At 37.1% G+C, this 144,179-nt stretch overlaps 1 protein-coding gene and 2 pseudogenes across 2 annotated transcripts; 1 reads left to right on the top strand and 2 right to left on the bottom strand.

Annotated features, from left to right (window-relative positions):
- Positions 1-6,558: 6,558 nt before the first annotated feature.
- On the bottom strand, positions 6,559-115,689 carry RYK (receptor like tyrosine kinase). Of its 2 annotated transcripts, none has more exons than XM_043997755.1 (15): positions 115,134-115,689; positions 95,326-95,447; positions 62,883-62,982; positions 61,073-61,207; positions 59,369-59,422; positions 57,823-57,967; positions 54,882-54,982; positions 52,749-52,883; positions 49,868-49,954; positions 42,813-42,882; positions 35,561-35,693; positions 34,044-34,153; positions 33,770-33,929; positions 10,106-10,242; positions 6,559-7,967 (listed from the first exon to the last, which is right to left on the bottom strand). In XM_043997755.1, exons 1-15 carry the CDS (start codon positions 115,405-115,407, stop codon positions 7,856-7,858), a joined length of 1,875 nt encoding a protein of 624 aa, XP_043853690.1. In that variant the 5' UTR covers positions 115,408-115,689; the 3' UTR covers positions 6,559-7,855. The 2 variants fall into 2 exon arrangements, with proteins under 2 accessions (XP_043853690.1, XP_043853689.1); XM_043997754.1 differs by having other exon boundaries at positions 52,749-52,874; positions 115,134-115,487.
- LOC122750885 lies at positions 73,276-73,860 on the bottom strand (annotated as a pseudogene).
- LOC122750887 lies at positions 90,315-90,722 on the top strand (annotated as a pseudogene).
- Positions 115,690-144,179: the final 28,490 nt, after the last annotated feature.

The raw sequence follows: 144,179 nt of genomic DNA on the forward strand, positions 1-144,179 counted from the left end.
TTCATCACCCATGAGATGGAATTCAAGGGCAGTTGCACTACATATTAAATATATTTGTAGGTGAAAATTCACAGACCAGAGGGTCATGGGGAAAACACAGCAGCAGAGAACATTTGATAATCAATGGAAGAAAAAACAGAAGCAACATTGTTGTGGGAATATGCCACAGACCAAACCACTAGGATGAACCGCAGAAGCAACTCACAAACATGGCAACTGGTAGGAATAAATGAAAATGCTAAATATGGTCTTTAGTTTCTTGCTTATGACCTCAAAATCCTTAGCAACTTTCTGGGTTTGAGGTTAGAGTAGAATCTGCAGCAGTGGGTAATGATCATCAACTTTGAGGTCTTACATCTCATCCTTCAAACACATGCAGTACAACATGCACCTCCCTATTCATGGCAGCTTCATCAAAGGCTATTTCAGTAGCCCTCAATCATCAATTACAAGTCCTCTCTTCCTCTTTTACTAGAGAGAGCCTTGCCTTTTAGCACATGCGGATGCTCATTCTTCTTTGGAATGCAAGAACTGCTTCTTCCTTACAGGGTTCAACTTTTCCACTCCATGAGAGGGCTTCCATAATTCTTAAGGTATCTTTTTTTCTCCTTTGTCACATTCTTCCCCTTTGTTTGGGATTCTCCTCTACCTTTTTTTGGTTGTCTTATTTTATTTGAAACATTTTCCCCATTTTCAAAACTCAGAGGGAGACCATAAAAACAATGGGGAAACTCAATTATGAATATATTTCCTAGAACATGTTTATTACTGAACAAAAGATCATAAAAAATGGTTAAGTGACTTTTCCAGGGTCATCCGGCTAGTATATGAGGCCAGATTTCACCTCATGAAGATGTCTCCCTGACTCCAGGTCTGTCAATCTATCCACTGCGCCACTTCACTGCCCCAGCTTTATGATATTGTTATTATGTTATTTCCTTTCCTGCATGCTACAGTCCAATCCTACTGGCTTTCTTGCTAATCTTCACATATAATGTTCCATCTCTAGTGTCCATTCTTTGGCACTGACATGATAGGAATGCACTCTCCTTTCACCTCTGATTAGAATCCTTTATTTTCTGAAAAACTCCACTGAAGTGACAAGTACTACATTGTTTTGCTGACCTTCCAGCAGCTAGCACACCTCCTGCCCTCATACTCCCTGAAAATTCTACCTCATACTTTTTTTCTTATTTCTCCCAAAAGAGGAAGGGCAAGGAGTCATTTTTGTCATTATATATGCAGCACACAGCCAGTACTTTATAAATGCTTTTGACAGGGCTTCTGCCTTCACTCCCAAGGAAACTGATTGGTTAAGAGATAACAAAAATAATTCATGGATTTAAAACCCAAGGTGAGGAGATACTAGTTATCCTTGATCAGTTCAAGTCCTTATAGACCAGAGAGCTTGGCTTCAGTTCCTGGCAAAATTCTTGTGCATATTATTGAAGGGATGACTTGTGAAAATTTAGAAAACAGTAATTACTGAGTCAGCATTAGCTAATAAAAAATAAATCATGTTAGATTAGCTTCATTTCCATTTTTTGTCAAGGTCACCAGTGGCAGATCAGGTAAACATCATAGATGCCTCGGTTTCCAAAATACTTGTGAACTAAATGGATAGAGGCCAACTCTTGTTTGTCCTTCACTTTGAAAAGGAAGTCATGTCTGACCAAGCTCTAAGAGTTCCACAGTGCCTGCTTCAGATGACTTCACAGCCATTGAAACAAATTGTTCTCATCCACCCATTCCACCTGGGGAAGTCTTTACATGCTAAAAGCCAACTAAATGATATTGGACTATCAGGAACAGATTGAGTAAGACCTACTGGTATAGTCATCACCTGTCAACTTGATGTTATTTTAGTGAGTTCTGTTAAAACTTTTTACCACATTTCTATTCTTGTCCTTATGCTTCTTTTTTGTTTTAAACAAATAATTGAAAGAGGTATACAACATATGTTTGTCAAGTTTACATGTGGCATGAATTGGGGAGGACAACTAAGCTACAACCAAAATTTTTAAAAAAAAGTCTAAATAAGCTAGAATCATCTAGTAAAATGAAATTTAATAGGGATATTAAAAATATTTAGCTTTATACTTGAGTTAAAATATAACTGTACTAGATTGAGGATATATGTTTAAAAATAATTTCTATGAATTATTTTAGTGGACTAAAGCCTAATATGAAGTGTCATGGTAGCCCCTCCCCCTCCAAAAAAAGCTAGTGCAATATTAGGCTGTATTAAACTTCTAGGTTTAGTGCTCAGGATTAAGAAAGTGATAGTCTTGCTGTACTCTGCTTTGGTCAGATTGCATCTAGAATACTGTGTTCAATTTCGAGTGCTATATTTTAGGAATTGTCTAGATGAGGGTAACCAGAATGGTTGACAGTCCATGAGGGTCTGAAGGAGATGAGGCTGTTGAGCTTGTACAAAAGACTATGTGAATAGTTGCCATTCTCAAGTGTTTGAAAAGCTGTCATGGGAAAGAGGAGTTAAGATATGTTTTGCTTGGCCTTAGAGGACAGAACTAGGAGTAAATTAGGCTTGACAAAGGAAGAAAAAGTTCTTTATCATTAGAGCTATCCAAAAACGGAACAAGGTGCCTTGGGTGGTAGTGAATTTGCCATCATTGGAAATCTTCAAGCAAAGGCTAGATGACCATGGAAATCTGAAGTCCTTTCCAACTCTTCACATACCGTGAAACTGCTATACACACCATCTGTTATCTTTTGAGGCTCCATGTTTAAGATCTATGATCCTTACCTAGCTATCTATAGTTCCTAAAATTTTTTCTCTAAATAATATACCCTAGTTTTCTTTAAATACATGTTTGATAGTTATATGTGTTTATTTTTCTAAAGACAAAAACAAGTAGAAAAGCACAGTTGGATCATTAAGGCAAAGGTATCATTGTTCACCTACTGTCAGCTTACCCTAAGAAGAGGCCAAGCAACTAAGAGAAAGTAAATAGCATTATAAATAATAGCCAGGAAATCCTCACTTACAAAATGATGGCAAACATCATTGTGGCATATCTGAACTTCCAGGAAATACTATTGACAGATAACAGTGTAACATTTAGTAATTACCCACAGCTTCTATTCTATATCAGACTCTCATCAAACATGTTATGATCACAAATCATAGGGCTATTGTACAATACATAAAAGAATGATGAGTACCTTCTTGTGCACAATGAGCCTAATTCTATTTTTTTAACACAATGTTCTCATATCTAGGAAGGAAAAATGCCCCATAAATCCCTGAAATGGCATTCTTCCGTGGGCCAGAGTCCAGTCTATTTCCCCTTTCTACGCTTAAGACAGAATGGTGGCTAAAGATGGTCTAGGCCCTTCTAGAAGCTTTATAACTACCATTCACATTGATAGTGCTTAAAAGGGCATCCATAAAGCACTTTCTCATGAGGTGGATGATGCAGTCGTATTGATGACAGAGACATTGTGACTTAGCTAGTAAGTGTTGCAGCCAGAACCCTGACCCTGGTCTTCTGACTCTAAGATTAACCCAACATTGCCCTGTCATTGTGTGCTATTGTGGCCCTTCCTCACTGAAAAAATAAGCAGCATTTCCCATTATGTCAACAAAAAATTTCTTCATTTCAGCTTCCCCCCCTTAGAAATCTAAATAAAGATGGTGGGAAGTGACCTCTTTATGACATAGTTTCTGACCCTTTAAACTAAAGATGGTATGGTTTTTAAAGCTAACCCGAGATGGGGATGTGGTCTAAGTGTCAAATCCTACTTTGTTCAGTTTAGAGAAAATTGTTCTTGTGAGAAGAGTTTCCACTTTGGTAAAGATTTATACCCACTTCCTTAGTCCTTATCCATTTAACTACAACCACCACCAGATTTGTAGTCAGGATGATTTCAAACAGAATAACTTTATACTAGGTGTGCTGGTGACATAGTAGTAAAAAGGAGTGTCCCCTCACATCTACAGAAAAAACGTATTTATTCCCTAGAGAGAAGTAATGCACAAATATGGAGAACAAAAGAATACAATTCTTGCCCTTGGAATATAGATTACAATTCCATTTTGGTGAGTCTCAACATGAAGGATTGTCTGTAGGAGTTCTATATTCTGGGAGACAGCCCAAAGTAACTACCTTTTGGTTGTTATGATCACATAATCTTTCTATAAAGTAAATACCCATTTCCGCAGAGGGTGCCACCGTCATCCCAGTCACCAAGTTAATAGACATCCTTTGCTCCTCCCCCTCCCTCATGTCCCTCAGCCAATCAGCTGCCAAGTCTTGTCAGTTCCCTCATTCCTACCAATTCCCTTTTCCTCTCCATGAATATGGTTAAGGCCCAGCTCAAGCTCTCACCCCTTCTTGCCTAGATGCTCGCTTTCTTACTGGTCTCTCCACTCTTCAATCCGTCCTTCATACGGCTGCTGGAGGTAATGCTCTTAAAGCACAGGCAGGCCTGACCAGGTCCCGGCTTTGCCCATGAGCACTGACCAGGTCTGTCATTTTCTCATCCATCTTGTGACTGTTTTCTTTAATTGAGCTTTGGGAGGAAGGGACTTAATTTTTTGTCTTTGTAACCTCAACACCTCCTACAGTGCCTAGCACACAGTGGGTACTTAACAAAGGCTAGTTGGTTGATGTGATACATACACCAGGGCCCATCCGTGAGCACCTAAGTCAGGGTCTACAGAAGAACATGCGAGAGAGGGGGAAAGGAGTGGATACTTCTTAGCTTTTCTCCCCACATCAAATATGCTAAGCTGTTCTGCCAGAAAAGCCAGAGATAAATTCCCAAGATAACAAGACGGTACAGAGGATGGAGCCTGGAGACTTGGAGTCAGAAGACCTGAGTGTGAATCTTGTCTCTGATACTTATGAACTGTGTGACCCTGGGTAAGTCATGAAACTTCTGTGGCTCAAATTTTCTATATGTATGATAGGGATAATAATAACACCCACCTCAAGGTTGTATTGAGGGTCAAATAAATAACTCTATGAATCCTAGCTATTAAAATACAGAGACACGAGCATTAAGGACAGAAAGGTTGATTAAAGGGATGTATGTACAGGTCATGTTTCCACTGGTTCGGAACATTTCATTAGTTGACTCATTATAGAATTGTGTTATCCCCCACCTCCCAATCCATCTCTAATCGATGAAATCCCTCCCTGGCTTCAAGAGTCAACTCAGTTGCTGCCTTCTACACAAAACCTTTCCTGGTGCCCCTGGGAGGAGGTGATTCCTCCCCCAAATTTTATAAAGTACTTTTTGGACCTCTCCTTTGCACTTTTCATGGTCTGCCTTACACTGTAGTTATTTGTTAACAAATCTCAGTCTCCTTATTAGACTGTAACTAAGGCGAGACCTTTGCTATATTTTATCTTAGCATCCCCCTACTTCAAGGGAATGTGGCATATCTCCTGGAACAGACATAATGCTTTGCATAGTAGACATTTAATATTTGCTAAATTTATTTGTTGAATAAGCTATGTGTCAACTGTTTTCTCTGAAGCATCTACAAACTGAAAATATGATTTCTAGCCACATACTTCAAAATAGATGTATTATGTAATGTGTTATAATAGGATTTAACTTGTGTGTATTTAAAACAATATTCCTCAAAACCTCAAAAAAATATAAGACCGAATATGAACTTGGAACTTGCAAAACACTTCTGGACTATTTTGCCTTCACAGGGCTGTTTAACACATGGTTTCTTATTAATGATTTAACCATATTCTAAAAGGGATATAGACTTAGACTAGACCATGCCTACAAAGAAATCAGGGTGTGGCCAAATATTAAAATTTTAATTAGAATAGGACCACAATTTATCAATTGCTTAGAACAGAGATGAACAAAACTAACTATTCAGAGGCCTGCATGCTTTAATCACAAATGTTCTTTGGATACAAAGATGACCTTAACAGGTTCACCATCAATAAGATATGTTGTTGAGCTGCTGACCCAGGTGTGGTACCAGATCTGGTGACAATCTATCCATATTTTTAACCTGACTCTCACTGTTATACTGAACAAGTATTTGCCATATCATTGGACCAGGTTAGGGATGTGGTCTACAACCACAAACACTTTTTTATAAGACATAATCTTTTAAGAATGGCCAAACCATGGCAAACAAATCATTTGGTTGTATCTACCTCTTTCTATTTAGCACACACAGAGCAACATGACAGCCGCCTCCAACTGTATATAAGGAAAGGTTTAGAAACTTATAACTGAAGTGAGGTGGGGCAACAAAAACACGAGTTTATGTATGACGTAGTTCTTTTTTGAAAGTTAAAAGTGACAATGAAATTAATGACTATACAGTCAGTCACATTCATTATGTGCTTAGGCCAGTGAAATGACCACATATGTGTGTACACATCCCTTAATTATTTAGCTAGGAAATGTCTAGATGTGTATCAGCTCATAACAATAAGCAAGCTGGTAATGGGCATGAATAATTTTTGATTAGAAGTTGGTGGCTTAGTAGTGTTGAAAGAAAGATTTATTCAAGATTTACTGAGGCTTTGGGTTCTAGATTTAACATTCATATAGAATAAAGCAAATGTATTTATGAACTTTGGTCACAGCAACTTTTGAAATCACCTACTAATTTATGGAAGGGCTGAAGTCGGCATTGGTGGAAGAGTAAACACAATGAAGTATTTTTCTAGCTTTTTCATGTCCAGGGATCTCTAAAATTAGAGTCAAACATAGAAATAAAAGATGGGGAAATACAGACCACGTTCACCATGATTAGTTTCAACAATACTAGACTATAAAACAAATTCTTTAATTTTTCAAGTGTTTTGAGAAATAAATTTATATACTTAACCCAGCCTTGAAGATGAACACAAAATTTACCAGTCTACAATGTTGCCCACAATCATTTGAGTACCAACTCTGCATACTAGGTGCCATAGAGTTGTACCAGATGTGGAGATGGGATTATGCTTTCAAGGAACTTACTAAATGTAGTATCCAGATAGCAAAATAAATAAAATCAACATTGTTTACTACTGGCCTGAAATAATTACTGGTCCCAGGTACATGCCATCTACAAAGCTGATTTAAGTCCCTTTCAAGCAATAACTTCCTTAGCTCCTGCTTCTGAAAAAAAATTAAAAAAAAAAAAAAAAAAAAAAAAAAAAAGGAAAGACGCCTTTCAATAGAAAGACTTGCCACGCAGAAATTCAGGATGAAAATTTTCCATGGAAGGGCTTCGCCTGTACCTATCCGAAGGCATTAAAATTTTTAAAAGAAATTCAGTTCAAGCTTTTCTGTTTACCTATGTTCAATTTTACTTTTCCAAGTACAAGCAAGGTAAACAAGAAAGCATTACTTTTAAATTACTCCTTTTTTTCTGAACAGAAATATTTCAACTCGAAGAATTGTTGCCAAAATCACTGATGGAGATACAATTTTAAAATCATGTTGAATCATTTACTATTATTTTGATGAAGTCAAAATAAAAACAATTAATATGAAAATAGCTATTCCAAACATCTGAGTTTAAACTTTTTTAAAAGCATGGGTTTTAGGGTTTTTTTTCTTTTTTAAAGAATGCTCATCCATCCATCCTACACCTGAAGTCCATTGTAGTTCTATTTTTATAAAAAAATTTTGGGAAAAATTCTCTTAGTTCAACTTAGTAAAAAGTGATATCTAGAAAAGACTCAACATTATCAAGATGTCTGTTTAAAAAACCTTCAGCCTACTAAAGCATTCTAAGGCACAGTGTTTTTAGAAGAAGTATCTTCTTCCATTGGCGTTGCTTATATATGTAGTGTTTATAACTGAGTCCAAAGTGAATCACTGGTGCTCCATTTTGGAGTTTGTGCCAGGAGATTCAAACATAGGCTCCAAGAGCTGCATGAAATTCAGTGAGACACTGCACAAGTTGCTGGAATTTGGGTCTTTCCTCAGGGTCAAGAGCCCAGCAACAGGCCATCACAGCAAACCTGCCAGGGGGACAAAAAGGGAAAAAAAAAATTATTATTGGCAAAAGCAGGAAAAAGAGAAAGTAAATAGGAATGAATCTTGGTCTTAATAAAAAGGGAACAATCAATTTTAAAAAATATATACTAGAAATTAGCTGACAATTTAGCTGATTATTCCTGAATCAATTGATTTCTCTTTTCAAATTTTTTTTTTGCTGTTTGATCTATTTCACTACTAATTACTAGCTCTATCAAAAGGTGGGTATGGACACTGAGAGGAAGAAAAATTTTAAGTGAGTTAATTTTACTAATTTAAAAGAACCAGTAGGGAAGGAAATTGAAACAATGGTAAAATGAAGCATTTGGCAACTTATTAAAAAAAAACTCATGAAAAAAGATACATTTTAGTGATATCATCTGTCTTTATACTATTGTCATTTCAACTCTGCATTCCAGGTTGAACCCTCTACCCTTGTAACACAGAAAAATTGATCCAGAAAAAATATTCAATATAGTGACTACATCAGACAACATATATGACATTCTTTCGAAGTTGTTTCTCAACTTTCTACTGTGAGAGGGAAGATATTTTATTATCTATTCTCTGGGTGCTTGATTAGTTATCCAATTAATCAGAGTTTAAATTCCTTGTAGCAATCTTTCTATTTATATAATGCTAGATATTTTCTCTTGCTTCTTCTGTTTTGGGGGGGGGGGGGCAATGAGGGTTAAGTGACTTGCCCAGGGTCACACAGTTAGTTAGTTAGTTAAGTGTCAAGTGTCTGAAGCTGGATTTGAACTCAGGTCCTCCTGCATCCAGGGCCAGTGCTTTATCCACTTTGCCACCTAGCTGCCCCCAGCTCTGCTTCTTTTGATCTGCATTAGTCCACTAACCCAAGTTAGCAGAATAGAATTACAGGATTTATAGTTGGAAGGACCCATGTATGTCACCTAGGTTAACCTATCAATAAAGAATGAAGAAACTGAGTCTTGGGTCACAAAAGTCACAAAGTGTAAGAGCCAGGATTTAAACCTAAGATCACAGAAACTGGGCTAAAAGGAACTACTGGAAATATTGGAGTGATTTAACGTTTCCTTCTCTAGCTCATTTTACAGATGATGAAAACTGAGGCAGAGTGAAGTGACTTGCCCAGGGTCACACAACTGGTGTCTGAGGTCAAATTTGAACTCAGCTATTCCTGACTTGAGGCCTAGCACAGTATCTACTGTACTACCTAGTTGCCTCACTTAAATATGAAGACCTTTTTTTTTTTTAATTTTTTTTTTGTGGGGCAATTGGGGTTAAGTGACTTGCCCAGGGTCACACAGCTAGTAAGTGTTAAGTGTCTGAGGCCGGATTTGAACTCAGGTCCTCCTGAATCCAGGGCCGGTGCTCTATCCACTGCGCCATCTAGCTGCCCCGAATATGAAGACCTTTTTTAAAAGGGTGAGCTAAGATCACAAATTCATATTTAAGTTGGATCCCCTCATGTTGTAACAATGTCATAAGCATTATGTTCCCCAAGTAGCTAACTTTCCTCACAGGATTAAAATACTAAAGACTGAGCAATTCTATTAACTTAAAACCTTAAAACCTTCATTTCATTCATTCAACTAAGTATTTACTAACTGCTAACAATGAATTAGGCACTATGCTAGAGATACAAATGCAAAGAATGAAACAATCCTTATTCTCAAGGAGCTTACATACCATATTACATCCACATGACTGGGACACAGTTCAGATATACAAGTATTTTTAAAAATTCATTAAGAAATAATTATACATACACACACACACATATGTCTGTTTATCTGTACTTGCATATATAATTGCTTTTGACTGAAACCTTTAGGAATGCCCTTCAAATAATATACAGGTATTACTATAAATGGAATAACACACATCTAACTCAGATACTTTGTGTAAATTATTCTCTGGGGCTGAAATCAGGTACATTAAGAAATAAATGGATTTGTTCTAGTTTTAACCCAGTAAACTGAAAGGCGTCAGTTTCCTAAAGCCTCCAATTCACTATGAGAGATCACTACGTAATGGAAATTTTCTTACTAAATAGGAAAATTCTGGATTATTTATTTCCTAACAAACATATATTAGTCAATGAAATAAGACTTTCTTCCAATATACTGAAACTTACAATTCATCAGGGCAGTTGATTGGTTGAGCTATTCTGTAGCCATCTTTTAGATAAGCAGCCATCTCAAAGGGGTCAATATCCACATACGGGGTCTGGCCCAGAGTCATTAGTTCCCATAGTGTTACTCCAAATGCCCACTGAAGAGAAAAGAAACAAAAAAGGATGTTTTTTTTAAAACAGTGATGTGACAAGATTTTATTAATGATACCTTGTTAAAATCGAATTTAACTGTTAGATAAAATATGCATCATTTATGGTTTTTCAAACCAATTTCTTTTTCTTCTGAATAAGTTTTATTAATGCATGTTTTTACATGAGTCACTTCTGAATACATCGTACCCACCTTCAAGACTTTGTGACAAAGAAAAATGGTTAAACAAATCAAAGTAATGATGTCTGACAGTACATGCAGTATTCTGCATCCAAAGTTATCCCCTGCTTCTCCTTTGCCCTGACCTTTTCATATTGAAAGAAGGAAGGTGCTTCATCTCTTTTCTTTTTTTTTTCTTTTTTTCTTTTACGGGGCAATGAGGGTTAAGTGACTTGCCCAGGATCACACAGCTAGTAAGTATCAAGTGTCTGAGACCAGATTTGAATTCAGGTCCTCCTGAATCCAGGGCTGGTGCTTTATCCACTGCGCCACCACCTAGCTGCCCCCATCTCTTTTCTAAGGCTACAACTGATCATTACAATTACTCGGTTTGGCTTTTAGTGTTCAGCTACATCACTGCAGTCATTATGTATATTGTTCTATTGGTTACTTAACTACATGAATTTATGCAAATCTCCACGTTTCTCTGAATATCTTATATTTGTAATTTTTTATGGTACAATAATATTCCATTACACTCATATGCCAAAATTTGTTTAGCCAATCTCCAACCCATCATTTCCAGTTTTTTGCTACCACAAAAAAGCTATGAATATTTTGATATATGGATTCTATCTTTATCTCTAATCTCCATGTAGTACTATGCCTATTTTAGTGGGATGTCTCAGTCAAAGTGTATGAAGTTTCGTGGTTCTTTAGTGTAACTCCAAAGTGTTTTTCATAAGGTTGCACCAATTAACAGCCCTGCTGTGGGGACTAATGTACACATTCCCTATGGTATGTACATTCCCTTTAAAATTAACTATTTGCCTTTTGTCATTTTTGTAATTTTGCTGGTTGTCAGATGAAACTTCAGAGTTGTTTCCATTTCTTTTGTTACTAGCAATTACAGAAATGCTGCATACTGATGATGATTTGCAATTCTTCTGAAAACTGTCCATATCCTTTTATCCATATAACAAGGTGATAAATCCCAATGTGGATCTTGGATATTGGATATTGGTCACATTGAGAAGAGGTAACTGATGCAAAGATATTTTTTCCCTCTAATTGACAGTTTACCTTCTTATCTTAGCTATATTGATCTTGTTTGTGAAAAAGGTTTTCAAAATTTTATGTAGTTAAATTATTTATTTTCCCCTTGTTTGATCAAAAATTATTTTCCTGGGTTAGAAGAAATAAAAACATTTTTGTTTGTCCCCCCCCCCCAAGGCAATGACTTGCCCAGGGTCACACAGCTAGTAAGTGCCAAGTGTGTGAGGCCGGATTTGAACTCAGGTCCTCCTGAATCCAGGGCCAGTGTTTTATCCACTAGGCCACCTAGCTGCCCCATTTGTTTTGTTTTGGTTTGGTTTTTTGCAGGGCAGTGGGGGTTAAGTGACTTGCCCAGGGTCACACAGCTAGTAAGTGTCAAGTGTCTGAGGCTGGATTTGAACTCAGGTACTCCTGAATCCAGGGCTGGTGCTTTATCCACTGCGCCACCTAGCCACCCCAATGTATTATGGTTTTTTTGTTTTTTGTTTTTGGCGGGGCAATGAGGGTTAAGTGACTTGCCCAGGGTCACACAGCTAGTAAGTGTCAAGTGTCTGAGGTGGGATTTGAACTCAGGTCCTCCTGAATCCAGGGCCAGTGCTTTATCCACTGTGCCACCTAGCTGCCCCTTGCCCCTATTGTTTTTAACAAATGTATTGTGAGGCACTGTGAGTTAACTGAAAAAGCATCAGACGTCCAGTTCTAAAACCTGGCTTTGGGACTTGGCTCCAGTATTACTAGCTGTGTTTTAGTGGCCCAGTCAAAAACCCTGAGCCTCAATTTCTTCATCAGTAAAATGGAAACATTTATACTACCTCCCTCATAGAGTTGTTATAAAGAAGTGTTTTTATAAACTAAAAAATGCCTCATAGATAAGAATCATTTCATTTGAATACAAGTTCCTATATACCCTAAGGTGATAAAAACTATAGGAGTATCGAACATTGAATGTTTATCCTGGGAACAAACTCTGAATTGCTTATCCCTAAGATTTTCCCTGAATTAAGGCATTTGCTGCACACATACTCAGTATGCATTATTAAGAAATCAATGCCACTATAAGAGCTCATTAATTTAGACTATTTGGAGGAAATATGCTGAATATGTGAAACATGCATTTGTTGCCCTTAAAAACAAAACAAAGCAAACTGTGGAGCTAGGGGGAAAAATCTGAAGAAGATAGTACAACTGCTCAGAATTCTGGGATAATGATAATGGATGTTAGTAAGAAGGACAAATTACTCAATTCTTATTTGACATACATACACATATGCACTTGGGTATATACTTTATACAAAGTGCTTTGCATATTTTAAGGTGTTCTATAAATGCTAGCTATTATGAGTCAGGTTAATCAAAGCTAAAAGGACACACAATAAGATGTTTTTAGTCATTTTTCAGTCATTTTTTTTCAATTCTTCATGACTCCATTGGGCATTTTCTTGACAAACATACTGAAGAGATTTGCCATTTCCTTCTCCAGCTCATTTTTCAGATGAGGAAACAGAGGCAAACAGGGTTAAGTGACTTGTCAGGGCCACACAACTAGTATCAGAGGCCAATTTGAACTCAAAGGTAAGTCTTTCTGACTTTAGGTCAGGCACTCTATTCACTTCACCAACTAGCTACATATACACAGACACAAAGACAGACACACACACACATTCACATATTCACTGCTCTACACAGCTGCCCCAATACAATGAGGAGGCCACACCTGTTCTTGTGCCAAATTCATTTGGCATCTCATGTCTTACAAATTAGGCCTTATCTACTACCAGGCATCATGCTTTTTAAAATCCCTTTCACCCTCAATGAATATAGGCTCACTGTCTTACTTTCTTATTGCACTTATAAAATGTTGGGTTTTAATTTTCAGTTTTGTTTCTTTATCTACCTAGTTTTCAAAATCTCTTTGCTGTTTGTTCTGGGACTATTCAATGGTTTCCTAGTTTGTTTTTTAATTGCATGGTCAACTCAAACCAGCTAATGGTCACGTTTTCACTATGAGCATTTATACCTCAAAAATAAGTAAATATTACAAATCAGCACTTGATTGTCTATACTTAAGAAAGTGAATGAGAAAATGTTACTAATGAGGATTAAACTTAAAAGCAGTCACGTACAGTTTTTCTCCCTGGAGAATCAGCTGTTAAAACTGTTGCCAGTACACCCCTAATTTGGATCCAAATCAATTCACTACCTGTATGACGGTAAGATTTCTAAACCTATGTAGCCCAAGTTTCCAGTATTCCCTAAAAGTTGCTACATTATTCATCAGTGAAAAGAAAGTCTTCTCATAACTTAACCTTAAGTGACTGACAATTCTTATTAAAGACTTAAAAATGAAGATGATTTCAACTATCATTACAAGGAAATTACATGGTGATTTTCAAAGAACTGACTCAATTTAGAAAGTGTACTTAATAATATAAACATCTGATAGAAACTGAACTTGCTTCACTTCAATACTGAAAAGGTCTGTAAATTTGTCAATCCAGATATTCCCTTTATTAACAGAGATTGTAGCTACTCTGTAACTTAATAAGACAATCTTGAGAGTTGCTGTGACCTATGACAAAAGTCACTTATCTGAATTTAAACCTTTTTTTAGCTTAATAGCACCTGTCTAAGTTTGTTCCACTAGGACAGGCCTTTAGATCGCTCAGTTACTCCACATGGTAAGTCAACCACATGGTGAAGGATAGTAATTAAAATGTTATATATGTTTGAGTTGTTACTGCTGGTCTTCAATAATTACTTTTGCTCAGAGGAAAAGTTAAGTTTAAAGACTATAGAGGTAGTTCTCTTGGAAAATTCAAGTTACTTACTTCACTGAGTTGATTGTATGTGATAATCTCATACATTTCAGAACAGGACATAAAAACTGAATGTAAACAGGGATTTAAGACTCTCCATATTTAAGTCTTGCCAATAACTGAAATTATACTGAAGAAAAACGCAATTCAAGTTTATGAAAACAGTGATATGTAATAATGCTTTTTTAAAGGATAACCACATGTTCTTTCTTGGGTTTCTCTATGGTTTTCATAAAACATTTTTGCACATGCAGTCTATAAGACTATGTATACATTAACAATATAAACCAACCTTCTGATCTTCCTATCTCTGCCCTCTAACTAATGTAAGCTATTAGTTTAAACCTAATTTCTGCCAAATTGCTTTCCAGTTTTCCCAGCAGTTCTTCTCAAAAAGGAAGTACTTACCCAAGTTACTTATATGCACCATTTTCAGGCAACTAGATGGGGCAGTGGATAAAGCACTGGCCCTGAAGTTGGGAGGACTTGAGTTTAAATCTCACCTCAGACACTTACTAGCTGTGTGACCTTGGGCCAGTCACTTAACCCCAATTGCCTTAAACATCCAGGGCCATCTCCAGTCATCCTGATGTATATCTTTCCACTGGACCCAGATGGCACTGGAGGAAAAAGTGAGGCTGGTGACTCTGCACAGCCCTCCTTCACTTAAATTCTACTCACTGTAAGTCATGACATTACCTCTCAATGTCATGGTCCTCTTGGACAATGAAGGACAAACAACAACAACAACAGGTTACTGAATTAAATTTTATTTATAATTCTTTCATATTTAGTCTGTTATACCAATGTACTTTTTCCTATTATTTTTTAAACATACTATCAAACAGTCTTTTTGGTTTGTTTGGGGTTTTTTTTTTGGGGGGGGGGGGCTGGGTGGTTTTTTGAGAGGCAATCATTAAGTGACTTGCCCAGGGTCACACAGCTAGTAAAGTGTCTGAGGCCAGATTTGAACTCAGATGCACCTGACTCCAGGGCCAGCGCTCTATCCACTATGCCACCTAGTTGCCCCAAATAGTCTTGATAACTACTACTTAAAAATATAATGTGACGTCTAGAAGTTCTATGTCTCCCTTCATTTCCCTTTCTTTTCTTTATTTCCTTTCAGATTATAAAACTTGTATTTCTCTAATGCTTGTTATTAGTTTGTCTAGTTCCATAAAGCATCTCCTCAGGACCATGAATGTCATAGCATTTAATTTGTAAATTAATTTCAGTGGCATCAATTTTATTATATTAGTGTGGCCAAGTCAGGAGCACTGAATATTTCAAACATGTAAGCCATTCTTTCATTGTCTAAAGTATTTTATTTTATTTCATTCATTCATTCATTTGTGGGGCAATGAGGGTTAAGTGACTTGCCCAGGGACACAAAGATAGTAAGTGTCAAGTGTCTGAGGCTGGATTTGAACTCAGGTCCTCCTGAATCCATGACCCATGCTTTATCCACTGTGCCACCTAGGTGCTCTGTCTAGAGTATTTTAAATTGAATCTCTAAAATCTTGTATATCTTGGGTGATTGTCTCCCAGATATCTTACACTTTTGATAGTTGTTTTGAATGGGACTTCTAATTTCTTCTTGGATTTTGTATTGTTATATAGAAGTGCTATTGATTTGTGTCTATTTTGCATCCTGCTCTTTAATGAAGTTGTCTCAATTTCTTTGCTTACACTTTGGAAATTTCTAATGTCAGCAAATAGGGATAGTCTTTGTCTATGTTTTCACCTTTATTTTCTCTTTCCTATTTCACTGCTTCTAGTATTCCTTAGTCACATATAATATTAGTGTGTGTGTATGTTTTTTAATAGTCCTTCTATTCCAAAACTTTGTAGCCCAAACCCCGCCCCTCAGGTATAAATGAATGGTGTACTTTGTCAAAGGCTTTCTGTGCAACTATAATCATGTAGTTTTGGGTAGTTTTGTTTTTAATAGTGTAGCAACAATGGGTGTTCCACATTAAAGAGGTGAGGTAAAGCTCCAGTACCGAATGGATAGATAGGAACCTCATTCATAACAGAACTGTTCTATGGAGTGTAAGTATCCTAGGGGAGGGCTGGTCCTACCTAGGCTTAAGTTTACCTCAAGTACTTATCTGTTAGCCCAAGGGAGGTGTATGCATAAAAAGCACATATACACGTGTATGCACATGCACATGTGAATATATGTGTGGTATATATAGCTATCCATACACATATGTACATATATGAGCACATGTGTGTACACGTTGTATATTGTACCCACACATAATATACACACAATGTATGCACATACATACACACATATGTACAAATTATTACAGAACTCTGCCTACAGACACTTAGGGACTAACCCAGTCTTGGGGTATGCATTCTTACCAGCTCTCACTTTATGCCCCCCAACCCTTTTTTCACAACATTCCATCTGATCTTATGGGCCACATAAATTAAATAAATTTAATTAATTAATTAATTAATTGGATGAATTAATTAAATAAATAACGAATATGCTAGTGGCCTGGGTTCACTTAGATATTGTAAATATTAAGCCATATAGTAAGAAATAAAAATGGATTATTATTAGGTCTGCTGTTTGATTTTTGGATTCCAGAGACAAAAATGAGAATCTCAAAAGTTCATATCTGCAGTCCATAGAGCCTGCATCTTAGTTTTGTCTTTAGTCCGTAGGACTTTCTTCCTTATTAGCTAAAGGAATTTCTCTATACTTATTACAGACTACTGTTCAAATCCTGTTCTGCCTATAAAATTAAGACTTATCAAATAATCATGGTCTATAACTTCTAAGTAACTCCAAATTATAGAATTCAATGAAAATGACATGTAAACTGTCACTTTTCTATTTTATTTCTGTATTTCATTTTATATTCCAACTTAACCTCTCCAATGGGCTTTAGGCAGATCTGCCCAAGTCTACTTTTTCTTCTGGTCACTTTGATACTACTCTCATTCATCTCCCAAGATGCCACACAAAACTAGTATAGTCTCAGTTCTGAAGTGAGGACTCACATGGTAGACCCCCTTCCTGTGTGCCCATTAAGTTTTTCCAGTTTGAGAAGGGCAGATATTGGTTTCCCTTGATTCTTAATCTGAAGCTAATATGTATAAGTCATTGTGATACAAAGTGATAAACAGAGGTACTGAGATATAAAGAGTTCAGAAAACAAAAAGTCACACAATCCCTGCTTTCAAGGAACTTACACCCTAATGTGAGCAAAAAGAAATTTATGCAAATATAAATGGCAAATAATTTTATAATGGCAAAGGAGGGGGTCTATACAAGCTGCTATATAACAAGCAAGAGGAGGAAGAAATTAGTTTCAGCTGGTGGTAATAAAGGGAAGAGGGAAGTAAGAACACTTTATGAAGGAGTACATAAACTAGGCCCTGAAGAAAGAGCCTGGGGAGGGGGGAAACTAGCTATGGTTCAAATAAATGTTCCCCAAATGAAGGCTCTAGAATTTTTCTCCCCCTAGCCTCTTGTTATTTTTTAATGTGGTGGAGAAAGAGGGAAGAAATCAAACCGAATGTAGAGGTTTTTATAACTGGTTAATTGGGCAGATGGTGGTGCCATAAACAGAAGGCAGGAACTCTGTTTATGTGGCTGTATATCCCACTAGAACACAAGCTCCCTGAGACCAGGAACTATTCCGACGCTTCTTTCTTGGTCCCCGATACATAGTACAGTCCCCTGCCCGTTTTTAATAGGGACAGGCCTTTTTTGAGGGGAAAATGATGACTCCAGTCTTAGAGATGTGGGAGGAAGGAGACATGCCCGAATCTTAAGGGAGACAGAAATGAATACATAACGTCTTATGTCTTGATAGGAAAAAAAGTGTGGGTAACAAGCGAGGTAAACTACAAGATCCTAATGCAAAGAAGCAAATTTGTCACTGATACTTAGTGGAATGGGAGCCATAGCTGAAATATTCTGGAACAGTCTGACTTATTCAAAAGAAACAAGAGGTAAGGGGTAGAATGAAAGAAGCAGAGCACCACTGTATCTTAAGAAGATATAGTAATGTGAGGAAATCCAGGACAAGACTGCAAAAGTCAAGTAAAGAGTCTTTGGGTGAAACTCAACAAAGGTGGAATCATAAGCAACATTGTCATTGGCATAAAATACAGAGGAAACAGATGAAAAAGTCTGCCCAAGTCTAGCAAAGAAAAAAGATGTAATAGCACTTGCTGAATGATCAGATTAGCTAATCATTTTTTACTTGCCTTAATGATAATTTGTCCTTCAAATGGCAGAGTAATGAATTAACAAGAACTTTGAGGTACAGTGAATACAGTGCTAAATTTGGAGTCAGGAAAAGCTCAGTTCAAATCCTGACTCAAGATATTTACTGCCTTGTGTGACCGTGGGTAAATAACTTAGTCTCAGACTGGGAACAATAAATGTACCTAGCTCACAAGGTTGTTGTGAGGATAGAATGAGATGATATTTAAAGTATTTTGCAAACACTACAGTACTACATAAATGCTGTTATTATTTATAGTATCATCTCTTATGAAGCTGATGGATACCAATAGGGAAGAACCAGTTGCTGGGTTAGAAATGATAGAATCTTTAGGGGAAAGTAATTCTTCCATCTTCATCTAAGAATTTGTAACAGAGGAGCATAGTCATGGCATGGACCTTAAATTTTAATTGAGAGTACTTCAAAGAATTTGGGAAAAGGATCCCATAGACCTACAAGGGAAATCAGTCCAGGAAGCATTGAAAGCTCTCCAGAAAGAAATTTTGAAGGTACAAAGAGAAACAATTCTGATATGGAAAAAGAGGAGCTGTTTTAATCAGTCACTTCATTCAACTAGCATTTATTAAGCGCTTACTACCTGCCGGGCATTGTGCTAAGCACTGGGGATACAAAGAGAGGCAAAAAACAATCTCTTCTCTCAAGGAGCTCATAGTCTAATGAGGGAGACATTGAATGGAGAACACAACATACAAACAACGATGTACAAATGAGGTATAAAGGACAAACTGGGGGGTAGTTTCAGAGGGAAGGTATTAAGATTAAGGTGACTTGATATGGATTCACAAGGAATTGACCACCTTATGTTTTTAAAAGACACATATAGAAGATAGAAGGGCCGATGATGGAGGATGAATTAAAAAGTATGTCAATGTGTTCTTATAAGAACAGTATGGGATAATCCTGTAAAAAGAGTTTCACAAACACTAGCATTTAGAATGAGCTGGAATTGGTCAATAGAGGTAAGGACAACAGCAAAAAAATCCAACCTATTATTTTATAGCTAAATTTCAGAAAAGAGTAGGCTCAAACAAGGGGAAGGGGGAAAGGAATAAGCATTTATATAGCACCATTTATATATGTACCAGGCACTGTGCTAAGTGTTTTGAAAATATTATCTCATCTGATCCTCTCAACAACCCTGGTAGGTAGGTGCTATTATTCCCATTTTACAATTGAGGAAACTGAGGCAAACACAGGTTAACTGACTTGCTCAGGGTCACAGAGTTAGTAAATATCTAAGAAGAGATTTGAACTCAGGTCTTCCTAGCTCCAGGCCCAAGACACTATCCACTGAACGACTTAAATGCCTCAAGGGATATAAAACTATTGTTAAGAATGGATAAGATGGGGGCGGCTAGGTGGCGCAGTGGATAAAGCACCAGCCCTGGATTCAGGAGTACCTGAGTTCAAATCCAGCCTCAGACACTTGACACTTACTAGCTGTGTGACCCTGGGCAAGTCACTTAACCCCCATTGCCCTGAAAAAAAAAAAAAAGAATGGATAAGATGAAGAAAATTTACACCTGCTTGATTCTTAGGTTGCTCCTGTTTTTTCTGCCATGGAAAATGATCTTTGGCCTAGAAAGGACAGAATAAAAATAATACCAAATAATAGGAAGATGATGCTCAAGATAACGTAATATAAAGAGAATACTTAGTTGCCCTTGATAAGCTCAATTCACCAGGCCTGAATGAAGTACACATCCCAAGTTGCTGAAAGAAAAGGAAGATGCGATGGTTGAAACAATTTCAGTAATCTATGAAAAACAGTAACAAGTGAGAGAATTGCCAAAGGAATAGAGAAGGGCAAATATTATCTCAATTTTCAAAAAAGGAAGAGAATAGAATCTGAAAACTATAGGCCAGTAAAATCTGATTTCAATTGCTAGTAAAATATTAGAAAATATTAATAAAGGGAGAGTTAATAAAGACCCAGAAATGGAAGAAGTGATCAAGTCTCATCATGGTCAAAAATAGATCATGGGGGGCAACTAGGTGGCGCAGTGGATAGAGCACCGGCCCTGGAGTCAGGAGTACCTGAGTTCAAATCCGGCCTCAGACACTTAACACTTACTAGCTGTGTGACCCTGGGCAAGTCACTTAACCCCAATTGCCTCACTAAAAAAAAAAAAAAAAAAGGTCATGGCAGACCAACCTCATGTACCATTTATATAATATTTGAGTATTTGATGAAGTTCTTCATGCAATGGCCAAGATGCAACTGATATTACAGTTAGGTTGGCTAAAAACTGGTTGGAAGGCAAAATCCAAAGGGGCTGGTGATCTGACATCAACTTGGAAAAAAGTTAAGAGGTGTACCCCCAAGGCACTGTGCTTGACTCTGTCCTGTTTAACATTTTTATCAATGACTAGGATAAAGGCATAAGGTATAAAGCTTATCAAATTTTTATATGGTAGAGCTATAAAGGGGAGATTAAAAGATTGCTGGGCTAAAACACTGGGCTGAATCTGATAAAATTAAATGGGGTGACATCAAGCCTTGCACTTAGATTTCAATATCATAAGTAAATGACAGTGGAGGTGTGGAAGTCAGCAGTTTATCTGAAAAAGATCTAGGGATTTTAGTAGGCTGAAAATACAATATAAATCAAAAGCTAGTGGCATCTTAGGAACAGGAATAGAGAGTAAACCTATTATTTCATTGACATTGGGAACTTTCGGACGAGAACTCCATTTTCTTTTCTTTTCTTTTCTTTTCTTTTTTTGGTGAGGCAATTGGGGTTAACTGACTTGCCCAGGGTCACAGCTAGTAAGTGTCAAGTGTCTGAGTCCGGATTTGAACTCAGGTCCTCCTGAATCCAGGACTGGTGCTTTATCCACTATGCCCCCTAGCTGCCCCTGAGAACTCCATTTTCTAATACAGGACAGTCAGTCAACCAGCATCTATTATGTATTTACTCCATGCCAAGGCACTGTATGAAGCTCAGGGAATACAAAGAAAAGCAAAATTAGTCCCTGACATCTAGGAGTTCAAATTCTAATTGGGAGGCAAACATGAAAGTAACAAGTTACATACAAGATATATACAGAGTAGCTGGAAGGTAATCACAGAAGGGAAGGTATTAGCAACTACTGGAATTGGAAAAGACCTGCAGAAGGTGACATGGTGAATCTTAAAAAAAAATCCAGGGAAACAAGAGCAAAGGCAAGGTGAGAGAGCTTTCCAAGCATAGGTGGACAGGAGAAGATGTGGAGGTAGGGGAGGGAGTGTCCTGAATGAGGAACATGAACTTTCTCTGCACTTTATACCTTGAGAGAGCTACATAGGATGCCACAGCCAGCATGGGTCCAAGGCTGGCTCTCTCTGTTCTCTGCATTGAGATGTCTTGGTCAGACCACACCTGTAATTCTGAGTTCAAATCTTTTTTACCACACTTTAGAAAAGACAATGACAAGCTGGAGAGTATTCAGAGGAGTATAACCAAGATGGTGAAGGGCCCTGAGATAAAGCCACATGAGACTCATTTAAGAGGAAACAGGGATGCCGAACCTGGAGAAGATAGTAGGGACATAAGAACTGACTTCAAGGACTTGAATGGCTGTCATGCAGAAGAGGGATTAAACTTGTTTTACTTGGACCCAGAAGGCAGAACTAGAAGCAAAAAACAAAAGATTTCAATTTATATCAAGAGAAACTTCTAATAACTAGAGTGAATCAAACACAGAAATGGCTACCTTGGGAGAGAGTAGGTTCTGCCTCATTTGAGGTCTTCAAACAAACACTGGATAAAATCCAATTCATAAGTTTTTGTTTTTTAAATTATATACCTACAAGTAAGGTAGTGTACTTGGTGCTGCAAATACCAAGACAAAATGAAACAATGGTCTTGGGGCTCAGAGAGTGTACATTCACTCAGGCCTGTTGATTTCACCTTTGCAACATTTCTTGTATAGGCCCCTTCTCTCCTCCGACACTGCCCTGGCTCCTGCCCCAGTGGAGGCCCTCGTCACCTTACCTCTGGACTATCCCAGTAGCTCCTGAAGGGTCTGCTGCCTCAAGTCTTCCCCCACTCCAATCTATCCTCCTTTCAGCCACCACAGGTCCAACCATGTCACACCCCTACTCAATAAACTCTAGTAGTTCCCGATTGCCTCCAGGAGGAAATACAAAGCACTCTGACATTCAAAGCCCTTTATAACCTAGTCTCCCTCCTACCTATCCAGTCTTCTTAAATCTTACTCCCCAACATGAATTCTACAATCCAGTGACACTGGCCTCCTACCTGTTCCATGAACGAGACACTCCATCTCTCAGCTCTAGGCATTTTCTTTGGCTGTTCCCAGTGTCTGGAACATTCTCTCTACTTAATCTTGACTACCAACCCCCCCCCCTTCCCGGGCTTCCCCAATTAAAATCACCTACAGGAAGCCTTCCCCAAACCCAGCACCTTCCCTCTTTTAATGATTTCCCATCTCTCCTATGTGTATCTTGCTCTGTATATATGTTTGCACACTGCCTCCTACATTATCATTATAAGCTCCTTGAGAGCAGGGATTGTCTTTTGCCTCCTTCTGTGCCTGTAACCCTTAGCATAGAGCCTGGCAAAGGCTGACTGATTCAACGAGGGGCCACAACATGTTACAAATGAGTATATAAAGTGAGATAAAAACACTAACAAGTAGAGGAATCAGGAAAGGTTTCTACTAAGAAGAAGGAAGCTAAGGAGTCTATGAGGCAGCAGTGCATTCCAGGTATGGGATATAGGCTATGCAAAGGGGTAAAGGTAGGAGATAGGAGTTTGGGGAACAGCAAACAGGCCAGTTTTGCAGGAACACAGAGTGTGTGCTAAGAAGTAATATGAAATGATTCCAAAAATCTAGATCCATTTTGCCAAATCTTGCTCAGAAACCTTCCATGTTTACCTGGTCCCCACTGAAAAAAACCCAAATTCCTCAAGAAGAGCTTCAAGTATTTAAAAAAAAAAAAAAAGAGCTAAGGGGCAGCTGGGTGGCACAGTGGATAAAGCACTGGCCCTAGATTCAGGAGTACCTGAGTTCAAATCTGGCCTCAGACATTTGACACTTACTAGCTATGTGACCCTGGGCAAGTCACTTAACCCCCACTGCCCCGCAAAAAAAAAAAAAAAAAAAAAAGAGCTTCAAGTACTTCATGACCTGCCCCTATACTTTTCTAGCCTTATGTCCCACCACTCTCTGACATAGGCTGTCTTACCAAATAGACACTGACTATTCACCAAGCATGTCTTGCACTGAGTATCTTTGCTTGTATCATTTCTTCTACCTAAACTGTTCTTTCTCCTAGGTCCACTTAAGGCTCAGCTTGAATGCCACCTCCTCCCACAAAGTTCTTTCAATTGCAGGTAACTTTTCATCCTCTGAACTCTCATAATATTTTGCTAGTTCATGGCTGAAAGTACTGATTTGTATAAGAAATATTTGTATATGGCCATTTCTTTACTAACTCCTTTTGAGAGCAAGGGCTATGTTTTATTTTTCCCTGCATGCTCCCATAATAACTATATACCACATCTTGCATATTATAGGCAATCAGTTATTATTTGTTCAATAAATAAGAGTAAAGTACATATTGCTTATTTAAGTGCTGAACAAATTCCAACTAAAGGAAAGATCATCATGAGCTTTGATTGGTCAGGGAAAACTTCAAAGAAGTATCCCTTGAATTAGGCTTTGGGGAAAAAACCCATAACATTTAATTTGGCAGAGACAGAAAAAGAGTTCCATGAACAAAGACGTGGAGTCATGCATTAAGAATGATATATCCTGTAACAAAGATGAAAAAGAGATAAGCCTGACAAAAAACAAACGGCCTTCATTAGGAAATGGTGAGAGATGAAGCTGGAGAGGAAAAAGTTCTATCAAAATAAAGACATGCAATGTCAGAAGGAGATGGCTGGATTTGGTTTAATAAGAAATAGGGAATCACTGTTTTTGAGCCTAATAGTGAACTGATAAAAATGGCATTTTAGGACAATCAATCTGTTAGAAATACACAGAGAAGAATGGAATGAATGCCAAGGATACCAGGGCTACTGGGATCCAGGAATGAGTTTCCCAGGATTTGAGTAAGGTGGTTACTGTGGACATAAAGTGAGAAGGTTGAATCTAAGTCATTCCTCACAAAGAACTGGTAAAATTCAGGGACTAACAGAATTATGTATGAGGGAAAGAAGAGGAGGGGTTTTAGGAAGAGTATGGAACTTTAAAGACAAGGAGGAGTTAAAGGTAATTTTATTTCTTTGAGTCTCTGAATCACTACTGGAGCTGTTATGGATAGTGCCAAGCAAAATCATTATCACCAACACAAACTGATTTTAGTTCCTACTCCACACCCTGGGGCACACGCTAACAAAGCAAAGTGAAGAGAGGGACCCATACGTCAAAAGATAAACAAGAATACTAGGTAACATATGCTAATGGTACAGACAAAACGTACTACAGTTCTTTTGTGAAGTAGAAGAGCAGAGAAGATCTCAGATCAAATCCTGCTTCAGCCGATTACTGTTTGACCCTGGGTAAATCACAACCTCTCTGTTTCAATTTCTTTATGTGAAATATGGACATAATAGTAATATGTATCTCACAGGGTTGTTGTGAGGATCAATGGAAATGACAAGTAGAACACTTAGAGGGGTATCTAAACTTTGGCTATTGTCATTATCATTATTGCTTTGTCTTAAAGAAAGGACAAGCACTGAGAAAGGAAAAAGGTATTCCAGGCAAGCATAATAGCCTAAGCAAAGCAAGTCATGGGGTGGAAATGTGAATACCAGTTTAATTGAGAGCACCTGTATAATGGCATGCAAGAAGTGGTAAGGCTGGAAAGGCCTATAGGGGCACAGCCACATAGATGGTGAAGTGCCTTTAATTCCACACTAAGGAGTTCAGTTTTGATCTGTAGGCAAGGAGAAACCATTGAAGATTTTCAAACAGAGTATAGCATGCTATCAAATAAGGATCATTTATGCAGTGTACTGCAAAGCTTAGATAGCACTCTATAAATGTTAGCGCTTATGTGCAATGTGGCACTTTATAAAGATTTATCTGGTAATGATATGTAGGATGGAGTAAAGAGGAAGGGACGGGAAGTTAAAAGACCAAGTTTGTGACTATTATAATCATTGAGCTTTGAAATAATGAGAGTCTGGACAGGCATCAGATGAATTACAACAAGAACAGAAAGGAAGGAATGGTTTCAAGAGACATTCCTTAGAAAGAACTGACTGATTGGATGGAATCAAAGACAAATTTTCAGGTTTGAGTAACTAACAAAAGGGGGCAAGTCCAGAGAGCAACCAGCTGTGGAGGAAATAGATTTCCTTTCAATTTGGATGTGTGGAATTTGAGGTGACAGTGGTGATACGTAGCAGGCAATTAGAGATGTGTCCCTCTAGCTCAAGTAAGGGTTGAAGTTGTAGATCTAGAACTGGATAAATGAAACCTCCAAGGGCCATCCTGTAGGAAAAGAAGAACAAGCTAGCAAGTCCTGAGCCTTAGGAAATATTCATATTTAGAAGGAAAGGAGAAATGACGCCAAGAACCAAAAATAGCTAGGTATTCCTCTTAGCAACACAGTTCTCAAATTACTCAACTAAAAGAGTTTATGGCACCAGTTTGTCTTATTCAGCCAAATGCCAAGAAATACAGAGAAATTTAAGGATTAAGATTGTTCTTCCCTAGCAACAAACCAACTATCATTAGTGGAAGACTTTCCTTTAAAAGGATTAAATACTACAACAGAATACATCTAATAATGGAAGTTAAAGCACAATAAAATAACCACAATGCTGAAAAATTCATTATCTAGGAACCTCTAGACTAGCATTCTCAAAATGCAGTAACTATATGCTTCACAAGAGTAAACCATTTCCTAAATGCCTAACATTTATGTGTAAATGCCCATAATTCTAAAGATGATGCTGACCTTCAAAGTGCATATTTTCTAAGCTTTTTCAATAGTTATGTATATATTAATATGACCATTTTAATTATGTGGATAGACAAACAGTTATTATTTTTTATTTAAGGAGCAAATTCACAATAATTATATAAGTAACTATCTTAACTATCACCTAAATGATGGGAAGTCAAACATTCTTTGAGATGAGTAGTTAGGTACAGCAAACACAATGCTGGCCTTGTAATCTGAAAGACTTGAGTTCAAGGCCTACCTCAGGCACTTATTAGTTGGGACCTTTGGTATGTCACTTTCCCTCTTTGAGACTCAGTTTCCAGGCTGGACATGAGGTCCTCTAAGTTCCCTTCCAGACCTGAATCTAAAATCCTAAGATCCTAACTACACTACAGCATTACTTTATAATTCTAATAAACTGATGTAGTCCAAAAAAGGAATATAAAATGTGATATGTATGTTAAACATTAAAATTTTGCTTGTGCTGCTGCCCTTCACATTAAAAACAGATATCAATTTTTCAATGACTAGGGAAATATAAGATGCAGAGTAATTAATTAATTAATTAATTTTTTGGTGAGGCAATTGGGGTTAAGTGACTTGCCCAGGGTCACACAGCTAGTAAGTGTTAAGTGTCTGAGGCCGCATTTGAACTCAGGTACTCCTGACTCCAGGGCCAGTGCTCTATCCACTGCGCCACCTAGCTGCCCCCAGTAATTGATTTATAAGCAACAAACCAATTAACTGGAGGGACTGGTGACTTCCAGTTCTGGCTTGTCTTTTGTAACCTTCTTTTAAATACAAAAGAATATTGATTTCTACACCAGTGAATCTTGTACAACCACAGAGCCACAAAGGATAGTCAGTTTTTATCAACATTGTCACCAAAAACAAACACATAAAGAATTCCATCATGGAGGTATCTTTCCCTGTATATACCCTAGAAGAGATGAGTGAAACACAGAAGATAATTACTAAAGGAAGAAAATATAGTGGAATATAGAATTTTTCTTTGTGCCTAATTTTGTAGATATAAAAATAATTGTTTGATGGAAATTTCTCTCCAGATACTTTTTTATTGATGAAGCCAGAAAGTACAGGTTTACCCTTTCACCCTCTGGTATTTCTGTTCACTTACAAATGCAAGGGTAAATGGCTTTTAAAAACTCTAAGTGAACACAAGGACAAGAAGAAGCCTCTTTAATACTAACTGAGAATCACAGTTTATAGTTAAAGTAGAAAATGGCCTGAGTAGTTGAAATAAGAAGGATGAAGAAAAAACTGAAGAATATAACAAACAAAAGGCTGACTCATCTTTTGAAAGAAAAAATGATGAAGGAATAAGCAATTAAAGCAACAAAATAAAGTCTTTAAAGACCCTGTTTCTGAGATAAGAAAAAAGACGTCCTAAGAAATTTTGCTAAGCTTCATATTCTAAGAATGAGGAAAGAATCATTTTAAGTGATCTTTAAGAAATTCATGTATATTTAATAGTCAATGTGGGTCTGAGTTATTTGTGGAGAGGGACTTAAAGAGAGAGCACAAAACTGCCTTAAGTATTAAATGATGAAAGATGATGAAGAGAATCAATTGATATACTCAATTTTTATACCTCCAAAGACTCTTTTTAGAAGAGAATCAGTGCCACATTTTAGGGCAGTTAAGTTGGAGGTGCCATCCTGAGGGCCAGTGCTTACCTCAGTAGCCTGTGTCTTAGGAGCCTTTGCTGAAGTCAGGAGGTCCATCCAGTATTATTCCAGGTGACAGAGAGTCAGACATGACTGAGAAAGAGGCCACTTCTGTTATGAATTTGTCCTCTGGGTCTGCGGATTAGGAGAGACAGAGGAGCCAGTATTGGATGGTTACTAGGCCATCACCCAAGTTTGACACAATGGCCCCTTTTTTCCCGTTGTAAGATGCTTTGAAATTGCTCCATCCTAACACTGGTGATTGAAGAAGGTGGTATTTGACAGAAATATAGTAGAAAGAGAAGACCCTGAAGCAAGTGAAATAATGAAGAAAAGTTCACAATATAAGGTCCTTTCAACTAATTTGTCTATGGATTCAAATATCCACCCAGAAAGACAGAATGAATAGTGAAAATAGAAATAGTAAACTGACAACTAGAAAGTAAATTGTTCATTTCTGGAAGTATGTTAACCTTTCCCAAAAGAAAGCAAATTTATTCATTTTCAAGAAAGATCAGGTAAAATATTAAAAATTACTCAATAGTACTTTCTTAATTTTCAAGACCCCAAGTCCCTAAGGCAAGGTCTGCTTACATACGCACAGTTATACTGGCTACTAAAAATTGTTAAATAACTCAAAGCTTAATTAAGGTATATTCATATAAATGGACAAAATAATACATATTTCCATGTAGTGACCTACATTTAATAATAATATAAGAAATTAAAACAATGTCCAGAAATTACTAAGGATGCCTCTAGAGTGATGTTATTTTGAAAGTAAAAAGAAAAGAGAACACTGAAATATGAGTTTCACATGGTTCTGACCTAAGTTCACTAATCAAGAAAAACTGGGATTAATTTTATAGGTATTCTTCTCAAATACTCTAGGTTATTATCTGCAAGGTCACCCTTGAAACAATTAATGGCTCTAATAAAAAGATATGAAAGCAAAATTTACAGAAGTGGTTGTTTTATTCTTATGACAAAAATGCTAATATTCTTATAAAAGCAATTATAAAACACTTTGTATATATAGAGAATAGCAAAGTACCATTTAAGCAGAAGAAATGTGATTTATGGGAGACAACAAGTAATAAACAAAAACTATCAAAGAATACAGGAAACAATAAAGAGTACTGAAATAACTGCATGCATTTTCAACTTCCAATATTAAAAATGTATCTTTAGTGCTAGATAATGAAAGCCATTTCCCTCCTCTCCATACAAAGGATAGACTAGTTACTATGTTGGTCAATTTAGCTCAATTGTTTTTCACTGTCACAAGAGAAGGCGGTGGGGAATAAGGTACACTGGGAAATGATTAATATTCAAAAATAAAAGGAATAAAAATAAAACTTAAAAAAAGATCTAATCTTTCAGAAGATAATTCTTTGAAGTTAACAAAATATTTATCATGAAAATGAATAAGTGGATTATCACACTTAACCTATAAAAAGGGAATAAGGAAAAACTAAATGGAAATAGTTTAGAAAGATATAATGTTTAGAAATCAAATATGGTAAAAAGTTAACAGACATTTCCACTATTACACAAAGTTTCAGCTCACATGAAGTCAAACAGTTTGAATGACATCCAATCCGATATTCCAACTAAGCTGCTTATAACTAATTAAAAAGAAATCCTATAAAGGATTTGATACAATAGCTGTGCTTGATAGACTCTTTGGCAGTAAGTTTTAAGAATGACAAGACAGACAGACAGACAGACAGACAGACAGACAGACAGACAGACAGATAGATAGATAGATAGATAGATAGATAGATAGATAGATAGATAGATAGATAGATAGATAGATAGATAAATGAATGAATGAATAAATAAATAAAGAGAGAGAGAGAGAGAGAGAGTAACAGAACAAAGACATAGTTTTGGAAGTTGAAAGCTACATTCTACTTTTCCATGTTTGAGACAGCAAACTGCTTCCCAATTCATGTAAAAATGAAGAACACTTACAGGATTTAATCTGCTTGACCAAAACTTCAATGCCAACTTTTCAGACAGAAGAAGAGCAAAATACTTAACTATCAAGTGCCAACGAAGTTATTATAATCTGATTCTGTTGTTACAGAGACGTTCTTTAGGTATTGTTAATAATGTCTATTATGCTATTATGTAGATAGAAGAATAGTACTAATGACCATTTTCCCCAAGTATGAGATTTCTCTCAGATGGTTTTATTTTAAAATGGAATGAATACATGCAGAGGTGATATGAGAAAAATCCATTTCTATAAATACACATCACCTAAATGTTGCATAAGGTAGACCAATCTTTTCTGATAGATGCAAGATATTAAAAGAAGTAATTTGCCAAATAATAGCCTAGATCTTGAATAGGAAGCTTTTTGCACTTAAAAGATGACCTCTAAATAGAAAGTTTTTCTTTTACCAATATGAGTCTTCTCATTCCTTGGCTCTTACATCAAAATACAAGTTTTGTAACAACAAAACCTCAGATCATATATATCACCCGTGGCAAGAAGTCTTGAAGGAACATGTTTGTCTCCTAAGACACATAAATTACAAAAAGTATAAAAGGCAATCCTTTACATTGCATATAAAATACAAAAAGAAACAAAGTAACACTATGACAGAAACATTTGTTGAAACATTAAGGCAACTTGTACAAGAATCTAAGAATACACAAAATAGACACCTCTGAAAATTACTGACTGGTTCATCCTTCTAAAAAGGTACAATACAAATATTCAGTTAACAAAAGATACAACAATTTAAAACGGTCCTTTTATTTTAACCACCATAAAATCTAAAATTCCAAATCTTGGACCTAAAATTAAGAGAAACTTGATGCTTCTTCTGTAACACACACATATGGATGGATATTCTATTTTGGGGTCTCTGACAAGTTGCATCCCAAGTCATAAGTGACCTAATTATGTGACCAAACTAAAGGGTCAGAACAACCCAGAAACTGATGATAATGTGATGAATCATAAATGAAAATTCATACTCCACTACCCTCCTAAATGCAAATATTATAATGAATAGGACTGCAATCATCATTTTGTAATGAGTAATATAGCTTGAATTATATATTCCTTTGACAACCTAACAATCTGAATTGGTCTTTCTAGGAAAAGAAGAAAGTGTAGAGAAAAAATATCCTAAGTCTGATCAGGACAGGTAGTTTAGACTCTTGTTAAAATGTAATTAAATAACGAAGCAATGCATTTTCTTGTTCCTCAGGCAGCACAGATAGTATACTAATAACCTAGATAAGAGGTTTTTTCCCAAAAAAATTGAGTCCTCAACTTTTATTTATTAGGATACAGAAGAAAAGTACAAGAGTCCTAATCTAACTGATAAACTATTAACTAGGAATGGAGTCAGACTCCCCTAATTGTAGTGTCTTCTAAGACTCAGTTCTCAGTCCAATGTATTTCTCTAGCCACACTTTCTTGGGAGAACCCATCCACTTTCCACACTTCAATGTCCATTTAAAAAATATTTCTCAAATTTCTCTTTTTGGATTCATATTTCAAAGTGCTTCCTTGAAAGCTCTGTTTAAATGTACCACCACCTGAAATATGTTTAAAAATAAACTTCCTTTCCAAATTCCCCATTTCCATCAATGATGGTCACTTGGACTGAAAATCCCTAACCATAAATGTCTTTCATTCATAATTTTTCCTCAAAAATTCAAATTCTCTTTACCACATGTGCTGCCATCATTCTATTCAGGCCCCTATGCCTTAGTTATAGCAATAACCTCCTAGCTAGATTTCTTACATCCAATCTTTCTCCTGTATCAAAAGCCCATTCATAAAGATATAGATGAAAAGGGACCATCTGAGGTTATCTGCTCTAACCCAGTACTTAATAGTTGAGGAAAATGAGGCCAAGAGAGATAAAAAAAAGTTTGTCAAAACTGACACAGCTAGGGCAGCTAGGTGGCGCAGTGGATAGAGCACCGGCCCTGGAGTCAGGAGTACCTGAGTTCAAATCCGGCCTCAGACACATAACACTTACTAGCTGTGTGACCCTGGGCAAGTCACTTAACCCCAATTGCCTCACTAAAAAACAAACAAACAAATAAAAAAAAAAAAAAAAAACTGACACAGCTAGTTAGTGGGGGACCATAACCCAGGTCTCCTAACTCCCAGGCCAGAAATCTTTTTACTACACAAAGCTATTTCTCTTCTCCCTCACTTTACCATCTCACACACATCATCTACAATAACTTTTCAAAGCATTTCAAATGTATCTTAAACTCCAGCCTGGAATTCAAAGCCCCACATAATCTGAGTCCATTCTTTCTATAATGACTTTGAATATAACAAGCTCTTTCCTTCCCCCAGAATATCTCCCAGTCTCCCAGTCCAAGTCTTTCAAATCGTACTACTTCAGTTTGCTCACCTCTTCTTTTTCCTAACCTCTCGATACATCTGCATATTTTGGCCATGAATTATACTGCACCATATATTGTGCTCTAATTTAAGAATGTTATATGTTACTAGCACCTACCCAACTACACTATGCTTTGTGAATTGAATTGTTGACATTTCAAGCGAGTTTGTGTACTGGGAGTTGGCAATGACCAACACTGCTATTTACTTATCAACTCTACACTTCTTTAACTCTACCTGAAGACATACAAATATTTAGTTACATGTAATTCCTTGAGTAAAGCATATTTTCAGTTATAGACAGATATGGTGAGCTAAAAAGCTAAATGGACTCTGTTTGTTCAAGTGGTACAGGTTATTGAGTGTTTTGGTGACCTCAGTTCAGCTCTTTGTACGAATGGCTAATAACCTAACTTTTACATAGCACTTACATCTGTTATTGTACTGAATATTCATTATACTCCTGAGAAGCAGGTACAGACCTATTGTTATTTTCATTCTGCAGATGGGGAAATCAAGATTCACAGAAGTTGTGACTTATACACAGTCACAGAGCTAGAAAGCACTGCAGGTAAAAATCGAATTCAGGCTTCTCCTAAGTCCAATTTCTCCCATTAAATCATATGGCTTCAACTAGTAATACAATGTTTATATTAATGATGCTTTACAAATAGACCAAAGGTTCCACTACCCTCTATCTACATGAAGAAAGTACACTAGTTTCCTGGAATGTGAATGATTATATTATGTAATTAAACTGTGTAGATGACGTTCTCTATAAAATAGGCCCCTGTTTCCTTATCTGTACAGTAATGGGGATGGACTAATAATATATGATCTATAAAAAAATTCTATGAATTATTCTGATAGACTCAATTCCCCATTTGACTTTTAAGCTTCCTATTTACTACCTAGCTGAGTAGTTTTCACACATGTTTAGGAAATAGAAATTCATTTAGTTATTTGTTCAAATAAAAGAATCAAGAAGGTAAAAAAATCTACTGGAAATAAAAGATGCAAAATATTTCCAAACAAAATATAAATGATTTCTGGATCTGTTCCACCACTTCTTTGTATTAAATGGCTTAATTGACAACAAAATGTATTTGTTTTCTTTAGTAACTGGTCACCAGGTATTCTATAAAAAATGAATTCTCTTAAGAGAAAACCATTTTCCCTCTGTTCTATAAAATATCTGGAAGTACCAGAACTTACCACATCACTAGCACTGGAGAACTCATTATTAACTAGACTCTCAAGAGCCATCCATCGAACTGGTCTATTTTCATTGTCCCCTAGACAGTGATAATCCATGGGGAATAAGTCTCTGGAAAGGGCATTGTCAGTGATCTTTACCTGAAGTGTATCATCAATGCTGAAAACAAAAAAGGAGACAATAAAACAATGAATTATGGTTATATACAGTTTTGTAGTATATGTCACAAATCATGGGAATATTAATTATTAATGACAATACCATAGTACTTACACACAGTTTCTAGCAGCCAGATCTTTGTGAATAACCTCCCTTCTTGCCAAATAGCTCATCCCACAGGCAATCTGAATAGCCATATGTACTAGGTCTTGTTGGGAAATTGCCTGTGAAGATTCACAATGATAATGATCAGTAATCAAAATACCTACAATATAACTCATGACTTCCTCTCTTCATATTTCTCTAATCCATATCTAAATATTTCTTTCCACCTATAGACTCACATCTAGAAGCTAGATCTTTTTGTTTGTTTGGGGGTTTTTTGGTGAGGCAATTGGGGTTAAGTGACTTGCCCAGGGTCACACAGTTAGTAAGTGTTAAGTGTCTGAGGATGCATTTGAACTCAGGTCCTCCTGAATCTGGCCATTGTTCTATCCACTGTGCCATCTAGCTGCCCCTAGAAGCTAGATCTTGACTATAAATATCATTACACTAGGTAATATTTGTCAGGTGTTAAAAAGGTTTATAAACTGCATCAGAAATGAGTCAAATGGTTACTTTGACCTTGAGGATAATGGAAGAAAAAGTGGACAGCATTTACAGCTAAGAATATACTGTTAGGGGGCAGCTAGGTGGCACAGTGGATAGAGCACCAGCCCTGGATTCAGGAGGATCTGAGTTCAAATCCGGCTTCAGACACTTAACACTTACTAGCTGTGTGACCCTGGCAAGACACTTAACCCTAACTGCCTCACCAAAAAAAAAAAAAAAGAATGTACTGTTAGAATATTTTTAAGGTGCTATAAGATTTCCCTAACAAAACTTCAGAGTTCTGCTGAATTCACTGCAGACTGTTTTAAAAAACAGTGGCTCTCAGTGTGAGCAAATCAAATAATTAACAGTTCATCTTATGAAAACACAAGTAGGACTAAAAACCATATGTAGATAGAAAGAGAGATGTACATATCTGACTATTCATATGTGTATAAATCCATAAACATGTGTATATATATATATAAATCCATGTTATATATAAATATAGTTATCCATATATTGTACACATATCTATGATATAAATATATCTATAATTTTGTTTATAATCTATATTGTAAAGACTGCAAACTATTTTCTAACACAACCCAGATTATGGTCATGGGCAATTATGTTTGCAATCTTGAACAAGGAGCTCTGATCTCTGTATCTTTATCTGTAACAAAAGGATAAAGATAATACTTCTACAGAAATGTTATAAGAATTACTGTCAGCATATTAAGCAGTTTAAAACTAAAATGAATAAACGTACTTTGGAAATAAATTCAGCAAAATTAGCAAAGTTTTTTTTGGGGGGTGGCACATATTCTGATCAAATTAGAAGAATCATAATTCATTTTCCTTTTTATTCAGCCTGACAGATTTTGTTTTCTGCCTTATGTTGGCCTTCTTTCTTCAATGAGTTTGATTTTCCATTAATTTCTAAATATGTAAGTATTTTTTTCACCTCTTCCAAGGATGTTAGCATAAGTTATTCATAAATAAAAAACATTACTTATATTTGGGCAAGTTTCTCTTACCTGAGGATTGTTGGCCTCTACTAATTTACACTGTCGTAAGAACAATTTAAGGTTTCCCCAGTTCATATATGGCAATAACACCATGGGTTTTTCTCCTTCCTCTATACAAACATGAGTGATAGGAAGCAGATTTCTACAAAATAGGAAGGATAAAATCAAGTAAAACCAAAACCTCAGTTACCTATTTTAACAAATGGGATTAAATTAAGGCAAAAATAAGCTGAAAAATATATTATGATTACAAACTGTAAAACATAAATATAGATATAAAACAGGTTGAAAATATAGAATGAAAACCATTCCTTAAAATAGAACACCACAATTAAACAGAGTAGAATTTATCCTTCATTATCTTGCAAATTCATTTTCTTGAGCAACAGCCTAAAGTAAATGGAAGAGAAATGAACCTGAGCCAGAACCTGTTACCGTACACAAGATACTATTCTCCAAAACTGTTTCCTCATCTACAAAATGTGGGAAAGAACTTCTGTTATGGAAACTCCCTCCATGGAATAGTTAATCAACTTGTCCTTAACTTAAAGTCTTAAGAGAACTGACTGGCATACTGAAAGGTTAAGTGGTTTGCTGCTCTTAGTCTCACAACCAGTATATCTCAGAGTCGCAACTTGAACCCAGGTTTTTCTAATTCCAAAGCTGGCCCTCTGCTCTCTAAGACATAATTCTTTTTCATGCTACTCTCTCTAAGATTAAATTTTAAATATGGATCAAAGAGGGCTATTTTAGAAATATTTTAGACCTAATTTTCTTGTTATCTGGAAATTAAATAGGAAAGTCTGGTTGATAATGGATGTTTTTAAATATATATTTTCATTTTTTTGTGCACAGAACATAGTTTCAATTCCAAATCTCTAGATGTTGGACAAGACTGACTTCCTTCTGGCATATATTCCCACTGAAGTTATGGTTCTCACACCAAAGAATTTTATAGCACGTGGAACAGAATGTCACTGAAATCTTTGCTGCTATCCAATGTCCTCAGTAGGTGGTCAAAGCAGTAGTTGGTCAACAAAAATTAAGTATGCCTAATTTGAGTCTTTCTCTTCCTCCAAGGCAATATTTTTCTGCTCATATTAAGTAAAACATACATGATCAAGGCTCAGGGCAGGTAACAAGAGTAACAATCTTCATAAAGTACATCCTGTCGCTAACTTGCTCAAAACCCTTCAGTGGTTTACCCACTGAACATCAAATGAAGCCCAGACAATATGTAGTATTCAAATAGAGCCAACCTGTCCTTCTAGTCTTATCAACATTTTTTCTCCTATTCCATAGCCAAGATGAACTATATACCCTGCTCCCCAACCACAATTAGCATATTCTCATCTCTGCATTTTTTGTATTCTGTTAACCTACAGGGCTTTCCCCCTTACTTTCCACTGAAATCTTACTGTACCCTCCAAAGACCAGTCTAAATAGTATATTCTTCATGAAACTTTCCTTTTCTTCACTCCAAAGTTACCACTGATTTCTTAATTACTAAATTAGATGAACTTTCCTCAAGCCTTATCCTTCTTGACCTCTTTTTGACATTGTTGACCATCCTCTCTTCCTTGATATCCTTTCCTAATTAGCTTTTAAAAACACTATTCTAATAGTTGTCTCCCTAATCAGTCTGACTGCTGCTTCTACAGTTCATGATCTTAAGTCTCATCCATTCATCACTCAATGTGAGTATATTCTTTGGCTCTGACTTAGGTCCCCTTCTGTCTATACTTTTTCCTCACTGAGTCACCTTTATCAGTTCCCATGTACTTGATTATCATTTCCATACAGATGACTCCCATATCCATAGATCTAACCCTTGGCCCCTTTATTGTAGCAGTCTCACATTACCAATTATTATCTGGACATTTTGAACTGGATGTCCTTGAGACTTCTCAAATTTAGCATGACCAAATGAACACCCTTTTCTCTCAAAATTCATTCCTCTTCCAAACTTCCCTATTTCTTTTAAAGACATCACCATTCTTGGGGCAGCTAGGTGGCGCAGTGGATAGAGCACTGGCCCTGGAGTCAGGAGTACCTGAGTTCAAATCCGGCCTCAGACACTTAACACTTACTAGCTGTGTGACCCTGGGCAAGTCACTTAACCCTCATTGCCTCACTAAAAAAAAATTAAAGACATCACCATTCTCTCTGGCACTCGTTTGAAACTTCAGCATCAGCTTTGTCTCCTCCCTCTTGCTTCACCTCATTTAGTCTACCACATCTTGTCATTTTTATACCCATATTATCTCATGTCCCTCCTCTACACTCTTACTTGGACTATTACAACAATCTCCTAATTGGTCTCCCTACCTCAAGACTCTTCCCATTTTAATCCATCCTTCATTTCCTATATAGTCAAAGTATGACCATATCACTCTTCCATGAAAATTCTTGTGGTTCCCTATTCCTTTTAGGATCAAGTATGAACCCCTCAGAAACTGGCTCTAAACCACCTTTCCAGTTGTATTACATATCCCCCATCTTCACAAAATCCACAATTCAGCCAAACAAGGTTATTTTTGCAGCTAAAGAATAGAAATAAGAAGCTGGAAGTGGTGATAAGAAATTCAGGCAACTATACAAAAGTGCTTTGGCACAAACCCCATCAAATAACATGCTGCTGATAGGATGTTTTCTTATAATTAAAAAACTTGTCTTCAAGGTAAAATGTATTATATATACTAATTGGGCATTATTTTAACACAAAGTATGTTATTGGTCAAAAGTAAAATTTACCTAAGTACAGAAGAAGCTAGTAGGAATTTAAGATTATTATCCCTTGGAAATAGGGGTATGCACTTAAAAAGTATTAAAGCAGTTAACCTAGATCATAGATTAAAAGGAGTAAAAATAGCTCTCAAAATTTTATGCAGTGGTATCTTTTAGATCATATTTATCTTTTACATAAGTAACCAAAAAATACAAATACATCATGAGCAGTACTTCCAGTGCAAGGAATGCTTTTTGGCATTTAGTATCTCTGTCTTCATTAAGGAAGAATGAAGCTGTCAAGATAAGAAAAATGGCAGCATTACCAAGAAACAATAAATGTGAAATGGTTGCTTTGAGAGGGAGGTACACTGGAATGAGACTGAAATAGTTTAGGTTTCTCTCTAAGCTGTCACCAAAGCTTTGAGAGAAATCTTTGAGAAAGCTTTTCCTTAAGACCACATAATCACTCAATAATGTTTTCTTTTTTATCTGTCAAATAATTATACTCATTAGTCTCGGTTGAAAATAAATCAGAATACTGAAAAGTTCTGTATACACTCTCTAGACACACACATATGCATGATAGACAGTGTTAGCTAGCTAGATTCTTCTCCAATTATCTTTGTCCCATGCTCACATATCCTTGCAATCTTTCCTACTTCTGTTGAGGGACCCGCCATTCTTCCAGCTTCATAACCTCCTCATCCCTATATCCAATCATCCATCATGTCAGCTCCATATCTCTCATGTCTCTCTCTTTTTCACTCCCATAGCCACCACCCTAGTTCAGCCCCTCATCACTTCTGGACTACTTCAATATCCTCTTCATAGATCTCCCTGATTCCTAATTTCTCTTCTCCAATCTCCAATCTCCAATATGGAGAGCTGACAAAATGATCTACCTAAAGAAGAGGTCTGGCCTTGGTACTGCCCTTGTAAAGAAGCTTCAGTGCCTCCCTATTGCAACTAAGATAAATATACAATCCTCAGCCAAGCATTGAAAGCTGTAGCGGTGAAAGATGGAATGACTAAGGAAACAAAGATTCAAGCTTCTGAGCATACTGATTTAGTAAGCAATGCATGTGAATGCTTAACAAATCAGAATCAGACCTCCTCAGTTTAGAGTTAGAACCCAAACACAGGGAGAGACAGATTTTTATGTATTAAAAAAAACTAACTGAATAAGATCCAATTAATTAAAAGAAAACAATTAACCCGTACATGAAATTAGGTAATCTGATTGCTAATTGGAGGAAAGATAAGGGACTTTAACAGTTGGGAAGGGGAGAGTGAATATATGCAATCCCTTGAAATCAGAAAAAGAGGTATCCCACTTCCCCCAAGCGTCTGTATTCAATCAAAGGAAACATGAAAACAATACTGATTGATCAGTACGGGGCCAGAAACCCAGACATATGGGTTGCTTGAAATGTATAATTGTGAGAAAACTCTGCATCAGTCTTTCAATCTAACAGGGTTTCTGGTCAGCATAACTTAGGTCTTTATTTAAGGGTAGTAGGTAGAGATGATCTGGATTCTTAGACACCCAGGGCTAAATTCAAACAATACAATAAAGTTTTCTCACAATTCCCATAAATGAATAAAGTTTCCTCACAAGAAATAGACCCATAATCAGCATAATGACAATGTCTTTCATAGAACTTAATGTTTCCTGCCTTTTCACAGGCTGCCCCCAACCCTGCATCTATAATACAATCTTTATTCAACACTACCTCTTAGAATTTCTAGCTCCTGTGCCACCCACTATAGGAAGCCTTTCCAAATTCCTTTTGTCTCATATTTCTGGCGCAGAGCATGCCTAGTTTATAGAAGATACTTAAGAAATGCTTACTAAACTGAAATGAAGTAGAGTATTATGAACCCTGAGAAAACAGGGAAATATAGATTAAATAACATATGCTCAATTTTTTTCCATCTAGAATTGTTTTAGCTGATGTTACATATGGCTTCTTACTGAGAGCATCAACAGAATTTGCCCCTACTGTGGGTAAGATATACTGAAAGCATATCTCAAACAATATATTGATAAATTAAACTAGGAAGAAGACAATCTTATAATCTATAAAAATCTGTATGTACATTCCAGAAATCTGAGCTAGTGATTTTATTAAAGCCTTCATGTCTCTTTACCTTTCCATTTACACATATCCTGTACATATTTACTATAGTTCTTAACATACCCATCAATAGAATGACTAATTATATTAACAAAGGTCATAAAGTGTTTTACTAGTTTAATCAAGACAGCTGACATATGGAATGGAGCCAATTATGAGATATACATCACAGAGAAATGGGGGGGGTCTATAAGGAAAGGAGAAAAGATATTTTCTTTATAGAAAAGAACAAGGGAGCTTTATAGACTATCACTACTCATTTATTGGCTTACATTTGATAGTACAGACTAAGATGAATGAAAGACCTAAAAGACAAAGTTTTGGGGTAATTAATAATCAATTTATTAATTAGGGTAGCTGATAACCAATTAATTGATGGTTTCTCTCAATAACCAAAGACCCTTAATGGAGATAATGAATGCCTTAATATACTTTTAGAAAAAGGGTTACCCCTCACAGATGAAAATCAACCCTGATTAGTGAACAAGAATGTGGCTTGATCATGAGACTCAGTTGCCTCCAGCAATATGGACAGGGGAATCTATCTCCATGCAGACCACTATAGTTGGTTTTCTCCTTCATGAGCTGGGTCACCCTAGATTCCAATGGAGGGGTTCAAGGGCACAGACAAAATGCTTTGGGGCTGGAATTCACATAGATTAGATTCTATTTACATTCTAAACAAAAGTAAGGTCTTCTAGTTGGGTGGGGTCCTGCCCCAAATTGAGGAGTATGTTCCCAGAAGATTTGGGCAGTCTTGTCCTTCAGAGACTAACTGAATGACTTACAGGAGCTGGTCCTTGAATGAGGAAATAGAGAAAAAGCCTTAATCCTAATTTAATAATTGGTTCTTAATATAATAGAAAAATAATCTTCCTCAAGACCTTCTAAAAGAGAAGACAGAATCAGAATTACGAACACTAATAATAACTTAGATTTGTAGAGTACTTTGCAAAATATTTCACGAGCATCATCATATTTGAAATTTACAACAATGTTGTGAGTTAGGTAGGAATAGTATTATCATCCTTATTATTAATTATTAGGAAACAGAGTCATAGGAGAAGATTAAGGATTTATTTAATTTAAATCTTAAAGGATTCTTAGAGTTCATCTAGTATAATCCAATCACTTCACAGAAGAGGTCACTGAGGGACCAGAAGTAACAAAAAACAAAACAAAACAAAAAACCAACAGCAAATATTTCAATAGTGCTTTAAGGTTTGTAAATTATTGCACATTTTATCTCATTCAGTCCTCACAACCCTGTGAAGTAGGTGCTGTTATTGTGTTCACTTTACAGATAAGGAAACTGAGGCTGAGAGAGGTTAAGTGACTTGCCTATTAAGCATCTGAGAGAGAATTCAAACTCAGGTTTTCCTGACTGTAAGGCCAACACACTGTCCAGTGCAAAACGTCAGAGTAAGTCACCAGCAAAATCACTAGGTTTGTCCTTCAGGGTTCTTTTCATTATCATATAGGCTCTTTTAGCAAGTCAGTAAGTCAATAGCTAAGAATCAATTAGAATATTATCTTTTCAGTGCCTAACACCACCTCTACAAAAGCTAACCAATAACATACTCAATCTCTAATTGTTATTGTTGGTAGTGGTTTGGGGTTTTGTTTTGAATTGTTTTTTTTTTCCCAAAACCAGGATATTAATTAGGCTTGGTGGATCCATCATTTTCTATTCTCTTCAGCAGAAATCCACAAGCGTTCTTTGGTGTTCTCAGGTGGATAGTCACATTTCCATCATGCTTTTTTTTGGTTTGCAAACAGATTTTCTACCAATTTGAGAAAGAGGTGTTCAACATACCTGACCATATCATAGAACCACAGCTTTTGGGCTGAAAGGGGCCTTGTGGATCTAGTCCAACACTTTCTTTTTACAGAGGAGGCAAGTGAGCACAGTGAGAAGTGATTTACCCATAGGCTCTCAAGTTGCTGATGACAGGGTGAGTCAAAAACAGGGCTTCTTATTCTAAATTCTGTATTGTTTCCATTACACTACACTGGTTACTATCTCTAATTTTATATATCTCTGACTTATTATAATGCAACATTCATTGACATAAAGGATCTATACTACAGGTCCTTTATATTATTAAGCTTTAAAAAGATATTTAAGGTTTACAAAGCACGTTTCTCACAACAATTCTATAAAGTAAATAGTATTATTCTTATTTTAAAGATGGATAAAAAAAAAGATGGATAAGAGAATTTACAATTACAAAACAGGATTCAGACTCAGGCCTTGAATTCTGAATTAAACATTTCTTTGTATTATGTCACAATGCCTCTCTACCTACATTTCTAAAAAACTGACTCTTTTTGTCCCAATATTTAAAAATTTGGTAGCTACTATAAAATAACATGAAAAAAAATTTTCTCACCTGTGGTGAAGACCTCGAAGCTTACAACTTTCAGTGAGCATCATTGTCACTTGAATTTCAGAAGCTTGGTCTAGAAAAAGAAAATAATTTGAACAATAGTACTAGATACTTAATTCAAATCTGTTGTTATAATTTTGAAAATTAGAAAATGTAGAAAAGATTCAATTCATAAATCTATTACCATAAACTTTATTTAAAAGAGACAATTAAATCAAGTTTTATTAAAACCCTGTGAAAATAACCAAAACATGTTTAAAAACTGAGATAATCGCTAAATAAACTCAAGTAGTCAGTAGCCGAGGTGGGACTAGAATACAGATCTTCTAACACCCAAGGCAATATATATCTGCAAAATGGAGTAATCAAGACTATGCATGTCCTAATCTAATGGTTCTCAACCTTTCTTTCATCGTGGAAGAGCAAATACCTAGCAAAGTACTCTTTGTTGTAAGGAGGAATGGCACATTGGATGGTAAGCTGGCAACATTGGAAAAGAATCAGGAAGACTCCCACAGGTGCAGTGCTCTTGGACAAAAACAACTGTTTTCAATGAGTTCTTTGCTAGTTCGAGGATTTTGAGCTTAATGTGTATGTGTAAAAGGCAAATTTGATTTATTTTGTAAATACTATACTTATCATTCTATGTATTCTGGATGAGTAAAATTTATGTGAAATAAAAATTATTTATGATTTTTTTCATCTGCAATAACACACCAAACTTCATAGCACACAAGTTGCATGCAGCACAATGTCTGAGAAATCTGGTTCTCATCTCAAAAAATTTACATTCTAAATGCACTGACAAGTAAAATTATGAATTTATTAATAAAATTACAAAAAGCCAAAGCCGAATAGTTTTTTCTGAAATATTTTTTCTACTGTATAAAGAACATGTATGGATAACACATGTGATTTTAAGGAAGAACTCCTTTGTCAGTTCTACATAGACTGAATCAAAAAGGGCTATTTAGAAAAGATAAAATCTCAGCACCACCTAACTAGGTGACATCATATCTTTAATAACTTTAAGGAGAGTACATTGCAGTTTGGTCAATGCCCTTCTTCTTTGTCTACCACAAAAATGACAACAATATTTTAGCTAAGGACTCACTGTGCTTTCTCTTGTTTCCTTCCAGTTAAGGAGGAACATTGCGATTTATAGGAGTAAGTCACAAAAAGGAATGAGCGACTACTTTTCAAATACTCACGGAAATACAAATCTTATCTTAAGAAACAGTCCTAGCATTCACATTGTGTTTTCTTATCAATATTATTTCCTTTTTCTCCCTTCCCCCTAACTATTTCTGTAGGGAAATAAATTAAAATCAAAACCCATTCAGAACAAGCCAAATGGCAGCAGACTTTTTTAAGAAAACATCTACAAATACCAAATAAAATGAGAAACTTTCTTTGAAAGTTGCCTGAAACAAAATCATTGTCTCAAAGACGTATCAAGGAACCTTAGAAATAATTAAATTTTAAAGTTAATTATAGAAGCATACACTGCTACTTAGTAACAGGGTTGAGATTAGAATTTAGGTATCCTAACTCCCACTACAACACACTTTCTGCTATACTCCAATGTTTTATTTTTGCCAAAAACAACATAAATAGAATTCTACATGAATGAGCTGTGTGTATAGTGGTGAAGGATCTAGATTGGAATATTCCCTTTCTACTTACTAGTTGTAATTGACCTGGCATGATAATTAATCATAAATGTTAAGCAGCTTCTGTATTGATTATAATTAGTACTACTTTTAGGTGAAAAGTTGACTGGAGGCTGGGGATGGGTGGTGAGAACTATAGTGCATAAGCTGTTTTAGGGTATCTCTGAAGACCACTGAATCTGCCTCTTCTTTCTCTAAGAGAATGGCTCAAATTTAACAAGTATACTAATAACCAGAGGTGAAGTACTAGGAGTGAGAGCTACTACAATCACTTTACTCAGTGGGGGTCAGCTCCTTCCTTCTATAGCACAAGTTCAAAAGTTCACAGAATACATCGTAGGAAATGCTATCCCTCATTCACTAGCTTGTATAAGAAGGAGATCAATAACTTCCAACAGAGAAAGGTGTGTGGGGGGGGGAGAAGGAGATGAGGAGATGAGGAAGGGCTTCATGGAGAAGGTGGTGCTGGAAGTCTATTCTCTCCAGGACCCAGCCTCCACCCTCACACTTGCATTACTCTAATAGCCTTCTAGTTAGGTTACCTGCCTCAAGTCTCTTCCCACTGAAATCCATCCTCTACTCAGCTGCCAACATGATTCTCTCAAAGCTCAAGTTGGATCACATCACACCACCACCACCACCACCACCACCACCACCCAGTACTTGATAAACTCCAGTGGCTCTCTATTGCCACTAGGATCTGATATAAAATGGCCTGTTTGGCACTGAAAAAATCTCCTCACAATCTGGCCCCTTCGTTCCTTTCCAATCTTCCCTCACCTCCACATCCATTATTATTATTATATGCCTATGCTGGCTTCTTGGCATTCCCCACACACAACACTCCATCTCCCAACTGTCTGAACCCCATGCCTAGACTCTCTCTCTCCATCCCTCCCTCCTTCCCTCTGACTCTTAGCTTCCCTGGATTTTGTATGTTTGTTTTCCACCACCCAGAATGTTAACTCCTTAGGGACAGAGTCCATATTTCTTCCTTTCTTTGTATCCCCAGTGCCAGTGCCAAGCACACAGCAAGTGCTTAATAGGTGCTTACTGACTGCCTGACACTGAATTTGAGATGTCTCCAGGACACCAAGTCTGAAATGTCCAATAGGTAGTGAATGGGTGATGTGGAACTGGAGCTAACTAGAGGGAATGGGGCTGGACATACATATTTGGTAGTCACCTCAATAGAGATGAGAATTAGGTCCATGGAGCGGATGATGACACCAAGACAAAGTGGAGACAACAGCAGAGGACCCAATCAGACCTGTAGCTGAGGAACAAGTTAAAGAAGCCTAAGGAGTGGTCCAACAGGTAGTACAAGAACCAGGGGAGAGTAGTGTCATGAAAACCTGGAGAGAAGTGGACAGCCAACCGTGTTAAATGTATCAAAGAGATCAGGTAGGATGGAGACCGAGGAAAAAACAATCAGATTTGCTAACTGAGAGAGAAAGATCACTAGTAACTTTGGATCAAGCCATTTCAGATAAGCATGATAAGTTCAGAATACAGGAAGCAAAGGGCTGAAGAAACAACAGAGAGGAAGTAGAGGCATCCAGGACAGATCACTTCTTCTGGGAATTTGGCTAAGAAAACACAGGACAATAGCTTGAAGGGAGGGAAGAAGAGGGGAAAGGAGGATATTTTTTTAAAAAGATGTGGACAACATGGGCATGTTTGAAGACAGTAGGGAAGGAACAAGTATAGGGAGAGTGGCAGAAGATTAGAAAGATGTAACCCTGAGTAGACATAATTAGAATAGGAATTGAACTGTTAATTTCACTGTTACAGGGAATTCTCCGGTGAAGAAACTACCCTTACCAATACAAGTCAGCAACTTCTCTGTAAATTAAAGTCTTAGTGGGTTGATCAGAGCAGTAAGAGATTAAGGGCCTTGTTCAACAATTCCCCATCAGTGTGGGTCAGAGGTCAGACTTGAACCCCAGTCTGACTCAGAGGCCAGTGACTACTGTGCTGTGCTGTTCCTCTGCTGCATATGTGGGAAGGAAGGTGTAAGCTCCAAAGTAGTATAAGGAACTGTCACTACATAGGAGAAATTTACAGTGTGGGTAAAAAAAAAATAACAGATATATTATCACATCACTACACAATGAACTGCTAATTATACAAAACTGTAAATATACATGAAATAGTTCACAAGAGTTTAATATGGCATGGAGTTATCACAGAGGATTTCAAGATAAAGAAGAGACTTAATATGGACTTTAAGAAATAAACAGAACATGGATAGTTGGGGAAAAAAGGAAAGTAGCATTCCAAAGAGGAAAATAATAGAAGAAAAGGCAGCAAACTGGACATTTAGTCTTATTAATCTTTTTTTTTTTTTTTTGGTGAGGCAATTGGGGTTAAGTGACTTGCCCAGGGTCACACAGGTAGTGTTAAGTGTCTGAGGATGCATTTGAACTCAGGTCCGCCTGAATCCAGGGCCGGTGTTCTATCCACTGTGCCACCTAGCTGCCCCTAGTCTTATTAATCTTGAAGAATAACCCAAAGAACAATTACCTGACAAGCACATAATTCCTCATTGGGAAATTAACTGAAATAAAGCAGATGAAGCCACATTATAGAGGAAAAGTTTGGACCTAAGCCTCTAAGCAATATGGAACCATGAAGAGCCATGAAAAGGGCAACAACAAGATGAAAGCCCCATTTCACAGAAAAGGAAGCTGAGACCCAGAGAGCATTAGTGATTTGCCTAGGACCAGATATTAAGTAAAAAAATGGGATTCAAGCCCTCACAACTAACTAAATGTCCACTAGTCTCTTCATCACATCACATTTTCTTCTAAAGACAAATCCCTAACGTGTTAATTATTTAAACTGCATTTAGGAACATATACACTGCTAAATTTATTTCACAATTAAATGTAACTAATCCATAAAACTGGCCTTAAACGCACAGTAAATAAGTTGCTAAACATTTTTTCCAAAACAACATCCAATATCCTTGTGATATTCCTAAAATGTTCAATTAATTCTTTAAATTATATTTAGGAATTTAAGCACCAGTAATATTTATTTCACAAACAATTAAATGTGATTAATCCACAACATTGGCCTTATATGCATAGTAAAAAGGGCTAAGTATTTTTTCCAAAACAAGAATGTCTTGTGATACCTAAAGAAGTAAAACAACAAATATGGAGCACAGTGAAAAACAGTATATATTTCTATTTCATTCCAAAATTGGCCAAGAGAAACATTAATTGTAAATTATTTTAAATATTCCATAAATAAGGTTTAAAAAATAGCAAATGAAAATAAAAATTATAGAATTTTAAAGGTTATCCCTAGTTTGCTAGTTTTCATGAAGAAGCCATGTAAATAAACTTGAGTTAAAATCTTGATTCTTTTCAGATGAACAAAATCTATCCAACTAGTAAGTAAAAAAGAAAAGAAAAACCTAGACCCACATATCAAAAGATGGTGCAAAAAGATCTCAACTAAAGAAAAATGCTATCAAAGTTAACCTTTGTTTTATTCACAACCTAGCTTATATTTATTTAGAATGGGATAAAATAGTAACTTTGGAAATCTAATAACTAAGGACAGAATTTCAGCTTAACAGAGTCACTGACTCACAAAATAGGATCATATAACAATGGACTTAATTTGTGTAAAATTTAGTTTGTTACAGACAAGATGACCCCCAATGGATTTTAAACATTTTAGTATGTCAGTCCATTTTCTCATTTTCTATTTCTAAAAAAGAATGATCTGAGATCTGAAAGAACAATCTCCTTCTGCTCTATGATTAAGAATGCCAAATATTGGCAGAAATTAGGCATAGACATCTTACACCTTATACTAAAATAAGGTCAAAATGGATACACGATTTAGACATAAGAGGTGATACCATAGGTAAATTAGGAGAGAAAGGAATAGTCTACCTATCAGATCTTTGGAAAGGAAAACAGTTTATGACCAAAGAAGAGATAGAGTATATTATAAAATGCAAAATGGATGATTTTGATTATATTAAATTAAAAAATTTCTGTACAAACAGAAGCAATGCATCCAAAATTAGAAGGGAGGCAGAAAGCTGGGAAACAAGTTTTGAGGCCAGTACTTCTGATAAAGGCCTCATCTCTAAAATATATAGGGAACTAAATCAAATTTATAAGAATCCAAGTCATTCCCCAATTGAGAAATGGTCAAAGGATATGAACAGGCAGTTTTCTGATGAAGAAACCAAAGCTATCTATTCCCATATGAAAAAATGCTCTAAATCTCTAATGATTAGAGAGATGCAAATTAAAACCACTCTGAGGTACCACCTGACACCTATCAGACTGGCTAAAATGACAAAAAAAGAAGATAATAAATGTTGGAGAAGCTGTGGGAAAATTGGAACACTAATTCATTGTTGGTGGAGCTGTGAACTGATCCAACCATTCTGGAGAGCAATTTGGAATTATGCCTAAAGGGCGATAAAGCTGTGCATACCCTTTGACCCAGCAATTCCACTTTTAGGTCTTTTTCCCAAAGAAATCATGGAAGGGGGAAAGGGACCCACATGTACAAAAATATTTATAGCTGCTCTTTACGTGGTGGCAAGGAATTGGAAGTTGAGGGGGTGCCCATCAATTGGGGAATGGCTGGACAAGTCGTGGTATATGAATACAATGGAATACTATTGTGCTGTAAGAAATGATGAGCAGGAGGAGTTCAGAGAAACCTGGAGGGTCTTGTGTGGGCCGATGATGAGTGAGATGAGCAGAACCAGAAGAACATTGTACACGGTATCATCAACATTGAGTGTTGACCTACTGTGATGGACTATATTCTTCTCACCAATGCAATGGTACAGAAGAGTTCCAGGGAACTCATGATAGAAGAGGATCTCCAAATCCAAGAAAAAAAAAAAAAGAACTGTGGAGTATAGATGCTGATTGAACCATACTATTTCTTTTGTTTTGGGTGCTGTTGTTTTTTTTTCTATTTTGAGGTTTTGCATTACTGCTCTGATTTTTTCTCTTATAACAGGATTAATGCAGAAATAGGATTAATGTTATTATGGGTATATATATATGTGTGTGTATAGATATATATATATACATCTATATGTATATGTATATAGATATATAGATATAAACTATATCAGATTACCTGCTGTCTAGGGGAGGGGGGAGGGAGGGGAGGGAGGGAGAAAAATCTGAAATTGTAAAGCTTGTATAAACAAAAGTTGAGAACTATCTTTACATGTAACAGAAAAAATAAAATACCTTATATGTAAAAAAAAAAAAAGAATGCCAAATATCTTTATATAAGTTAATTATGTGAATGAACCACCTAGCTAAGCCAGTCTAGTGTTTATATTTTACCTAAAGAATATTGTTAGTACACTGTGAAAAATCCTACCTTTAACAGTTTTCACAAATGCTTGTTTTTCTTTGTTAGGATCTTTATCATCTATTAAGATTCCATGGAAAATCCGTCCAAAGGTTCCTAAAAGAAAAATATTTCAGATGACATAATATGGTAAGTAAAAAATACTTGTCAATTTAAATACCTTAAAAACAGTGGTAACTTCAAAACACATAGAAAAACAGTAATCGTGGTCAACAAAATAGTGCTATAGGAAGTTAAACAGATTTTCCAGTCAGAATTTGATTATTTGTGCTGAGTATCCTAATAAAGAGGTTATGCTGAAAGTAGGCAAACTATGAAAGGATATGTTAGTCAACAAACATTTATTAAGCACCTACTGTGTGCTAAACACTGAGGATAAAAATGGGAAAAAATATCCCTGATCTCACAGTGTAATGAGGGAGACTACATGTAAACAATTACGTATAAACAAGATATTTATAGGATAAATGGAGATAATTTCAGAGGGAAGGCACTAAGGTAAAGGAGGACTAGAAAAGGCTTTTTGCAGAAGGTAAGACTTTAAGGAAGTGCCTTTTTCTCCATACCAGTACATGAGGACTTCCAACAAAGAAAGAAGGAGGTGGAGATGAGGATGAATAGGTTTCCAAGCATGAGGGAAAGTCAGTGAAAATACTCAGTTCAGAGATGGAGTGTTGCATGCAAGGAGACTAGTGTCATGGGATTGCAGAGTACATGGAAGGAAAAAGACTGGACAGGTAGGAAAGGACTTTATAACCTTTTTTGGGTTATAGGAAGCCAAAGGCCTTTACTTAATAGGGGAGAAAGAGGAGGGAACTTGGTCAGGCTTGTGCTTAAGAAAGATCACTTTGACAGCTGGGTGGGAGATGGACTGGAGCAGAAGACAGTGCTTTGTTGATTTTAACTTCTAAGTTAAGAGCACGTTAGGGGAGGAGAAAAGGTAAGATGGTTGAAAGTAATACATTTTTGATACAGCTATAATGCAATATTCTTTAAAATGTTCAATCTAGACTGAAAAATCTCATCTTCAGAAAAGGTACTCTTCAACTAGAATTTGTGATTTCTGGGCTTAATCCATAATTAGGAAGAGTACAATGATTGCACTGGTGCTTGTCTCCCTCTTCTGGAAGCTGGAGAGAATTGGTTCTTTGTTTTCTCATCCCGTTCCCCATCTCTCAATATCAATCCCCCATCTGACCTACCCTAGCCTGAGTTTGACCACTTCAGGCCAGGGCAACCAGTAAAGGTAACTCCCTAGATTCTGGCCCCATTGCCTCATCACTTAATTCTGAAAACCAAGAAAACCTCAATGCAAAAAAGGGAAGTAGTGGACAATCTTCTTCTCTACCTGATCAACACATCCAAGTTTGAATCCTGATTCAGACACTTACTAGCTATATGGCCAGAAGCAAGCCATTTAACCAATCTGTTTCTCCCATCAGTAAAATATGGATAAAAGTACCTACACTTCACATGGTTGTTAGAAGGATCAAATGATATAATACATGTGAAGCACTTCAGAAAGGTAAAGTACTGTATATTAGGTATTATTATACAAATGCCTCAATCAAAAAACTGGCGATGGTGTCACTATTCTTTAATCACTAGCTTCTTTGACAGAAACAGAGGATTGACTTGTTACAGAGAAAATTAATATCTTTTATTTTTGCAAAAACTCCCTATAATTTATATGAAATATGAGGGTATAGAGAAGCAGCATTTTACAGTGTTTAGAGCTGGACATGAATTCAGAAAGACCTGGTTTCAAGTTCTCACTCTAACAAATATTAACTGTGTAACCCTGGGCAAGTCATTTCACTCCCCAGTGTCTCTTTAAGGATATAAATTGCAGAATATGTAACAATCACCCATTAGTGGGGGAGTTACCTCTACAATGAAAATGTAGCTCCTCTTCCTTGCCATAGAGCAGCTCTTTCCCTAGTGAAGATGCCTTTTAATTATTTGCAAGTAATCCAAATATACTGTTTTAAATTACATTAAGTAAAAATACGTGGTAAAAATAGCTCTTTGCATTCAAAATTTTCTCTTTTCATTAAGTCACTCCAACTCTAAAAGGTTTCATTTGGCCATTTCCTATTTAGCCTGCTTATTCCCAGGTTATAGAAAGTATTAAAAATTGAGCACACCTTTGGAAAACAGACAGCTATAAAAGATATTCCTATTTAATAATGGACAAAGGAACTGTGGCCACTTTCGAGTTGTTTTTTCCTAAAGGAAAAATTATTCTTTAAGATAATATACTTCAAAGTCTTCCAAATGAAAGCAATAAATATTTCAGAGATTGCTATGCCAGAAATACTAAGGCTTTCCACTCAGTCAAATGACAGAAATTTGAAGCAGCTCAAATCCCTAGGGAAGAAACAGCTTTATAAACTTGGAGCCCAAACTGATAGGAAAAAACAAAACCCCAAATTAAGCAGAGTCCACCATATGTTTCCAACTAGCTTATGAAACCTAACTCTTAGTCTAACAACTACACAACTGAAAGAAGACAAGTCTTCTTGAAGCACCCTTTGATTTTTAAGTTCCTTCTCCTGTGATATAATCAACCTTCTCTTCTCCAACACAATGGAAAAATAAAATACTACTTTGAGGAGGTAATTAAATAAGAAGATAACTCAACCCTCCAAATTATGTGAACTTAAGGGATGCAAAGAAAACAAAGTATAAATAACACTTTTGAAGGAAAAAAGTCTTTTTCTTCTATGATAATATATGAAGATCAAAGCCATTTCTTCTGTGATTACTGTAGAACTGATATGAAAATATTAAATATTTACTGGTTAAGATATTTAAATACTGACTTTAGAGGAATAGTTTTCTATTTAAAATAGGTAACTTGAAAAATTGATTTTGAGAGGATACATACCTTCTTGGAGAACATCTTTTAGTGTTATTCTCTCCCTGGAAATTGCTATATCCTTGACCTTTGCTTTGGCTTCCATAAGAGTGACACTTTTTAGGTCATTCTTTTCTATCCGTAACGTAGGATAACCTGAGGAGCCAACAAAGCCAAACAAAACTAATATAAATACCCTTATAATAAGAATTAGAGACCATCATTTTCCATAATTACCTACATTAAATAGTTAATACTCAAAGAATAGACGTAAAAACAATTAAAGGAAAAATGTTAAGATTCTTCCTCCTGAAAACAAACTTAAGATTCTAGGCAAATAATCCATCCCTCACCTACACGATGCAACAATCAGATGCAGACAGCAATATGTTATTAAAATTAGTACTATTGCAATTGTATGTGTGTGTGTGTGTGTGTGTGTGTGTGTGTGTTGTTACAAGCAAAGCAATCTGAAAACCGTAAGTGAAACTGATGACCTCTTCTGGACAGTTTTTTGCAAATCTGAAAAAAAGCCCCTATTAGAAATGATCTAATTATTCCCCCAAAGGAGGATTTTATTAGTATATGTCTCTTCTTTCTTTCTTTCTTTTTTTTTTTGGGGGGGGGCAGGGCAATGAGGGTTAAGTGACTTGCCCAGGGTCACACAGCTAGTAAGTGTCAAGTGTCTGAAGCCAAATTTGAACTCAGCTTCTCCTGAATCCTGGGCCGGTGCTTTATCCACTGTGCCACCTAGCTGCCCAGCATATGTCTTTTCTAACAAGATGTGTGCCATTTAAATATTTTAATCTTTTTTGCCTAATAAAAATTTTTAAAGTTATGAGTTTCAAATTCTATCCTTCCCTCCCTGAGGGGTTAAACAATCAGATATAGGTTATACATGTGCAATTATATAAAACATTTCCTAAATATTTTAATCTTTAACTTCATACCATGCTGGGATTTTAAAATTAGTGTTAACATCCCCTCATTTTTACTAGCAATAAAATGAAATTAAATTTATAAATGTTGAGTAAAGTTATTCACTCAGAGACAAAAATGTTGCTAAGCAGCCTGGAAGCAAAAAAGGAGATTATTAATTACGAGTCAGAATCAAATCATGAGATGATGGGAAAACAAGAAGGAAGGCAGAAGAACTAAGAATATAACTTTTCAATATAAGGAGGAATAATTACTGGTTAGCAATTTAATTGATGGTGTGCTAATTTACCTATGACATAGGATTGTTGTAAGGAAAGTTTAAGTGTTATACAAGTGCTTTGATTATTATGATTACCCTTTCTCCAATGACCACATAAAAAAGAACAAAAGTCATCTTTGAGGGGCTTTCTTTAAAGACACCCATCCTCACTAAATGCATAGATCTTTTTTTAATGTTTTATTATGAACTTTAACACCAAAATAAGAATATTTCCATATACAAAGAAGAACACAAAGGAAAATTGTATATACCATAAGTTTCCATTTCATATTGAATATGCTACTTAGGGAATTAGGTAAAACAAGGAGCAGTCAGATCTATAAGACATGACCAATATGGCAATAGTTACTCCAACATATTTTTGGAGTAAAGTGCTTGAGATCAATTACTATCTCAGAAAGTCAGTTAACATACAACCAAACACATTTCTCAGAAAATCTTTCATATGACAATATAAAGGTGTTTTAAAACATTATTATAAGAGTTGAAAAACATTATTGAGAGAGGTTGAAGAGTTCAGTTACATTGTTGAAAAACACTACTGATCAGGATACCATGTGAAGTGTAAATAAACTACATTTGATAATACATTAATCAAAATCCAAAGTTTCTTGCTTTTAAAAAGTATACTGAATTTATTTTCCTTCAAATAATTAGCAATTCATAATTTTTCAATATAAATGAGAAAATAATCTAAGTATATTTGAATAATGTTGAATCTCTAGAAATTCACCCAAACTAAAATATTATTAAAGTGAGTCTACTTAATATATTTTAAATTTACCAATTAAAAAAAAAGTTACAATTTCTACAGATCTAAAAAGCAGAAGTCAAATCTTGAACATCAACCCTAAGTTCCACATATGCATATGACACTTAGGATCACTAGTAGCCTAACAACCAAGACCAAAGTAAACTGGCTTTAGATTTAAATTAACTCTTACTGGTAACAGGTGTTGCATTGTTAGGAGTATCAGCTCTTAGGTACTGAGTTGTCTGCGTAGATGGCTGGGATAAACCTTGTGAACTACTGCTGTCACTGATGCTGAAAAGAATTTGAGAAAAAGTCAACTGTCATGAGGAATTTTTACTTTTCTTTTATTTTCATATATATGTAGGTATGTATGTATGTATGTATGTATGTATGTATGTATGTATGTATGTATGTACGTATGTGTGTATGTGCATGTCTGTGTATTTATATATACAAATACATATACATTTATGTATACATACACACATCCCTAGGTCTTCTTGACTCCAAGGCCATTTCTTTATCTGCTGTACCATGACTACCTCTTGTACCTATTGTGTTACATGTAACAAGATGCTAAAAGCCAGATATAGATGAGTAATTATAATAATAAAATTATTGTAAAATCCTGAGAGATCAGAATAATGGCTATTTCTCCATAGTGACATATTTCATGCTGAAATTGGTATTGGTTGAGATTGTACAATTTTTCTTTCCTAATATATATATGGCCATCATCTGGTATCTACATCTTAACTGGTAATCTTAACTATAGAACTTTTTCTGATTGCTACGCATCAAAATGGCACTTACCTAACAAAATATTAGGGTAATAAATTTATAATGATTATAATGATTATCTCTAGGAAAATTAAAACTATGCACTATTATTAGATTACTTTTAATAAGAGGGATATAAAGTTAAATATGTTTAAAAAAGAAAAAAGACAGCCTAAAAGCAAAGTGGTTTGTAGAGACTGCAAAACAACCAAGCAATACACATATAAAATTACACTATATTTTATGCACCTATAGAAACCTACAGTAGACTGCATCAACTCTGCCTCATAATCCTCCAATTTTTAAAATGGATAAAATTGGGGTCTTTTAAAACATGTGCTTGGAGGGGGGCTATAACAATTGTTATATTACAATATTCTCTCATGTTATATAATACTATGATATTCTCTTCTATTAGCAATACAAGAATCATGCAAAGAAAGAGACTACATTTTTGAACCAATGTTCAAAATTGCTATAATAATGCAGTTTTAAAATTTGTTTACCTATGGGTCACTTGAGTGGATCACACAGATCGCCCTTGCCCTGGGGGAAATACTCTCTGATGTACTGCTCTTTAATCTGCTATGTTCTTTTAGTCATTTTGTGGTGTAGATAGGAGAGAAAGGGATGAGGAATTAGGGATTATGTATCAGATCAATGTTGGATATGATAGCCTTCCCTTCTTAGCACTTGCTTCTTTCTTTTCTATAGTAGTACCTTTCACATTTTGCTCCGAGCTAAAGGAAAGTTCATAAACTACTGAAAAAAACTCTGAGAACCTGTTTTTTGTCTCTCCCTCTCTCCAATTGATTCATTCTGTAACTATCACATTTGTCTTGCTCAAACCTTAAATGGCTCTCTATTGTCTATTCATTAAAGAACAAACACCTTTACCCTCCAGTAAATACACTATACAATCTGCTTCCAATCTACTCCTTATCTCCATCTACTCCCTAAATACATCTCTACTTTAGCCAAACTTAATCACTTCATTTTATTCCCTGAATACATCATCTTGTACTTAACTGCTTTTGCTCATTGATCTGTCCACTGATCAAAATCCTATTATCTTTTTTTTTTTTTTGCTGGGCAATGGGGGTTAAGTGACTTGCCCAGGGTCACACAGCTAGTAAGTCAAGTGTCTGAGGCCGGATTTTAACTCAGGTACTCCTGAATCTAGGGCCAGTGCTTTATCCACTGTGCCACCTAGCCGCCCCCTATTATCTTTTAAAATCTAACACAAATGCAATATCCTCCAGGGTGGAGGAGGACTCTGGCCTGAAGTAAAGTCTCCCCTTTTCTAACTCTTATATCACTTTGTATCTCTGTAGGTTATTTCTCCAACTAAATGACAAGAAGCTCCTTGAGGACAAGAATCACCTTATTCATCTTTTTACTACCCTATAGCCTAACACATCCCAAGTACCTATTTTACATTCACAGTGGCAAAGGCAGTTATATATACCTCCCCCATGGATTATGGTTTAAGAAATTTTTCCAGATTTCCAAACATAATCAAAATACTGATTATTTTTTGTTTTTTTTTATTTCTTTTTTATGGGTCTATTCTTTTATTTTTTTTAATCATAGAAGTATTTTAAAATTTTCCCATTACATGTAAAGATAGTTTTCAACATTTGTTTTCACAAGATTTCCAGCTCCAAATTTTTCTCCTTCCCTCTCTCTCTTCCCTCTCCCCTCCCCAAGACAAAAAGCAATTTGATACAGGTTATATACATACAAAAAATACTGAGAATTATTACCCAGAATTAGCCAGATCTCAGGGACAGTTCACTTTCATCTTTAGAGATTAGCATATAGAGTATGTCAAAGAATAACTTCCAAAAAAAAAAGAATAACTTCCAACCTCATAAAGATCCCTAGAAATTATTTTATCTTCCCTCCATACCTCTGAGTTAAACTTACTTTAAAAATCCTCAGGCTTCTTTTAAGATGTTAATGCAATGAAAACCTCGCCATGGCACTATTCCATTCTGTGTAGTCATGTACTTTCCCTCTCACACCCTCAAAGATGCCTCTTCTGTGTATCCTCTCAATTACAATGAAATTTCTAATCTTTCCTTGTCTTTTTCCATTCCCATTCCATTCTTTCCCCTCTTGAAAAAAAATCAACTAAGACAACATTTTGAAGAGAGGAACTGGGTACAATCAAGTCCCTTAGACTTCATCCACAATCATCTCAAAATACTTCCAACAGTTAATAAACACCAGAACAGTAGCTACAAAATTCTTCCCTATGTGGCTAGAGCTAACCTGTTTTCTTCCTCATTTGTTCTTCTCTGGGTACATGTAATTAGGAAGCAATTTTTTTAAATGGTATACAGTACCTGTCATCCAACTCAATTCTTTTCATACTATGCAGGTGCAAAACAGCTAATATTATTGCTACCAGAAATATTACTGCACAGCAAACCCCTACACTGATATAAAACACACGAGTAGAAGTGGTAGGAGCTGCATTTACAGGATCATCTGAAATTTAAAAAAATATATGTTTTTGTCAGTACAATGAATATGTGAATTCTTTTAAAATATATTATTCCTTTTTAAGAAAGAAAAAAATTTCACATTAATCAAGGTTTATAGTAAATTAGTAACTAGTATAAATTCATACAAACACTTATTCTTTGAAAAGTGTTTTGGGGGCAGCTAGATGGTACAGTGGATAAAGCATGGACCCTGGATTCAGGAGGACCTGAGTTCAAATCCAGCTTCAGACACATGACACTTACTAGCTGTGTGACCCTGGGCAAGTCACTTAACCCTCATTGTCCCACAAAAAAAAAAAAAGGAAAAAGAAAAAGAAAAATGTTTTTAACAAAAATTCTAGTAGATACATATAAAAATCATTCACCCAACTTTGGAGAAATAGCCAATGATGAAGGGGCCATGAGAAGTCAAGACTGCTAATACACTATTAATGAAGCTGTTAATTCTAGAAAACAATCTGGAATTTTACAAGAAAATTCACTAAAATTATTCACACCCTTTAACACAACAATTCCACCATCAGACATGTACTGTAAGGAGTTCAAAAACATACAGAAAAAAAGGTCCCATATATGCCAAAATATCATAGCAGCACTTTTTTTGTGGTAGGAAAACCTAGAAACCAAAGTTGGTGCCTATCGATCAGACAATGATTGCAAAAATTGATATATAAATGTAATGAAATATTATTATATCATAAGTTACAAATATAAGAAATTAGAAGAAACATGGGAAGACTAGTATGAACTGAAGCAGAAGAAAGTAAGCAGAACTAGGACCAATACAATGATAAAAATCAAGAACCAAACAGATCTTTGTCCAAGAGAACACAGGATGATTCTCTATTACATTCCCTATGGCTGATGCTTCAAATCTTCTCTTCTCAGAACTCTCATACCACCACCATTTTCTTTACCCAGTATAGGGATGAAAAAACTCCATTTTGAGTTTCCTCTTCTTTAAATGCTAAACTTCAAATCCTATCTTCATTCATCCTCCATTCTGTCTTCATTTATATTTACCTCATATTTTTTTTTCAAGAGCAAATTCTCTCCTATCCCTATGTTATAATTATCTCCTATGTCATAAATACAACATGTGCTACCTTGCTTTGTATACCAAATATCCAGAACTTGAATATCCAGAATATTTTGAATAACAAAATATCCAGAATGTAAAATAAATAGAATTAACATAATTTTAAATTTTATTTGCTTAAGACAAAGGAAGTAACTAAACTGAAACAAATACAAATTATTACCAATTTATATTCCCATGTTACCAGTTTTTACAGCTATATAGAGGGAATTAGTTATTCATACAAAAGCTTCATGTTTTATTTTCCCAAAATGATTTTTCAAAATCCAGTAATAGTATACTTACAAATAGTTCTGTTGCCATTTTTGTCAGAAGTTGGAGTTTTGACTTCTTCAAGCTCTGATCAAAAATGTAATAAAAGATACTTTAGAAGTCAAGCTTCATTTCTAGAAAATTCTTAAATATACTAATTTTCTGTTTTGCAAAAGAATGTTATTAAAGAACAAATAAGGAAGATCTTTGTTATGAGATAGTCAAAACTAAATTAATACCATTTATACGTGTTTTGAATTTAATAAGTTTTTAAACAATTATGTCTTCTCGTCGAGAAAATGGCTGTGTCACATAAGAAAAATGTTTAGATAACTGAAATTTCATTGGCTTTAGTGTCATGGATTTTTAGACCTGGAATGGTTCCTTGGAATATTCTAATCCAAGTCACTGATTTTACAGATAAGGAACCTGAGGCCTGGAGAAATGAGGGTGCCCAAAGTCACAGACTTAGTTAATGGCAAAGCTAAAAAGAGAACTCAGTTTTATTGCACTGTCAGACTGTGTACTATGTGTTACATTCACTTGTTCCCCCCATCCTTACTCCCACTCTCTAGAAGTTCAAAATTGTGATAAGATTAGTAATAAAAAGAATGAATTGCTCCAGTATAAAAAGACAAAACAAAGGGTCAGGATAAGCAAAATAGATTTTAAAATATCTAATAATCCACTGTTGGCTATGAAAGCTAAACTTTGAAAGAAAATATAACTTAATTTACTCATTTACAAAAACAGCAATGGGCAGGAATGATTTCGAAACACTGTGGTAAATAGATACTAGTATAGAAGTTTTATGATTTGCAAAGGTCTTTATATGCATGATCTCATTTAATCATTTGATCTTCACAACAACCTAGTGAGATAAGTACTATTCCCATTTACAAATAAAGAAACTGATGCCGCAGGAAGTTAAATGACTTGCCTATGGTCACAAAGCTAATAACTGTTTGGGAGTGGATCTCAAGCTTCTTCATTCTAACTCTAACACTTTATTCACTACATCACTCACAGTAAATTTAATACAATGAGTAATGGCTAGATGAATATTGCTACATATATATAAAATTACTACTAAAATTTTAATTAAGTGTTGTTAAGTCAGCACAATAAATATTTTATAAAGAAAAGGTATCACTATTGAATTCATCCAGTTACTTTAAAAAATTACTAACATTAAATTTGGCATTGTTAATAAATCTAAAATATATCTGATACAAGACATAATAATTGTTAATTGTCATGTTTTTGGAAATGGTTAGCCAGGAAATATCCACTCTGGCTAATATTCACATTGAGGACAGATTCCTTTCCATAGCAATTTGGCACTTAGCTAGTAGTTTAGGTGAATACTGAGATTACCTAGCCAGATACCTCATTCCTGACTCAATCTACATCCTTCTATCTTGTAGAACAACCATGTATTGGTTCTTTAGCTACAACAATGACCCCTATATAACGAGAACTAATATTTCTTTGCTACATATTAACTCTTTTGGTAAGAGATTTTCTGTTAAAAGGAAATGATCTTTTTAGTTAATATCCAATCTGGGGATTATCTCTGAATTTACTTTATAAGTGTTTTCTCATCTGCAAAATATAAGCAAATGTTCATTGTAATATCTGTAAAGGAATCACAAAAGTCTTATGAATCCTTTACATAGAAAAAACTAGACTCACAACTGTGGTAAAAAATCATTTTCAAAAAGTTGGATGCCTTACTTTTATAGCACATTTTCCTTCTTTTGAAATTTAAGACTGTAAAATTTTTTGAAGAATTTATTGTCAGGTTGAGTTGCATTAGTACCATTATCTCAGAATCTACTTTTCCAGTGCAGGAAAGTTCAACGCGAAATACTGTTAAAAAAAAAACACACATAAAAAATTGTCACATAAACAAATGATTAAAAAACAACGAAAGTTAAAGATGATCCTTCAATAATTAGAAAAAAGGATTTCAAAATGTCATCATTTCAAGTGAATAATTTAAAATGGGCTAAATACATCTGAAAGTAATTTTGAGCTGCACATGTAAAAGCAACCGGTATAAATACAGAGAAATTCATTTTATCCATAAACATATATTAAAGACCTATGAGCCAGGCACTGAGGCTAGAAAAACAAAAACAAAACAGCCCTTGCCTTCAAGGAACAGTTCACATTCCTTTGAGGGGAAGTATCAATTAATAAAATCAAAAAGAATTTATTAAGTGCCTACTATGCTAGGTGTTGGGGATATAAATTCAAAGACTGAAACAATTCCTACTTTCAATGAGCTTACATGTAAGCTAATAGGGAGACTCCATGTACATATGTAAATTAATAAAGCACAAATATAAAGTGAATAAATATCTACAAAATTGTTAAATACAGGGTGGTTTGGGAAAGAGGGCACTAGCAGTTGGAGGAAGGGAAATCAGGAAAGGATTCATGCAGAAGATAGTGCTTGAGCTGCATTTTAAAGGAAGAAGAGAGGAATGGGATGAGGTGGAGGTAAGGAGGGAGAGCATTTCAGTTACATGGGACAGCTATGCAAAGGTCCAGGGATCAGAGATGGAGTATGAGGAGCAGGGAGAAGGCTAGTCTGGCTATAGCACAGAGTATAGGAGGAGAATAAATGTCCAGAGAGACTGAGAAGACAGATTGGGGTCAAGGTGTGTAAGGCTTTAAAGGCTAAAGAGAAGAGTTTATATTTCAGCTTAGAAGCATCAGGAGCTACTGGAGTAGACTGAGTAGAGGAGTCATATGATCAGATTAGCACCTGAAGGAAAATACTTGGGCAGCAGTGTGGAAGAAGGACTTGAGACAATCTGGGCAAAGGGTGATGAGGTTAACTAAAAACCACGAAGGTGGTATTTGTCCTTGCTGAGAAGAGGTAAGATAAGAGAGAAACTGTAAAGGTAGAAATAAGATTTGGCTTCTGATTGCTTAGGTGAGATGTGGCAAAGAGGGGAGTCAAAGAAAATGTCATGGTTACAGCACATACAGAGAAACTTGAATATTCAAAGAAAACACAAACATATACAAAATAAATGCAAAACATTTTCAGGGAAGGAGGAAGCAAGCAACAGGGGCCTAGGAAAAGAGAGAAGAGGACAAATGAAAAATTATGGGCTGGTAATCTTATTCAGAAATTGCCATATTCCACAATATTCTTTGTGAAGATGGTGGAATAATTTTTCTTCTTCTGTAGGTGAATAAAGTGAGGCTTAGGAAGGCTCATAAAACAGAATTTATGTAATAAATCTATTTTTTATCTAAGTCCCTGAATATGCACAGAAAGTTTTTCAAATCCCATTTATACTTTATGGGTATGATAGCTTATTACACAACTGCTTGAGATCTAGTCCTGTCCCATAATGTGCTCATTTTCATTTTCTTTTTGGAATTTGAGAGAAGTAAATGGAACCATAAATTCCTGGATCCAGCTCTGAAATTTCTATGCTGCTATTCATCCACTCCCTAGCAATGAAAACATTTTCTTATTAAAAAAAACACATAATACTACTACCATTGATGAAAAATTACTCACCTGATAAAGTGCGTGGGACTTCCCCTTGAATAGAAATGTTGACCTGGGGCATGTCCATAGCCACAGGATTGTCTATCTGGAATCCCAGTTTATATTCAACCTATAAAAGAGAGAGAATATAGAAATATTCTAAGTGATAAAGTATGAGACATTAACACTTCAAATTTATTTTACTTGGAAAATGAATTAATCATTCATTTATGAAAACTAAAATGGCCAAAAAGATAAGCCAATGTTCAAAATTTAACTAAATGAACAATTATTGTATGCTCTTGTGTTAAAATGTTTATTTTCTTACAATACAATATCCAGTAAAACCTCAAAAAGCCTCAGAAAAAATAGCAACCTCAATTATTTGATACTACAATAAAGAAGCCACAGAGAAGCAACACAGAAAGGAACAGCCAAAAAGGATGTGATGGGGTTTGTTGAACCACTGACAAAAAGAAGTGCTTATTGGTTTATCATGGCTAGTAAAGTCCCAAATTAATGCACTCTCAAAATAAAGTGTAGGGAGAGGGGTGGGTGGAGGACTCTTGGGAATGAATTAAGGAAGCATTTCTAATAAATGTTGTATGCAAGCATTATGCTAAGCACTAAGGATACAAAAGGACAATTATGACCGTCCCTGCTCTCAAGGAGCTCACATTCTAATGGGGGAGATGACACATATGGAAAATTTTAGCTCCAACTCAAATGGAAAGGTCCCATGATCCATAGGGGATAGCAGCAAAGCAGGGGGCAATGTCTCTTTGTTCAGGTCATTTCCATATCTGTTGCTGGTACTGAACCATTTAACAGTGTCAAAGACTTTGGTGACAAGAACTCTCTTTCCTGGTTTGTCAGTGGCTGTGGCTTTAGCACCTGCAGAACAGCTGCCAGGCTGCATCTTCCCAGGGGTGGCTTCCCAGGATGATGGCTGAGGGCACCAGGCTGGAAGCATCACTATTCCCAGGGCTCTTGAATCCAGGTTCTTGACTTATCTGCACTGGGGTCTAAGGGGAGATGGTGTCAATATGGCAGTTGTGATTTGATGTGCTTGGCATATGCTGCCCCCTGCCCTGTGCCTTGCTTTTTCCATTAGGCTGGCCTGTCTGCCCCGTAGGTAGCAGCTAGCTAGCTAGGACTTGTTATCTAGTAACCTAGCTGGTAGCAGTTAGGCTGGCCCATTTTCTACAGGAATTGCTTAGTGATTCTCTGCTCAATGATGGCTGTGGCCAGGAAGCAGTTCTGGTGGTTACAGCACCCTGCTACTCCCAAGGTTTGGGGGTACAAGGTACTGGGCTGTCTCCATCAAGGTCTGAGGGGAGATGGTGGTCAAGATGATAGTGGTTACTGATGCTTCCTCCTTTGTCTGCTTCAGAGTTCCTTGTTTCTTCAACTAGAAGAGCTTGCTATCAACAATATAAATGAGGTAGAAGACTGGGCTACATCTATTGGGAAGATCACTGTGGCTGGTTACTGATGATGAAATAGAAACAGTCTTAAATATTGAAAAATCAATGTGCATTAATAATGACTCTTAAGTTGACCTAAGGATAGGGTCCCACAAGTAAGTGGGTCAGTTAGTAACAGAAAAAGTGTGTAAGAATTCTAGTCAAGGGGGCAGCTAGGTGGCGCAGTGGATAGAGCACCAGCCCTGGAGTCAGGAGTACCCGAGTTCAAGTCCGGCCTCAGACACTTGACATTTACTAGCTGTGTGACCCTGGGCAAGTCACTTAACCCCCACTGCCCTGCAAAAAAAAAAAAAAAAAAGAATTCCAGTCAAGATGGTTACCTAAAAGGAAGAAGACAGCCTAGTTCCTACATACCTACTCCAGCAAAAAAGAAAAAAAAAAAGAAAGAAGTAGACTGAATAATGATCAAGAAAGTCAATAAGAAACTACACTAAGTTACTCCTTCCAGAACTTCATAAAAGAAAGTTAGCCAGAAACCCACAGGCAATAGAAAAGGGGGGTTCCACCAACAGGCCAGCACCAGAAGAGGCAAATGAGACTGTAGCTTTTTAGCATACAAAAAACAGGCCAGGGGCAGCTAGGTGGCACAGTGGATAGAGCATTGGCCCTGGATTCAGGAAGACCTGAGTTCAAATCCAGCCTCAGACACTTAACAATTGCTAGCTGTGTGACCCTGGGCAAGTCACTTAACCCCAATTGCCTCACCAAAAGAAAACAACAACAACAACAACAACAGGCCAGAAACATGTATAGTGAGCAAAGCTCCATATCTAGAGGCAGTGAGAGTGATGATATCCCCTGAAAATAAAAAAACAAACATGGTTGAAAACCCACAGTGAACACTTTGGAGTGTGAACAGCAGCAGAAGTCTCAGTGAGTAAACACTCAGATGAGGATAGCACAGGCCCACAGGCTTACTGTAAGGTCCTCAGCACTGTCCTGAGATGCCACAACTCTTGGGAATTCAAAGATCTAGGAGGAAAAAAAGTTAAGTAACATCCCCAAGGCTACAAGGCCCAAACTCCAGAAAGAGGGCGTCAGAAAAGGAACTTATATGACCTAGGGCAAAGGACTAGCAATAATAAAATTAGGAGGCTGGCTGGCCCTAGAGAAGACAATGACCACCATAAAAACTGCTATAGATCAAGAGACACTTAAAATTACAACTTGGAGGTAGAAAGTAATTCTACAACAACAGTAAGCTAAGAAATTGAACGCGATATTACAAAATGAAATAAAAATAAAAACTCTGGAGGAAAGAAATGAAAGGGGAATAAATAACTTAAAGAACTACCTTATCCAAGTAAAGAAACTCTCTGAAAATTAGAATGGACCATACAAATCAATGACTCTATGAGACAAGAAATATTTGGGAAAAAAATCCAAAGATTAAGAAAAAATTATCTACTGTCAGAAACAACTGACCTGAAAAACCATCAAGGAGAATGAATTTAAGAATCATTGTACTCCATCATATTGAAATACCACTTTGAAGTCTGTAAAGTGCTTTATATACATCATTTCATATTTTCCTCACAATGACCCTGAGAGTTAGATACTACAGGTGACCTATGAAACCCTCCATATGTGTTGTTACCCCCATTAGAATATGCACTCCTTGAGAGTAGGGACTGTCTTACTTTTCTATTTGTATCACTGCATTTTGCACAGTGCTTTGAATATTTTACGCACTCAATAACAGCTTTCATTAACATCTCATTTTAGAGATGAGAAAAAAGGTTTAAAGAAATTAAGTATTTTGCACGTAATTGTATACTTATTATCAGAGACAGTATTATGGAAGTGTGGGACCAAGAAATATCTGTAACTGGTACTAGTTGCTGTGAGTAGGCATAAGAAGAAAAGTATAAATAAAATAAGGAAAAGAGAGGGCTAGCAAAAGGAAAGGAAAGAAAAAATGGAAAGATGAGAGAAAAGAGAATACATATAGTGGGTGGGTAGTGTAATGTCTCTAGTTACTATCTATAAGGTAATGTGACCCTGAGGTTCTGCTCATTGGAATCTGTGCTGTGGATGGGAAGTGTGGGGGGTTGTGTGTGTATGGGAAGCGTGGGGGGTTGTGTGTGTTTTAATGGAGTTTCAGGGAGAGTGGAGCTAGTAATAGTGTTGATAAAAAAAATGAAAGAAATGAGGGTCATTGAAGCTTGTTTTTAAATGCACGAAAGAGAAGTCAGTTCAGAAAATACAACAGTCAAGCAGGACAGATCTGAAAATGTTGGATTTATATTATTTATATTACATGTTAGATTTACATACAAGTAGGTTATATGTAAAACATTCACAGTTTCATATGTGATCCCCTTTCTGTTCCACTTTGCGTAGGAAATTGTTCTCTTTTTTGTTTATTAAATTCAGAATTTAATGAGAGAAAATTAATATGATATGAAGAGTTACATTACTCTACCTTTAGGAGGTCAAGCAACCACACAAATCATAAAACTGGTAAGAGTTATATATTCAAGAAAGCAAGTATAGAATCGAGTTCTGGAGTGTCATGGTACTAGTTTAAATCTATGTTCAAAAATTTTATTTAAATTTTGTTAAATATGTAAGAAAAAATATAGGCCCTTTTAAAATAGATTTTGGAGAGGGCTAAAGCAGAGATGGTTTATAATTTATTTGAAATCAAATCAAACTTAGCTCCAAGTAAACGCAGTGAAAGGACTAGTGATAAGGGTCCATTCCTTATGGTGTGTACAATATTCTCTGCAGACTGGCAATATGCATGATGCTCCCAGAATATGTGACAGAGGGGCCTCTTACCTCCTTACTTTAGATTAAGTGCACTGACAAAAGCCTTTTAATAAATGGATGCTAAAACAAAACTGAGTCTGAATACAAAAGGTTCAAGCCACAAACTCTCAATCTCTTCTCTGGTGGCTTTAGAATGAGAAAGAAAAAAAAATGATATGAGGCTAAAGTGGGTGGAGATAGAATGACAGCATCTTATCCCACCTTCCCTATCCCTTTTATCCCCAACTTAGTCACCAAGCGACTGTGAATGCAAGGCACCTCTGGTTTTTATATATGGATACATTTTTTCTAATCTTAAGTGAATGAATATCCAAGAGGTAATAGATGTTAGACAGAGGTTAGAATTTGTGAGCTTTAAAAGAATAAAAGAGCCATCAAAGGCCCCCTCAACAATCAGAGGTAGTAACTGAATCTGGTGAGGAATCAATCCAGAGAAACAATCTGCTTGACTCAAATCAACAGTGAATCAACCTGGCAGCCAAAGCATCAGGTCCTGAAAGCAAGGGTGCAACCTGTCCATCCTTTACTCAGAAATGAATTTGGTAAGGAATCCTAAAAAGGGAAATAAGAACTCTCCATGTCAGGAAGTATTTTTTTCACCCTTGTTTGGGAGGAGGACCATTTTATAAGAACTAATAAGTATGAGTCAATTCCCACTAGGGCACTAGGAACTGTGAGAAAATAATGGGGCTCTATGACACCCAGAAAGCCTCGCTGACCTTTCTTAGGGTCAGCCCAGAGTCAGGAGAATTTCAAAGGAAATGTAAAATGAGCTTGCTGACTACCTACAGGAAGTTACCTCACTCAAAACCACATCTACCTGAAAGCTTTCCCTCTCTCTGCACTCTGATATCAGCATGTACTGTACAGAACCACCCTCAAATCCAGTAAACCAATAGATTTGAATGATGCTAGCCAATTAGCTTTGAGCAATGTGGAAGGGCCACCTCTCCTCCTGACCTCAGTGTATAAATCTCTCTTTGGTTTTGGAACTTGGAGGGAACAAATACAGCCCACTCTCTCTCCCTACTATCTCTTCTTCTCAACTTTCTGAGCCATGTGCTATATCTTTACTAATATTTAATATGCTTTAATAAATGCTTAATGCCCCCAAACTGGTGCAGTAGCCTCTAATTTCTAAGTAACAATATATTAGAACCCCGGCTAATTTTCCCTAAAACTTGGGACAATTATAGGGTAACCCCACATATATCTATAGATAGATATAGATATAGATATAGATAGATATGTAGGATAGATGGATGGATGGATGGATGGATGGATGGATGGATGGATGGATGGATGGATGGATGGATGGATGGATGGATGGATGGATGGATGGATGGATGGATAGATAGATAGATAGATAGATAGATAGATAGATAGATAGATAGATAGATAGATAGATAGATAGATAGATAGATATTGCAGGGCAATGAGGGTTAAGTGACTTGCCCAGGGTCACACAGCTAGTAAGTGTCAAGTGTCTGAGGCCGGATTTGAACTCAGGTCCTCCTGAGTCCAGGGCCAGTGCTTTATCCACTGTGCCACCTAGCTTCCCAAACCCATATATTTTTAAATGCCACAGAACCAAATGGGTATGCAGAGAGGAGAATGTGCCCCAGTTCAGGGAGATGATGATATACCTGCTATACCTTCTCAGTAAATATCCGTTTGTAAAAGTGAATTGGTTTTGGGGCAGCTAGGTGGCGCAGTGGATAGAGCACTGGCCCTGGATTCAGGAGGACCCGAGTTCAAATCCAGCCTCAGACACTTGACGCTTAACTAGCTATGTGACCTTGGACAAGTCACTTAACCCCAACTGCCTCACCAAAAAAAATTTTTTAAGTTAATTGGTTTCAACTGGCTAATTGATATTAGAGAAGCAGTAAGTACTATATTAATATTGGGGGGGGCACACCAGATGGGAGCTCCTGACAGTACTAAAGCACTTCCCCCACATCTCTCAGGGGAGCAGCAGCTAGCTAACTACACTCTACATACTTGATTATCTAGTCCAAGTATAGGTTGGGAGAAGTGAACCCCACAGCCTGCACCACAAAAAAAGAAATAGCAAAGATCTGGTTCACTTGTCTTTTTATAAGGTAAAGTGGAAAGCTACTTGCTTCTTTTTAGAGGGAAAAAGTTCACCAAGGCTTTTATGCTTTCAGCACAATGACATCCTATGTTACAGATTATTTCACTTTTTTACTTGTCCTTCATATGCACAAGACACAAGGAAGGAAATGGCTGATAGAGCTATTGAAAGGGTCAGCTCAGTTTGCCTCACCACCAAAGAAAGGAACTAAGGATAATACCACCCCAAGACTTTTGCCATGCAGGACTGAAATTCAAGAAGACAAAATAAGTCTCAAGGTCAATCTAATTCAGTTCAATTTAGAAAAGAACACCCTAACTAAAGTCTAGAAATAACATAAAGTATAGTATGTGTGTGTTTATATACACGTAATTGGGAACTACAATTGGATATTATTTAGTACTTAGGAAATTTAAGTGTGCTGTATAAAGCTTTAAAATAGTATTGTTTAAAATTACACTTAGCTATTATGTTTTAATGAATATGAAAAAAAAGAAAAAGAAAAAGAAAAGCTACAGTTACTAGAGCTCCCAGATAGGCATGTCTAATGGTTTGGAACCTAAGCATAAAACCAAGGACCCTACCACCATCTGCTAGCAGTGTAATCCAATTATAAGAAAGGTGGTTAAGAGCAGAAATAAGCTCCAAACATAGAAAGTTATAAAATAATGGTATTATATAATATCAGTACTGATTCGGGTCAATATCCCAAACTATCCATAGCACAACACAAAAACTTTCCATAAAGAAGACTACATTAGAAAAATTTAAATTATGTTCAGCATGTTCTATTTAGTAAGAGAAGAAAATATGCTGAACATTGTATCATAAAATAAGAGAACTTAGGGGTCTTCTCTAGAGCAAGGTGTCAAACTCACACAGCCACTTTGCCCAGCTCAGGGTAGCAAAGCTCCCAAGAGAGGAGACTGAATCAGATTAAATGTAACTGGGAAACGCTTAACAAAATAAAAACATAATAGAACATAGTGTGTTTTTTTAAGTCAATATGACACAGCAGGGATCCACTTTCTTTTTGAATTTGACATCACTGATCTAGACCAACCACCTCATTTTACAAAGAAACTAGGTCTAGAGAGGTTGACATGCCAACCAAGCTCATGTAGATAGTAAGTCACAGAGGTGGTATTCAAACCCAGATCCACTGGTTCCAAATCCAGTATGCTTTCCACAGCTCCAAAAAGGAGCTTTATAAACAAGAACTGAAATAAACAACAAACAAAAAATTCAATGTGAAAAAGCTAGCAACCTTCAATAATCCAGAAAAGGTTGGTCAGAACTAAGTTCCCAAACATACTGATAGCCACAAATTTTTTTTACATTAAAAAAATAGTATAATGTCAATTATGTTACCAATTTTTCTTTAAAACCATAACTTCAGGGGCAGCTAGGTGGCTCAGTGGATAGAGCACCAGCCCTGGAGTCAGGAGTACCTGAGTTCAAATCCAGCCTCAGACACTTAACACTAGCTGTGTGACCCTGGGCAAGTCACTTAACCCCAATTGCCTCACTAAAAATATTAAAAATATATATATAACTTCAATTTTATTGGGGAGAGGAAAGGGAAAATCAGTTTCTCTCAATGTAAATTTGATGTACAACAAACATGTCTAGCATGAATAATTCTATTCTGAAAATAAAGACAGGGATATTTAACAAAACAACTATTTTTGAATTAGAATATTAAACATTTTTCTTACCTAACGCATATGCATTTTATTTTCTTAAGTATAATCATTAAAGATTTCCACAAAAACATAAATTGTCATAAAATTATAAAATATTACCTAAATTTCCATATTCCTTAAACATGTTGGAAAGTTAAACAGGAAGATAAACATTTACTCTATCATCCTGGAACACAAGCACTCAACTCTGGGAAAGCAATCCACAGCACAGATTCCAATGAGCAGAACCTCAGGGTCACATTACCTTATAGATAGTAACTAGAGACATTATACCACCCACCCACTATATGTATTCTCTTTTCTCTCATCTTTCCATTTTTTCTTTTCTTTCCTTTTGCTAGCCCTCTCTTTTCCTTCTTTTATTTATACTTTTCTTCTTATGCCTACTCACAGCAACTAGTACCAGTTACAGATATTTCTTGGTCCCACTAGTGAAAGTGGTTAACCTGAGGATTCATTCGCTTTTTTTTTCACATATTTTGAAAACTGTATTTCTTTATTTTGTGTTTTTAAAAGCATTGCGAGGGGCAGCTAGGTGGTGCAGTGGATAGAGCACTGGCCCTGGAGTCAGGAGTACCTGAGTTCAAATCCGGCCTTAGACACTTAACACTTACTAGCTGTGTGACCCTGGGCAAGTCACTTAACCCCAATTGACTCACCAAAAAAAAAAAAAAAAAGCATTGTGAGAAGAAGGGATCCATACTTCACCAGACTGCCCAAAGATACTGCCATGAGATACCCAAAAGGTCAAGAACTCCTCCACTAGTGATTCTCAGAACTTAAGAGATTTGCTGACTGACCCTTGTCCTGATAACTCATTTGAAGAATAGTCACAAGTCATAATAAACAAGGAAGCCCTTCTACAGAATTCATGATGGCTACTCCAGAATTCATCTCGAACAGCATGAAAGACCATAACTCTAAACTAAATTTCAACTATTTGGCCAATAACTATTTATGTATTTGTGGTCAGCTATTTGGGATCCCATAAAATTTAGTCCTATCTTTCATAAATTGTCATCATATGAGATAGTGTAATGTGTTTTGAGATTCATTACTATCGCTAATGTTTTCCCCCTCTGAGTAATTCTATTTGTAATAGTCAAAGAATGATGGAGTTGGAAGTTTCACTTATCCATTCATTCATTCACCAAGCTTTTATTGAATTGTCTTCTAGGCATGATGCACTGTGTAAGCTACTGGGAAGGATACAAATAAGTATAAAACACAGTCCCTATCCTCCCTAAACTTGCAATCTAGTTGGGGGGAAATTCATGTACACAAATAACAAAAGGCAGTAAGTAAGTGCTCAAGTGGTTAATAAAAGTATTCTTTTTGAAAATATTCTTTATATACTTATGTGTGCATGTCATGTCTCTCCCATTAGAATATAACTTCTTGAGGATGTAAACTTTATTATTTTTGTCTTTGTATCAGCAGAATTTGGTAGCTAGGAGGAGGCATTTAATCAATGCTCACTGACTGATACAGATGAGACATAAGCTCTCTCCCGAGAACACCGATGTCTGAGACCACCAGGTGGTAGCAGAGAGTTAGGGCTTCGCAGGACTGCTCTCAGAAAAATCTGATTTCTAATTACTGTACCTACTAACACTTATATGATTATTTTTTACAGTTGTAAACATAGGCAAGGATATTTGTACATGATTTATCTCTTAATATCCTGTATAAATAAAATATGAGTAATTTTCTAAAGCTTAAACTACACACAGGTTCTGATCAGTGCGAATAATGACTGCCATGAAGTGGCCCCGTGTATTTAGATTTGAACTATTTGAAGTTATAATTACATAAAACATGGTAATTTGTTCCAGCCCAATGGAAATATGTAGTGCAAATCTGAATAGTGTGACCACTTCACAGGATTCACTGTTTGCACTAATCAGTACCTGGCTGTATCACCTAACCACCAGCTAATATTTAGTTTTGTGTGTATATGTTTGAGTGTATTTGTATATATACAAATTTTAGATTTATATAGTATGTATTTTTACAGGTACATGAAATCTTCCCCATTCAACTACAGGCTCATTGGTACTAGGGATTATTTCATTTTCTTGTATTTGCTTCCCTAGTGCCTGACACAATAAGTAGCTACGTAATAAATCCTTATTGACTGATTTGATTGAAGAAGAGAAATGAGAATGCATCCTTCACCCAACTACCCTTCTTCAAAAAAGGAAGGGATTATGGACATGGAATCCTACATATACTTGATTTTTTTTTTCATGACGCACCATTTCCTTTATTTGTACAAAATAGTGAATAACCATACAGGCTGAGAAAAATGGGTGGTTTTAGGGTTTAAACAAGTACTTCTGTCCGGAATGAAGTATCTATTTTGAAGGCTTGGGACTTGCAGCTTTAGCCTCAGCATCTTTGCATTTGGACTCAGCAGCCTTAGCAGCCTTGGGATCAGACTTAGTTGTCTTGGGATCTGACTTGGCTACCTTGGCGGTAGACTTTGTGACCTTGGGGTTGGACTTGGCAGCCTTGGGATCAGACTTACTGACCTTGGCATCAGACTTGGCGGCCTTGGGGTCAGTGGTCCTGGCAACCTTAGAGGCAGGCTTTGTGATCTTGGGGCCTGGGCGTTTGATGCCGACCCTAGGGCCTGGACGCTTTGTGGCCATCTTGAGGCTAGCATGCTAGGCACTGGCCTTGGGGATATTGGGCATCTTGTGCCTGAGGAGCTTGGCCTTGGAGGCCTTGGTGCTCAGGGCCTTGATGGCTTTGGCATTGTTGGCCTGCATCTTCTCCAGTCCCTTCTTGTTGTGTTTCTTGGCAAAGTGCATGTTTCTCAGAAACTTGGGGTCAACCCCTTTCAGAGACTCGTATCTCTGTGACCTAGGTTTCTTGATGCCATTTCTGTGACATTTTCTTGATTGGTTGTGGGTGGTATGGTTCTTAGACTTAGTCATCTTTACACTGGAGCCTGCACTAACAGGCACTCCACCGACTGGAAGAGGAATGTGTTACCTAGTTCTAATGAACTGATTTTTTCCTTCCTCATTACTTTTTTATTCTTTTTTGAAACTGTGTAGCTATCTGAATGGAGGTAGGATATACTGGGAAATAAATATGTGTCAGATTTGTGGACAGAGGAAGAATTTAGGACCAAAGAAAATTAAGAGAGTGATACAAATTGCAAAATGGATGATTTTGATAATATAAAATTTAAAAGTTTTTGCACAAGCAAAGCTAATGTAACCAAGATGAGGGAAGCAGAAAACTGGGAAAGAATATTTCAAACAAGTATCTTGAATAAAGTTCTCTTTTCTTAAGTATATAGAGAACTGAGTCAAAATTATATACAAGTCATTTCCCAATTGATAAATGGTCAAAGGATATGAAACGGTAGTTTTCAGATAAAGAAACCAAAGCTATCTATAGTCACATGAAAAAATGCTCTAGAAGATCACTACTGATCAGAGAAAAGCAAATTAAAACACCTCTGAAATATCACCTCACACATATCAGAGTGGCAATATAACAAAAAAAGGAAAATATTGGATGTTGGGGGACGGATTTGGAAATCAAAACTTTAAATAAAAATGTTTATTATTTTTAAAAGAAATAAATATGATATAAAACCAAACTATAGTAATAAAATTTTGCACAATTGCCAAGTCATTTGGAAGCAAATTTAGTAAATAAAGTGATCAAGCTGTCTGACATAATTTTGAATCCAAAAGGAAATATTTCCATAAGATATCAAAACTAATTTTCTTATATAATTTATAATTTGGCCCTGAAGATAATTCTGAAAAGGGAATTCCAATATGAGACATCAGGAGTACCCATCCCATTGCTGTAAACCTAACAATAGGGACAGACTTACCTTTTTCTAAGCAGCAGTTATTTAATATTTATAAAGTACCCACTACATGCCAGGCACACTGCTAAGAAATGGGGATACAAAAAAAGGCAAAAGATAGTCCCTGATCTCAAGGAACTCACAATCTAATGATGCACTATCAATGGCTCTTATGTAGGGATTCTGGTGAGAGGGGGATTCCAGTAGCAATTGAGGAAAGAGCATTGGCAAATTCAAGATGGGAGTCTGTTCCACTGGCAGGGTAGAGATAGCTCTGGCAACTGGGAGGAGGAATGATTGGTCAAAAGGTTGTTGGACTTGAGCAGTCCGTAGATAAGGTTGATAAGGAAAATTGGTAAGTTTAGAAGCATTTCATGTAACTATGACAGGATGGGGTCAAATCTAATGATATGAAGGAGCTAAGTAAAGGTGAAGGGTAGAAGAATGGAGTTAGCTCTAGCAGGAATGTAAAGAGATGAGGGATGGTGGTAGAAATGAACAAAAGGAATTGCAGCAAGGCAATCAATCAAAACACATTTATTAAGCATCTACTATGTGCCAGGTACTATGCTAAGCACTAAGCAAATAGTGTGGAAGTGTTAATAGAGAAAAATGAAGAATCACTATTAACAAAAGCAATGGGGAAGGTAGAAGATTATTTTTTAGAGAGCTAAGTCAGTCAAGGAGGTAAATTTTTTGGTAGTGTAGTTATTCCTGTTGCATATTTATAAGTTGAAAACTGCTATAGTTCCCATCAGTGTTGTTGGAAATAAAACACTGCCAGTCATGTGAATAGAAAAATAGGCAACTGAAATTTCCTCTGCTGTGATACTGCCTAATTCACAAATGTGAATCTACCCATGTAAAATTTACTAGAATAAAGGAAATCTGGTCACTATTTGTTTACCATAAAAATTGAATGAGCCAAAGTCGCAGAGAGAAGGAAACTAGTGAAAATATAAATATCTGATAAAGAAAAATTATATTTTGGCTAGCTCCTTTCAGTAGGAAACAAGACCTTTTAAGAGGAATATTATATATAACTTATCAGCACTCAAAGTCACATCCTTCCTATAATATGTATTATTCAAATTTACACTGAACTCTTCCTACTACCACATACCAACTCCCTTTATTTTCATTTATTTAAAGGAACAGCCACATGTATCACCATTAGGAATAACAGAAACTCTAAACAGATTAGGAGAGTATACTTATTATAAAGCCCTCTCCCAAACTTTCTACTAAAAGTTATTAACCAGAGTTTCCTGGGACTACCAGTACCAATGACATGTTCCTTAAGAAATCTAACAATAGCTGACCCTAAACAGTTTTGAATAACTTGAAATAGATAATTCCTATGGGTGTTGCTATTAGAGAACTCTAGGCAGTCTCTGATTTTGGCCTAAAAATTCTGTTTTATGTAATAGATTAAGATAGACAGTTTTAAATGGAGGAGAACATATTGGAAAAGTCTCTCAGGGCAGCTAGGTAGTGCAGTGGATAGAGCACTGGCCCTGGAGTCAGAAGGACCTAAGTTCAAATCCGGCCTCAGACACTTAACACTTACTAGCTGTGTGACCCTAGGCAAGTCACTTAACCCAAATTGCCTCACAAAAACAAAAAACAAAAGAAAAAATTCTCTCAGGAAAAGAGATAAAATGGTAATAATAATAGCACCTATCTCATAAGGCTGCTGTGAGGATGAAATCAGTAAGCATGTGTAGTGTTTTGTAAACTTTTTAAAGTACTAGCTATAGAGACCAAACTGAACTATTTCTGTTTTACAGATAAGGAAACTGAGCCAGAGGTTAAGCAACTTGCCCAGGGTCACACAGCAAATGTGTCTGAGGTAGGATTCAAAATTAGGTCTTCCAGACTCCAAGTCCTGGGCTCTATCTACTGTGCCATCTAGCTACCTGAACCTAATTCATTACCTTTCCCCTTAAACCCTTGCCTCTTCTTCCCAGTCACCCAGGCTCCCAAACTAGAAGCCATTCTCTAGTCCCCTCTCCCTCCATATCCAATCTGTTGCAAAGGTTTGTCAAGTTTATTTTCATAGCATCTCTTAAATATGCCCCTTCTCTCTTCTGACACTCCACCACCCTCCTGTAGGCCCTCATCACCTCAGACCTGGACTACAAAAGGCTACTGATTGGTCTGTTTCACTTCTCTCACCACTCCAATCCCTCCTCCACTCAAATATCAAAGTGATCCTCTTAAAGGACAAGCTTGATCGTATTAAACCTCTATTTGACAAATTCAAGTAATTCCCTATTACTTCCAGGTTTATATATAAAATCCTCTGATTTTTAAAGTCTCTTATAAACTAGTCCCTTCCTACCTTTTCAGTTTGCTGTTCTCTTATTCCCTTTATTTCCCTCACTCCCAGAGGTTCTTTGATCCCAGGACATTGGCTTCCATACACAAAAACATCCATCTCCCAACTCAATGCACATTCAATGGCTTTCCCCCAAGCCTGGAATTCCTCCACATCTACCACTAGGCTTCCTTCAAGTCTCAACTAAAGTCCCACCTTCTGCAAGAAGCCTTTCTTCTTAAATCTTCCTTAACATTAGTGCCTTCCCTCTGAAATTACCTCACTAAGTGTTGGAGTGGCTATAGTTTGGCCTGAAGTCAAGACTACCTGGTATTATAAAAATTATTTCTAAAAATTGAGAAAGGGATTCTACCAAACTCTTTTTAAGAGACAAATATAATGCTGACACCTAAGCTAGGGAGAGGTAAAGAGAAATAAATCTACAGGCCAATATTCCTAAAGACTCAATACAAAAATATTGAATAAAACATTAGCAAAGGAGTTATAATAATATATTTTGGTGTGCTGTCTCATTGTTCTCATTCTTTTTTTTTTTTTTTGGCGGGGAAATAGGGGTTAAGTGACTTGCCCAGGGTCACACAGCTAGTAAGTGTCAAGTGTCTCAGGCTGGATTTAAACTCAGGTACTCCTGAATCCAGGGCCAGTGCTTTATCCACTGTACCACCTAGCTGCCCCTTCTCATTCTCTTTAAACAGATTAGTGATGATTTCTGTTTTGTTTTTTGATCCACTCATTCTTTGAGATTAGATTTTTTAGTTTCCAATTAATTTATAATATGCTTCCATGGCCCTTTCTTTATTGAATGTAATTTTTATTGAATCATGGTTTGAAAGGATGCATTTAATATTTTTACTCTCCTTCATTTGTTTGTGAAGTACACACACACAAAATACAAGCAAAGTCTCAAGGGAAAAATGTGAATTGGGCATAAGCCCAATAAGAATATCTGAAAGAGAAACCCAAAGAACTCTCGCATTTTCCTTTGCCGTAAACTCCTTTACAAATGAGCTCTGCGGCCTAGCATCTCCTTCCCCCAAGCCAGGTCACTCATGATCATCCGCTGCAGCCCACTGCCTGACAGGTGCTGCTCAGGAGCTGCCACTAAGGTTTACATCAGCACAAGAAGAAACAAGTAACATGGCAGAAATCCCTTCCAGTGGTAAACTCGTAGCAACCCATGACTACTACCGAAGACGTCTGGGTTCCATTTCCAGCAACAGCTCCTGTGGAAGTGCTGAGTACTCTGGCGAAGTGATCCCCCACCATCCTAGTCTTCCCAAATCAGACCCAGGCCACTGGTGGGTGAGCTTCTTCTTCAGGAAGTCAAGTCATCCATTCATAACTGTATTGGAATCCCCAGAGCAGTCAAGAATTTTCCAGGTTGCCCATGGCATGATCACTTGTGACTTGGCTCAGGAGGCTATGAGGAAACAGCATGTCAGTGAACCCAGAAAAACCAACACTGAGCCTTCTGTATGAGCAGCAGCACCCTCTGTGCTGCTCCCCTGCTTCTGAAGTGTGCTAGGCATCAGAGCCCATCTCCCCTCCCCTCCCTCACCACCCCTCCCCCTTCACTCTCCCACCTATTCCCTTATAATAGACAGGCTGCTTAACTGTAGAAATAGTTGTGTTGTGTGTGTGGTTTTTTTAAAAAGGAAAACAAAAACAAAACACACACAAAAAAAACAAGTAAAAGAAACCACACTGTTATCATTTGTTTGGTTTTTTTACTATCCAAATCACCTATGTGGCTTTCCAGCAACCTCAGTAAAACTTTGTTTACTGTGTACTCAAGAGAAACTAATAAACTTTGAGCAGCCTTTAAAAAAAAGAGTATCTGAAAGAACTAAAAATGATTTTCAAAATCAAAGAGTGGTAAAGGAAAATTTAGTTTAAAAAAAAGGATGGATTTACCCATAAAATAGAAGCAGACAGTGGAATGGATTAGAAACTAGAATCCAACAGTATACTGTTTACAAGAAACACACTTGAAAAAGAGAGACAGATAAAATTAGGAGCTAGAGAAGAATCTATTGTGCTTCACCTGAAGTAAAAAAGGCAGGTGTAGCAATCATGATCACAGACAAAGCAGAAACAAAAACAGACCTAATTTAAAAGATAGGCAGAGGAGCAGCTAGGTGGCGCAGTGGATAAAGCACCAGCCCTGGATTCAGGAGGACCTGAGTTCAAGTCCAGCCTCAGACACTTGACACTTACTAGTTGTGTGACCCTGGGCAAGTCACTTAACCCTCACTGCCCTGCCCCAAAAAACAAACAAATAAATAAATAGGCAGAGAAACTACATCTTGCTAAAAGGCACCACAAAAAAAAATGAAGTGATACCAATTCTAAACATATGCATAAAATGGCATAGTATCTACATTCTTAAAGGAAAAATTAAATGAGCTATAGGAAGAAAAATACAGTAAAGCCATACTGGGGCAAGGGGGATTTCAACTTTACCCTCTCAGAGCTAAATAAATCTAACCATAAAATAAATAAGAAAGAAGTTAAGGAGATGAAAAGAATTTTAGAATAGATCTCTGGAAAAAACTGAATGGGAATAGAAAGAGTATACTTATTTGGATAGAGTGCCCAGCCTCACACACTAACTACTGCCCCTGTGCAAGTCACTTAACCCTGTTTGCCTCAGTTGCTCTTCTGTAAAATGAGCTGGAGAAGGAATTGACAAAACATTCCAGTATCTTTGCCAAGAAAAGCCCAAATGAGGTCAGAAAGAGTCTGACACAACTGAAAAACAACCAAGCAATGTAACTTTTTCTCAGCTGTACATGGCAATTTTACAAAAACTGACCATGTATTAGGGCATTAAAAACCTCACAAACAAATGAAGGAAAGTAAAAATATCAAATGCATCCTTTCAGACCATAATGCAATAAAAATTACATTCAATAAAGAAAGGGCCATGGAAGCACAGATTATAAATTAAATGGAAACTAAACAATCTAATCCTAAAGAATGAGTGGATCAAAAAACAAAACAGAAATAATGAGTAATCTGTTTAAAGAGAATGAGAACAATGAGACAACATACCAAAATTTGTGAAATACAGTCAAAGAAGTATTTAAGGCAAATTTTATATTTCTAAATACATATATCACTAAAAGAAAAAGAACAGAACAAAAAATTGGACATGCAACTAAAAAAAAAATTTAATCCCTAATTAAACACTGAAGTGGAAATATCAAAAATCAAAGGACATATTAATAAAATTTAAATTTAAAAAACCCATTGAACAAATATATAAAACTGGGAGCTGGTTTTATGGAAAAAATAATAAAATAGATATATGACTGATTATTTTGATTTAAAAAGAGAAAGAGGGGGCAGCTAGGTGGCACAGTGAATAAGGCATTGGCCCTGGATTCAGGAGGACCTGAGTTCAAATCCAGCCTCAGACACTTTACATGTTCTAGCTGTGCGACCCTGGGCAAGTCACTTAACCCTCATTGCCCCACAAAAACAAAAACAAAAACAAAGAAAAAGAGAGTGAAAGAAAATATGTATCAAAAATGAAAACAGTGGACACACCACCAATAAAGATAAAATTAAAGCAAATTTTAGGAGTTACTTTGCCCAATTATAGATCAGTAAAACTGATAGTTTAAGTTTAATGAATATTTACTAAAATATAAACTACCCAGATTGACAGAAGAAGAAATAGAATACCTAAATAACCCTATCTTAGGGCAGAGCCAAGACAGCAGAAAGAAGCCAGGAAGTTACCTGAGTTCTCTTGAGTTTCCCTCAGAAACAACATTAAATTAAGCCTTAAACAGATTCTGGAGCTTACAGAACCTAGAAAAAGGCAGAGAGAAACAATCTTCTACCTTGAAATAATTTAGAAGACTTCAGGAAAGGTCTGTCTCACTTGGGTGAAAGGGGAATACAGCGTGGAGGGTGTCTGGCCAAGACAGCAGGAGGCTCTTGACCACAGTACAGATCAGCAGCTGAGGCCCTTTGGTCCTGGTTCAATAGCTGATAGTGCAGCAAGCCAGTTGTGAGACCCCCCCACCCCCCAGCCCTGGCTAAGGGGAAAAACTGCCAACTAGATAACAACCCACAGGACAGGTATGACTAAGCCAAGCCATCCTGAAACAGAATGGTGAGGAAACAGCAAGCCCCAGAGGTCTCAGAGCAGAAAGTCAGTGATCAGGCCCCTGGGCCCTAGCACAAGAAGTTTGCAACAGTGACCCCTGTGCCCCAGGAGCAGACATCAACTTTAAAAGTCAAAAAATAGGTTAAAATACAAGGAAGAAACAACAACAACAACAACAAAAACCCTTACCATAGAGAACTTTTATGGTGACAGAGAAAACCAAAACTCAAACTCAGATTAGAACAACTGTCAAAATGCCTACGTGTGAAGCCTCAAAGGGGAAGATGAATTGGTCTTAAGTCCAAAAAACTTTCTTGGAAGAGCTCAAAAAGGATTTTTTAAAATCAAATAAGAGAGGTAGAAGAAAAAAATGGGAAAAAATGAGAGAAATAATAGTTATACAAGAAAAATATGAAAAAATAGTCAACATCTTGGGAAAAGAAGCACAAAAAATGACTGAAGAAAACAATTCCTTTAAAATACAATTGGCCAGATGGTAAAGGAGGTGCAAAAGCTTACTGAAAAAAATAATAACTTAAATGTGAAAGCTAATGACTCTATGAGACACCAGGAATCTGTCAAACAGAATCAAAAGAATGAAAAAATAGAAGAAAGGAAAAATGAAGAAATGAAAAATACAAGAAAATACCTCATTGGGAAAAACAACTGACCTGGAAAATAGATCTAAGAGATTTAAGTATGATTGGACTACCTGGAAGCCATGATCAAAAAAAGAATCTAGACACCATATTCTAGGAAATTATCAAGGAAAATTGCCCTGATATTCTAGAACCAGAGGATAAAACAGTCATTGAAAGAATCCACCAATCACCACTTTGCAACAATTGGAGTGACGCCACCTGCTGGAGATTTACTGTAGAAAAGCTCCTCCATGAGGAGAAGGCGTCTGAGGGCAAGCCATGTGGTCAGTTCCTTGGCGTCAGGAAGTGACATTTGCTCATGGGTACTGTCTATCAAAGCTACCAGCCAGGGGCGGCTAGGTGGCTCAGTGGATAAAGCACCGGCCCTGGATTCAGGAGTTCCTGAATTCAAATCCAGCCTCAGACACTTGACACTTACTGGCTGTGTGACCCTGAGCAAGTCACTTAACCCCCATTGCCCCACAAAAACAACAACAACAACAACAAAAGCTACCAGCCAATCAACTTGAGGAGCCTCCCATTTCTGGGAAGAGGACACAAAGTAGGAAGTGGATGCTGGCGGAGGGATTCTTCCTCTTTTTTGTTCCTGACCTTGCCATGGCGGATCAGATGATGAGGTCTCTTAGAAATAGTTAGATTTTTACCTTACTCTCTGATCATTAGATCTTAATGCTCTTTAATAAATACTTACTCAAATACTCTTGCTAAAGCTTATAATTTATTGGCGACCACTCATTAGATATTTTAGACAGAGTAGCTAGGATTTTAGCCCCTTACAACCTGAAAGAGATCCCAAAATGAAAACTCCAAGGAATATTATAACCAAATTCCAAAATTATCAGGTGAAGGAGAAAATACTGAAAAGTAGCAAGAAACAATTTAAAAATGAAGGCACAGTCAGGATTACACAGGACCCAGCAACTTCAACATTAAAGGATTGGAGGGCTTGGAATATAATATTCTGGTAGGCAAAGGAGCTTGGATTGCAACCAAAAATCAACCACCAGCACAACTGAGCATTATCTTTCAGGGGAAAAGATGGACAATCAATAAAATAGGGGAATTTCAGGTTTTCCTGATGAAAAGACCAGAACTGAACAGATAATCTGATCTTCAAATATAAGACTCAAGAGAAGTATAAAAAGGTATACAGGGGTAAAAGCCATGTTATTCAATAAGGTTAAACTGTTTATATCCCTACATGGGAAGATAATACTTATAAGTCTTGAGAACTGTATCTCTACTTGGGCAAATAGGAGGAGTAAACATAGATGGTATAGATATAAATTGACTTTAATGTGATGATATAAAAAAAAGGGATGAAAAAAGGATGATATGGAGAGGAGAGGAAAGGGGAGGTAAAATGGGGTGAATTATATCATAAGAGGTGCAAAAGACCTATTACGATAAAGGGAAAGAATGGAGAGGTGAACACTGTTTCAATCTTACTCTCATCAGATTTGACTCAAAGAAGAATAACATACATACTAATTTGGATAAAGACATTTATCTTGCCCTATAGGGAAGTAAAAGTGTAAGGGGAAAGGGGGGAGGGGCATTGATAGAAGGGAGAGCAAAAGTAGGAGAGGAAAAGGGAGGGGAGTTAATTAAAGGGAGGGCAGATTGAGGGAAGCAGTGGTCAGAAGCAATAGGGTAAAAGGAGAGAGAAGAGAATAACTGTGAATGTGAATGGGATGAACTCTCCCATAAAACAGAAGTGAATAGAAGAGTGTATTAAAAATCAGAATTGTACAATATGGTGTTTACAAGAAACACATTTGAAGCAGAGAGATACACACAGAGTAAAGGTAAAAGGTTGGAGCAGAATCTATTACACTTCGGCTGAAGTAAAAAAGCAGGAGTAGCAATCCTTATCTCAGACAAAGCAAAAGCAAAAATATACCTAATTAAAAGAGATAAGGAAGGAAACTACATCTCGCTAAAATATATAATAGACAATGAAGAAATATCAATACTAAATATGCACCAAGTGGTATAGCATCCAAATTCTTAAAGGAGAAGTTAAGGGAGTTACAGGAATAAATAGAAAACAAAACTATACTAGTGGGGGACCTCAACCTTCCCCTCTCAGAACTAGATAAATCTAACCACAAAATAAATAAGAAAGAAGTTAAGGAGGTAAATAGAATGTTAGAAAAGTTAATAGACATCTGGAGAAAAATTGAATGGAGATAAAAAGGAATAAATCTTTTTCTCAGTGGTTCATGGCACCTATACAAAAATTGACCATGTATTAGGGCTTGAAAACCTCATAGTCAAATGCAGAAAAGCAGAAATAGTAAATACATCATTTTCAGATCATGATGCAATAAAAATTACATATAATAAAGTGTCATGGAAAGAGAGACTGAAAATTAATTACAAACTAAATAATCTCATCCTAAAGAGTGAGTGGGTCAAACAACAAATCATAGAAACAATCAATAACTTCATCAAAGAGAATGAGAACAATGAGACAACATACCAAAACTCATGGGATGTAGCCAAAGCAGTTCTTAGGGGAAATTTTATATCTCTACATGCTTATGTGAATAAAACAAAAAGGAGATAAATGAGCTGGGCATGCAACTAAAAAAGTTAGAAAAAGAACAAATTTAAAATCCCCAATTAAATACTAAATTAGAAATTCTGAAAATCAAAGCAGAGATTAATAAAATTAAAAGTAAGAAAATTATAGGGTTAATAAATAAAACTAGGACCTGGTTTTATAAAAAAAAAGTCAATAAAATAGATAGACCTTTGGCTAATTTGATTTAAAAAAAGAAGAAAACCAAATTAACAGTATCAAAAATTAAAGGGGTAAAATCACCACCAATGAAGTAGAAATTAAAACAATCATTAGGAGTTATTTTGCCTAACTGTATGTCAATAAATTTGACAATCTAAAGGAAATGAATGGATATTTACAAAAATATAAATTGCCCAGATTAACAGAAGAAGAAATAAAATACCTGAATAGCCCCATTTTAGAAAAAGAAATTGAACAAGGCATCAATGGACTCCCTAAGAAAAGAATCTCCAAGGTCAGATGGATTCACAAGTGAATTCTACCAAACATTTAAAGAACAATTCCAATACTATAGAAATTATTTGGGGAAATAGGTGAAGAAGTTCTACCAAATTCCTTTCATAACACAAATATGGTGTTGACACCTAATCCAGAAGAGCCAAAACAAAGAAGGAAAAGCATAGCTCAATCTCCCTAATGAATACTGATGCAAAATTTTTTAATAAAATATTAACAAAGAAATTACAACAATTTGTAACCAGGATAATACACTACGACTAGATGGGATTTATACCAAGAATGTAGGGCTGGTTCAACATTAGGAAAACTATCAACATAATCAACCAAATCAGTAACAAAACTAACCAAAATCATATGATTATCTCAATAGATGCAGAAAAAACTTTTGATAAAATACAGCACACTCATTCCTATTAAAAACACTAGAGAGGGGCAGTTAGGTGGCACAGTGGAGGGACCTGAGTTCAAATTCAGGCTCAGACACTTGACACTAGCTGTGTGACCCTGGGCAAGTAACTTAAACCCCACTGCCCCACAAAACAAAAACATTAGAGGGCACAGAAATAAATGGAGTTTTCCTTAAAATAATAAGCAGTATCCACCTAAAACCATCAACAAGCATTATATGTAATGGGGATAAATTAGAGGAATTCCCAATAAGATCAGGGGTGAAACAAGGATGTCCATTATCACCACTATTATTCAATATTGTACTAGAAATGTTAACTTTGCAATAAAAGAAGAAAAAGAAATTAAAGCAATTAGAATAGGCAAGGAGGAAACAAAATTATCACTCTTTGCAGATGATATGATGGTATACCTAGAGAATCCTAGAGAATCAACTAAAAAACTACCAGAAACAATTAATTTTAGCAAAGTTGGTGGATATAAAATAAATCCACATAAACCATCAGTATTTCTATATATAACCAACAAAGCCTATAAGCAAGAGATAGAAAGAAAAAAATCCACTTAAAATAACTGTAGACAATACCAAAACAAACCCAAGAACTATATGAACACAATTACAAAACACTTTTCATATAAATAAAATCAGATCTAAATAACTAGAAAAATATCAATTGCTCAAGGATAGGCCAACCTAATATGATAAAAATGACAATTCTACCTAAATTAATTTACTTATTCAGTGCCATACTAATCAAACTACCTAAAAATTATTTTATAGAGCTAGAAAAAATGATAAAATTTATCTGGAAGAACAAAAGGTCAAGAATATCAAGGGAACTAATAAAAATACACAGGAAGGTAGGTTAGCTGTATCAAATCTAAAACTATACTATATAACATCAGTCATCAAAATTATTTGGTACTGGTTAAGAAATAAACTGGTGGATCAGTGGAATAGGTTAAGTACAGGAGACACAGTAGTAAATGATTATAGTAATCTACTGTTTGATAAACCCAAAGACCCCAGCTTCTGGGATAAGAACTCACCATTTGACAAAAACTGCTGGGAAAATTGGAGAAGAATATGGCAGAAACTAGGTATAGATCAAGATCTATATATATCAATATCAACACCATATACCAAAATAAGGTCAAAATAGGTACATGATTTAGACATAAAGGGTGATACTAAAGACAAATTAGGAGAGGAAGGTATAGTTTATCTCTCAGATCTGTGGAGAGAAGAATTTATGACCAAACAAGAGATTGAGAATATTATAAAATGCAAAATGGATCACTTTAATTACTTTAAATTTAAAAGGTTTTGTACAGAGGCAATGCAGTCAAGATTAGAAGGGAAGCAGAAATCTGGGAAACAATTTTTACAGGCAGTGTTTCTGATACAGTTCTCATTTCTAAAATATATACAGAACTGAATCAAATTTATAAGAATACAAATCATTCCCCAATTGAGAAACGGTCAAAGAATATGAACAATTTACATATGAAGAAATCAAAAGCTATCACCATATGAAAAAATGTTCTAAATTGTTATTGATGAAAGAAATACAAATTAAAACAACTCTGAGGTACCACCTCACACCTATCAGATTGGCTAATATGACAAAAAGGAAAATAATAACTGTTAGAAATATGGAAAAATTGGAACACTAATGCATTATTGGTGGAGTTGTGAACTGATCCAACCATTCTGGAGAGCATTTTGTAACTATGCCCAAAGGGCTATAAAACTGTGCATACCCTTTGACCCAGTAATACCACTATTAGTTCTGTATCCCAAAGAGATCATAAACAAAGAAAAAGGACCCATATGTACAAAAATATTTCTAGCAGCTCTCTTTGTGGTGGCAAAGAATTGGAAATTGAAGTGATGCCCATCAACTGGGGCGTGGTTGAAGAAGTTGTGATATATGAATGCAATGGAATACTATTGTGCTACAAGAAATGATGACCAGGCAGATTTCAGAAAAACCTGAAAAGACTTAAATGTACTGATGATGAGTGACGAGAACAGAACCAAGAGAACATTGTACACAATAATAGCAACATTGTGTGATGATCAGCTATAACAGACTTTGCTTTTCTCAGCAATACAATGATCTAAGACATTTCCAAAGGACTCCTGATGGGAAATGCTCTCCATATCCAGAAAAGAACTGTGGAATCTAAATGCAGATTGAACGATATTATTTTTACTTTTTCTTTTTTTTTCCTTTCTTGAGGTTTTTCCCTTTTGTTGATTCTTCTTTCACAACATGACATGTGGAAATATGTTTAATGTGATCACATCAAATTACTTGCTGTCTTGGGGAGGGAAGAAGGAAGGGAAAGAGAGAGAAAAATCTGGAACTCAAAATCTTACAAAAACAAATGTTGAAAACTATCCTTACATGTAACTGGAAAAAATACTATTAAGGGAAAAAACACCTTATCTTAGAAAAAGAAATTCAACAATTCATAACTGAGCTTCCTATGAAAAAATCTCCAGGACCACCTGGATTTACAAGTGAATTCTACCAAACATTTAGGGAACAATTAATCTCAATACTATACAAACTATTTGAAGGTAAAGGAATCCTACCAAATTCCTTTTATGACACAAATATGGTTTTGATACCTAAGCCAAGGAAAGCAAAAACAGAGAAAGAAAACTACAGGCCTATTTCCCTAATAAATAATGATGCAAAAATTTTAAATAAAATGCTAGGAAGATTACAGCAATATATCATACATTATGGCCAGGTAGGATTTATACCAGGAATGCTGGGCTGGTTCAATATTATGAAAATTATAAATGATCATATGAATAACAAAAGCAAAAAAACCTTTATGATTATATCAATAGATACAGAAAAGGCTTCTGACAAAATATAACACCCATTCCTATTAAAAATAATAGAAAGGTGGCGCAGTGGATAGAGCACCAGCCCTGGAGTCAGGAGTACCTGGGTTCAAATCCAGCCTCAGAGATTTAACACTTACTAGCTGTGTGACCCTGGGCAAGTCACTTAAACCCAATTGCCTCACTAAAAATAAATGAATGAATGAATGAATGAATGAATAAATAAATAAATAAAAAATAGAAAGATAGGAATAAATGGATCCTTTCTTAAAATAAGTAGTACTTATCTAAAACCAAGTATAAGCATTATCTTATTAGATAGCATCATAGATCAGTGGTGAAACAAATTAGAAGCATTGTAGATCAGTGATGAAACAAATGTCCATTATCACCACTTTTATTCAATGTAATAGAAAGACTAACTATAGCAATAAAACAAGAAAAATAAACTGAAGGAATAAAAATAAGCGATGAGGAAACAAAACAATTGCTCTTTCCAGATAATATAATGCTACACTAAAGAACCCTAGAGAATCAACTAAAAAACTAGCTGAAACAATTAACATCTTTAAGAAAGTTACAGGATATTAAAAAAAAAAAACCACATAAATCATCAGGATTTCTATTAACAACAAAACCCAACAGCAAGAGAAATCCATTTAAATAACTTTAGACATTATAAAATATTTGGGAATCTACCTGCCAAGACAAATTCAGCAACTATATGAGGTCAATTACAAAATTTTTTTCATGCAAATAAAAACAAATCTTAACAACTGGAGAAATATTCATTGTTCATGGATAGGTTAAAACAATATAATAAAAATGACAATTTTGCCAAAATTTATTTATCTATTTATTGCCATTCCAAACTACTAAAGAATTGCTTTATAAGGCTAGGAAAAAAAAACAATAAAATTCATCCAGAAGAACAAAAAGTCAAGAATATCAAGGAAATCATTGGAAAAAAATCAATCAATCAAATGAAAAAATGTGAAGGAAGGCAGGCTGGTAGTACCAGATTTCAAACTATAATACAAAGCAGTAATCACTTAAATAATGTGGATAAGAAATAGAGCAGTAGATCAGTGAAAAGAGATTAGTTTCACAGTACATAGTAGCAAATGATCATCGTAATCTAGTGTTTGATAAACCCAAAGATCCAAACTTTAGGGGCAAGAACTTATCATTTGACAAAAATTGTTAGAAAAACCAGTGAGGTGTATGGTAGAAACAAGCTAGGCATAGACCTACATTTCAAACCATATACCAAGTTAAAATCAAAATGGGTATACGATTTGGACATAAAGCAGGATATCATAAGCAAATTAGGGAAGCATGGAAAATCTTACCTGTCAGATCTATGAATAAAGAAGAATTTATGATAGAGAGGATCACTACCATATGAAAAAATACTCTAAATCACTATTGGTTAGAGAAATGCAAATTAAAACAACTCTGATGTAACACCTCACACCTAGCAGATTGGCTAATATGACAAAAAATGGAAAATAAAAAATGTTGGAGAAGCTGTGGAAAAATTGGAACACTAACACATTGTTGGTGGAATTGTGAACTGATCTAGCCATTCTGGAGAGCAATTTGGAACTATACCCAAAGGGCTATGGGACTATGCATACCCTTTGACCGAGTAATACCACTACTAGGTCTGTAGCACAAAGAGATCATAAAAGGGAAAAGGACTCACATACAAAAATAGTTCTAGCAGCTCTCTTTGTGGTGGCAAAGAATTGGAAATTGAGGGAATGCCCATCACTTGGGGAATTGCTGAACAAGTTGTGGTATATGAATGTAATGGAATACTATTGTGCTACAAGAAATGATGATCAAGCAGATTCCAGAAAAACCTGGAAAGACTTAAGTGGACTATACTGAGTGAAGTGAGCAGAACCAGGAGAACATTGTACACAGTAACAGAAACACTTTTCAATGATAAACTGTGGTAGATTTAACTCTCCTCAGCAATACAATGATCCAAGACAACTCCAAAGGACTCATGATGGAAAATGTTTTCAACATCCAGAAAAAAGAAACAGAGGGTAAAACAGAAATTGAAAGAATTCACCAGTTCCTTCACCCCCAGCAGCCAACATGGGTCGTGTTCGGACCAAGACTGTGAAGAAGGTGGCCCAGGTTATCATCAAAAAGTACTACACTCTCCTGGGCAACAACTTCCACACCAATAAGCACATGTTCAAGGAGATCACCATCATCCCTAGCAAGTAGCTCCACAACAAGATCATGGGATTTGTTACTCATCTGATGAAGCGCATCCAGAGCGGCCCTGTGAGAGGTATCTCCATCAAACTGCAGGAAGAAGAAAGAGAAAGGAGGGATAACTATGTCCCTGAGGTCTCTGCTTTGGATCAGGAGATCACTGAAGTGGACCCTGATACCAAAGAAATGTTGAAACTCCTGGACTTTGGCAATTTGTCCAACCTGCAAGTTACCCAGCCCATGGTTGGGATGAACTTCAAAACACTAAGAGGAGCTGTTTAATATTTACTTTTGCCTTCTTTCCATTAAACTTGGGAACCCCTCCCCAACAAAAAAAGAATTCACCAATAACCCCCATAAAGAGATCCCAAAATGAAAACTCCCAGGAATATCAGAGCCAAATTTACAGAGCTCCCAGATCAAGGAGAAAATATTGCAAGCATCCAGAAAGTAACAATTCAAATATCATGGAACCACAGTCATGATAACAAAAGATTTAGCAGCTTCTTCATTAAAGAATCAGAGTTTGGAATATGATGTTTTAGATGGCAAAGGAGCTAAGATTACAACCAAGAATCACCTACCAAACAAAACTGAGTATAATCCTTCAAAGGAAGTAGACATTTAGAAATAGAGAACTTTCAATCACTCCTGATGAAAAGACCAGAACTTAAAAGAAAATGTTTGATTTTCAAACAAAATACTCAAGAGAAGCATAAAACAGTAGACAAGAAAGAGAAATCATAAGCGTTTCAATAAGGTTAAACTGTTTGTATCCCTACATGGGAAGATGGTGTTTATAACTCCTAAGAACTTTATCATTATTAGGATAGTAAGAGGGAGTTTACATAAGAGAACAGGGTTTGAGTTGACTATGGTGGGAAAATATCTAAAAAGTTAAATTATGGGGTGAAAAAGAGGGATGCACTGGGAGAAGGGAAAAGGGAGAGGTAGAATGGGGTACATTATTTCACATAAAAGAGGCACGAAAGAGCTTATACAGTGGAGGGAAAGATGGGGGGTGGAGAATAATGCTTGAACCTTATATAGGAACTAGTTCAAAGAGGAAATAATATACACACTGAGTTGGGTATAGAAATCTATTCTGCCCTCCAGAGAAGTAGGAGGGGAAGGGAATAAAAGGAGGATCCTGACAGAAGGGAAGTCAGATTGAGGGAAATGATGGTCAGAAGCAAAACAGTTTTGATGAGGAACAGGGTGAAAGGGGGGAGGGGCAGACAAAAGAGGGGGAAAATAGGATGGGAGAAAATATACAGTAATCACAACTGTAAAAAAATGTTTACAGCAAGTTTCTCTGTGTAAAGTCCTCATTTCTCAAATATAGAGAGAATTGAGCCAAATTTAGAAAAATAATATCCATTCCCAATTGATAAATGGTCAAAGGATATGAAGAGGCAGTTTTTAGACAAAGGAATCAAAACCACCCATATGCATACAAAAATGCCCTACATCACTATTGATTAGAGAAATGAAATTAAAACAACTCTGAGGTACCATCCCACACCTATAAGATTGGCTAATGTGATGAAAAGGGAAAATGGCAAATTTTGGAGGGGATGTGGGAAAATTGGGACACTTAAAGCACTGTTGGAGTTGTGAACTGATGCAACCAGTGAAGGAAGGAAGGAAGGAAGGAAGGAAGGAAGGAAGGAAGGAAGGAAGGAAGGAAGGAAGGAAGGAAGGAAGGAAGGAAGGAAGGAAGGAAGGAAGGAAGGAAGGAAGGAAGGAAAAAGAAAAGGAAAGGAAAAATATTTCTAGTAGCTCTTCCCATGGTGGCAAAAAATGGAAATTGAGGGGATTCCCATCAGTTGAGGAATGGCTGAACAAGTTTTGGTACATAATTGTGATAACATATTATTGTGCTATAGGAAATGATGATCAGGATGTTTTCATAAAAACCTGAAAAGACTTACACGAATTGACATAAAGTGAAATGAGCAGAACCAGGAGAACACTGCACATAGTAATAGAAGTACTGCACAGTGATCAACTGTAAATGACATAGCTATTTTCAGCAATCCCAAAGAATTTATGAAGAAAAATGCTATGCACCTCTAGAGAAAGAACTGATGGAGTCTGAATGCAGATCGAAGCATACTTTTTAAACTTTATTTTTCTTGGGGCTTTTTTCGGTTTGTGTTTTCTTACACAACATGACTAATAAAGAAATGTATTTTGTATGACCATACATATATAACCTTTATTAAACTGTCTTCTCAATTGATGGGGGAGGGGACAAAAGGAAGGAGAGAATTTGTAACTCAAAATTTTTTAAAGCTAATGTTAAAATTGTCTTTATGTATAATTGGAAAATGTAAAAAGAAATATACATATAAACAAACAAAAAAGGCTACTATTTAACCTAAGAGAACAATAATTTAAAACACTAGCCTAACTTAAGAACAGGTCTTGGTCCCTCATCTATTTCTCCCATTACAGAAAACAAAGAAGAAAATCTACTATAAGTCAGCAACTTTTTTGGTCTTGAGAATCAATAAAAAGTCTAGGCAATGCTCATTTACATGCACACACATTTACATATATATACACATATATATAAATAAAAATAGCACAGCTAAATTGCAGGCTATAAAGAGAGGGAGAAAAAAAAGAAGGGAATGGGATAACAAAAGGAGAAAGAGTAAGGAAGGATATACATTCTCTAGATAATGGCAGCATACTGTTTTTAAGTCCAGACAGAACTGTTTGGGTCAAATGTCTTAAATGCAATCTCATTCATGTTAGCTATATAGATACTCAAAATAGTTAAAAGAATACAAAGGTCTCAATTTCACTTAGCCCCCAGTATTTTGTGTAAGTTTGACAATTCAAAGTATCCAGAGTTCATAGAATACATACATAGAAGCTATATACACAACAAATAGCACTGAAGTTAAACATATCTAATTATTTATTTAAAGTCTTACAGACCAAAAAAAAAAAAAACCAATAAAAACTGATTTTATTCAAAAGCTTTTGGTTTTGAGTTTACCCTCTTAGCCATCCCCCCCAAACCATAGAAATTTCATGTCCAGACAATTGAAAGTAATTTCTGCTAGTATGTAGCAAACTAGTTTATGCCAATCAGAAGTATTTAAAGTACCCTTAGGGGACAAAAGGGCCTTCTTTCCAACTGTACTTATACACCCTACCCTGAAATATGTCTTCACAATGTCCTGCTTCTCCAGGAAATACATTTACTCTTAACATGGATTGCTGTTGTGCTATATCACTAAATGCTCTATTCCCTTCACTTTGAGCTACCTTCTCTGAACAAGAGCAATAGAAAAGTACTTAAATTACCTACTAGTAAAGTTAACTGTAGAATGAGAACTCATCTCTAAAAATCTGTAAGAAAAATTTCAAGATTGATTCAATAAGCCACAAAGCATAAGCCAAAGTCCCACAAACAAGTGTGTTTCAACTATCGGTGATTTATACACTGGAATACTCATTCCCACCTGGAGCGGCTACATGCATTATTTAAACCCTAGTAACAATATATGTGCAAAATTATTTTTGCCTGGGGGTAGCTACATGGCACAGTGGATAATGCACGGGCCCTGGATTCAGGAGGGCCTGAGTTCAAATCCAGCCTCCGACACTTGACACTTACTAACTGTGTGACCCTGGGCAAGTTACTTAACTTCATTGCCCTGCACCAAAAAAGAAAAAGAAAGATCATTTTTGCCCTCAAAACTCAACGCTATTTTCCCATAATTACCAAAACAGAACAATAAATGAACTACTAATGACAGGGGCATATGTTCTCTGAAATACGTTGAAACATGTTTAAAATCCTTCATAACTTGGACCTAACCTATGTTTCTAGTCTCAATAGATGCTATTCCCTCTCTCATTCATTTTGACTCAGCCAAACTAGCCTCATAAACAATATTCTCATTAGGGTGATTTTTGCACTGGCTAACCTGTATATCCTCTCCTCCTTCCCTCCTCCAACCCAATATAGCTTTCAATTCTGTGACAATGGCCTCCTTGCTGTCCCTCATAAAAGACACTCCATCTCTTGAATTGGCATTTTCATTGGCTGTCCCCCATTCCTGAAATATTCTCCCTTTTCATCTCAGAGTGCTAGCTTCCTTTGAGTCATAATTAAAACCCCACCTTCTACAGAAAGCCTTTCCTAAATCTTCTTAAATTCTAGTGCCTTATATCTCTAATTTGTCCTGAATATATCCTGTTTGTACCATTGTTTGTTTGCTTCCCACACCCCCATTAGACTGTGAGTTCCTTGAGAGCAACAACTTTCTTTAACCTTTCTTTATATTCCCCAGTGATTAGCACAATACCTGGCTTAATGTTTACTGACTAATGATTGGTTATATTTATTCTTCATATATATGTACTCAATTCCTCCACCAAAATGTAAGTTGAGACAATGCATTGCTTAATTTTTTGTACCTGTATCCCTTCGTTAATGTTTGGAACAGAGGAGGTACTCAATAAATGTGTGTTAATTGAACAAATCTTTTAAACACTATGTCTCTAAGTTCTTCAACCAAGTAGCTATATCATGAAGAATATGACAACTACTGAATCAGCTTTTCCCTCTTTAAGCTAGATAATCATCAAAGTTTAGCACAAAAGGCTATATGGCATTCTAATAACTTAAATTAGTTAATTTGTAGAAACTAAAAGATTAGACTTAAGATCTAAAATAGCAACTTGGTCATAGTTGTATCCTTCTGTAGCAGCCATTTATAAATTGGAAAAACAAGCAAAACCATTTTTCTGAATGTTCTAAGAACTGTTCTTGATTCAGAACAGATTTCATCTCCTAAAAGTAAATTTTCATTCATATTTATCCCTCTGTAATTACATATAGTGTTAATTACGTTCTTACCTTGGACTTAGCATACCATGTGAAGTGAAGGTAATTGGTGTCACTGGGTACTAGCAAGTTAAAGGATAGTGCGTAGTGATTAATAAGATCATTTCTCACATAATAAAGTTCTGCATCAATACCTAGAAAAACAAGAATAAGAAATTTATAAACCTTAAAAAGTTGGTTAATAATAAACATGAGTTATTTCTTGTAGGATACCATGGCTTTAGCTGCATGACTGGGTCTCCCAAATCTGACCTCCCATCCACCCTGTTACGTAAGAGGTGGTATGTGTGCATGTGCATCTTTTACATACACAACCACATCCTTAGCCCATCCTTGATAGTCTTAGAGACTTTTTTATCAATAATTTCCCAAGGAAGTATAGGTGGAGTGTGGAATCCAAGACATGCAGAAGAGAATATCCAAATTAGGAAGAGACTTTTGTGCTGCACTTAAGGTGCATACAGTATGAGCTAGCCAAGCACAGGGAAATCATGCAACCTTTTGATCAATCAACTTCCTGCGCACGTGCCCCTATACCACTGATTCATGCCTACACAGACAAAGAAGGTTTTCTGCCAAGTATGCTTAAATAACCTACATGTATAAATATAAGGGAAGGTTGGGGAGGAGCTAGACAGGAATTCAGATAACATCCCCTAGCCAGCCTGGACACTGACCCCCTATAAGTAAGTCTCCTTTAAATAAATTCTATCTTTTTAACCCTGGAGCTGCCAATGGCTTTCTTCAGTATCAAGTTCTTATCTCAGGGGTATGGGGGAGGTATACATCTGAGTCCCTGCCCATACCCAACAACTAGCATAGTGGCAGGATCCCATACCCAACATTTGTATAAACATGAGTTATTTCTATTCACCACCAACAGATCAACCTTATTTATGTAGCCCTCTATTTATGTCACTTCTCTGCCCAAAACCCTTCAATAGTTCCCTACAACCTACAAAATAAAGTCAAAATTCCTTAGCCTGGCATTTGAGAACCTACAATTCTAGGACTATTTTACCTTTTTAGCCTATTCACATTGGCAAATATTAGATACCTAGTTCATACAAGCCACTGTCTAGTCAAATAAACTTTCTCTTTCAGACTGTAAGCTATCCATTAGATTCTACAAATTTGGGAAGACCACCTATTTTCCATTTTCAAGCCAGCTTTCACTGATGCTGATGGTGGTGGTAATCATCATCATCATCATCATCATCATCATCATCATCATCATCATCATCTTAAATCCCATCTCTAACTTAGCTTAATAAAAGGTGTCTGGAAGAACATAACCGCCTCTCTTATGCATTTGTTCAAACTGCTTCACTCTATCAAGTTTCAATTTAGAGGATAAAAGAAAAACAAAATTGGGGGGAGGGGGTAAGGGTGAGAAAAGGGGGTAGATAAAGCCATAAAAAGGTGAAAATGAAGTGAAAAAAAGACTGTCATGCTGCTTCCAAATACAAACTTAAAAATTGCTACTTTGGCATAGCTTTTGTCACAAAACAGATACTTTAGAAGTTAAAAAAAGAATTGCCACTTTGGCACTGTTTCTGTCACAAAATAGATACTTTGTTTGAAGTAAAAGCCTTGAAAAGGATTCTGCTCTGCAACCAACAGTAGAATGAATTAATGTGAAAAGGGATAGATGATACAAAAGTATCCCTTGAGAATGCTAAAATTTTCAGAGGTCCTATAGGTAATCAAGTAAGAAAGAACGCATAGAAGTAGTTTTGTTATAGTCTGATGCTCTTAAAAGAAAGGATTGGGGCAGCTAGGTGGCACAGTGGATGGAGAACTGGCCCTGGATTCAGGAGGACCTGAGTTCAAATCCAGCCTCAGACACTTAACACTTATAGCTGTGTGACCCTGGGCAAGTCACTTAACCCCAAATGCCTCACCCCCCCCCAAAAAAAGGATTGGGGGTGGGTACAAAGAATATATTAAAGAATTAAGGGGCAAGGGTCAGGTAGCTCATAACTGTGGTACAGAAGCAGAAATCTATACACACAAGTAAAGGGTTGGGGTGGTGAGCATCACCTGAATTATACTTTCAAATGAATTATCCAAGTAAAATACACTTCTATACACACACACACACACACACACACACACACACTCACACGGCAAGCAACAGGTGGATAACTATTCAACTAAATAGAGAAAGAAAAAGGAAAAGGGAGGGAATAAGAAAGGGTAAAAGGAGTTACTCATAAGGAAAACGAAGAAGATAAAAGGTAAGAATCTGATAAAGAGGAGGTGGGGAAGAAAGAAATGAAAAAAGTATAAGAAAAGAGTATACAGGGAAATATACAATTAAATGTCATAATTGTGAAGATGAATGAGATAAATATAATAATAGCATTTATATAGCACTTTAAAGTTTATAAAGCACTATGTGTGTGTGTGTGTGTGTGTGTGTGTGTGTATATATTCATACACACACCTATAAAGTGGAAGAGAGAGAGTGGATTGGAAAGCAGAATCCAACAATATACTGTTTACAAAAAATGCATTTGAAACAAAGATTGATAGATTTAAAAGAAGGGTGAAAGTTTGGAAAGTAAAGTGTGGGATTTATTGTATTCTTTTAAAAAAGCAATATGAAATGCAAATTTATGGTTTCATATACTCTTTCAGTATTCAATATTTATAATGTTCTTTTTTATTTTATAAGTTCAAAATTTTTTTAAATGTTTCAATAATTAGTAATTTGGGGACAGCTAGGTAGCTCAGTGGATAAAGCACGGGTCCAGGATTCAGGGGGACCTGAGTTCAAATCCGGTCTCAGACACCTGACACTTACTAGCTATGTGACCCTGGACAAGTCACTTAACCCTCACTGCCCCACAAAAAATAAAATAAAATAATTAGTGGTTTGACCTAAATGTTATCTTCTACTTTTCAAAATAACAGTCCAACACAGAAAGAAGCTCGACAATCACACAATGTATACATCCTATACTCAAACACATTTACATTGTATTGTATATTATAGGGAATTTCCACAAAGACTGAAACTACCAAGACAATAGACATTCTGTATTTTCATTAACAACCATAATTTCCCTAGCTTTTGTTAGCTAGCTTAGAGTATATAAAATTACCCATAGTATTATAAAATTGGAAGTACTTAGTAAACCAACTTTTACTATAAAACATTCAAGTTGGGGGCAGTTAGGTGGCGCACTGGGTAGAGCACCGGCCCTAGAGTCAGGAGGACCCGAGTTCAAATCAGACCTCAGACAATTAACACTTACTAGCTCTGTGACCCTAGGCAAGTCACTTAACCTCAATTGCCTCACAAAAAACCCCAAAAACATACAAGTTAAATATATTAAATTAAATAACTTTGTTAAAGGGTATTGTTATAATCAAAAACATTCCACATCATTAGAAATGAGAATAAATTCTAAGCAATACTACAGTTTTGGTTCTATTTAATAAATTCCTCCTTCTATATTTTTACCTGATCCTCAGCTTCCTGATAATTAGAGAAGAGTGGGAAAAATGTTTCTGATGCTGTCCAGCTGACTTAGGGAAAAAAAAAAAAAAGAGAGAGGAAGAGTGGGATGTACAGGTCCCAAAAGAGTAGCCCAGGTCAAAAGCCTGAATAAAGAAATTCTTAAAGTCTTCGGTTTCAAGAATCCTCATGCAAGGAGGAAAGGTAGAGTGAGAACCAGGACCTCTATCACTCCTAAAGTCTATATACATACATTTCAAAGCTTCAGACGCCTGGTTTACGTCTTTTAGTTCTTTCAACTTTCTCATAGCAACTACTCTAATGGAGGGGAAGAAAAAGGAGGTAATTCTAGAAACTATTGTTTGCTCATCCCCATTCACTACTGAAAAATACTTTTTCCTTATGTAAAGAATATTATAGGGGACAGCTAGGTGGTACAGTGGATAAAGCACCGGCCCTGGATTCAGGAGTACCTGAGTTCAAATCCGGCCTCAGACACTTGACACTTACTGGCTGTGTGACCCTGGGCAAGTCACTTAACCCCCATTGCCCCACAAAAAAACAAAAAACAAAAAAACACTATAGGGAAATATTTTTCAACAAAATGGATTAGAGAAACAAGAAAATCTGGGGGAAATGAAAAATATCTATAATGTTATTTTAGAGCTGTCATTTTTAAAGTATAGGAACACTAAAAATCTATTGCATATAACTTGGTTATCTCATAAAATTATGTTTAACTAATTTTAAAAATATAGTTTAGGGGCAGCTAGGTGTGCAGTGGATAGAGCACTGGCCATGGAGTCAGGAGGACCTGAGTTCAAATCTGGCCTCAGACACTTAACACTTACTAGCTGTGTGACCCTAGGCAAGTCACTTAACCCCAATAGCCTCACCAAAAAAAAAAAAAAAACCTTTAAAAGGGGGGTAGGTGGAGGAGCAGCTAGATGGCGCAGTGGTTAAAGCACCGGCCCTGGATTCAGGAGTACCCGAGTTCAAATCCGGCCTCAGACACTTGACACTTACTAGCTGTGTGACCCTGGGCAAGTCACTTAACCCCCATTGCCTGCAAAAAAAAAAAAAAAAGGTGGGGGGGAGGTGGAAAAAAAGATTAAAAAGAAGTATAGTTTATATGCTTGTTTTTAGGAAAATCTCTCCCTAGGTCTTATGGCAAAGAGGTATTTGGTTACAATTTCCTTCCAACCTCCATATCTATTCAACTTCTTTTGATAATTGATTCATTCAAACATTTACTTAGTATCTATTATGTATAAAGCATCATGGTAGATTACAATGATGAACAGAATATAATCCCTTCCCTACTCTATATCCTGAATCTTTTGAACAAACAAGAATGTATTCCCAATCTTTATTAATACAACACAAACAGGCCGTAAGAGACTACTTCAAGTCCTCTGAGATATAATCAGACCAAATCACATTTGCCAACTTGTAGATCAAAAGTCATCACACAAGGAGAGGAGAGTCAATTCTTTCTCTCATGAGAATTATGTCTCTATAGGCAGAAATATTTTAAAGTAGTGTTTACCGTCCATAGTGTATAGCACTTATAATGATCTGAACCTGCAAACAGCACTTCATAAAACTTTATAATTGCATAGTTTGGGGAAATCATTCTGAGGGAGAAAAGGCCAGGTTATAATATGTGGACACCTGAAGAAACATTCCCAAATTTCCCTTTGTAAAAGAGGATGTCACTTTTCCATATATATATATATATATTTTTTTTTTTTTTAGTGAGGCAACTGGGGTTAAGTGACTTGCCCAGGGTCACACAGCTAGTAAGTGTTAAGTGTCTGAGGCCGGATTTGAACTCAGGTATTCCTGACTCCAGGGCCGGTGCTCTATCCACTGCGCCACCTAGCTGCCCCACTTTTCCATATATTTATAACCCTGCCATCCATATCTCCAAGTTCAAGGCTTAAATGAAAGGTATAAAGTGCTTTGAAAACATTAAAGGGAATATCATGTATAATTATCATTATTATTCAATATGAGGGATGGGCTAGATGAGCCGATTGGTGCCTTCCAACTCTGAAACCAAACATTGAGAAATACCACTAAAAAAAGCACATGTACTTTCGTGTGTATGTGGGTGTGTGTATAATACATGATGTACGATCTTTATTATGTTATGTATAATATCAAATATATTAAGATAGATCATTGCTTTAGCCCTAAAAATAATTACACACACCCATATATATAAATATGCACATGCATGTTATATGAATGGCAAAGCATTACTATTTCAATTACTAAACTTTCTTCATAAATTCTATTTAAATTGTTGGAAGTGTTGTAGAAAGACAGGCACACTAATGCACTATTAGTGGAGTTATGGATTGGTCCAGTCATCTCCAGAAGCAATTTAGAATAATGCAAATAAAATGACTAAAATATATGTACCCTTTGACCCAGAGATTGTACTTACAGGCATATAATCCAAGGAAGCCACTGACAAAAAGAAAGTCTCTATATATGCAGTATATGTAGCAACATTTTATATGTTATCAAAAGAATTGAAAACAAAATAGATGCCCATACACTGGGGAATGGATAAACAAATTGCTCCATAAATATATGGGATATTACTGTGCTATAAGAAACAACAAATATTGTAAATACAGAGAAGCACTGAGAGACAAGTATGAACTAATACAAAGTGAAGTAAATAGAAAAAGGAAAAACAACAAGCACAATAAATACAAAAATGTAAATGGAAAGAAAAATCATCAAAAACCAATCCAAGGGGCAGCTAGATGGCGCAGTGGATAGAGCACTGGCCCTGGAGTCAGGAGGATCTGAGTTCAAATCCAGCCTCAGACACTTGATACTTATTAGCTGTGTGACCCTGGGCAAGTCACTTAACCCCAATTGCCTCACCAAAAAAAATTTAGAAAAATAAAAAAAAAAAACCAACCCAAACAATGCTGAGAAATTATAAAGAACAAGTTTGGCCCCATAGGAGATATATGAGTAAATACCTCTTCCTACTCCTCTCTACAGAAGCAAGAGTCCACGGGTATGGAACACTGTATATAACATCAGATTTTTTCACTGTGTTGACTGGCATTACAAAATTATTTGTTATAAGGAATGGCTCTTTGGAAAAGGGGAAGTAATACAAGGGGAAGAGGGAAAGTGTAGGTGATTTAAAAACAAAATATATCAGTAAATAGTTGTTTAAATATCTATTAGGAATGACTCTGCTCAAGATATCTTACAAGTTTTATATAGCCTTAAGCAGTTGTGTCCAAAACCAAGCAAATTAGTGGAATGCTTTTGGCATGTACCATTATTTGATGCTTGAAATTTGTCCAAAAAAAACAAAAAAGGAAGTGGTTATTTGGTTCATTTAAACATGAGTCAAATACTAGACAAGAGACAAGATGATTATATACAAACTCATTCAATTCTGGCAGAATTTATAAAGAAAAAAATGGAAAAATGTTTAGCATTTGGTTTGACTTATCATTATCTCCTTGTGAGGAAAATTTTATTCAGACTTATTTATGGTTTGGGGTTTTTTTTAAGCACTTAAAAGAAGGAGGAATAGATAATGAGTAGATAAAAGAAGGTAAAATATTGCTTTGAATTTTGATTCCCTGGACATTTCATATCTTTAAAAATATTTCTGATTAATGAAAACTATCTCAATATGAAACTATTAAGTTTCATATTATCTTCAGTAACTAAGATTTACAGATTTAGACATATGTACATTGACTTCTACGAAAGCTAAGGCATTAATAATTTGTCCAGTATTCTCAACACTAAAGCCCTAGTTTCTACCAGCTGAGTACAAACTCAGGAAGATTCTCCCAACTTGGAAAGGCCAAGGAATTGTTGAAAGTTTGACAAACCAAAAACCATATAGTAACTATGTTTAAAGAGGTTGACCATTAGATTAAGATATTTGCTTTGAAGTGGAGGAAAGAGGTCTAACTAAGGCATACAAGGGTTAAGATCTACAGGAGTAAAGAGTACCAACACCAATCAAAGAGATTCAATTACAAAAAGCTCCTTAAAGAAATAAAGGACTAACAATAGACTATGATCAGATAACAGAATTTCTGAGTTCACAAACATGGATAGAGTGTTGGGCCTGGAGGCAGGAAGCCAGAAGTTCAAATCTAGCCTCAGATACTTACTAGACATGTATTATGTGTGAGTCACTTAACCTTTGTTTGCCTCAGCTTCCTCCTGTGTAAAATGGAGATGATGATAGCATCTACCTTCCAGAGTTGTTGTAAAGAACAAATGAGATATAGTATTGCAAAATGCCTGGCACATAGTAGGCACAATCTAAATGTTCGTGGTGGTGCTGGTGGTGGTAGTGGAGGAGGAGGAGGAAGCTGTATCTGTGGGAGATGACAAGACAAGGATATGACCATTTCTGTGTTCCAGTGAGGTGAAAGAGAGGAGTAGGTCATGTGAAATGAGTAAGCTGAGGAACTGTGAGGTTAGTGTTTGAGGGAGTCTCAATTTCTATGCTGAAGCTTCCTACGGCAGGAGCTGAGTAAAGAATGTGAGCCAGACACTGACCTCATTAGAAAATGTTCTAGAGGATGGGAGGTAACAGTTACCAAAATTTTAATTAGGTAGTATATATGGATTGAGTTAATCTTATAGGAGGAAAGGAAACCTGGAAGTGGCAAAGGGGAGCAAAGAATATTCCAACTCCCCCACTCAGATCAGTGAGTCAGGGGGAATCGGTGAAAGTGTAGCCAGAGTGGAAAGGAAAACCAAGGAGGGTGTGTCATCAGTAGGAAGCCTGGTATTAGTGAAAGCCAAAAAGACAGAAATGTTAGAAAGAAAAAGATTCAAGATTAAAGTGTGTTCGTTGTTTATGAAATAGGCATTCCACAGTGGAAAGGATGCATCTCCTGCCTTTTGGATATCTCCAACTGGATGTCCCTTAGATATCTTAAACTCAAATGTCTAAAACTGAACTCATCATCTTTCCCCAAATGCCCTCTCCTCTTCTAACTGCCCTATTATTTTGTCATGAGTTATCACCATCCTCCCAGTCACCCAGGCTCACAACCTAGATGTCAGCTTTAACTCTACTCATCCCCTATATCCAATCTGTTGCCAAGTCTACCTTGACATCTCCCCTGTTCTCTTCTGACAATGCTACCACCATGGTGAAGATCCCCATCACTTCATGTCTGCACTATTACAATTAGTTTTCTGGTTGGTCTCCCTATCTCAAAGTCTCTCCCCACTCAAGTCCATCCTCCATTCAGCTATCAAAGTGATCTCTTAAAGTACAGATCTGACCATGTCACTCTACCCCCCACATTCAATGAACTCCAGTGACTCGTTACTTTCAGGATAAAATATGAGATCCTCTATTTGGTTTTTAAGCCCTCTGTAATCTAGACCTTTAAACTTTTCTAGTTTTTACTCTGATCCAGTGACAATGGACTTTAAGGAATACAGTAGCTTCCTCTACTCACTAAAAGAAACAGCCTGGGAAGTTCAAAAAATCCTGACAGGGAAGCTGAGTTGCCCCATCAGAATTAAGATATCTCCACCATTGGATTGTGAGCTCCTTAAGAATAGGGATTATCTTGGGGCAGCTAGGTGGTGCAGTGGATAAAGCGCCGGCCCTGGATTCAGGAGTACCTGAGTTCAAATCCGACTTCAGACACTTGACACTTACTAGCTGTGTGACCCTGGGCAAGTCACTTAACCCCCATTGGCCCGCAAAAAAAAAAAAAGAATAGGGATTGTCTTTTACCCTTTTTTTTTAATCCCCAAAGTTTAGTACAGTCCCTGACACTTAGTCTGATACTTAATAAATATTTACTTACTGATCTTTTCAAACTGAGAAGCTTGAATATCTCAATTACCAATATCCCAGGAGTCTTCCATCCTCTCACCAGCATGAATCAGCAGCAGTCCCCAGATCCAGGTTCCTCATTCCCAACCTCCAATCCCTGCCCCTAACAGACTTAGATAAAAACTCTATAAAAGCCCATCAAACTGTACTGGTCAGGGGGAAAGGGTGCCCTACTCTCTCTAGAGCCCCATCAGGGAGCCCGATTCTATCCGGGGCCCCAGGAAACCCTTTGCCATAATTCTCTGTGATTAAACTGGCTTGTTTTTCCATCTTGTTATGAGTGCTATGCTCACCTATACTAGAATACTGGTATTCCAAACCTCCCAAAATCCTTCTTAAGCCATGGGGTCCTTGCTGTTCTTTGCTTGAGACACTTTACCACCTGATTCAATCTGCATTTTCACTGTCTCCCATACCTGGAGTGCTCTCCCTTCTCCCCTCTGCCTCCTGGCTTCACTGGTTTCCTTTAAATCTCAACTAAAATCCCACATTCTGCAGGCAGTCTCCTCTATTCCTCAATATTATTTATTGCCTTCCTCTGAGATCCCTTCTACTTCATCCTGCATGTATTTTATTAGTACAAAGTGATTTGAATGTTGTCTCTCACCATTAAAATGGGAGCTTCTTGAAGGCTGGAACTACTTCTGCCTTTCTTTGAATGTATCCTCAGCATTTAGCACACAGAAACTGGCTCATAATATATGTTTAATAAATGTCTGTTAACTGTTGACTGACTAGGCAAGTGTTATTATTTCTATTTAACAAACAAGGAAGTTGAGTCACTATGACTATGTGAACCAAGGCAAAGTCAGAACTAAAAAGCATTTTTTTTAACCATAGCTGAGCTCAAGTAAATAAAAATAGTAAATTCACTGTAGAGAATATTTTAGGGAAAGGACCTAGTCCTGTGATTTCACTGGTATAAGAAACTCTTTAATGAGAAAACTCCCTCTACCAACACAAATCAGCCCCTTCTCCACAATAAGAGTTGCCAAGAGCAGTGGTGTCAAACTCGAAAAGAGACTAATGGCCTACTTACTGATATAGAAAACCACAAAGTTACATTATCTATGTTATATTATAGTTTTATTTGTTAAATATTTCCCAATTATATTTTAATGGTTGACTCCCACTAGGGAATTTTGCAGGCTGCTTGGAAGCCACCAATTTGACACCTCTGGCTTAGAGCATTGAGAGAATAAATGGCTTTCCACCAGTCATGTAGTTAGTATGTATCAAAGAGAAGACCTGAACTCAGATTTTTCTTCCTGAATCCAAGGTCAATTCCCTAGTCCCTTCATTATGCTGCTTCTCACAGAATATTTTATTACACAAAATCGTTGAGCTGGGGTTGTATATTTGGATTTAGTTTATCACAATTGCTCCAACTACACTACTACACAACTTGGGATACTTTAGTTTGTTCCCTAATAAAAATTTTTGATAAAATCGATTTTCATCAACTTGGTTATACAAAAAAAAAAGACATCAAGATATACCCTAAAATATGTTTGTGGGTCAATAAAACATATGGATTGGAATCTAATAAGAATTTTCAAATGTCCATATATCTTTTTTGAATAAGTGACATTTGGAGCTCAAAGAACTATCAACCAAACAATAAGTATCCTATCAAGTATCAACCACAATCCTAATGATCAGTTACTTAAAAGGAATCTCAAGAATCACCATACATTGTGAAGAAAGAATATATTATGCTCTATGTATAAATTTTAGACATTACTTTTCCCTTTAATTTTGATAATAGGCTCATTTCCTAGAACAGTAATTAAGCAAGCAATTTACACCTTTTCTTCTGACTTTATGAGTGATGTTGTCATTTCCCACATGAGATCAGTTGGGATCAAATGAGATATTTGTAAAGTACTTATTACTACAGTGTCTGGCACAAAGTAGTTGCTATATAAATACTTATTCCCTTTTCATAGAATGTAAGACCCACATATGAGCTAATCAAGGTTTCATACGCCCTCCTTCCAATTAAGTGAAAGTTAAATTCACTCACTCTCTTAGCAATAATTACATATAGATTCTGATACAACTAATTCAGATATAGACTGCCTTCTGAAAAATTATGTGAATCTCAGCATTTCTACTGGAAGCTTTCTTTTAAAGGCCAATGTGTTCCAGAAGAAAATGATTAAACACAATTTAACTATTTTCAAAGATATAAAATGGTACACTACATACCTTTTTGCCTCAATCTATATTTTTAGCCTTAGTCACTTATAAAAATATTGCTTCATACCTACAAAATGCTTTAAAAAAAATCAATGTTCTTTCAAAATACAAGAAACAGTAGAGAGCCCAGGCTGAGAACCAGAACACCTGAGTATTAACTCATAAACCTGTCACTAACTAGTTTTTAATCTATTTTAAAGTGCATGTGCTATGTGGATGGAGTATGGCATAAGAGATAGGAAAGGAAACCTAAGAAGACATACTATACACTTTTGTTTTATTTTTAAATAAAAGATGGGAGAGTACAAAGCAGTTGCAAACTAAATTAAATGCTGGCAGTACTGGATCACTTGACCAACAAGACAGAGAACAAGATACTTTCTCTGATCCTCACAAACTTTAAAACTCCCCAAAACAAAAATTATGTGGCAAAGATAAAGTAACTTCAGCTCTCTCCATGTCTCTAGGATAAAGGCGTCAAACCTGGAGTGGCAAAATCACTAATATAATAGAAAAAATGTTTAACAGAATAAATGTAAATACAGCATAGATAATGTTAACTTGTAGTTTTCCAAGTAATATATGGCCTACAGGATTTGTATTTCATACCTCTGATCTCAGACACATAGAAGCCAAAAGAAGGTTTAAAAAATAAACAAGCCATGAACTTGACATCCATCTTGAATTCATACAGCATCCCCTCCTCTACCACCCACCAAGCTACAGGAAGCAAGGCTTCACTAGCCAACCCAAGAACACAAATGAGGCTTGCAACAAAATTCCACCCTATATCCCTATATTCCTCCCCCTTCTTCTAGTGCAATGGAGACCCTAGCTCCAGGCTGTGGAAGTTTGTTGGGGCTTCAGTGGCTGCACAAAAGATTTCTAAAAAAGAGTGAAGGAGGAGAGGAAAAGAAGCAGGACCCATGTTTGGGCTTGAACTAGAGCCCTATCCCCTCCCCGCCTACCCCGCCAGCCTTGGAATTAGGAGACCCAAATTCCAAACTGCAGAAATCACCCCTGGCTGCAAGGGCAGTGCTCTGAACTTCAAGGCAGAGAACTGAGGAACAGAAAGGGCCAGGACACAATGAATGAGGGGCTATGTGATACTCCACTAAACCTGAAGGAAAGCACTTGGCATCCAGTTAGAGCCATTTCTGTAAACCCAAAAGTCACTTGGGGCAGAGGCCTAGGCTGATAAACTGAATTGCCCAATGAGGAAGGAGGCTGAGGTGCTCTGAGATCCAGCCAATGGGGAATCCACCACCAGAGGAGAAGGAGTTAATAAGAAATAAGAAAAAGGGAAAACGAGTCGGGAAAGACTGAAATTAATAAAGATCTATGGAGGAAGAAAACTCAAAGATCTTGAACATAAGCAGATAAACTAACACCCCAGACAACAGAAATGCAGGGCAGCAAAAGCAACAGAGTGAGAGCAAAGAGAACAGTAAGAAACTTCTTTCTTTATGTACACAAGGAGATGGGGAAAAGACAGATAAACAAAACCTAGCAACATCATGTCTATAGGTAAATTAATTTTTTTTGTGGTAAACCAGTAATAGAAATATAGCCTCCAGATCCAGTAAAAGAGTCCAGGCAACTATGAATAAATATTGTAAAACAAAGGGAAAAAATAATCTAACACTTGATTAAACGGAGTACCCTGTGAAATTTGAGAACCTGGAGCCACAACATGCTGTTCCTGAGTGGTTTAAAAGAAAAATGAGATTTGTAAGTGCAGAAAATGGCCTGCAAAATAAAAATAATTTACAGATTATAAAAACTTGAATCCTTCTTGGCAAGTAAACAAAAGAGAAAACAACTGATTGGGAATGTAAATACGCTGAAGTAAAGGGCAAACTAGAAGATGAGAAGAAAAAGGCAATAACATTAAAAGAAACTATGCTCTCTATCCAAGCAAAACATGTTGACCATGAAGACAGAAGGTGTAGAGACAACCTAAGTGTTATAGATCTCCCAGAACACAAGTCAAGAAACCTCAACAGGATAATGCAAGAAATAATACAAAAAATTGTACAGACCTTCTGAACACAGAAAATTAAATATCAGATGACAAGTTCAAATTGCCTTCGGAATAAAAGGGGGGGCAGGTTGCATGTGTATGTGAAAATTCCAAGATACAGTAAATTTAACCATTCTATTGAGAACAAATTCTGCAAGTCATCAAGACAAAGATCATCAAATACAAAGGAAAGGAAGATCAAATAATGCAAGACTATTCTGCACCTACTTGAAAATGCAGGAGGGAATGGAATATGTTGCAAAGAGCAACAGAGCTCAGGATGCACCTATACCCTGAAAATCTAATCTTATCCATAAATGAAAAAACATGGATGTTCAATAATAAAGAAGCATATGAAACATTATTAGGGAAAAAAACAGACCTGAAGAGATTATTTGTTTCTTGAACATCCTCAGACAACAGAAATGTGGGAGGGATGAATGAACATGGCAGCTAAGGACCCAAACAGCCACAGAGTGAGAACAGAGAGACTAGTAAGGACTGCTTTCTAAATGTATACAAGGAGATGGGGTAAAGGCATAAGTCAGGTAGAAAAACAGGCCTAGGGTATTAGAGACAGAACCTGGGGACACCCTGCCTAGAGGTGAATCAATGTTTTTTGTGGGCTCCATTACAAAACAGAAGGGTGCATGAAAGCGGGGAGGATGCCACTCATCCATGCTGCCTTGGAAAGGGAAGGAAGTTGAAATTCCTGGGAGCAAGTGACACCTGGGGGAATGAGAAGGCATGGACCCAGGAGATACAAATGGGGAAAAAGTAACCAGAGGGAGGGTATAGATGAATGGTGGGCTACATAATTGGGAAAGGGGGGGGAATATCATGGGGCAGTGTCCACCTCCAGGAATTAGCATTTCCTAGGAAAGAGGCACAATAGAAAATGGAAAACTGCCTGGACAAGCTCCACAAGACAGTGACAGAAAACTGTTCTGAGGAGACCAGAATGGAAATCTTGAAAGTTCTGACTTCATAGGAAATACAGAGAATAAGAGAGACTAAATAATTATAGGGATCATAAACCAGAAAATGAAGGATCTAGAGTAGCCAGAGAAGATGGATAATGAAGAAAGTAAAAGAAATCATGTCTCGAAAGGAGCGTAAAAATGAAAACTTTAAAACAGAACTAACTGAAGGGGAGGGGAAAGGCAAAATCTACTTAATAAGAGGAAAATTAAATAATCATATTAAAAACAGGAAAGAAAAAGGAATTAATAAACAAAGTGAAAGAAGTAACAAATAGGAAAGAATTATGGGAAGTAAGGGACAGAGGGCCAGCAAGAATAGGGCTACCATAAAAAAAAGATTAAGTTAAAGTAACTGAAGGAACACTATGTATTTACAGCAAAGGAGGGGAAAAAACAAACGAAATGCTGACAAAAATTCTTAGAGGTAATGTCAGAAAAGGTAAATTAATGAGTGTGCTTTGATTATTATACTCAAACCTATGTCACTGGGAAGTAAAAGCCTCAGGCTACAGAAGAAAAAAGAGGTTGCAGGGGCTTTAACATCTAAAGAACACACCATGCCAAGACCTTTTAAGAAGCATTTATTTAAATTAAGAGATAAACAAATAGAAGTTAAGGATTAGAATAAAAAGTATCAAATGGCATGGTGTTTTAAATTGATTTTGGGCAGTGATTTTTTAAATGTAACATTCTTTATCAATACTAGTAATCTTTCCAAACATTTGTATAAGGGCAAGCTGGCTGTTTATACTAGGTAGTCATTATCAGCTTTCCACTTTTAACCTGGTAGAAGGCCTAAATGCAACCCAAAGAAAATGATACGGAATCTGAAGAGAGGAAACAACAGGACACATAGGAGAGGAGAGGAAATCTACTAACAATTTACTATCTGCAAAGTACTGTGCTATGTGCGCTAAGGCCACATAGAAAAGCAAGAAATTCACATTCTAGTAGGAGACAATACACATAGGAGGTTTTAACTCTAAATCAGATGGAAAAGCCCAGTGGTCCTTCTTTAAGATTGTGTCTTGGGGCAGCTAGGTGGTTCAGTGGATAGAGGACCGGCCCTGGATTCAGGAGGACCTGAGTTCAAATCCGGCCTCAGACACTTGACACTTACTAGCTGTGTGACCCTGGGCAAGTCACTTAACCCTCATTGCCCCACTAAAAAAAAAAAAAAAAAAAAGATTGTGTCTATCAATTTCACCATATCCATTTCTGATGTTCAACTATCTAACAAAGCCAAAAGACTTTTAGGCCACCCTCTGAAGCTGCTGCCTCCTTCCTGTAATTCCAACACTCTTCCCCATTTAGTCTCCTGCAAAATAAAATATAAGAACTCTGCTTTTCAAACATGCACCATGCACCTGCCACACACACCTCTTACAAGTATTCTGCAATCCCTAGAGCTCAGTAAAACAGCCACTGCTTCAAATGTATGAGTATGCTCCCTGTATGGGCTGTATACTCTCTGTATGGGTCAGTAAAGAAAGTACTCGAAACCACTTATCAGGCATACTTTGTATTCTAGGGCAGAAAAGATGTCCTTATACAAATTCTAGTTAATAGCAATTTTACTATTGTTGGCATTATTAAGAAACAGCTACTGAATCCCCATACTGTAGACAATTCTTCTTTAAGTAGTTAGTGACTGATCCTATCAATTACAGGCAATTTCTAGCTTATTAATGGGTGTGTGTTCTGTAAATTCTTTTCTTTCTTTTTATCTAATTATTGATGGTTTAACATCACCTTCATTTCTATAAGCATCTCTTTTTCCTCCCTACCCAATGAACTTTGGAACACAGTATAAGGGGGGGAGAATTAAGCAGTACAGCAAAACCAACCAATACATCAACTAACAGTATATGCACAACCATACGTCCCAACCTCTTCAAAAAGTGGGGTGCATTTTCTCAACATTTATCACAGATAAATTCTTTTCAAAGTGATCTGTTTAGAATTTAAAATACATTTTCTCACACAAATAATATTTTAGGGGCAGCTAGGTGGCACAGTGGATTCAGAAGGACCTGAGTTCAAATTCAACCTCAGACACTTGACACTAGCTGTGTGACCCTGGGAAAGTCACTTAACCCCCATTGCTCTACCCACCCCACCCCCAAAAAAATAATATTTTAAATGGTGGCTAGGTTCACAAGTCAGCCCACTCAACTTACACCTAACCAACACTTACAACATTATTTCTATGGGAAAATGCATTCCAAGTTCCAGCCTGGTTTATCAGGAATACTCAGTATCAGACATCAGCAGTAACCTCTTCATTTCAAGTGGTGCTTTGGAGGCTAAGACATTACAGATATTAAGAAGCTGGCAGTAAATTGCATGAGGTCAATCATTTTCCAGGCATTATGAATTAGAAAACAGATTTCTGCCCCCAACTTGTCGCATTTGTTCATAAGTTTGGAACTCCCTGTACAAAAAATATTGGTAGAAAAATCAGATGGTTTGAACAATCATGGAACTTTTTAAAGAAGTGCTATAATTGAAATATTGTATATTTTTAAACCTACTTTATCCCTCCTAAAAGTTATATCCTTAAAGAAAAAAATTTAAGCAGTAGTTTTTATACTCCCTAACTATATCATCACTCTTTTTCTCATGTATGTGAAAAGATTTTATAAACACCCAGTACACTAAACATCAAAGTCATATCCAAATGCTAATACAAATGTTTCAGCTGTAATCCTGCTAATAAAAACAGGACTAAGAACTGTATAACACAAAAAGCACAAATGCTTCTTGTTTATTCAGTACAAATCAATGCTTTTAAAGAATTCTCAAAAAAGTTTGCTGAAAGCAATTCCAATTCAGTGTCAGTTTCCCAAGCTTCAAAGAACTGATAGATAAATCAATAGGTCTAAAAGGCAACAGAATTCAAGTGCAGTGTGATGGACAGAGCCCTAGAACAGGAGACCTGTTCTGTCCTTAACTAGTAGTGTGACCTTGGCCTAGTTATAGGCTACCTCTCAAGAACCATTCCTTTAGCTGTAAAATGAACAAAATGATCTTTCATGTCCTATCCAACCAACTATGAAATTCTATGAGCCTTGTAGCAATACAGCACCTACATGAGATATAAAAAAGAAATGCAAGTAGAAGTCAAAAAAAAACATCAGAAAATTCAAGCTTCAGAGTAGAACTATTTCCATGATTAATTTTTCTTTAATTGGTCACAACTCCCAGATTTTAAATCCAGGTCCTAAAAATTTGCAACCACCATCTATAAGGGCAATTTCTTTTTTTTTTTTTTTATGTCCAGACCCAGGAGGAGAAACCCAGATTTGGAGAACAAATCAAAAGTTTAAAAAAGCCAATTTCTCCTTTCCCCTGCCCTGGATTCAAAGAGGAGAAAAAAATTAATTTGGGCCTCAACACTAATTTAGGTAAAAGAAATGTTCAGAATTAAAAGCAACTTACTGATCTGATTTCTGAATTCCTATAGTTTTAGATTGTTTTTTTGTTTTGTTTTTGTATGGGAGGGGGGGAGGCGGGGAGAAGATACCTGTGATTTCAGTGGTATAGGGAAGTCCCTGAATAAGAAAACTCTTACCAATTCAGATTAAGCACACCTGCTCTGAAATTAGCTGCATGAACCACTAAGAGGTTAAGAGACTTTCCCAGGGTCAGGCAGAAAGTAAATCCCTTAATACATGTTTGTTGACTGACTAATGTCAGAGATAGTACTTGAATTCAGATCTTTCCAAATGTTCTCTATCCACCCCACCAAAGTGGCTTTCAGTCTCAGTTGAGAAAGGAAAAGAGAAAAGGAATAGTCAGCATTTTGGCAGTAGGTAGACTGACACTTGCAGGTGTTCAGAAGTTGAGACTAAAATGAATTTTGCCTTAAAAGATGCATGCCATGATCACTCATAGGGTATTTTGAAATCCAGGGCCTTAAGTATAAGGAAATATTGTCAGGCATGAAAGAAAGGAATGTGGCACCTTGCTTTGGAGCAGAAGCAGGAGAGAGAGAGCTTTACTGATCATCTCTGAAGGGAAGACAGGTTCAAGTAACTACTTGCAGTGAAATGAATCCCTGGGTAAAATACCAGGAAGAGAGAAGTCCCTAGTCCTCTATTTTCCAAAGGAAAGAAGAGACTACAGTAAATCTTGTCAGAAATTACAGAGCTGGCTAAATTTATTTGGTTGGTTCCCAAGCTGGGAAGCAAAGTATCTGGGAGAAAAGAAACGACAAGAGAGTTTTGGTAGATGTTTCCCACTTTCTGAAGGGAGGACGATGTGGATTTTATTTGGGGGGAGGTAGGGAATGTATGCATATGTGTGTGTTTTTAAGTACAGGGAGGAGCTGGGATCTGCAGGAGCTGCAATCGAGGGATATCCTCCTCCTCCCTTGGTCTCCCTCTCCTCTCCTCAACCATTAAGCAGAGGAGAAAACGAACAGAACTTCCCATCCAGCATGGCAAGGAGAGCAAGTCTGGCAATCTTAAATTTTGGTGGATAATTTCGGAGGAATGGAAGAATGCTATGCTACCCACCTCCTGACAGTGAGGTGACAGAACTAAAAGTGCACAGACACACATTTTTGGACAAGCACTAATTACCGGAAACTTTTTTTGCTTGACTATAATACATAATCGTTACAAGAGGGGATTTTCCCCCTTTTCTTTTTTAGCAGGGAAGGAGAAGAACTAAATAGATTTAATAACTGAAAAAATACAACTTAATTTTTTAAAACCCAAATTTGGAGGAGAGAAAGTGACTATATAAAGCCAAAGGCAGACGCTCCAACGCCGCGGCTTTTAGCGGGGAGGGGACCAGAAAGTCCAATATCTTGGGACCAAGAGAGGTGAAGTGAGTCAATTAATAAACATTAAATTAAGCGCCTACTATTTGGCAAGCACTGTGCTAAGCTCTGGAGATATATACATAGAAAAGTAAAAGACCGACAAAGTTCCTGTCCTCCAGGAGTTCGCCTGTCTAAAGGGGGAAACAACATGCAAACGACTATGTGCAAACAACTGGATAAATTGGACTTCACCAACCCAGGGAAGGCACTGGACTGCGATGGGGAGATCTTTGGATCTGCGTTTAGGTGGGCGGCGGTGGAAGGCATGGGTTGGAAGCACCCAGGGATCCCCCCCTGGACGGCATCGCCTGGGAACCAGCCTCCCCGAAAGTAGGGGAGGACGGGGGAATGAGTGGGGGAGGGGAGGAAAGAAGCCCATTTTTGGAAGTCATTCCCCCACAATGCGCTTCCTCGCCCCGCGCCCGCCCGGGGGTCTCACTCACCGAGCAATTTGTGCACCTCCTCCTCGCTCAAGTAGAGGCTCACGCTGGGCCCCACGGCCGGGGGCAGCGGGAGCGGGAACCGCTCGGCGGCGGCGGGGACCCCAGCCCCCGGCCCGGGCAGCAGCAACAGCAGCAGCAGCGGCAGCAGCGGCGGCGACGGCGGCGGGGGGAGCCCCGGGGCCCGCAGGCCGAGGCCCGGCCCGGGGAATGGGAAGCGGCCCCGGCCCCGGCCTCGGCCTGGCTGCGGCGGCTCGGGCCACTCGGCCCCGCTCATGTCTGAGCCCGGGGGCGCCGAGGAGGAGGAGGAGGAGGAAGGGGGCGCGGAGGAAGAAGGCAGCGCCACCGCCGCCTCCTCCTCCTCCTCTTCGACTTCGACCCCCACCCCCGGCCCCGAGCCCCTCACAGCCCCGAGCCGGGGGCGGCCCCCCAGCTCATCTCCCCGGCCCGTGGCAGCCAACCGCTGCTTCAAACCGCCTGGGCGCGCCTCCGCTTCGGCCGCATCTTCACCAGCCTGCCGCGCGCCCGCCCGCCCGCCTTGCACTGAAGAGATCCGGGCTCTGGGGGCGGGCAAAAGGAGGGGGCGCGCACGGGCGCGCCGCCGCCTCGCGGGAGCGAGCACGTGCCAGACCGCTCGCTCTCCTCTCCCTCCTCACACCTCGACCGCCCCCGCCTGGCCCGGGAGCGGACCTTGCCCTTGGACCAAGAAGGGCTGAGGAGGGAGGGAGGGCGGGCGTCTCTGCAAATCCATCCTTCTTGCTCACCCCACCCCGACTGAGCACGGCCCACGCCCGTCTACAATTTCGTCTTCTCGGGAAAGAGATGCCACCCCCCCCCATTTTCTTCTGTGACTTGGTGGTGGCTGAGGACGCGACTTTTACAAACTTTTGTGCTTAACCCAAATCCCTCTCCCCTCCCCCTCTCCACCGCCAGCTTCAGCTTTTGTCCAGAGAAGTCAGAAACAGCAGCTGGTCCTAAGGAGACGCACAGGCACGATTAGTGTGCAGTTGTTGATCTAGGCACTTTGAACTATTTTAATCTTTTTTTTTTGGGGGGGGGGGTGAGGGGGATAGTGAGAGAGGTTAAAATCATAGTACCTCAGAGCTGGAAGGGACCTTGGAATAGGGTAATCCAACCCTCCCTCTCCCCTTTTCTCCTAAACTTAAGTTTTACAGATGAGTAAACTAAGGTCCAGAGGATATTAGAGTTAGAAGTCAATCTAAATTTAACTTGTTTATTTTACAGATGGGAAGACTGAGGCCAAGAGCAGTTAAGTGATGTTCCAGAAGCTATGCACCCTAAGAAAGTGACACAAAGCCAAGAGAAGGGCCCGGGTCCTCTGATTCCAGAGCTCTGTTCACTGCAACACAAATAGTGCCGGAGCTGGGAATTGAGTTCAAGGTTAGCATTGCTGCAGTGTAGTGGCAAATGGGCTAGAACCCCAATTCTGACAGCTGTGAAACCATGAGCAAGACATTTAGGCTCTCCGATCCTCAATTTACTCATCAATAAAATGAGGAGGTTGGACCCTTCCTGCTCTAACTCCTAGTTGCTTGCTTTTTTTGCCGCCTTCCCCTAAAGATGGGTGATGAGATGCTGAAGCATATATGTGTAATAATTCTCTGTCTACAGGGTTCAAGTAAACTTTAGTGTAATAACCTTTGGGAATGTAAGGCTGAGGGAGGAGGAATTGATGAATGAGAATCAAAAGAGGGAAAATTGGCAAAATGCCCTATTTTTGCTGATCCTGCCAGGTGCCAGGGTTTTAATGATAAATGTTTCAGGTGGTAAAATTATGATGTGAACAAATAGCAAATCATTTTGTACTTTCCACTAAGTCTGATGGATCATTTGAAAAAAAAATCCTCTCTTAAAAAAAGTCTCCAGTGTTTTTGTAGAAAACAACATACTTTCTAGAGTTTTTGAAACTAATGGGCTTTGCTATGTTCTTTGCTATTTTCTACACAATGCTGTATATACATCTTGAGCTTTATTTAAAGAGGCAGTGGGTATGGTGAAGTAACTGGAATGAGATTTGGATTTAGAAAGGCCTGGGTTCAAATCCCACCTCTGATTTTAACTGTGCTCAGTTATAAAATAGAAATAATATCTGTGCCTGCCTTATGGGATTGTTTTTTTAATAAACATTTTTAATTAAAGTTTTGAGTTCCTAATTTTATCCCTCTTCTCTCCCCTCTCCTCTCCCTAAAGTGATAAGCAATCAGATATAGGTTATACATGTGCGGTTGTGTAAAACATTACTAGTCATTTTGTATATGAAAACTCAAATGAAAGAAAAACGAAAGTGAAAAATAATATGCTTCAGTCTGTGTTCAATCAATATGAGTTCTTTCTTTGGAGGAGGATAGTATTTTTCATCATTAGTCCTTTGGGATTGTCTTGGATCATTGTGTTGTTGAGAATAGTTAAGTCATTCACAGTTCTTCATCATATAATATTGCTGTCACTGTGTACAGTGTTCTCTGGTTCTGATCATATCACTATTCATCAGTTTATATAAATCTTTCTAGGCCTCTCTGAGATCATCCTGCTTGTCATTTCTTATAGCACAATAATATTCCATCACAATTATATATCACAGCTTGTTCAGCCATTCTCCATTGATGGGCATTCCCTTGATTTCCAATTCTTAGCCACCACAAAAAAGAGCTGCTTTAAATATTTTTGTACAAATAGGTCTTTTTCTCTTTTGGGGGATGTCTTTGGGATATAAACCTAGCATTGGTATTGCTGAATCAAAGAGTATACACAGTTCTATAGCCCTTTGAGCATAGTTGCAAATGCCCTCCAGAATGATTGGGCACAAGTCCACCAAATGGTAGATTAGTGTAGCAGTTTTTTCCACATCCCCTTCAACATCAAACATTTTTTTGTCATATTAGCCACTCTGAGAGAGGTGAGTTGGTACCTAAGTTGTTTCATTTTGCATTTCTCTGATCAATAGTGTTTTAGAGCATTTTTTCATATGACTATAGAGAGCCTCAATTTCTTTGTCTGAAAACTGTCTGTTCATATACTTTGACCATTTCTCAATGTGGAATGACTTGTATTTTTATAAATTTTACTCAGTTCTCTATATCTTTAAGAAATGAGGCCTTTATCAGAGATTCTTGTTACAAAAATTCTTTCCCAGTTTTATGTTGTCCTTATAATTTTGTTTGCATTGCTTTTGTTTGTGCAAAAACTTTTTAATTTTATATAACCAAATTATCTATTTTATATTTTGTAATGTTCTTTATATCTTCTTTGGTCCTAAATTCTTCCCCTGTCCATAAATCTGACAGCTAAACTATTCCATGCTGTCTTAATTTGCTTATGGTATCATCCTTTATGTGTAAATCATGTACCCATTTTTACCTTATTTTTGTATATGGTGTGAGATGTTGATCTATACCTGGTTTCTGCCATGCTGTTTTCCAGTTTTTCCAGCAACTTTTGTCAAATAATAAGGTTTTTGTTCCAAAAACTTGAATATTTGGGTTTATCATATACTAGATCACTATAGTCATTTACTGTAGCGTAACCCCATGGGATTGTTTTGACAATCAAATAAGTTTATAGGACCATAGATTTATAGCAGTAAAGGACCTTCAAAGCCATTTAAGTCCAATATCATCTTTTACAGATGAAGAAATTGAGGAACACTAAAGTTAAGTGACTTGATCAAAGTTACACAGGTATTAAGTCAGAACTGGGACTCTAACCTAAGTTCTAAGGTTCCAAATCCAGCAGACTTTGCGAATACAAGTTCTTTGTGGGAGCAGTATTCTTTAGCCATCTTCCACTAATTCCCATTACAAAATACAAACAATCCCCCAAAGGACTAAGCTCTCCCTCTGCATCTTGGGCCATCTTCAGTCCTCCTGATCTATGTCTTGCCACTGAACTCTGCTGACTCTGGAAGAGAGAGTGAGGCTGATGACTTTACACAGCCCTGCCTCACTTAAATCCAATTCACTTGTAAGTCAAGACATCCCTTTCCTGATGTCATTGGTCCTCTTAGAGAATTAAGGAACGACAAATAAACCAGAACTTTCCAACCCTTATTGTGAGAGCTTCTTAATCTTGTAATAAAAGCCTAATAGTGAAGTAAAGCAAATCCATCTTTTCTAATTGTCTTCTCCCTTACATTGCTATTGCTATGTTCCCTCCTGAGTCCTTCCCTCTTCTCTCAATACATTTCCTCTCCACCCTCCAGATTTAGGAATAAGTGATCTACTGCATCTAATTTGATGCTACCCTCTAGCACCACCACCAGTTCTTATGAATGAAGTCCAATACATTTCCTTTCCCATTTCTCCCATCCCTCTCTTTGTTGTTTTTCAGTTGCTGGGTTTTTTAATATTCTTGGGGGATTCTTAAAAGTTTTATTGAATGCTTTTTATTTTATATCACAATCATTTTCCAATATGCTTCCACATTGAACCCTCCCTCTTGACACAGAAAAAAGACTTAAGCAAAACCAAAGCAATCAGGGTGGATCCAAAAGGGCAGAGTAAAGTCAGGGACTCACCTGAGCTCTCCCAAATTCCCCTCCAAATTATTTTAAAATAATTCCTTAAAATGGATTCTGGAGCAGCAGAACCAACAAAAGGACAGGGTGAAACAATGTTCCAGCCTAAGACAATTTAGAAGCCTGGCAGGAAAGATATGTCTCACTAGGGTGAGAGTGGAAAGCAGTACAACATCAGAGTTCCCAGGTCAAGCAGAAAATATTGCAAGCAGCCAGAAAGAAACAATTCAAAGATTATGGAACCATAGCCATGATAACACAAGATTTACATTAAAGGCTCAGAAGACTTGGAACATGATATTTGGGAGGGCAAAGGAGCTAGGTTTACAACCAAGAATAACCTACCCAGAAAAACTGAGTATAGTCCTTGAGGAGAAGAGGTGGACATTTAATTAAATAGAGGACTTTCTAGTATTCCTAATGAAAAGATTAGAGCTGAATAGAAAATGTGACTTTCAAATAAAGGACTCAAGAGAAGCATTAAAAAAACCAGGAAAGAGACATCATAAAGAATTCAATAAAGTTAAACTATTTACATGGGAAGGTGATGATTATTGTAACTCGTAAGAACTTTATCATTATTAGGTTGGTTAGGAGTATATGTAAAGGGCTTGAATGTGATTCAACCATGATGGTAAATTATCTAAAAACATAAAACGAAGAGGTAAAAAAGAGGAACACACTGGAAGAAGGGAGAGGTAGAATGGGATAAATTATCTCACATAAAAGAGACATGAAAGAACTTATACAGTGGAGGGGAAGATGAAAGATTGAAGGGCAATGCTTGAGACTTACTCTCATAGGAATTGGCTCAAAGAACCAATAACATACACACTCAGATGGTATAAAAATCTATCTTACCCTACAGAGAAGTAGGAGGAGAATGAGGATAAGAGAAGAGGGTGGGGCTGATAGAGTGAGAGAAAGAGAGAAAAGGATAAAGGGAGAAAATAGGATGGAAGGAAATATACAGTAATCATAACTATGAAAAAAAATTACAGCAAGTTTCTCTGGTAAAGGCCTCATTTCTCAAATATGTAAAGAACTGAATCAAATAAGAATTTGCAAGTCATTCCCCAGTTGATAAATGATCAAAGGATATGAACAGGCAGTTTTCAGACAAAGAAATAAAAGTTATCTATAGACATATGAAAAAATGCTCTAAATCACTATGCTACTGTTTAGAGCATATGAAACTAAAACAAACCCTGATGTACCTCCTCACACCTATTAGATTGGCTAGTATAACAGAAAAGGGAACATGTCAATGTTGGAGGGGGATGAGGGGAGAAATTGGATCACTAAAACACTGTTGGAGTAGTGAACTGATCTAACCATTCTGAAGAGCAATTTGGAACTATGCTCTAAGGGCTATCAAACTGTACATTCCCTTTGACCCAACAATACCACTACTAAGTCTGCATCCCAAAGATATTTCTTTCAAAGGGAAATGCATCAGGGAAGCTAGGTGTGGCGCAGTGGATAGAACATTGGCCCTGGATTCAGGAGTACCTGAGTGTCAAATCTGGCCTCAACCCTTAACACTTACTAGCTGTGTGACCCTGGGCAAGTTACTTAACCCCAACGCCTCACGTACAAAAAAAATCCCAAAAAACCAAAAACCAAAGGGAAAAGCATCTATATGTACAAAAAACATTTATAGCAGCTCTTTTGCTGGTGGCAGAGAATTGGAAAATGAGGGAATCCCCCATCAATTGGAGAATAGCTGATTAAGTTGTGGTATATGACTGTGATGTAATAGTAATGTGTGATAAGAAATGATGAACAGGATACTTTCAGAAAAAATCTGAAAAGACTTACATGGACTTATGCAAAGTGAAGTGAGTAGAACCAAGAGAACAATGTACAAAGTAACGGCAATATTGCTCAATGATCTACTGTAAATGACTTAGCTATTCTTTGCAATATAATGATCCAAGACAATTCTGAAGGACTTATTATGAAAAATCCTATTCACCTCCAAGAGAAAGAACTGATGAAGTCTGAATGCAGACTAAAGTAAAGTATAGTTCTTTTTTAGTTTATTTTTCTTGTGTTTTTGGGGGGGGTGTTTTCTTTCACAACATGACTAATGTGTATGTTTTGCACAACTGCATATGTATAGCCTATATCAAATTGCTTGACTTCTCCATAATGAGGGAGGTGATAGAGGGAGAGAATTTGGAACTCAAAAATTTCAAAAAGCCCAAATGTTAAAAATTGCTTTTACATAAACCAAAGCAATCATTTAAGAAAGCATCTTTAATACTACACATCTGTAGTTCTCGCCCTTTTGAGAGATAAAAGAAATGTGTTTAATCATCTGTTCTATTGTACCAAGATTGGTCATGAACAATTGATCAGAGTTTGGCTTCTTTTCATTGTAGTTTCATTTTCATTAATATAGTTATTGTGTATATTGTTCTCATTTGACCTACTTAATACTGCATCATTTCATGCAGGTGTTTCCACATGTCTCTGGATTAATCATATTCATTTCCTCAATATTATTCCATTACATTTACATAGCACAGTTTGTTCAGTCATTACCCAATCGGTGGTCATTCACTTTTTTTGCAGTCTTTTATTCCCACAAAAAGGATTTCTTTGAGAAGTTTGGTGCACGTGGGACCTTTTCATTCTGTCCTTGGGGACATATGATTAGTAATAGAACCATTGGGTCATGGGGTATAAGCAGTTTAGTGACTTTTCTCAGTTATTTCCAAGTTATTTGCCAGAAACCATCCCTTCATTGTTACAGTGGTCAAATACACTCAAAGGCCCTTACCACATCCAAGTATGACTCAGAATGAAGTCTGTGAAGCATGGTGTAGTAGACAGATCATCAAACTTGGAGTTGGGAAGACCCGGGTTGAAATCCCATCTCAGACATTCATTAGCTATGTTAGCCTGGGCAAGTCCCTTAACATCTAAATCCTCATCTTCAACCTGAGAAAATTAGATTTGAAGATCTGTAAAGTCCCTTTCAACTCAAAATCTATGATCCCATGAAGCACTAATTTGAAACAGTAACACAGCCTGGAGTAATGTCCACACTCACCACACCCTCACCCAGCTCTGTCTCATGGTTTTGTTTTCTGTGGTTGTGTGGGGTTGGTTTTTTTTTTTCCCTCTTTTTCTAGGAGACAGCTTTCCCAACTCCTGGAGAATTGCATCATCAGGTTGTATTTAGTTTTCTTTTCTTAAAAAAGCAAAACTTCTGGCAAAACAATGCTATATGCCACAAAATTGAAAAAGATTCTGGGAGTGGAAAACTTAGACCGGATGTTGTGGCATTTGGAACATCAGTTCCCAGAATGAGGTCCAGGATCCTGGCTGTGGTCAGCAGGCAGTAAGGAAGTGGAGGTTGGCATCCCCTCAAAGATAAAATTATATGTTTTTCAATTTTCTTGAGCTTTAACACCAGCTTCTAGATGGTGGAGCTGTATGCAGACTGTCCAAAGAATCATAACAATAGCTTACACACTTATTGGGCACTCTAGATTACAAATTGATTTCTTCACAAAACCCTATTTGGCAAATAGTAGACATCTAGAGGCAATCTTAGCTATCCCAGTATCTCCTTTGAATGGCAAGACTAGAGTAACATTTAACATTTAGTTATCTCAGACAGGTAGTAGCAAAAAAACCAAAGGCTCCAAATCAATAATCATTGGAAAATTACAAATCAGCTCTGAGGATCTACCTTACATCTCTCAGACTGTCAAAGTTGGCTGGTGGGGCGGGGGGGGGGGGCGGAGAAAAATGATGAATGTTAAAAAGGCTATGGGAAAACAGACACTATAGCTTGAGCTGTTCATTGGTCCTGCCATTAGGGAAACCAGTTTGAAACTATCCCCCCAAAGTCACTAAACCATGCCTATTCTTTGACCTAGCAATAGCACTATGAGGTCTATACCCCAAAGAAAGATGAAATAAACTCATAATATAAAAATATTTGTAGCAGCTCTTCTTGTGGTGGCAGAGAACAGGTAACTAAAAGCGTTCCCATCTCTTGCAGAATGGCTAAACAAATTATGTCATATCCATGTGATGAAATGTTGTTGAGCCATAAGAAATTTATAAAAGGGATGATCTCCAAGAAACCTGGGAATATTTATATGAACTGATATAGTAAAGTAAGCAGAACCAAAAGTACAATTTGTACAATAGTAGTGACATTGTAAAGACAAACAACTATAAAAAAAAAAAAGAAAAAAATTGAATTCAAGACAAACAACTCTGGAAGACTTAAGAACTCTGATCAGTGCAATGACCAAACACAATTCCAGAGGACCACTGATGAAATATGCTAGCTTCCCCCCTGACAGAGAGATTAAGGATTCAGTTTAGAGACATATTTTGGGACCATGGCCATTGCTGTTTTAGTTGACTATGTACAGTTGTTATAAGGGTTTTGATTTTTCTTTTCTTTTTTTCAATGAGAGGATGGGAAGGAGAGAAAATAAAACTAATTTTAAAAAATATAGAGAGAATACATTGAAATTATAAATAGGTAGGTAGGTATATAACCAACTTTACATTTCTACTACAACCAAATTTGCATCATTAGTTTGTTAATAATTTTGACATAATTCACACATAAGAGGAACTCTATGGAATCTCTCATAAATATTATTTATTGTTTGGTAGTTTTCAGTTGTGTATGGCTCTCCATGACCATTTTTTGGGGGGTTTTTGGGCAAAGATACTGGAGATGTTTGCCATTTCCTTTTCCAGCTCATTTTTATAGATGAGTAAACTGAGGCAAATGGATTCAGTGATGTCTTGCCCAGAGTCAAACAGCTAGTAAGTGTCTGAGGCTGGATTTGAACTTAGGTTTTCCTGACTTCAGGCCTAGCATTCTATCCACCATACCATCTGACTGCCTACAAATATTAATACTGCCTTCAGAAAGCTTTTCCTGGACAAAAGAAATCAAGTATATTTGTTGGTCTTTTTTTTTAAATCAAAATTACTATGTTTTTCTACACCTCTTTACACCTCCCAATATGCTTTGTTTAGTCTTGGCTTATCTGTAATTATTCATAGAATGTAATGCTAAGGACACTGGAGACAGTGGGGGGAAACACTGAATTTGTAGTCAGACCTAGCTTCAAATCATGGCTGTTTTTTTACTACCTATATAACTTTGGACAAACAGCCTCACCTCTCTGGGGTTGGTTGAGTTTCCTCTTTTGTAAAGTGAGAGGATTGGACTTAATGATCTTTAAGATATATTCTAGATCTGAATCCTATGATCCTGCTGCAAATACCATTCAGCAAAGCAACTAGGATCTCCTGCTTTCTAGCATTCATTCCAATTGTTGTTTAGTCCTTTCTGTCATATTTGACTCTTCATAGCCCTATTTGGGGTTTTCTTGGCAAAGATACTGGCGTGGTTTGCCATGTCCTTCTCCAGTTCATTTTGCAGCTGAGGAACTTGAGACAAACAGGGTTAAGTAACTTGCCCAGGGTCACACAGCTAGGTATCTGAGGCCAGATTTGACCTTAGGAAGATGTTTTCTTCACTCCAGGTCTGGTGCTCTATCCACTGCATCACCTAACTGCCCATTAATTCTGATTATCAAGGGACAATTCTAGAGATCTTTTACAAAAAATTATACAGCACAAACCTTTGACACTAAAATAGATGATGATTTATATATACATATATATAATGATTATATATATATATAATGATGATTATATATACATATTAGTTTGACATAGTGCGATGAAATAATGGGATTTAGCAGATACTCAAAGACCCACCTGGAGATTAATCTATACTGATTGAGTGATTGACTGCTGATTAAGCCTACTTCAAGTTAACTGGATTGTAATCACACCTGGCTAGCCCTTAAGAAGGTATTGTTCTCAGAAACTAGACTGTGAACTCAACTTGAGAACACCTTCAAAGCCAATGTATTTGGAGGACAACAACCAATCACCTTGAAGTAGTGTGTAAGGACCGCCTCTGTTCCAGACCTATAAAAAGCTTCCACAATCAGCTTGCTGAGGAGTTCCTAATTAAAGCAGGCTCATGGAGGAGGACTTGAGGAAAAACCCAACCAGGCTGGAACTCTAGGCTAGATAGGACTTCTTTTTCTTAACTTTCTGAACTCCTTGTAAATATCTGTATGCTTTAATAAATGTTTAATGCCCAAAGACTGGTACTGAAGCGTTTTAATTTAATGGCGATCACACAATATAGAGATTTAAACATCACAATAGATAATTCACTAGATATTACACGAGCAAGTATTTGAGATTATGCAAATAAAATGGCTAAATTGTTCATACTCTTTGATCCAGTGGTTCTACTGTGCATATATTCCAAGGAGATCAACATTAGATATATACCAAAATATACATGGCAGCACTTTTTGTAGGAGAAAAAAAGCCTGAAAAGAAAGTGGAAGCCCCTTAGCTAAAATGGTTGTGGCATATCAATATAATGCCTATACTATTAGAAACAACAGATGTGGTATAAGGAATTCAGAGACACTTAGGGAGACTTGCATAAACCAATGTGGAGCAAAGACCAGTATATACAATGACACCAATCGGATTAAGAAATACAACACAAGACATCAACATTCAGAATTCAGATTAATCTAATGACTAGTCTTGATTTCATCAAATTTATTATGAAACATACTGAGTTTTTCTCAGTAAAGAAAGGGTAGACTATAGAGACACAATTCTGGATACACTATTATATGTATTCAATGCTATTTTGTTTTGCTTAATAATTTTTGTGGGGGGGGGGCAGCTAGATTGCGCAGTGGATAAAGCACTGGCCCTGGATTCAGGAGGACCTGAGTTCAAATCCGGCCTCAGACACTTACTAGCTGTGTGACTCTGGGCAAGTCACTTAACCCTCATTGCCCCACAAAAAAAAAAAAAAAAAATTTTTAAATTGTTGGGTGTGACACTGGAGGAGTCTAATGGAAAGTGACAATTTTTAAAAGCATCAATATTTTCTAAAATGGAAATTTATTCAGCTTTATTCCATTCTCCTCAGAGTCACCTACTCTCTATAGTGTCCAGATGGTCTATTCTAGCCCAGGATAATTGCTGTTAATGTTATGGCAAGACTAGCCTGCCCTAGAAATTTAATTTGAGCCAGGTTTTTTAAATCTCCTTCCTCATTACATAACTTAAAGTGAACAGTATTTTCCTTCTTAGGATCATTTTTAGAGCACTATATTCAGAGTTAAAGGAAACTGGTTCTCTACTCCTCATCAATAAAATGAGGTTGTTCTAGTTGACCTTAGAGCATAGGTCTCTTCCTATGCTCTAGAAACTCATCTTTTCAAAATTTACCCTTCTGTGACCCCCCAAATTACTATACACGCACCATTACTTTCTTTCCCAAGTCCTTCAGGCCCTCTTCTAAGATGTGGTCTTCACCTAAACATGTTCTTTTTTTGGCCCTTTCCTTTCATTGAATATTTCTTTGCGTTTTTGCCTTTTATCAAAGGGTGTGCTAAGAAATGTTTACAGCTAGAAAGCCCTAATTTATAGTACTTTGTCGATTTTCTGAGATATTAATACTCACACAAATTGATCAATTCTAGCCTCTGGTGGATGGTTTCCTCCCTATCTCCATCTCACCGCTCATCCAAGCACCAGATCTTCAGGCCTTCAGAACACAAAGTCTCTTGTAACCTTCTCGGGTGTTCCTAGACTCTAGCAAGCCAGATCTTTGTGTGGAGGTCTACTTCTACTATAAAATCTACCTGCTTAATGAGAAGCATGCATCTCAAACAAGTGAATTTCCATAAAATAATTGGGGAAGGAGGTATTATATAGTGGAAGGAAGACTGTGATTAAGATTAGGAGACAAGGGGGCAGCTAGGTGGATAGAGCACTGGCCCTGGATTCAGGAGGACCTGAGTTCAGATCCAGCCTCATACACTTGACACTTATTAGCTGTGTGACCCTAGGCAAGTCACTTAACCCCAATTGCCTCACTAAAAAAATAAATAAATAATTAGGAGACAAGGGGCAGCTAGGTGGCACAGTGGATAGAGCACTGGCCCTGGATTCAGGAGGACCTGAGTTTGGATCCAGCCTCAGACACTTGACACTTACTAGCTGTGTGACCCTGGGCAAGTCACTTAACCCTCATTGTCTCACAAAAACAAACAAACAAACAAATAAACAAAAACCAAGAATTGGGACACATGGGCAGCTAGGTGGTACAGTAGATAAAGCACTGGCCCTGGATTCAGGAGGGCCTGAGTTAAAATCTGACCCCAGATACTTGACACTTACTAGCTATGTGACCCTGGGCAAGTCACTTAACTCTCATTGCCCTGAAAAAAAAAAAGAATTAGGAGACATGGATTAAAGAACTGAATCTGCTACTGACTGATTGTAATCTTGGAAAAGTCACTTAATTTCTTTATCCCTCAATTTCTATGCTATTTCATAAGGAAGTTAGATTAGATGAATCTCTCAGATCTATTCTAGGCTGTACAAATTAAAGTTTTAATTCCTGATTTATTTCCATTATAAGATTTTGAGATACATTTCACTGGAAAAAAAATAGCCAATATCTCATATGCTCAAAAATCAAAGCAATCCCTTTTCTTGAGGTAGCAAGTTGTCCATCTATTGGGGAGTAGCTGGGTAAATTGTAGCACACGATTATAACAGAATGTTATTGTTCAGTTAGAAACAGATATGAGAGATATAAGGGACTTGTAAGACTATAGGAAGACTTCTTTGAACTGATACAGAGTGAAAGGAGCAGAACCTAGAGAAATATGTGCATGTGTGTTTGTGTATGTGTATGTGTGTATGCATAAGTATTAGCCAGTTTCAAAACTATATGCCCCTACAAACACTGGAGCAAACAGTTGTTATTGAACAAAGACTGAACCTTTCAGCTCTTAGTTTAATGGGTTGCTATCTACTCTCATTAAAGAATATTGTAAGTAACAAGCCATATTAGTTTTACTGAATGAAAGAGGCCAGTAAAATCAAGTTATGGAATAACAAGAGAAAAAGACAGAGATAGAGACAGAAACACAGCGATGGAGAAAGAAACACACACTGGCAGAGGGAGACATGTATGATGACTATAATAAATAAATGAAAACAACACTAAAAGGCAGTCCGATTCAGTCATTCAGCTTTTCAGCAAACATTTATTAAGTGCCTTCTAGGTACCCAGACACAGTGCTGGGGCCCTAGGAATACAAAGGCAAAACAAAATGGGTCCTTGCCCTCAAGAAGCCTATGTTTTTAATTAATTACAGTAATTGATCTCATTCTGGAGCATTAATAATGAAACATAGAGGCAGTCTGCTATAATTGGTTTTGTTTATATGTTGTTTTGAAAAAGCAAATTTGTTCCAATGCAACCAATATTTTAGAGAGAACAATTTGAGTATAACGTGAATTTCAAGTTTGCTCATATTCCATTTCTGTTGGTAAGAAAGAAAAAGAGTACAGGAAATTGCACTACTTCACAATAACTCACAGAGCTGCATCCCTTCCAACACTCACGTCCACAAGCAAACATCAAGGTCTTTTTCAAGATATTCAAGGTATATTTCATTGTATATCTTCTGGGGGCAGTAAGAACTGTTCTAAGGAGATGGCTAGTTCACAATATTCTATCTCTCTTCCACCAGATCCTCCAACCCTTTCCAGGGTTTGCCCCACACAACTTTGGTCAGTCCCCCCCCACACCCACCCACTCACCCACCATGGGATACCAAGACTTATAGGCTGAGCAGCTGAAGCCTGAGGAGTCACTATTTCTTGTGGTATTTATGTAGTTTAACCATTGTTAAAATGTATGAAACTGTAACATCATTTTTACATTTCTGGGTTTTTTTTTTAAATGTGCCTCTGATGAATTTTTGAGGGTTATGCCTCTAACATCAATTTTTACCCATAAGCTTTTGTGGTTTTTATTGTGTAACTTTGCATAGCACAGTGCTTGTTGGGAATGCATACATTGCATACATGGCGGTTGTAGCAGATCTGATTATACTTCTTTCCTCAAGAGAGATATAGTAGAAAATGGGTGTGGACTATGGTATACCCTTTCAGACACAGTTGCTGCGTCTGCTGTTTTTACTTAACTATTTTTCTTTGCTTCAGGGGAAACTTCACAGGTGTGGAAAAGGGGAGTGTATACTGGCAAATGAGTATGGTGTAGAAACAAAAGAAATCAATTAGCTTTTAAAAATAACCAATATAGTAACCTGAAATAATACAACAACCTCTTAAAATCCTATTTACAGGAAAAACAGCTTTCTGATTAAATGAACAATAATAATACTCAGATGTCAACAATAATTTTGTACCACAATCCAAATAAATTAATGAAAATATTGTACAATGTTGAATATTATTTCTTATATAGAGGCAGTAAACCTCAAAGTTTCTAGCAATTTGGTTAAGTTTTTACCAGCTTTAAAATTCCTTTACACTTCTAACTTTACATTCAAAGCCGTTCTCTTAACATTTTTTTTGTTGTTGTTCCATAACTTGGTTTTACTGGCCTCTTTCATCTAGTAAAACCTATATGGCTTGTTACTATATCCTTTGATGAGAGTAGATAGGAAGCATTAAACTAAGTGCTGAAAGGTTCAGTCTTTGCTTCACAATAAAGGCTTGCTCCAGTGTCTGCAGGGATGTATGCTTTTCAAACAACTGGCTAATGCTGAAATCAATAAACTAATATAGTATGTTTTTTTTAGTGTTGATTCCCAGCTCTAAAATCCATGATTTCCTAGATTTTGATTCTAATCAATGGACCAATGGATTTCTACAGTACTCAACAACTATTTGTTAATGAAACTACTTGTTACACGCAAAAACCAAGGGCCCAAAAGGCTGCAAGAATACAGAAAGATTTGTGATTTCTTCAATGTCCTAGGATGTTGGAATACTCTACAAGGTAATTCATAAGGAGCTACCTGAGACGCAGAAAATTTAACTTTCACCAGGGTCATATATCTAGTTTGAGAAGCAGATTTGGAACACAGGTCTTCCTGACTCCAAGCCCGAAACTCTAAGAGGATTTAGCACAGAAATAAGTGGGCATTTGTTAAGCCTGGTGAAAATGCTTCTGGGTTTAGAGACTATTAAACCCTTTAAAAATAAATTTGGGATTTCAATGCAGAATTATATAGAATTCAGTGGGATTAATTTCTCTCCCTTTCTCTATCTCTCTGTCTCTTTCTCTCCCTTGCAAGCCTCCTTCCTTTCCTCCCCCTCTCCTCCCTCTCTCCCCCTCTTTCTCCTCCTCCTTCCCTTCCCCCTCCCTCCGTCTCTCCTCCTCCTCTCCTTCTCTCCTTCTCTCTCTCTCTCTCTCTCTCTCTCTCTGGCTCTCGTCTCTCTCTCCTCTCTCTCCTCCCTCCCTCCTCATCAGCTCCTAAAGCTTTAATTATGATCTGATGTAGTTGACTCACAGATCCATATAGATCCAGTATCAATCTCTCTCCTGAGCTTCAGTCCTGCATCACCAGCTAGATCACTGGACACATGGACATTTCAAATTTGTATATCTATGATACATCTCAAACTTCACCAGTGGTCAACACAGAACTCCATCGTTCCTCCTATACAATACCCCTTCTTCCAAACTTCCCTATTTCTATAGGGACAACAGCATTTCTTCTAGTCTCTCAGGTTTCATGACTTTGGGTGTCATTCTTGACTCTCTACGTTCCTTTAACTTCACATTGTTAATTAATTGTCCAAATCTTGCTGTTTCATACCTCCATGGCATTTTTTCTTCCCTTTGACTTCCTTCACTCTCCTCACATAGTTACCACCTTTGTTTAGATTACTACAACAGCCTCCTAATAGACATTCCTACCTCAAGTCTCTGACCACTCCAGTCTAGCTTCCACATAGCTAGCAAAGTGATTTCCCTGAAACTCAGGTCTGACCATTGTCACTTCCCTACTCAGTCAACTCCAGTGGCTTTCCATTGCCACTAAGACCAAATATAAGTTCTGTTTATCTTCTCAAGCTCTTTCCCACTCATCCTCAATTTATCTTTCTCTTCTTTTCCTTTCGGTGAGGCAATTGGGGTTAAGTGACTTGCACAGGGTCACACAGCTAATAAGTGTCAAATGTCTGAGGCTGGATTTGAACTCAGGTCCTCCTGAATCCAGGGCCAATGCTCTATCCACTGCGCCACCTAGCTGCCCCCCCCAATTTATCTTTCTAATATTCTTGGCCATTACCCACCATTGCACATTCTGCAATCTAGCCAAACAGACATTTTCTCTGTTCCTCACATATAGCCCCTCCATTTCCTCTTTGATTGACTTTATACTGGCATCCCCCATGAATGGAATACACTCCTTCCTCATCTCTGTCTCACTGAATTCCTCTCTTTCTTCAGGATGCAACTCAAGTACCACAATCTACTTTATGAAACCTTTCCTAATTCCTCCAACTGCTGGTGTCTTCCCTTCCAACTTACCTTGTATTTAACTACTTTCTATTTATTTGGGTTTTGTTTGTCTCCTTATCTCACCTAGGCTGGAAGGGCCTAGGACGCTCACTGGCCAGATCTGTGGGAATTTATTTTGATTTGGGGACCCTGCCTTTGGGCTGAGATTAAAAAGCCTTAGGCCCTCAGGGTTTTTTGTACGTAAGAGGGGCTGGTGCCCCACCCCCTCCACTTCAGCTGAGCCAAAAAGCCCGGTGGGTTTTACAGGACACTAGGTCAGATGGCTGGGGGGGAAAGCCAAAAGCCCCAACTCCCTCTGCCCTGGGGGGATCTACTCCAGAGATCCCAGGCTCATGCAGGCCTCTAGTAAAGCTTGTGCGGAGGTCCCAGGTGCGCAGCAGGGGGCACAGGCCCCTCAAGCCCTTGGCCGCAGCGCTAGCCTGGCCAGCGGATTAACTTGGCATGTGCAGGGGCACACAGGGCCTGAGATTTGAGGGGAGAGAAGGAACATATATACAGAAGGAGGCAGACATCCGTAGGTTGGGGGAGGCCGGAAGATTAAGAAGACAGGAAAGGAGGATGGACAAAGTGGGACGCCGAGCACTAGGAGAACTGAAGGAGAGGTCGGTGAGAGAGAAACACGGGTTCAGCGAGGTAGAACAGAGAGGAAAGTCAGACGGTAAGGGGGGGTCGACAAAGTGAAAGGGGCTTGGAGTTAGAAGAAAGCAGCTGAGCAGTGAAAGCACAGGGAAGCTGGAGTCAAGGAAAAAAAGAGTGAAAGTTAGAGAAAGCTGGAGCATACCCTAAGGCAAGAGGTGGAAATGGCCCTTATTATATTAAAAGAAGACAGGTTGTATAATTTGCATTTCTTAACTTATCATTTACATTGATTTTTGTAAATAAATTCTGCTTTGATTATTTGATTATTTATTTAAGAGGCTTCTTAATCATTTGCTTATCAATTTGGGAGGGAACAAGTGTGGAGAAATTTTTCAAAGGCCCTACCTAACAGATTGGCTTTGGAATTTAATAGCAGTCAAACATCCACAGATTAATCAAAAGTCTCCACATTAGTCCCCAGTTAGATTATTCCCCCCAAATTATTCCCCTAAATTAATAATATATTCTTACATTTGAATGGCGACCACGGCAGGACTTATGTCCCAATTATAATTTTTCTAAAGTTACAATTTTTCATATAATTATAATTTTTCATATAAATCCAGTTATACACATTTTTCAGATTATTAGATTAGATTAAGTTAAATTAATTTTTTTTTTACAGATCCCTATACTTACTGGCATAGAAGTTGCTCCATTTTTCAACCCAGGCTGTCTTACCCCTCTTTAGGCAGTCCAATGACCCTTTGCAACTGGATGCTCATCATATTTGAGTCTGACTTAGTGCAGCATCCAATATGTTTTAGTCCTGCTATAGGTCAGAACATCTAAACTCAAGAAATTCACCAGTCTCAGTTTCCCCAGCAGCAGGGGCTACAAGGCATGTGCCACCACACCTAGCTCCTTTGTTTCTTTATCTTTATTCTGTATAGGGGCAGCCAGATGGTGCAGTAAATAGACATTTTTATTGGTCCAGAACTGTGATTTCACTCTTCTGTGGAAATAAATACTGGGTTCACTCTTGATGAAAATACCAGAGGCTGTGACCAGCAGGGGCATTTATTAGCTGAAGCATAAGATTCTCACATAGATATTGTACCAAGTCAGGTCTCTGCCTCTAAGACTTAGCTAGGCAGATGATAGACAAAGAGTAGTGGGGTTTGGAGGAAACACTTAGCCAATAATAATATCAACAAATGGTTTGATACCCATAGTGTGTCAAAGGCTTCTAGAACAGGTTGTGGACAAGTCTATACAACAGCACAAATGGGGAGCTGTTTGCCTTCCAGACTGATTCTGAGCATTCTTTTTGGTGGGCAGATAAGGTATGGCATGGGTGCCATCCCAGAGAGAGGCAAGCTTCCACAAGCAGAGAGGGCTGATTCTGGGGGGAGTGCTTAAAGTTTTAACAGATGGCAAGACAGACAATGAGTCAAAGGCAGGAAAACAACAAACAACAATCCCAGGATCAGAAGAATCCAGAAGTTAAGCATATGTCACGAAGTAAATTCAGGCTAAAGTCCAGAAAAGCCAAAGAAGACAGAATACACTGTATAAAAGAAGAGGACTTTGAAATTGAGATAAAGCCTACCTCAGACAGAAGCTTCTTTCACTCTCCAAACTAGGACCAACAGACAAAGTAATTTCAATAGTGTTAGCAACTTATCCTAGTTCTAGTTCATTTCAATTCAATACATGTTGATTGATCACTTAATATGTGCAAAGACACTGTTCTAGAGTTATACAGATCAATTGAATCAGTCAGTAAGCATTTATTAAATACCTATTATGTCCTTGACATACTGCTCAGTAATTTAAAGACAAATGTGAAATATTTCCTGCCCTCAAGAAACTTGCATTCTATGAGGGGAGACAAAGTGTATGTATAGAAGTATATACAGAGGGGTATAGACCTGTGATCTCATTAGTACTGGAAATTCCCAATAAGGAAACTCCCTCTACCAATGCAAGTTGGTATTTTTTCTACAATTTATAGTTAGAAAGAATGATCTTGCCTTAGAGTACTGATAGGTGTGAGATTTAAAATTGGATATTAGATCATAAATCTCCCCTACTTAACCTTTCCCTTAATTTATCTCCCAAACTAGTAAATGGAAGCAGCTTTTGGTTTTCTAGATAGACCTTTTTATTTATAGTTATGATAGTCACAAGGTGATGTTGATTAGAAGGATAGGAAAGTAGAAACACAATACAAATCGTCTTAAGTCTAAGCTTAGTCTATATTCCTTATAAAAACTCACCAAACCGAAAAAGGCCACCTTTGGAGAGAGAGTCTGTGCCGCGCCGTCAGGAGTCCCGCCAAGCAGGCAAAAGGCCTCCTCTCGTTCTCTCCACCCCGGAAGTCAAAAAAAACCCGGCAGGCAGTCTGACATGCGCAGCAGGCGGACTGTTCATCTCCTCCCCAAAAGGGTGGTCCTTGAAAAACTGGCGTCTTTCAGTTATCCTAACCGACTGTTAAAAACTTTCATATTTTACCACATAGGTTAATTGACTTATCCATGGTCCCATAGCCTCTGTGTGTGTGTGTGTGTGTGTGTGTGTGTGTGTGAGAGAGAGAGAGAGAGAACATATTCAAGAAGAAGAGGAATGGAGGGGAGGGAAGAAGGGGAGAGGAGAGGAGAGAAAGAGAAGAAAAATAAAAGTGAGAAGGAAAGGAGAGAGAGAGACACACACACACACACACAAAGACAGACAGACAGACAGACAGAGAATGAGAGATAGAGACAGAGGCAGCACAGCATAGTGACTAGAGTTCTTCACTTACCAGATGACTATGACCACGTCACTTAATCTCAGGATTCTAAGCAACTCTAAAATTATGCAATATGCTTATAATGTATATGCATATTATATATATGTGTGTGTGTGTGTATAAATGTAATCTATGGCATTTGCACCAATGGTGGAGAGCACGATGACTTCATATACCCATGTGAGGGGAAGAGTTGGTCAAATCTTGGAGAGGAGGGGCAGCTAGGTGGTGCAGTGGATAAAGCACCAGCCCTGGATTCAGGAGGACCAGAGTTCAAATCTTACCTCATACACTTGACATTTACTAAATGTGTGACCCTGGGCAAGTCACTTAACCCTCATTGCCCGGCCAAAAAAAAAATCTTGGAGAGGAAAGGTCTTGTTCTTCTGGCTTTGAGAGAAGACACTCACAGTTCCAGGTTCTTTTCAGGGAGAGGCTCCTGGAGAGAGAGAAAGACTCAAGGAAGAAGTCAACATGCTCCAGGACCTGGTAGAAGTGTGTGTATGTGTGTGTGTATGTGTATGTACACCTATACGTATGTGTGTATGAATATATATATACCTAGGTAGTGCTATGGATAGAGAGCTGAGTTCAGTTCAAATCCAGCCTCAGACACTTATTAGTTGTGTGAACCTGAGCAAGACACTTAACCTCTGTTGGCCTCAGTTTCCACATCAGTAAAATGGGGATAACAATAGCACCTATTTCCCAGGATTGTTGTGAGGATGAAGTGAGATTTATATGTAAAGCACTTAGCACAGTTCCTTACACATAATAGGTGCTATATAAATATTAGCTAATGCTATTATTATTTTTTAATTAATAAAGTATTTTATTTTTTTCCCGTTACATGTAAAGACAGTTCTCAACTTTTGTTTATACAGGCTTTCCAATTTCAGATTTTTCTCCCTCCCTCCCCTCCCCCCTCCCCTAGACATCAGGTAATCTGATATAGGTTTATATATATATATATATATACATACACATATATATACATATATATAATTATGTGTATATATATAATTATGTGTGTATATATATATATACACATAATAACATTAATCCCATTTCTGCATTAGTCGTGTTATAAAAGAAAATTCAGAGCAATGATGAAAAACCTCAAAATAGAAAAAACAACAGCACCAAAACCAAAAGAAATAGTATGGTTCATTCAGCATCTATACTCCACAGTTATTTTTTTTTTCTTGGATTTGGAGATCCTCTTCTATCATGAGTTCCCTGGAACTCTTCTGTACCATTGCATTGGTGAGAAGAATATAGTCCATCACAGTAGGTCAACACTCAATGTTGATGATACTGTGTACAATGTTCTTCTGGTTTTGCTCATCTCACTCAGCATCGGCCCACACAAGACCCTCCAGGTTTCTCTGAACTCCTCCCACTCATTGTTTCTTACATATTGCTATTATTATTACAATTATCCTTTCCACATTGCACATCATTGTTTTTCTATATCGAAGGTCAGCATAAGAGATTAAATGAGAATTTGGGAGAAGTTTTGCAGAAGGCACAGACTACATGCAAAGGTCAGTGGATGACACAGAAAAGGTTTAGAAACTCATAAATACATAAAATAAATGTGTAGTATTGTATAGCAACATATTTTTATCTTTTAATACCATAATAATTCAGACTTCTTCTCTGGTATGAAGGAAGGGCCAAAAAATTTTATGTGAATTTTCTAGATTACAGGAGTGCCTTGCCCCTAACTCCCCTCCCCATGTTGAAAAGACAACTGTATATGAATGTGAATATATATGAAAATGAATATCTATGTATCTATGTATATATAGTGTCTATGTAAACATATGTATGCGATATGCTCTGTGTGTGTGTGCGTGTGTGTGTGTGTGTGTGTGTGTGTGTGTGTGTGTGTGTGTGTGTGTAAAATGGGGGAGAGGGAAGCTATTACCAGCTGGGTGACTCAGGAAAATCTTCCTTTATACCAGGGCTTCTTAAACTTTTTCCACTGGTGACCTCTTTTCACCCAAGAAATTGTTAAGCGACTCCAGGTATATAAGCATATAAAATAGACATACATAACCTTTTACTGTTGCCAATTTTTTGTGACCCTATATGGGGTCTCAATCCACAATTAAAGAAGCTAGGCTTTGTAAAACTGCAATTTAGCTGAGTGATGCCCTCAAGGAGTTTACAATCCTTTGTGACTCTTTTGTCAGAGGATCTTGGAAAACAAAAGACTTAGATTCACTTTAGGAAATTTCTCATTTATTTAGCTCAAAGCCTCCACCAAAGAATTATGGGAAAATGTGTACTAGATACCACTCAAATGTTCTGGTACCAACTCCATTTACAAGGCTCAGTTTAGAAGAATTAGTACAGGAAAGTTGCATCAAATGGTTGATGATAACACAGAGCTCTTGGAAAATGAAGACACATCTCCTGGCTCCAATAAGTGCCCTTTCAAAAATCTGCATGCAGCCTTATCACAGATAAGCAAGCATCAGATGTCACTCCTTTCCAGGGTCTCCTCCTATAGCTTTGCTTAGCTCTCCATGGGTCTCCTGCATAGCTGAGGCTACTGCTGAAACAGATCTTTTGTGATTGTTGGGCATCATCCCTTTCTACAAAGAAGAAAGTCTCCAGGGTTTCACTATATGGAAAGGAAACACAGTTCTTCCTATGATTGCCTGCCTAGGAACTCTCTATCTTTGAAATTACTCTCCTTTACTCCTGGGGACATCACTGCTACCATTTTGGCCTCCACCTCCCCTCAAATCCAATGGAGACAGTTTAGGACTTTGAACCCAAGAGTCTCGGGAATAGCAACGCTTCCAGCCCAGTGACCTCAGTCATCATCCTGGGAAGATGCAGACTGGTAGCTGCTCCTGCAGGAGCTAAAGTCACAGCCACTGAAGAACCAGGAAAGAAAGTTCTCATCACCAGAGTCTTTGACTGTTAAATGGTTCAGCACCAGAAACAGATATGAAAATGACATTAATGAAGAGCCATTGTCCTCTGCTTGGGGGCTGGCTCTAAGCATCATGGGACCTTTCCATCCGACTTGGAGCTAAAACTTTCCATATGTGTCATCACCCGCATTAGAATGTGAGCTCCTTGAGAGCAGGGATTGTCCTAATGGTCTGTTTGCATCCTAAGTGCATATCACAGTGTCTTCCATACAACATTTATTATAAATGCTTCCTTCACTCTTTTCCAAGAATCACCACAATCATGACCACAAATCTCAAAATCCTTCCTCCCTCAGATGCATTTGAGGAGTCCCTTCCCAGGGGGCACTCCCTACTTCAGTAGCTGAAAAAGCACCCCAGTTTCTCTATAATTATCTGCCCTTTAAATCCCACAGAATCTCTCCAAATAATCCTAACTGGGTGGGATTATTAAAGTCACTGGGAAAACCTTACTTAAGGAAGAGAGGCAGGGAACTGAGGAAGTTCAGTATGCATTTCCTAAAGTTACATGTCTCCTTCAGTTGTGGACAAAGAAGAAACAGTCTTTATAATGACCACATGAGCAGGGGAGATGATTATTCTAATATGATGTAAGGAGGGAAAAAAACATGCCATAAGAGAAGTATATTTCAGCAAAGTGTTACAATAGTTCAGAGAAGAAAGATTACTTCTGATGGGATATCCTGATTATTCCTATTTCCTGGAAGAGGAAATCTTTCAACTCAGTCTTGAAAGACGAGTAAGATTTCAACAGGCAGAGATAGGGATAAGGAAGGCATGCCAAGCAAGAAGAATGGAACAACAAAGATGGGAAAAGACAGGCTAAATTGGGTGAGCCAGTCTGACTGGAATATACAGATTGGGAAAGTGAGGAGTGGGAGGAAAGGTAGGTTAGGGTTAGAGTATAGTGAGCATTGAATGTCTAGGCTAAGGAATCTGGTCTTTATTCCTTAGACAAGAGAAAGAGACTAAGTGTTTTAGGGCATTAATGTGACCTAGTCAGAGCTGTTCTTTTAGAAAATTTCTGTGGCAGAAATAGGAGGAAGTAATGACTGGAGGTGACAGGGCCAGTTAAGAGATTGTTGTAATAGTCTAGGTTGCTGCTGCTGCTGTTGCTGCTGCTGTTGCTGCTATTACTACTATTATTAATAATAACATAATGTATCATGATTTATAATGTAAAATGCAACTTTCTTACAAGTGTGAAGTAGGTAGTATAAGCATTACACTTCCATTTTATAGCTGAGGAAACTGAGGCTCACGGAGTTTAAATGAATTAGCCAAGATTTGAAAATTAGTGTAGAAACTCACATTCAGGTCCTCTGACTCCAAATCTCCTGCTCTTTCCATTATATTTCATTACTTTTCTAGCATTAAAAAGAGTATGGGGCAGCTAGGTGGCGCAGTGGATAGAGCACAGGCCCTGGAGTCAGGAGTACCTGAGTTCAAATCTGGCCTCAGACACTTAACACTTACTAGCTGTGTGACCCTGGGCAAGTCACTTAACCCCAATTGCCTCACTAAAATTAAAAAAAAAAAAAGAGTATGACTTAGAGTAATGACAGTGGGAATGGAAAGGAAGGGATAGATTCCAGACATGTTAGAAATCATTGAATCAATATGCAAAGGATTCCCACATCTAATTCTTGTTCTTAGGCCTCAATTATCTACACTGAATTCCTTAGGACCATTAGCTTCTTCTGGCAAAGTAAGTACAAGAAAACCCAGACATCTTTCAGAAAATAACATGAGGGTAATGGAAAGAAGTCTGAACCTGAAAGCAGGAGGCCTGAACTGTATACCTGACTCAGACACGTACAAGCTGTGTGGTCTCAGGTAAATCACGTAAACTCTTTGTGACTTAGTTTCTTTATCTGCTAAATGGGGGTATTGATATTTGTAGTGGTTTTCAAGGAAACTTAAAAACTTTTAAGCACAAATGTGAATTGCTTTTTGTTTATTTGTTTGTTTTTCAACTTGTAGTCATTGCTAAACCTCTTCTTTGATCCCTTAACTTCAACTAGAGGGACTGAGCCTCCCTGTATTTTCTTGATCCAGGAGTTGGCTGGATAGCCTGAGTAAACTCAAATTCTACTTTGCTGTATCCTCAGTCCTCTATCATGCTCAATATGTCTTCTTTTCTATTCCGTCTCCATACATTCAATGCTACCAGAAAATTTATTTTGCTTATTAACAGGGAAAGAAGATATAACAATTTAGAAATAATTAAAGAGAGAAATGTAATTAGATGTATGTAAAAAAAAAAAAGAAAAGAAATCCATCTTATCCCTCAGTAGATAGCCCTTTACTATCTTGGTTTAAGGTTTCCTTTTGGCTTAGCCTGGCTATACTGATTTTCTATAGTCTCATTGTCTCCAATCTCTTAATAGACTCAGATAAGAATGTAGTCTTCACCTTAGGACACCAACACAGGACTATGAGTCAGCTCCTTTCATTTAGGAAAGGGAGGAGAACATGCAAATTGGCCCAGCTTCAGTTTGATTGATGAATATCCATGAATGCAGCCCTAATTCAAAGGAATTCTACCAGCCTTCTGTTTAGCCTTACCTGATTTATTTCAGACGTGTATTTAAATGTAGGACATACACACACACACACATATACATACATACATACATACATACATACATACATACATACATACATACACAGATTTGTTGCAGATATGTATATCTGTATCTAACATATGGAAGATGAGAGAAGCAGATATCCCCTCCCCCCAACACACACCCACATGCACACCCCACACATGGTGTTGAGTAAAATTATACAGGCATGTCTAGTATCCTGAAAAAATGTACAAAACTAGAAAAGGAAGAAAAGACCAAGAGACATGTGCTTTCACTTTATAAGAGCAAAGGGAGTAAACTGAGGAATAAAGTGGAGAGAATAACCAGATGCAAGAATATTGTAGAGATGTGGAAAAAAAGACAGGAAAGACAAAAGAAGAGAGATTATATAAAGTCTGAATTATTGTGGATATATCTCTTCCACTTTGATCACTGTAATTCACACATAATGTAAGAATTCTTCCTGGATCAAATTATGAACTTATGGGTGAAAGATTCAGTTCTACTTCTTAAATATTTCTATTATCTCAGGGTTAGGTAACTCTGTCTCTGTAGGAAAGGAGTAGACATTTTTTATCTTATGCTGCTAAAGACCATATTATTAAACTTATCTTGTTCAATGCAGTAGCTTTAAATTTTAGACACGTGACAAAGGTCTCTAATATTACCTCACAAAACAGGAAAAGAAGCTAGAGTGAACATGAGCCTGAAGAAAGTTTGACTTGAGACCTGGCTAATCCAGATCATTGCCAAGGACAAATTCAGATGACACTGGAAGAGGGAACGACAAATAGAATTGAAATGAAACAGATCTTCTATTTCTTTAGCTATCTATTTTCATCTTGTGAAGAAAGTGGAATCACCACATTTGGACTCAACCACTTCAGTTCTAGATATGTTAGGCCCCAAAGAGTGACAGGGTCTGACAAAATACATACAGAAGACATTTATGACGCAAATGACATTTTTTTTAAGTGAGGCAATGGGGGTTATGTGACCCGCCCAGGGTCACACAGCTGCTAAGTGTTAAGTGTCTGAGGCCAGATTTGAACTCAGGTACTCCTGACTCCAGGGCCAGTGCTCTATCCAATGTGCCACCGAGCTGCCCCCAAATGATATATTTTTAAAGGAATGAGTTTTTAGGATCTCACAAAGAGAAGATTATGCTAAAAGAAAGGAAAGGATAATTAATAGTGCTATTTTTAAAAAATGTAACCAAGAAGACATTAGTAGCTACCAACACAAATGCTTACTTTTTTGTCTCTATACAATCTTTAGGAGAATAGTCCTATGCATTTGTAGAATAACACAGACTCCCCATTCTCTTACTCCCTGGTTGGAGCTGACTCACTCACCCTAACCTGCACCCATTGCTAGATCCTCTATGGGAATTTACAGAAAAACCTAGAAAAGAATCCCAGAAGGTGAAAAGGCATTTGTAATCAACATGAAGTCAGGGAATACATATGTTGATGAGATCACAGATCTTTTGAAGTTATTGAGGCTAGGGAGTCCTTTGAAGTTACGTGAGGGGGCACGCTAGGTGGCGCAGTGGATAGAGCACACGGCCCTGGAGTCAGGAGGACCTGAGTTCAAATCCGACCTTAGACACTTAACATGTACTAGCTATGTGACCTGGCAAGTCACCTAACTCCAATTGCCTCACTAAAAAAAAAAAAAGTTACATAGAGGCTCTACATGGCAATCACTAAAGCTTCCCCAGAAATTTTACATTAAGGACCACCCAATTTGGAACCTTTTGTTAACTTAACAATGGGGAAGATTATATTAAATTTCATTAAATTGTGTTAAATTTATAATATTGGGAAGCAGGATGATATAGTTGAAATGGCTAGGTGATATAATGGGAGAGAGTATTGGACCTGAAGTCAGGAAGATCTCAATTCATATTCCCAATTCAGGCATTGATAGCTGTGTAACCCTTTCATAAGTCACTTAATCCCCCCCCCCTTTAAAATGGGGATAACGATAGCACCCCACATCCAGGTTGTTGTGAGGATAAAATGATATATTTTGTAAAGTGTTTTGCAAACCTAAAAGTGTTACATGAATGGTATTGGAATGGAGACCTGGATTAAAGAATAGAAGGACTTTGGTTCAAATTCATCTTACTAGTAGTGTGATCCTGGGCAGGTCACCCACCTCCTCTGAGCCTCACCTATCTCTCTAAGATAATGTTTATAGATAGGTCACAATCAAATTTGCATGGTTGGTTCCTATATTGGGGAGATACCAAACAGACCAAATCATCCATCCTTGAGATATGATGTAATGTACATTGTATGGGTTTTATATGTGTATTGTTTATAATTATTTACTTATGTGTTATCTTAGATATCAGTGTGGTTTCCAGGCAGTCAGGTTTCCTGTCAACTGCTAGATGAGCCGACTTTAATGAGTTATTCTATTGTTTAAGAAAGCATCTTAGGTATGCCTGAGCAAGCCTAGGCAAAACTCTAAGAAGGAGAATCCTGAGAGCTGGAGCCATATCAGATGCGTGCTCAAAAAGTTCTTCTAAGTGCACACCAAACAATCAGAAGGACAAAGATGAAAAATGATGAACGGGCTTTGAAGATGGCCTTGGAGATGTCTGTTCTGTCCCATCAGCCCAGACAGGCCTGAGGAGTTCTGTGGCAGCAGAACGCTCACAGCTGCTTGCTGTGCTTGTGCTGAAAAGGAATGTTAGGGCAGCTCTTGATGCTAGCACTTGGTGTCGCAGCATTGTAAAAGCTGGTTCTGGTAGTTTTTTTTTTTTATAAATGGACTCTGGGTGTACAGAAATGGGAGAATATGTAAAATAAAAACGAGTGTAATAGAAAGATTAGATTAGATATGTCATGGGGCGCAGAGCACCCCAGAATTTCTCTGGGGCACACTGAGGAAATCTTCTCCTTGAGAAACTAAACCAGAGGACAGATAACGCCTAGAGGAACCAAATCGGACTGAGCTACTTGGATTCCTACCCTTCATTCCGGTCTCCTTATCCTGGGAGATAAGTTTGGGTGTGGCTTCGGCCTTTGTGTCCTGAAGAGGGATCCATAGCCACCCCTCACCCAATTCCTTTAGTCCACTACCAGTGGGGGATGGTCCTCCACTGTTCACCCAATTCCCCCAGC

The sequence above is a fragment of the Dromiciops gliroides genome, chromosome 3 (genome assembly GCF_019393635.1).
Source record: "Dromiciops gliroides isolate mDroGli1 chromosome 3, mDroGli1.pri, whole genome shotgun sequence".
Lineage (NCBI taxonomy): Eukaryota > Metazoa > Chordata > Mammalia > Microbiotheria > Microbiotheriidae > Dromiciops > Dromiciops gliroides.

What these genes read in the sequence shown, in the direction of transcription:
- RYK (XM_043997755.1), bottom strand. Translation starts at nt 115,407, where the DNA reads ATGAGCGGGGCCGAGTGGCCCGAGCCGCCGCAGCCAGGCCGAGGCCGG. An exon ending in ATTTGTGAAAACTGTTAAAG is followed by an intron (nt 42,883 to 49,867) that starts GTAGGATTTTTC and finishes TTCTTTTTCTAG; the next exon opens with ACCAAGCTTCTGAAATTCAA. An exon ending in CTTCGAGGTCTTCACCACAG is followed by an intron (nt 35,694 to 42,812) that starts GTGAGAAAATTT and finishes CCTATTTTGTAG; the next exon opens with AAATCTGCTTCCTATCACTC.